Consider the following 144,179-nt stretch of genomic DNA (forward strand, 5'->3'; position numbering starts at 1 on the left):
AGTGTTTGTCTCTGCATGCCAAAACAGCTTTGGTCCCTTTGTTCGTGTGCCTTTGGTGGGCTTCAGGACTGAAAACTGCCTCTGGTGTCTGAGTGTCTGGGGTGGGCAGGAAGTGAGGGAGGTGCCGAAACTCCCTGTGCTTAGTCTCCATGGAGACCCAAATAGACTCTGGCGTAATTGGCTGGCTGACTGTCCGGCAAGGACAGCCACCCTGCTGGGTAAGTGACAGCTAGGCTGGAATGAAAGGGAGAAAACTGTTTAAAAAGGCGAGTCTCTTGGTCTGGAAAGCAGAGTCGACCACTGGAACGAAAGAACCAAAGAAGAGCTGGAAGAGGACAGCTGCTGCAACTCCTGGAATGTTGGTTTGCCCAGCGAAGCCCTGCTGCAGGTCTGAATTGCCAAGTTCAACTCAACAGAGAAGCCCCTTCAAGGATGACTTCTTCCTTTGAGTTGGTGGGACCAATCAACTTGTAAGCCACCTGGACACCATTTTCAAGGCTGGCTATGATTAACCAGGGAGATGGATACAAGCTTGTGTGCTTGAATCTACAGCTACTGGAACTGAAGTGACTCCATCTTGTTTGCTTTTTTGACGATCCCTTGAAGTGCAGGAGTCCCCTGACATCCTCCCTCTTGTCCCCTCGACTGAGGCTCAGAAACAGTGAGACCTGCAGGAACTGCCAGGAACCAACGACTTCAGCTGCATGTGTTTCTTCATACTAAGGTACTGTGCCAAATCGACTGAGAGAACGGCACTCTTGCAGTGAAAGTTTGTGAAACTTTCCCCACTTGCAGTCCTAATCAGCTTGTGACCCCAAAAATGATTTGTTTTCACCTAAACTACTTCTGATAACTTTTGCAAAGACTTTAGCATTTGATACCAGAACTGCTCTTTCCTATCCAGAAAACTAGCCTATTCACTTTGGCCTGGCCTATTGACGTGAATTGAACTCCTCTGGTGAAATGAAACTATTTGCACTGTTTAATAAGTATATGTGATCTATTCTACTTACTTTTGTCCCTTTTGCTTACTTCTAAGTAACTGAACTGCCATTTTGCTCCGGAGCTCAAACTGTCTCAAAATCTTAGAGTTTTGTATTGAAGTGTATTGGATTATAATATTTAGTTGTCTTCTACTAGTGAAATGTTTTCTAAATGATTTTGCAATACATTAATAAGTGTTTTACCAAGAAACATTGAGTATAAGTGTCTACTTGAACCATTGTGATTGAAGGTCCTCTTTGTAACTACTTGTACTGCTCACATTCACTCTTGAGATAAGACTGGCTGCTCAGCTTGCTACCAAAAACTGTGTGGTACAGACTTCTACCAAAGGTTGATTTGGCTAACACCTGTAGTCCTAATTGTGTGTAGTGGTCCCAGAGGGTACTGCATGCAATTTTGCCTAACAGGGGCTGGCTTCGCCTCCGGCTCATCCTGATTGGCAGGATAAGCTTAGCAGCCACCAATTGGGAAAGGGGGCAGCTTCCACAGGATGCAGGTCAAACAACAGCAGCAGCAGCCACCTTATATCAGTTTAACCTTGTGGTAAAATAATGAAAAGTATTTTGGAATCTCGCAGAAAAGAACGTTCATGCTCACGCAGCTTCTGCAGGTGATAATGCTGCCGAGCGGGGTGCTTCTTTCAAATAAAGGTAAGCAGAATGTATAAATGCAAGAGGGCATCTGAGCTTGTGGGATTACCTCCAGAAATGAGATTAATATGTATATGTACTGCTCCTGCAGTACACAGGATGGTTGAGCTCCAACACCAAGCGACATGATGTATTGTGTCTCTACTTGTACTTTTAAATGTCCCTTTTGGGTCTTTCTAACTTATGTCTTCTGGCTCCATCAAGGCACTGAAACACAAAAGGAGTGATTAGATCAATTAGCACCCTACTAACTGCTACGAAATACAAACCTTTGGGATGCTAAAGCCATACTTTGTACCTGTGGTGTTGAGAGATGAGACATTTGAAAAATGTCTTTTCATTAATGGATATAATTTGTCTTTCTTTTAGGGGTGAGTTAAGGTTGTGGTGTTTTGCACCATGGTAAAACACACCAGCTAAATATATGTAGGGAATGCAGAGTCCTTCATCCTTCTGTCTGATTAAACCGGGAAGGGATAGTCCTGATTTTCAGATCTTTAATGGGCATGTGCATTTTGATTTTACTTATTTGCTTCACCTGACACTCAATTTAAAGGGTCTCTTTTTGGCCCCATGAGAACGTTAAAGAGCAAGAATTGTAACCTATGTTTCAATATTACAAGAATATCTCTGCCGCAGGCACACTTCTCACTCAGACATGTTACTCACTTTATAACCTTGGACTGCAGGCTGAATACAGTTCTTTGCTGCAGGCTGACTACTTCCTGAGATATTTCACTCCAGGTTTGGAACTTCCTGGGATCTCTGCAGCAGTTATATTAATCCATATCATTATATTACTAGAATTGGGAATTGGAAGCTGTAACATTCGGATTACTTGTTCAGGTAATCACCAGATGAATAAGACCCTGAATAAAATACTATTTTCCAATAGTGAGTTTGTAAACTATGGTTCCAGCTCAATGGTTTTCAACTGCAAAATATAGGGGAGACCAAAGACATCTCATTGCACATTCAAAATATTTAGAGTTGTGGTTCTGCTCACACCTCCCCAGCAAGCCACCAGATTAAAGTCTGTCTGTTCAGCACATGAGGGGCTGAGATTTGCACTTTCACGCCTATGCTCTGCCTGTACTCTATCAAACACATGACAGAAGAATGTGTTTAATGATCCTTTGAACGGACAAACATGACATGCCTGAATGATTCCAGGCCTTGCAGTCAAATCAGGGCCTGGAATAAAAGCAGTACTTCATGTATTTTGTAGGGAAAACTATTCAACTTCAAGTGAAAATTAATCAAGTATTCAGCCAATGCCGAATATCTCCTTTTCAGCTGAATTTTGGTACACCCCTAGCAATGTTCCCTCTAATTATTTTTCTCTATGTGCGGAACGGGTTGGCTGTTGTGCGCACATTATTTTCCATGTACGCAACTGACTAATGAGGTAAGCCATTTTGTGAGCTACCGTCGCAGCAGACAGTTTGGAAAGGAATGTCCTCCTCCCAGCCACGGCAATTCTTTAAAAATCTTACACTTTTTCCAAACACATAGGCTAAAATAAAATGTAATATGTGATTATACAGAAAACTCATCAACCAGTCCAAGACTTCAATATCTGCTACAGTACCTTGCAAGCGTACTTCTGCACAGAGAAAAATGTCAGGCTCATTACGAGTTTGGTGGTATGTGGTAAGGTTGTCGGTAACTCTATTACCACCAACTTTACCACTACCCCAAATTACAATTTCCGCTGCAGTAATTCTGCCAAAAAGCCACATTGAGTCCAATGGACTCAATATGGACTCAATATGAATGGGGAATTACACCGCCACCACCACTTGCAATCTGGTGGAAATTCCTCTGGACCAAGTGACAGTAAAAGTAATTTCTTTGGGCGGTATTCTGGCAGATTTATGCGAGGATACTGCCCCAAGTCGTAATGAGGCCTGGCATGATTTATGCCACCGGAAAATCACACATTTGTATTACAAAACACAAATATCTCTTAGTTGTGTTCCCAGATATGTTGTGCAAACAATATTTCTTCTTAAAGACATTTTTCTTTGTATTCCAATTTTTCAAAATAAGGGAATTTTATTCTTGATGCAGTAATCTCAAGTGGTCAGCCAACACGTGTTTCGACCCAAGGGGTCTTTATCAAGGCTGGTGTGTTATTGTTCATTGACCATTAGGTAGGTCGGCTCTTGGTGGTGGGTTGGGGTAGGTGGGTTCCACTCCTTGAATTGTCTGGCTTGTCAGCCGGTTACTGCTGGAAACAACGTCCCTGGCATTTGTGGCCCTCAAATATCTCTTGTCATAACTGATGTGGCTGAAATTCAGACAGAATACATTTATCAATGGATTAATGGCAATTAAAAGCAATGTGTCAAAAATATCGCACATAAATGGGGCGCTCCGCAATCTCCGACATTGGAACAGTGGGCAGACGTTATGGACACATGTGCAATGTTGGAACACAGAATCTACAAGGCAAGGGGCTGCCCCACTAAAGCTTTCCAAATCTGGGGGAAATGGGAGGAATGTGACTCCCCGTAATCTTTGATACCTGAAAAGAACACGCCTTATGGACACAGGGAGGTGGCCATGGAGGGGAATCATCGGACTTTAACCATACCTTATTATTGATTCACTCTTTGAATGCATATGTTTTGATTTTGTTTCTTTATTTTCTTGTTAATTGTGATTGTTGTTAAAATCAATAAAATATATTATTAAAAAAAACATGCTGAAAGTAGTTCAAGTGCCACTTTAATGAAGTAATTCAAGGGCCAGGAAAACATGTTTCTAATAATTTGTGCAAGAATGATGGTTGCATCATTATAACTGCACCTTAGAATATGATGATCCAAAATCCATGTGCCTCTGCTTACTATCCTCATTTATTTCTCCTATGGGTAGTGATAACACCAGCCTTAGAGCTAAAAGACATATGCACATGCATTGTTTATTCCCTAAAAAAGGAAAATATGCCTAACAAAAACAAGAAACAATGTATATATTGCTTCAACCCACAAAGCTCCACTGATATGTTTTCGAATTAGTGACCAGTAGAGCAGTGGCATAGGAAGGAAGGAACTGTAATGATATTAATGTCCAGACTCAAAAGGAATTTTATGGGGAAAGAACATCTTTTAGCAAGCAGACAGTATCCTTAAAGGCAAAGCTAATTACTTTTTTACTCCCTGAAAAAACATTTGACTCCAAGTAGGGAGCAACATCTGATTAGAGCCCTGTTTGTACCCATGGAGTGAAATGACAGGGCAAGTAATAAAGTGTGTAGGTTTGCCCACCCTTCCACACCACAGCCTAGATAAAGTTAAACAAGCGATTTACTGAGGTTTATTATGAAGCCCTGTTGAAGAAAATCACACATATATGCCTTTTAAGTTAATTGCATCAATTCATTAGAAATACAACTGATTGAGTGCCTTCTTCTGTAACTATGGATCCCTCTACCTTTTAGGCTAAGTAAATGATATTGCAATGTTGCTCTCTACTTATAGGGTAATGTTAGTAATGTTAAAGTAGGAGACGCTGAGCATCACATTTGTCTTTAAAAATCTTTAGAGAGCAAATTAATATTTGAGTTTTATAATGTATTAACATACAAGGGGGGTGATTCAAAGCACTTGCGTGACATATGTACAAAGTAGAGGAAGTATGGGATTTGGTTACACATCCAAGTAGCCTGCTTACTTACAGTCAGTATCCGATATTTAGGCGGGCAGTTACATTATATAGTGTGGGTGATGCTTTTGGTAAGGCACAATGAGTAAAAGAAATTCTGGCACGTGAATGTTTTTCATGTTACAACAAACAAAACAAGTAGATGTAGGTACACGTCTGCTAACCTTTTGTAGAGCCAAGAGAGGAAGAGTCAAGGTTGTCCGGTACTATCTTAATGTACTTTGGGGCAGAAGTTGGGGTCATAAGGTAAAAGTGTGCTAGAGTCAGGTTTAGGAGTCATGGGTGGGGTGGGAAATCTTTTGGTTAATGTGTGCAGACAGACTGGTTAGATTGGTTAGATTCTTCTGTTCATGGAGCCAGTTTTTCATATTTGTCTTTAACCTTGTGTTGTATTTTGCTGTTAGAGATTTTAGGTGCATAGTAGTGTAATGCAAATTAGCAGAATATCAAGACTAGTTGCTTATTTTAAGAGAAAGAACATTTCAGGTAAGTGCTGTGGCTTGTGCCTTATTACATTTTTTTGAATAGGTGAGAATTGTCTGTGTGCACTGCAAAAAGTCTTCTGAGCGGCACCCAGAAGGAAGCTGGGCAAGCGCACATGTGCGTAGCTTAGAGGGAACTTTGACCCCTAGTCTTTACCAAAGCTTTGTGCCAGGGGTTAAAAATAAAACACAAGGCCTAAAATGAATACAATGAGAAGGGCCTTCCAGGAAAGAGCAAGGAAAATACTGATTTTGGTGGATTTCTGCCTTTTGCTTGCTTTCACATTAAAATGGGACACCTGTCAGATTGTGGTATGTGTTGAATGTTGGAGCTAAACTGTTGAAGTCATTTATTTCAAAGCCAGACTTCATAATACCAATGGACAGTGAAATGTTGGCTTTCCAACCATTGTGCAATCCATAGAAAGTTTATCAGAAATGTATTTCCATTAATGGCCACCCTGGTTATGTGTTGTGCAGTACGTAGACCTTTTTGGCAAAACACATCTCTGCCATGCATGATATTTTCTAGGACTGCACAATTTCATTTACCTAAATTTACATTATGAATGATAAGACTAGACTTCAGTTACAGTTCGATGTTCAATGGTAAATGATTGGTAGGCTGGTCTCAGTTTGGTGAGGTGGGCTGGGTTGCCTACAAGAAGGCATTCCATTTTCTTATTGTTGAGGCACAGGAGGTGGGTGGCCACCCAGGCCTGACTGGTTTCCTAGATAAAATTCACTTTCTGAGATTCACTGTGGTAGTTGCCAGTGAGTGGGATGAGAATCTGAGAGTTGTCAGCGTAGTTTGTGTATTTGATGCTGAGTGAGTCAAGGTGGTCAAAGAGTGGCTTGGTGTAAATGTTGTAGAAGGTAGGTGAGCCACAGGAGCCTTGGGTTAACCTGCGTGTAGATGTTGTGGGTGTAGAGGAGTGGTTGACAGAAAAGACTCTGGAGGAGCGGTCAGCAAAGAAGGTTGCAATCCACTCCATGGCAGCTGACAAGAATGTAGCAGAGGCTGGAAGGTGGTGGCAGAGGGTGGAGTGGTCAACGAGTTTCAATGTCACTGAAAGGTCTAGAAGGATGAGGAGGGAGAGGTTACGACCAATCAGACAGGGCCTCTCCCCGTAAGTGCCACACTGGAAGAACAATCCTTCTGACTTCACCATGGGCATTTCAAAAGGCCACTTTAAACCACCTACCAGGGGCTTCACTAACTTTCTTTGCTAACATTCTCAAATTCGATGCTTAAATGCTCTATGCCTAGACCAACTGCACCACCAGCAAACTGCAAGCTTTCAAGCCTTTCCATCAAATTTCAAACCACACTGCACCTCTACAACAATCTTATATAATACACTTTCAGCCAAGGCATCATAGCAGATCTGGCACATAAGGCTCTCATGTGTAGACACATTATTTACTGGGCAACATAAGGTCTGATGGCACAAATCGAAAGCTCAGTAATAAAATCTCATATCCTAAGATGCCTATTTCTTAGCTCATATGTGTAATGACATAATGCATGATGCCAATTTCTAGGCTCACTATAATTGTGAAGGATCATTTTGGAATTACTAACAATTGATTGTGGGCCTGCCACAATTTATGCCCAATTCTTTATTCATAAAAACTGTGTCATGATTCTCATATGAAGTCAATGGATCACAGGGTAATTCTAAGGGTCTTATAGTATTTTAAATGCATCTGGATACATTTCCTGCAAAATTCAGGTAATTTTAAGGATCATGGAGACAGCCAAAAGGCGGTAGTTACAAGGGCTGTCGGGGGACTGCAATTCTATTATCGGCTCTGTAATGGTCCATTTCTCAATGCCTTTTATCATAGGATAAGCAAGTCAATTCACTAAAATGACAGGGGTATCAGACATGGCATTGCATGCCTGATGAGATCATAACAAGTGACATCACATAAACTTTGACCCTCAAAACACAAGAAATGAATTCACATGAAATGTTACTCTAGTGATGTAACAAGAATTAGAATTGCAGATTTAAAAAAGGAAGAAGATAAGTAGCAAACAATTACTCAAACTTATATGCCTTAGGTACATCCATCAGAGCCAATATAGGCCAGCAGAACTACCTTCATATTTCAGTAAAGGGGCATATGCAGATATTCTTCCAGTTATAGCCTCTCATATCATGCATAGTTATCACATGATACATTGTCCATGTCCCCATGTGCTGCCATAATAAACCTGGCATGGCTTCTGTCATATATGTGCATTTACATCTTATGACAGTTAGAGCCTTCCATGTCAAATATAGTCACAATAGGTAATATATAGCCTAATATATCCAGATGCTGCCATCATATGCATCAAGAAGTGCCTCGGTACTGTCATTGAAAATCAGTTAGTGCTTCATATCTTGTGAACAGGTCCCTTTATCTGCACCATCCGACCAGATTTTAGTGTATTTTGTAATAAGGAAGCATACACTGCAGGTGAGTGGAGATCCTTTATTGGTAACCAGCCTGAGCCAGCAGTAGTCAGCCTACACAGCACCTCTTCACTACAGCTTCTAACGCCCCATAATGGAATCTCCCCTCTGAACAGAAGTAAACATGACATCAGAGAAAGAGTGGAATTAAGAGCAAAAGACACTTTACAACACTTCTCCCCCCTTTACCCACAACTGACGGCAAAACAACTACACACACACAGCTACGCACGCTACCACAACACACACAACAGCCAACACACACATTCAACACAACACGTAATGAGAGCCAAAATGCAGCTATAGGAGGGAAAAAAAAATAAGGACCAGAAAAAGGACCTTAATGTACCTATGAACCAGAAAAGTGCTAATGAACTTTGGCACCCAAAACATAATCATTGTATTTAGAGGGAACCTTCCTCACCCTGACAGGATGAGCATGACCCTGGACAGAGACAGACGGCCCAGTAAGGGAGGACGCATCCTCATCACGTTCACACACCAGAACAAGAGCAGTTTCACAATTGTGAGAAGGGGCCAGCATAGGAGGCACCTTATCAGCAGCCTCCCCATATGTAGAAGGGCTTGGCAAGGGACACTCAACCATCGGCCCAGCATTGCCTGCAGCGCAATCAGGCTCCCCCCACGCGCCACCAGCAGAATCCACTTTGACCTTGTCCACCACAACCACACGCCTGAGACTCCATCTGGAGCCATCTTCAAGCTTGACGTAACCACGACCACACTTGACAACTAAACGTGGTTTCATATACTTGCTAAATCCCTTCGCTGCAAACCTGGGATTCTTAATCTGGACCCAATCACCCACCTTGACCGGCAAGGGCTTCCTGCGGGCCAGTTGTTCCTGCAGAAACCGCTGTTGCCTGCACCGTACTCGATGTAAGACTTCTTGCATATCCACTTGTGATTGAACCCCACCACCCAGGGCAGGAACTCTCAATTTGGAGCCAGGTTTCCTCCCTCGCATCAACTCGAAGGGAGAATGACAAGTGTAAACGGAAGGAGTAAGCCTGTATGCTTTCAGTGACCCTGACACCACTCTCCCCCAGGGAAGACCATTGGCAAGGGCCAACTGAACGGCACCCCTGACAAAACGATTCATGCGTTCTACCAGACCATTAGCCTGTGGGTTATTCAATGCAACCCTATGATGATGTATACCAAGATCATGCAAAAACCTTTGCATGTACTCCGACACAAACTGGGCGCCATTATCAGTCACCAGCCCCGCAGGCACGCCTTCCCTGTCGAACACCGCAGAGAGGAACTCCACCACTTTCTGGGCAGTAACAGTAGCCAAAGCTGTGGCTTCAACCCATCGGGAAGTGTAATCCACCAAGACCACAATAAATCTTAGACCCCCCCCAATGAATCTATGGGGCCCATTATGTCAAGCGCCACCTTGGACCACACTTCACGGGGCACTTCCACAAGGTAAATGGGTTGGGGAGTTGGAACTTTGCTCTTGTCACTAATGGAGCAGGCCGCACAATCCTTCACCACATCCTCCACATCAGCGTCCATTCGGGGCCACCAATATTCTTCTCTGAGCCTCTTCTTGGTCATGGACCTTCCTACATGCCCCTCGTGTGCCAAATCAATGAGCTTCCCCCTAGGGAACAAGGAGGAACTAACCTCAGGCCCCTGGCCACACCCCATGGACCTACAGACAATTCCTCCCATACGTGACCATACAATTTGGATAACGCAGTACCAACAACCCCACTGCTGAGCGCAGTCTTTAATTCTATCAATTCAGGATCAGCATAACATTCTGCACTCCATTCCAACTCCGACACAGCCGGCACCACAGTCGCAACCAAGGTGCAATCATCCCCCACTACATCCCGGACTACATCAACATATCAGAAACCGCGACAGGCAATCTGCTACAGCGTTCCTCGCTTCTGGAACATATTCAACCTTGAAATTGAACTCCGCCATATCAGCCATCCACCTCATAATCCTTCAAGACGTATGGGACAAGCCCTTGGTCGTCAAGACGTGCACCAAAGGTTTGTGGTCAGTGCGCAAGGTGTATTCAATTCCCCACAGGAAGGTCCTAAAGTATTTAGAGGCCCACACAGCCGCCAGTGCCTCTCTCTCTATGACAGCATACCTGCCTTCAGCCTCTCTGAGCACTCTGGATGCAAAGGCGATGGGCCGAAGCTCGCCCTCCACCCTCTGCTCCAAGACAGCACCTATGCCATACTCACTCGCATCCACAGTGAGATATGTTTTCCTGGCCGGTAAAAAGGAACCCAAGGACGGGGCTTGCTCAATCTCCTCCTTCAACCTGAGAAATTCTGTTTGGCACTGGTCTGACCATGCAAAATGCACACCCTTCTTCAGCAACGACCTCATGCCAACAGTCTTGTCGGCATACGACGGGACAAATCTGCTGTAGTACTCTGCGAGACCCATGAAGGATCTCAACTGATCTTTGTTTACTGGGGCCGGTGCATCCTTCAACGCTTTTACCAACTCTGCCCTGGGATGAATACCTTGGGCATCTAACGAATGTCCCAAATAAGTCACACTGGGAACGCCCACTTTGCACTTGCTAAGTTTGAGGGTGAGACCACAATCCCTCAAGACACACATCACCTCAAGAACCCTAACATCATGTTCAGCTTGCGACTTACCCCATACTAAAATGTCATCCTGGAAACATTCTACACCCCGAATGCGCCCAAAAAGTTTCTGCATTGTCCTCTGGAACACCGCAGCTGCGGAGGCCAAGCCAAGGGGCATCCTACAAAAACGTAAGGCGCCAAAAGGGGTGACAAAGGATGTAAGCGGGCGAGATTCCACATGCAGATCTATCTGATGATATGCAGAGGAAAGGTCAAAAGTAGAAAAACAGGAAGCCCCCGACACCCGGGAAAGCATCTGATTGATGTTGGGCAGGGGGTGTCTGTCAACCCAAATACTTGAGTTTAGATCTCTGAGATCTATGCACATCCTCATTCCTCCATCACCCTTGCGTGCCAATACTACCGGGGCCAACCATTCTGAACACTCTACTTCCTCTATGACCCCAGACTCCTTGAGTTTGTGCAACTCTTCCTTTAAGGCATCACGAGCCATGATCGGAGCTCTTCTGACTTTGTGTACAACAGGCACGGAACCTTTCTTGAGAACTATCTTGTGTGCAAAACCCTTCAATTTGCCCAACTTTGAAGTAAAAACTGAGGGAAACTTGCTCTGCAAAACTTCCGCTGTGATTCCCACAGGCAACATGGCACAGTCATTCCCTTCACATACACTCATCACAGGGACAGGTTTCCACGGTCTAATTTGCAGCTCCAGGGCAGCTTGTTCATCCCAACCCAGTACGGGGTCACCTTTGTGAGCCACATACAATTTACCCCTAGTCATTCTGCCTTCAAACTCTATGTCAACCCATTCAAACCCTAAAACTTGGATGGGCACTCGCCCATAGGCACACGGGTTTATATCAGAAGAAGAGAATTCAGACACCTTCTTGTGGAACTTGAACTCATATAGTTCAGGGGATATCATAGTGTATGGAGAACCTGTGTCCACCATCATCTCTAACGGAACGCCATTGACCATGAACATTGCCCAAGCTCTCTTCTTGCAGCTCCCCACACTCAACAATGTCCCTTCAGGCACACCTCCTTCACCCTTGTCAGAACAACCCATGTAACCCACTATCATCACATCATAATCATCATCATTCACATCCAGCATCTTCACGGACTCCTTAGCGGATGCAACGCCCCTGCACATGCGGGCATAATGTCCCTTGGCTTTGCATTTCCTACAGTCCACATTGGTAGCAGGACATTCCTTAGCACCCGCTGCATGCCCTCGCAAACCACATCACCTGCACTCTTCCTTCGATGAGGGTCCTGCTCTGCCATCCTTGTTCCTAACTTTGGCCTCGACAGTCCTGCGGGGGATCACCGCATGTACAGTTTCCCCTTTATCAGCCATTTCCCTCACACTCTTCCTAGATTCTTCAATTGCGCGGACACTCTCTATGACTTTTTCTAGGGGTGCGTCTTTTTCAATCAATAGTCTCTCCCTGACACGTACATCATACGTGCGCATCATTACTTGGTCACGGATGTACTCATCGACTGTCCCAGTGAACTTACCAGTTGCAATAAAAGTGCGTAAGGCAGTCACATAAGCATCTATACCCTCACTGGAACCTTGAGCCCTCGAAAAGAAATGGTACCTCTCAAGAACAACATTGGATCTCTTGCCAAACCGTGCTTCCAACTTGCCCAAAGCCGTCTCATAAGCGAGCACCACTGGTGGTACTACATCACCACCCTCACTGCCTTCTGCCTGGGCAGTGGGGATAGCGTGCACATTGGGGCCGGGTAGGTGCCTGAATAACCTGAGGCCCTCAGTTCCCAAGCAATTGAGCAATTGAGCAATGCCGCCTCCTTCTCATCAACCGTGAATTTGGCACCACCCTCGGCTCTGAGGTACACTTTGAAGGTGTCCACCCACAAGTCCCACACGATAGGCGGCTCCCCCGGACGGCCAAAAATGCAGGTGGCATATTATTGTGCTGCATGTCGAGAAGAGGAAGTCAGACAGGCTTGTAATGAACCAATATGCACTGCACAACTTTGTAATCAATTAGTATCCTCTGTGCAACCTCCTCGTGTGCCTGGCAGAGCAACCAATGCTGGAGTGTCACTGTACAATACAACGTGCCTGAGCAAAGACAGAGATGTGGCCAGAATACAGTCACGAAACACTTGGAAGACCCTCACAGGGTTAATTCTCTCTCTGGCGGCTGGAGGAAACGCCCCCAAGGCGGGAAGGAGAAGGGAGGCGTCTTGCGTTTAGTCCCACCCTCCTCCAGCCGGCGCCGATATCCACTAAGGGAATGGGGCGGCATGTACGGGCTCGCCCTGGCCCCCAGCCCCGCTCACACTGGAAAACAGGGATCCCTTCCCCTCTCACCTGCAGTCCGAGGAGGCACCGCGCTCAACCCTGGCTGGAGAGCACAGGCTGGAAGTCCATCGGCTGTCCCGGTGCCGAAATGCGCGGAGGGCCTCCCTTCCACGGGACAACAGGCGCTGCAACCTACGGACGAACTGGCAGAGGCTGGGAATGCTGCTGCTCCCCGCTGATTCCGGGCGGTACTCGACGCGGACAGCGTCGGCAGGAGTGCTCACCTCCACACGGCCCCCGCTCCTCCTCTGGAGCAGGCACTCTCCCAAGGGCGAAAAGAGGAATGTAGGCAACTCCTGGCGGCTGCAAAGGCAACGTGGGTCAGAGGCTGGTTACTCTCGTCGCCAGTGTAATAAGGAAGCATACACTGCAGGTGAGTGGAGATCCTTTATTGGTAACCAGTCTGAGCCAGCAGTAGTCAGCCTACACAGCACCTCTTCACTACAGCTTCTAACAGCCCATAATGGAATCTCCCCTCTGAACAGAAGTAAACATGACATCAGAGAAAGAGTGGCATTCTACAAGGTAGAATTCCACTCAAGAGCAAAAGACACTTTACAACATATTTCTAGCATGCTAATCGGAGCATCGCTGATAGCAGAGTAGTCAGCACTCTCATCCCAGAGCCCTCTTCCGTATGTCTCTCCTTTCCCCGCCTCCCAGTCTTCCCCGTCCCCTGATTGGCCCATTGTGCCCTTTGGCTGAATCACTGTGTGTGTAGAATTTGTGGCCTGAGGATTGGCACACACTTTCATTTGTGGCCTCCTCGTTTGAACAGATATGTTTATCTGCACATTCCGACCTAATTTTATTGTATTTCTAACTCCATGTTGCTAATCCGAGCATCGGGATAGCAGGCTAGTCAGTGCTCTCAGCCTGAGCCCTCTTACGTATACCCCCTCCTTTCTTCACCTCCCAGCCCTCCCTGTCCCATGATTGGCCCGTTGTGCCCTTTGTCTGAATCACTGTGTGTGTAACATTTGTGGCCTGACGACTAGCGCGCACTTCCATCTGTGGCCTTCTCGGTTGAACAGGTACATTTATCTGCACCATCCGACCAGATTTTAGTAATATTTCTAGCACCATTTTGCTAATCCGAGCATCGCTGATGGCAGGGTAGTCAGGGCACTCAGCCCAGAGCCCTCTTGCATATTGCCTCTACATTCACAACCTCCCACCCCTCCCTTTCTCCTGATTGGCCTGTTGTGCCCTTTGGCTGAATGATTGTGTGTGTACCATTTGTGGCAGGAGGACTGGCATGCACTTCCATCTGCGCTCTCCACGTGTGAACACATATATTTATCGGCACCGTCCAAACTGATTTTAGTGTATTTCTAGCTCAATGTTGCTAATTCGAGCATTGTTGATAGCAGGGTAGTCGGTGCTCTCAGCCCCGAACCCTCTTCCGTATCCCTCCTCCTTTCCGTGCCTCCCAGCCCTCCCTGTCCCCCGATTGGCCCATTGTGCCCTTTGGCTGACTCACCATGTGTGTAGCATTTGTGTCCTGAGGACTGTCGTGCACTTCCATCTGTGGCCTCCTCATGTCAACAGGTATATTTATCTGCACCATCTGTCCTGATTTTAGTGTATTTTTCCATCTTGCTAATCTGAGCATTGCTGATAGCGGGGTAGTCAGTGCTCTCAACCCAGAGCCCTCCTCTGTATTCCCTCTCCTTCCCCACCTCCCAGCACCCCCCCATCCCCTGATTGGCCCATTGTGCCCTTTAGCTGAATCAATGTTTGTGTAGCTTTTGTGGACTGAGGACTGTGGTGCACTTCCATCTGTGGCCTCCCCGTGTGAAGAGGTACATTTATCTGCACCATCCGACCTGACTCTATTGTATTTGTAGCTCCATCTTGCTAATCCACGCATCGCTGATAGCAGGGTAGTCGGTGCTCTCAGCCCTGACCCCTTTTCCGTATTCGCTCTCCTTTCACCACCTCCCAGCCCTCCCCGTCCCCTTATTTGCCCGTTGTGCCCTTTTGAGCCAACACCGTAGGGCAGCCCACCTGCCCTGGCAGCCCCTCTGGCTAAGAGCCCAAGGCAAAGTGCAGCTCCTGCAGAAGCAGCTCCACATTGTGTTTGCCAGTGTTCGCCAGCGGAGCTGTCAACCAGCAGCAACTGACAAGGTAGGCAAGGTCCCGACAGGGAGACCAGCCATCACTGCTCCCTATTAAACTGGCAGACCCATCCTATTACCTAAAACTTATAGTCTGCTGCACATAGCCCACAGTTTTATGTTAGCCATATCTCACATATTGGTAGATTGTCCTAGATACCCAGCTAGATTGTCTTAGCCAGCCACATCACATATTCAGGCAAACTGTCATAGGTATTGATAATCTGCGTGTGGGCCAATTGTCCACTGTCTGCTGTTGTGGCCCCATTTTAGGAGCTTTCTTTCTCAATCCAGGTGTCCCAATTCTAGGTGTTATCTTATTCACTTTTGTGCCCCCATTTTAGGAGCTTTCTTCCTCTATCCAGCTGTCCCAAATCTGGGTGTTCTTGCATGTACTGTTGTGCACACATTTTAGGTTCTTTCTCCCTCTATCCAGCTGTCCAAAAACTAGGTTTTATTGCTACTACTGTTGTGTCCCTATTTTAGGTGCTTTTTTCTCTCTACCCAGGTGTCCCATATCTAGGTGTTATCATATTCACTCTTTTGCCCCCATTTTAGGCACTTTCTCCCTCTATCCAGGTGTCCCAATTCTAGTTATTATTACATTTACTGTTGTGCTCCAATTTTAGGCACTTTCTCCCACTAGCCAGTTGTTCCAAATCTATGTGTTATTGTATTTACTGTTGTGCCCCATTTTAGGCACTTTCTGCATCTATCTAGGTGTCCTATTATCTAGGTGTTATTGTATTTACTGCTGTGCCCCCATTGTAAGCGCTTTCTCCCTCTATCCAGGTGTCTCAATTCTAGTTGTTGCTGCATTTACTGTTGTGCCCTCATTTTAGTCACTTTTTCACTCTATCTAGGTGTCCTAAATCTAGTTATTATTGCATTTACTGTAGTGCCCCCATTTTAGGCGCATTCGCCCTGTATCCAGTTGTCCCAAATCTAGTTGTTATTGCATTTTACTGTTGTGCCCTCATTTTAGGCACTTACTCCCTCTATCCAGGTGTCCCAAATCTAGGCGTTATTGCATTTATGGTTGTGACCCCATTGTAGGCCCTTTCTCCCTCTATCCAGGTGTCCCAAATCTAGGTGTGAATGTATTTACTGTTGTTCCCCATTGTAGGCACTTTCTCCCTCTATCCAAGTGTCCCAATTCTAGTTGCTATTGCACTTTCTGTTGTGCCCCATATTAAGCACTTTTTCCCTCTATCGAAGTGTCCCAATCTAGGTGTTATTGTATTTGACTGATTGCACTTCCATTTTAGGTGCTTTCATCCACTATTCCGACGCCTCACATCTAACTGTTTGTCCTCTGCTGCCACTTTCTCACGTTTGGGTGCTGTCTCCCACTGTTTGGGTGTCACACATCTAGTTACCTGTTACTTGTTGCTATTGTCTGAGACTTAGGTTGCTCCTCCAATTAAGGTATCTCACAAGTAGCCACATATTGCCTGCTGATATTGTCCTAAATTTGGGCATTTTCATTCAGAGTTTAGATATCTCACATCTATCGGCTCGTCTTCTGCCGCTGATGCCTCTGAGATAGGTGTTTCCTCTAAATATTAAGATATTTCACATCCAGCCAGTTTCCCTCCATTGTTAAGGTATCTCTCATCTAGCCACTTACTACTGCCTATCATAGTCTCACATGTAGGCATTTCTCTAACCGTTTAGGTATCTCACATCGAGCTAGTGGCTCTCTGCTGTTGCTGTCTCAAACCTAGGTGCTTTCTCACTATCCAGGAGTCTCACATCTAGCTGTTGACTGCCTGCTGCCGTGATATTAGGTTTGGGCGCTTCTCCAACTGGTCAGGTATCCCATATCTAGCTATAACGACTGTGCTGTCTTATACTTGGGTCTCTCTCTCGGCTCAGCTAAATTCAGACATAAGCACTCTCTAACTCCTGCTATTGACTCAGACCTGAACACTTCTCACTTGCTGCAGTGCTCCCTCACACAACCATGACTGGCAATTCCAAACTGACAGGGACACCATGACAACTGAGATCAACACTCCGCACTCACAACTCTGATCCATTTACACCACACTCACCTAGAGCATGACTCCCACACACAACCACTCACCACATATATCCCAATCTAGGTACGTCATTTGGGGTTGACCAGGGATCACAGTTATGACCCCTGGTGTCACCCTTGCTACCCATAAAGCAAAAAAGGAAAGAAAAACATTTATTTTTAGGAGTAGCAAGGAAGAGGACAGGGGTATCAAGGGAGACCCTTCCGTTGCTAAGTTTGAGGGTAAGGCTTGATTAAAGCAAGCTGAAAGACTTCCCATGAGGAGGTGTTTTGTGCAAGGAGGGACAGGAAGTCGGGGGGAATGGCCATAGAAATTAGCATGGCCTTGGTGAGTCAATGGGTGGGCAAATAACTAAACAACACCTACAAGCTTTGTGTCCCCCATCATATGATCTCCTTCCCCCAGAAGCTCACTGTCTCTAGAGCCCTGGACTACTGCAACAGCCTTTTTCTAAATCTGCCTTCTTCTACTCTCCGCCATCTGCAACTCATCCAGAACAGGACTGGAAGACTTGTCCTTGGCCTCAAGCCCAGGGATTGTATCCCTCCAGCACTGACATCTCTGCATTGGCTCCCAGTGGCTGCAAGGATTAAGTTCAAGACCCTCTGCGTTGTGCACAAGGCCTTCTGGTGCCTGGGTCCTCAGTACCTCCAACTCTCTCTTCGTAAATACTTTCCTACTCAAACTCTTTGCTCCTCCACCTCCAACTCCCTCAGGGTCTGTTGCTTCTCCAAGCAACAAGTTGGTAGTAGATCTCTTTCTTTGGCTGGGGCCACCCTCTGGAAAAGCCTCCCTGCCTCTCTGAAACTCAAGGAGAACCATCTCTGGTTCCGGAAGCACCTCAAGACCTTCTTCTTTGCTTCTGCCTTCTCTCTTCCTCTACCCTGCTGATTTACTGTCTGCTACTGCACTGGTCACTTGGCTACCACCTGATTTTGAGGCAAGGTCCCTTCCTGCCCAGTTGCACACCTGCAATGACTTGCACTTGGGTCTGTATCTGTAACCCTACAGTCCCCCTACCTACACTTTTGGACACCTGCTGTCTGCACTTACCCGTGCACCTGTCACCAGCTGGCTGCACTTCTTGTTATTTTTTTATCCCATGTACAGCACTGCCCCATCCCCTTTCCCCTGCCACTTTCCCCCTCCACTCTCCCCTGCACTTGCTAGATCTCAATGTCACTTGGCCTAGTAAGATTGTTGTCTCTGTCCTCCCTCTGTTGCCCCTTCTTTGCCTCGTCGTGCCTTGAAACACTTGTCTATAGGCACGTTACAAATGCCATATCATATGCCATTTTTCTATAGCCGTAAACAATTGTTTAATTATTTTTTTAACAAAAGCTGTGGAGTGGGCGTTCATGTGTATGTTGCTTGAAATTAAAATCTTTCCAAACGTAAAATGCATTTAAACCCTAACAGTGGTGGTGGGGAATGGGCGTTGGGAAGTTGTCAGGTTTGCCTCATATGAGTATTTCAGCATCATAAGCAATCTGAAGCCTCAGTCTGGAGTTGGTTTCAACTTTCACCCTGTCAGGATTGTTCCACTCAGGTTCCTCTAGCAGCACTGGTGGGGCTTTGGTGTACCACCGTGTTAGCAGTAATCACGCATAGGAGGCGAGGGGCACACACGGGTGCTTCAGCTGGTCTAGAATTAAGCAGGGTATCTTCTGACTTTTTCTTCTAACGGGCAAACTATCTACATCATCCCTTAGCACACTGCAGATTTAGGGCTCCTGCGCTTTGCTTCCTTTACTTCCTTTGCTTCCTTACATACTTGCTGGCCTGGTATGGAAAACTAGCACCTTTCTTGGGTGCATACTTCAGCCATGCCCCTCAATCAAAACTCGAATGTCTATCAACACTGATGGCCATTTTGACAGGGCACTGAGGAAGTGTGTCAATGCCCAGCCGACCAACTCGCAAGAGACAGAGAAACTGCTAACCAGGACCGTGAGTAAGGAGGAGAATGGCCTGAAGAAATCTTTCTTGGTCACCATTTCCAGCGAGAAGTCTATGAACATGAACCAGAGTGGCCACGGCATGCCTTACAAGTCAGTGTCTGCCGGGGAGCTCGAGTTGGCACTGCTCTCGTCCTCCAGGGTCAGTCTGGCCAGGGCATCCTCCACAGTCACCACCAATGCCCAGGAGCATGGGAGTCCCACAGATTACCTAATTCTGCCCATATTCTCCTGCTTCTGCCCAGTGTGGCCGGTGAACATTGTGACTCTACTCTTTTCCATTATGGTAAGTAATAAGACAAGGACTTACCCTCTCCTTATTAAAGCCACAGCATGATTAAATCCTTTAAGAAATAAAATCACCTGTCTAGGTCTCCCCTCCAACACCCCACCGCGGATAATAAAGATATCCATTTTGTTTAATTAAAAAACCTACTCTTCAGTGGCTGCTTTTGAATAAAAGGTGCAACCTTTTTATTATGCACAAAGTACTCATTATTTTAATTCCTGCTCCTCAGCTTATCCCTTTTTTGTGAATCTGTTTCTGCTGTGAATTGTTGATATGCTGATGGAGGTAGTTTTCAAATGGGAAACAGTGAGGCAGCATGATCTAAACATCCAGATTATGAATGTTGTTTGTTTGAGCTGGAAACTACACATTGCATCCAGTTGGTAAGATTTAAACAAAAATTAAGCTGATCTAATTTTTGGGAGCTACCATGCCGGCATTGTGGGGGTGGTTAGAGGAGGGAGCTGAATAGGTATATCCATGGACGGTAGGGAAAATAAATTAAATCAACATGTCAATCTGTAAAAGTATATTTTGCATAAATACCGCCTAATAGTAAACATTGGCCTAAGCACATTTGCATCACACTGTAAATTGCATTGAATGAACCTGAAAACAGGCTGACTATGCCGCCATTTTAAAGTTATCCGCCATTTTGATTAAACTCCTGCTTGCTGTCCCATATTAGAATTACAGAGGAGGCAAAATTAACTTTGTACTGTGTCAACGTAGATAAGCATATTGAAGCTGCTACGGTGGATTGTTTGTCCTGCACTAAGGAAACCTTCAAACTAAAGAAGAGCCATAATAATCAGTAATTTAGATGTCATCTGTACCAATAGTGTCTTCCCCGTTCAAACAGAAAAGTAGAATGATGAATAGCTGAACATGTGCTTTTGTAGAAATCTTTCTTTTCGCTCCTTGAAACTAGGCTGACTTTAAACTCAAGAACACAAATGATTGATAAATATAAGCGAGCAAAATAAGGAATTTTACCTTTGTGTCTTATGTTTGGAAAACATGTGAAATGTTTGAAGGAAAACAACAAACTATTCAAAAATGTTCAAACATGTATTAGTTATGTGGAAAGGCTATTACCCCTAGGTAAATGTATGACACGAAGAGGGGCTGGACGATGTGTCCGGGATTGTAGAAAATTGTAGAAATACTTTTGTTTTTGAGATGTCCAGCATTCTTTCATCTCACAGTGTCTGCTTGCACACATTGTGGGGTGTTGAGAGGCAGACAGCTGCCTGTTAAATAAAGTGTAAATGTACCTTTGGACTTGTGACTGGCGTATTTCCATTATGTGGTATTAAGCCTCAATATTTTTAATCTTTCAAATCTACTTCCTTTTTGTTTCTCCCTCCTTTTTGGAAAAGGTCTGTGTTATACACTTCAAGACCAGACTCCTTGAGATGCATGCTCTCGTCTCTAACCAGAAACATTTCCTGGAATTAAAACTTTAGGGGGAAAAGAATCACTGTTTTGCCGCAGCACAAGCAGTAATGTGAATGATGTGTGCTATTGGTATGCAAAGAAAGTTAATTGGCCTTCACTACAAGTACTGCCACATATCAGTGCTTTCTACTGATACAAGGTCCAGTCTACACAATTGTGTAAATTCAAATCAGTGGAATGAATAGCGTAACAAATGTGGGGGCCCCCTACACAATATAGTAAGGGGGGCTGAGATTTTCATGGTAAAAACCATTTAACTAAAAGTCTTGACCATGGCTTTTATTTGTTATTAAGTTGCTCATTTTGACTCATCAGTGGCACGTTAGCAGCAGAGAAGGAGGCAAAAATAGCTATTGTGAAGGCAGAAGAAGTCTGGTGTCAATTTAATTACCTTAAATGCCATAAAACAACAAGAACAGAATAAGAGACAACCCAGATATTTTGCATTTGTGGATCTTCATTCCGCCTTTGATTCGGTATCAAGACCAAAACTTATAGACAAATTAATCAGGGCGGGATGTCTTTCCACTCTTGTTGATATCATTTACGCTCTCCACTCAAAAACTAAGGTCTACATAAGATTAAATGCTGAGGGCCTCTTATCTTCCCCAATTTGCACATATAGAGGGCTAAAACAGGGGTGTATTCTAGCGTCAGCCTTGTTTAATTTCTTTATTAATGACGTGCGTTGGATCTTTGACAAAATCATAACTGATGCACCCAAATTAAATGGTGTGAAGATTAGTGCCTTGTGGTATGCGGACAATCTTGTCTTAGTATCAAAAACACCTAGTGGCTTACGTAACCTTCTGTCAGCTCTTTGTTATTACTTTAAAGAAAATGAATTGATAGTAAACACTGGTAAAACACAGATTGTCACGTGTGTTCCTAAAGGTTTACGCAAGCATTTGCTAGAATGGCAAATCGAGGGCATCCCCATAAAGATGGTTCCAAATTATGTTTATTTGGGTCTTAATTTTGATGGCTGTCCTGCACTAGAATCGCATCTGAAAAAAATTAAACAGAAGCTAACTATGGCGATTTGTCAAACGCGGTGGATTGTTTCAAAATATGGTAAATTTTCAATCAAGGCTGCCATTACATATTGGAACCAGAATGTTGTAGCAACTATCCTTTATGGTCTTGAAACGCAAATCATTCCCATAGGTTTTCTTAATTTATTAGAAGCCAAGTTCTGGCGTTCAATTTTACATCTACCACAATGTGTCCCTGGTGTGTTGCTGCGCTATGAACTAGGCTTAATTTCATTAATGGCTCTACGTAACTGGCCATTATGTGCCTTATTTCGTAAATGCTTGCTATCCATATGTGATAATTCTATATTATCCTCCATTTCCAGTTATCTACTCAACTCATCAGAAACATTTCCAAAAAATTGGTCCACAAGTATTTTATAGGATTATGGTGAATGCTGATATATCACTTGATCTTCTCGTGTTCCATCTGGAACAAGCAAAGAAGAAAGTGTATATGATGGACTGGATTGACACTAGAGCTCAATGTCTAACTTACAAAGACTTTGATTCTGCAATATTTGGCCCTAAACGATACAGAGACATTGCATCCTTTCTATGTTTGGCTCCATCTGCTGCTATTAGAACTGCTACCGTACGGTTGCGACTCAACATCTGGCCCACTCGTGAGGTTAAAACAAGAAGGAAGCAAATTTCCTCAGATCTTAATTAGTGCAAGTTTTGTAAAAATGCCGCGATTGTCGAAACTCTGCAACATATAATATTGGACTGTCCGGCCCTCACGAGCTTGAGAAGTGTTCATTTTGTGAATCATTTTGCGTATTTTGCACAAATTGACCCGAGAAATAGATGGGCCGCCTTGGCAGCAACTGAATGAATGAGCATAAGAATTGCCACTATTCATTTTTTAAAGGCTTTGAATATGGAATGAAATTGGTGTTACACTGTCTGTTTTATAATGATGAATTTGTCTGTAGATATTTTATTACATCGTGAAAATATTTTACCGATTTTGGCAATTCATGAATTTAACTGAATGATTCTTTTTTCTATTGTGAATTTGAAGTATCTTTTATTGTTTATGTTTATGAATTTCTCTATGTAAAAAATTTAAAAAGTTGATGTAAATTCAACTATATTCAATAATAAATAAATAAATAAAAATAATAAATAATAATAAATAGAAGAAGTCTTTGTTTCATATATGGTGCATTAGTACCACCCAGTCAATCCATATCAGTGCGTGTTAGCTCCACCATTCTAAGTTTTTTCTCATATAGGTCACCTCCATTATTTTTGATTTATTGAAGCACTATAGTGGTACTTACTGAGCCTACATACATTTAGCTCATCAGAGGGGCATTCACGCTACATTATCTTGTCTTATTTCATTAGCACTGCAAGTGCTTTCCCCCTACACCTTTCCTTGTTCCCTTTTCCCTCCCTCTCCTCACCACCCTGTTCCCATCTTCCACCTTCCCAGATTGGCTGCTGGATACCCAGGAAGCCTGTTGGACTTAAAGAGCTTGCCCTGGCAGGCCATTTCTCTTTCCTGCTCTGCTGCACTGCAGAGACACCAGCACTTTCCATCCTGCAGGTAAGGCTGCCCCAGAGAAGCCGCCTTTGTGCCATATTTAATTATGTATTTATTATTATTTAGACATTATTGTTTTAGTTGGAAATCCAACTTTTTCAATAACGTACAATACTTTATCCAAGCAGAAAATGTTTACATATGTTTGACAATTTCGCAATTACATAGTCATTTACATTCGGCGCAGCAAAGTCATTCTCATATCGCAGACATCTTGAGAGGTGATTTTTGTGTTTAAAAATGCACATTTGAAAATTAAGAGTAAAAACAAGTCTATTGGATTTAAAATACATTATGACATTTGCAAGAATAAGAAATTGAAAATGTTCCAATTTAAAAGGTCTCAACAAAATAACATTTATAGAATAAAAAGTTGTCAATTTTTCCAAAGAATTTAGTTAAGATAACATTTACAAAATGGAACATTAAGAAAAAAAAAAGAATACCTTTTTTTTTCAAGTTTAGAATGAATGAATAAAATACAAGGATTCAACATTAGTTTGGCTAAAAAGACAATTCTAAATATGTGTTGGGTTTAAAGATTAGAACAAATGATATAGTAATAAAACCACATTTGATAAAACAGTCCAGTTTGATATACAATTCTTGTAAAGAGTAAACTGGTTGGTCGTAACATCAAATTATAACAGAATATAAAAAAACGTGTTAACACATTTGACAACCACCCAGTAAATTGCGCATTCTTTCAATTTAATTATACTGTAGATAATCTCTTAATTCAGTATTAAGAAGTAAAGCTGTCTGTAGTGATTCATTTTGAGTCTTAGAATTGCTGATGCATATTTTGAGTCAGGGAATTTGCTAAAATATAATGGTCATTTGTGTCATTGTTTAATTTGGAAAGTTCTCAACCGGAAGATTTGACATTACATGCATTTTTCCCATATACTTAGCCAGTCATGTTGCCAAAGCTTATGTTTTGCTTTGTCAGGATTTTCTAACAACATTTGTGTCGAAATTTCTGCATCATTTAGAATAGAATTACAATGTGCACACCAAGAGTTTAATGGATGTAGTCTGTTAGAATTGAGGCTTGGGTCAAGAATTGATAACATTGTTTTCGGTTTTACATCGTATAGAGTTTTCCGATAGCATGCTGTTGTTTGCCGCGCTACTCTAGCAGACATTGAGATTAGGCCAAGTTCAAATCTAATTATCGCAATTGGGATGCTCGAGGGAAGGGATAAAAATTGTTTCCGATACAATCACTTGAGTAAGTCTCAGCTCGGGCAGTTTCTTTTTAATTTTGCTTGAGCTCCATAAGTTACAATTGGAATTACTTTCTGGTTATAGAAAACAACTGGTAGTTTAAGGGAAAATTTACCATACCTATTTTAAATGGCTTTTGCTTGCGCCTTTAGATAGGTCATTTTTATCTCAATTCTGATTTGTACGGTAAGTCACAAGGGTGAGTGTTTAAATTCTGTCCTAGATATTTATATGACACAACGTGGTCAAGAGTTGACTTCGCCAGAGTCCAGTTGAACTTATATTTGTGCTTTGTGATTTTGTGTTGGAATATTATTGTATTTGATTTTTTGGCATTAATAGATAAGTGATTTTTTGTTGCATATTTATCCTGGGCTGCCAATTTTCTCTGCAGGACTATGGTATTCCTGTCTAAGATGATCATATCGTCTGCATGAAATAGCCATGATATTTCTTTTTCACTCACTTTTAATGGAAACGAGCAGGCTGATTGAAAAGCTTAATGGATGTATTTCATATAGAAATTGAATAAAATTGATGCAAAGATGCATCCTTGTTTAAGTCCTACTGTTGAAAAAATACTTTTTGTTAAGAGTCCATCTGTGGTTAATTTTCTTCTTACAGAAGTATCACTATAAAATGTATGAATTAGATAAAACTATATGCAGGACATTTTGCTTTAAAATGTTTTTGCCAAAGGATGTCTTGTGAAACCGAGTCGTAAGCTTGTTTAAAATCCACAAAAGCTAGAAATGCAGGCTGTTTTGATAATAATGCACATCTTGTAATAGCTGCCATTAAAGGTAAATTAGGAGAAGTGCCTAATCCTTTTATGAAACCAGATTGATACTTGTCTAGTAAATTGTTTGAGTTTAACCATAAGGCTAGGTCTCTTAAGACGAGTCTAGCTAAAATGTTGCCCTGTATGTCTAATAATGCAATTGGACGATAATTTAGGGGGTCCGATCGATTTCCCTTTTTAAATATTGGAATTATCACAGATGTTTGCCAAGATGTAGGTATTTGCAATGTTTTAATTACATTGTTGAAAATCATTTCAAGAATTATGACCCATTCTTCTTGATGAGCCTTTAGCTGCTAAACTGTCAGGTCCTGGAGCGCTGGATGGAATGAGGTTTTTTATTAACAGAATTATGTCCACCCTATCAAAGGTTAAGCTTCTTTGATCAGGAATCTCATTAAAAAAGTCTTACTGTTGTGGTAACTGATTCTCAAGTAAAGTTGTAAAGTTAAGGATCCACTCTTGTTCAGAGACAGAGTTGAGCAAGACAGAACATTCTGCACACTTGTCTCTATTATCAATAAGACTCCATATTTGGGAGGAGGATTTTGTTATCAATGCTGACAACATTCTTTCTGCATTCATGTGTTTTGATTTTATTTTATTTGTTTAATGCGATTCCTATAGAGGGTCCAAGGAGTTTGCTTGTCTTGGGAATCTGAAGCAGCAGATAACTTTCTCCACTGCTGACAAAATTGTTTTTTTAAGAATTCTTTTATCTTCATTGTGTGATTGTCCATGGTAAAAAATTGGTTTGAATTGGTATAGAGCGATAAGATGAATACAATCAGTTTAATGTAGGTATTGCGATATATCATGTTGGAAGAAACTAACTTTCATTTTTTTCAAAGTTCTACTCTACTCAACAGCCTTAGTAAACGATTCCTGGCAGCATTAATGATTAACAGATGTTTGTAAAGCTGTGTTGGTGATGAAACATGTGGCAATCATGTAAGTTCTAAAATATTATGATCACTGGCAGGATTTTCAAAGACTTTAAAAGAAGCAACTCTTCTAGTATTTGAAATAAATACATAGTCAAGCGTTGAGTATATAGATCCTCTTGATCATGTTTTGGCCAGAGGATAGTCATGTATAATAGTTCCATTTAGCATTACTAAGTTGCGAATTCTCATTAACATGAGCCATTTGTTGGCTCTTGATTGAGACTATTCGAACTTTAAATTGATACAATTAATATTGAATTCCCTGCAATCATAGTAATTCCAATATGGGAGTCTAATAAGATGAGCTCTAGCATGTCTTCAATGTGATGCAGGAACAATTCATGAGATATAGCTATTGGATTCCAATATATATTGAGAATAACTGTGCAAGGAAGGATATAACGGGTGGCAGATAATAGATGTTGTCACCTTTACTAACTGAATGCCTAAACAAGGTGAGACCCCCTGTCTCAATTGCATATTTGAATGGAGACTTACTGCAATCAGTAGACCTACAGCTGGGCGGGCTTTGGAAGCTTTTGTAGCAACAACATGCGCAATCTGAAAATCTGGCCATGATAAGGCAATAGTCATCCATGTCTCTTGTAAGAGAAGAATATCATATTTAATAAGGGACTTTGTTTTAGAAGTACAAAGATGTGCAAAGCCCTTTGTATTCCAAACGGCCATAGTGCATGTATGTTCTTGCTCAGCTAGAAAAGTCTAGGAGTTTTTGCAATTTGCATTTGCTGTTATGGGTTTACTAAGCCATGACCATTGAGATGGATGGGCTACTATTACCTTTGTGAGTGGAAGTGAGGGTTTCATCACAGAATTGCAGGTACAGTTGCATTTACATGTGGGTAGTAAAGAGTCTTTTCTAAGCGACTTCTGAATCGGTGGAAATTCTTTCAAAATGTGTGTAGAGTTTTTATTATTTTCAGCATTGGAAAGTAGCTGTACAGTACATTCTTGTTTTTCGACAAGAAAGCCACAGGCTTGTAGGTTATCTTTATTTCACCAAATTAGATTCTTAACAATCTGAGAAGCTACATTTAGTTCCACAGTGTTAAAATGCGATGCTTCTACAAATCCAATTGATTGTATATCTTTAGAGGAAATATGTTCTATGTCAGTAATTGACTACCGTCAAAAGGGTTGTCCTATTTGGGAAGGGATCAGAATGGAGCCTATTCAACATTGTTATTTTAAGATTTTCTGATTCTAAAATTGATGGTTGAGTCATTATTGGATGATTGTCATGTGACAACTGATTAGCATTCATAATGTTCAAGTTGGGATCTTGTTGCGTCACTAACTTATTCGTATTAGAAGGAACTTCTGATATTGAGCAAGATATCTCGGATGGGACAGTTGAAGCTAATGTTAGTTTCCTTTTCTGTTCCAATGTTCTAAATTTTTCATAGGGTACATCAAGGTTCACACAAATTCTTTGTCGAGGATGGTTCTCATCTAACTCAGGATGATGTAGGTTATGATGGACTACATCTATTTGAGGAAGTGACAAAACAGAGTAAACAGAAAGCTCCAATAATTCATCCTGAGCCAAACTATCTCTATTGTGATCAATATTAACAATTGGATGTTCACTACTTTTATTATTACTAGGCAACAGTGCATTAGGAACATTACCCTGAATTGCTGCCAGTGATTTTAGAGCTGGGGCAGACAATGCTTTCTCTTTTGAATGCGTTACATTTTGTTCTGAATGAAGAATATCTTTCATCAGCCTAGCGGGAGAAGATTCTGATCGATTTTCATAATTCTGTGAAGATGGTAAATTCCGAATACATTTTTTAGATTTTTGATTTAGATTTTTTGCACTTGAAAATGCTGTTTTTTTTATTTTTCTTTGGTTGGGGCCTCAATATTTCATGTACTTTTTATTTTTTTTATTTGTCCTTGCTTTTTTTGATGTTTCGATTGAAAAACCTCATTGACTGGTTTCTCACAGAGATCATTTTCAACGGTTTCGACAATTTCAACAATTTCACTTAGTGACTGATGTTCAATTGATGTTGCTCGTTCTGGCACAGGGGAGGAGATCAAGGTCTCCAATGCTATCATAGCGAGAGCAGGGTCGGGCTCCAGAGCAATCACCACGAGCGTAAGTCAACAAGCAGTACTTTTTCAGAATTCACTCTTGAAGATCCAGAAGTCTGAATGGGAATATTTTTGCCTTGATGCATTATGTACGGAGCTAACCAGTCTATTTTTGCAAACAGAGCAAGGACGTTAATGTTCTGCTCAGAAATATACACTGGTCCATGGAGTCCTGCAACTTTGTTAGCATAATGGTATTTGTATTCAAAGCGGTGAGGGCAGTATCTGCCAACAGGGTGGGTGGATGTGAAAGCTTAAAGATGGCCTCGGGGTGGGTTTATTGAAAGAAGCAACAGAGGAGTTTCCAGAGAAGGACGAGTTAGACTTCTCAGCTGTGGTTTTTTCCGTGTAGAGAACAGGCAACATTTAGCATCTAGTAGGTGGTAAACTCAAATTCTCATCATTATTGAGGTGTTCACTAGGTTGAAGAGATGACAAAATGGTGGGTATAAATGCAGAGTGTGGAACTATGCTATTCATAATAATTGTCCTGCATGGGGTGCTATGATGGACCAAGTCTTCTTTAATAACTGCATGTTGAAGAACTTCAGAGTACAATCTGGGAATCTGCAAGGAGTCCATTGTGTTGATAGCAGCTTCCATATGGATTTTTAACATGTTTTCAGCTGTAGCAGAGGGAGTATGATAATGCTCACCATGAGGGTTAGTTAGTGAAGGTGTTACACAAACCTTAAGAGTGGCATCTGATATTTCAGCACTTTGAACGTGTGCTGACTGATGCCGACTAGGGGAATGCGTTAAATGAGAGGCATTCACCAAGAGAAGGGCAGGCTCAGCTAGAGTTTTGTTGAAATGGGTGCCGAGCGAATCCTTTGTTGGGAAGCAAAATTGTCCAATGTCCATACCTGCAATGTGGACATGCATCGATTGTTGTCGGGCGGGAGACCGTAAAATGATGATGTATTGCCTGTGCTTTTCTGGCACGCTTGTTTACCAGAAGATAAAGGGAGCACAGGAGGCATTGCGGTTGTGAGTTTGTAAACAGACATTTTTCAAGGGGTGATGCAGGTGAAATGATAGTATTGGGAGGCCCACAATACTATTGTGCACACAACAAAATGTATATCGGAGGAGGCACCGGCACGTGCGGAACAGCGGAACAGCTGACCAGCACTCGCCAGTGCACTTCTCTAATGCGAGTGCTTGGATGTGGGAACGTTTACAGTTTTATGAGGTTGCACGTAGCTGGTGGGTGTGGCTAAACTGAAAACAAGAATTATAGTGGTTTTAGCCAATTATAGATATCATTTGTAAATCAAAATAGCCATATTGAAGTGAAAGTCCAAATATCCTCCGGTATACGTGAGTTGAAATGGAAATACAAAGTCCATTGTTGAAGACAGCATGAAAAGGCATGAACAGGACAAGGATTATAACTGGCTGAACTCTGCTGAACAGCACTCTCTGATGCACTCCTCGGATGCGCACGCATGGTTGCGCGCACGCTCAATTTTATGGGATTGCATGTAGCTTGTGGGCATGGTCTCAGGTATGCATGAGTTGAAATGCAAAAACAAAGTCCATTGTTGAAGACAGCAGGAAAAGGCACAAAAGGACGAGCAGTATAAGCGGCTGAACTCTGATGAACAGCACTCGCCTGTGCACTCCTCTGATTATTTAATTCACATTAACGGACATAAAACAGGTATGGTCTGATACGTACACCTAAGCTTGGATGAGAATGTGGTTGACTATCAACCTGGAGGTCCGGGCTGGATGGGTGCATTTGGAAGGCCAGGTGCAGATGGAGGCATTTAGAAGCTGCCAGGTCTCATCGTTTGAGTGCTGACATATGGGGATATTGTGAAATTTAATGACAGACTAGTGCCTTTCTAAGGCTGGCAGGGCTGGAGGGTGTCAGGGGGTATGACTAACCCTACCCAAATCTCCTGCCCTCTAGTTTGCCTCTAGGCCTGTATCCTCTTCCCGGTGGTGGGCATCTAGGTTTTAGAAAGGCGAGATTTCTGAAGAGAGGAAAAGGTCCAACAACTGCAGGGATGGTAAAAGGTGTGAGTGACAGACCTTCGGATTTCGGGTTGTCACATTACTTAAAGATAAATGCACACTGAGACAGATGGCCTCAGCTTACACCCGCACAACAGGTTTCTTAAATCGTAGTGGTAGCTGAATCATAGATACATGTATAACCATGGCATTTTGTTGATACTAAATACTGGTCAATGATTTAATTTTAAGGCCTTGCTAGTGCAGCATTGTGCTCCTGGGTAAACACACAGCACACACACCTCTCCAGGTCAGTGCTTTTTTGCCACAGATAATGAGATACTTCTGTGTTTATTGATCTATAGATGTTTCATACACTAGCTGTAGCCTGCATTAGATAGCCTGTTAAAAGTACTGATTGTGGATAAGTCATGCCTCCCTCTGTGCCTCGGTTCTTACATCTAATGAGAAGGCCTGTAAACACAGGTTTTAGATCTATCTGAAGGTCATGTGCCATCACTTCCTGTGATGTCAGTTGGGGGCAGTGTCAATTACATCACTTCCTCTGATGTCATCAGAGGTCAAGGGTCGTGTGATGACATGTCTACTACCCCTGGCATTTTGGTGAAATGACGTCCCTGTCCCAACCCACAAAAAAAAGGTACCCTCAGGCAAGGCAAAAATTCCCCCACCTACTCCACCTCCTTCACAATAGCACCTTCATTCATGAACCCTCCCTGCAAGCCACAGCACCTCTCTATCTTCAACCCTGAACTCGAACCTTATACTCTGACCCACCAGAGGAGCTATCTGGCCCACCAAGTATCACCCCTCCCCTAACCCGCACACTTCGACTTCTGCACAGCCCCCCTCATGCCCATTCTCTCCTTCCCTTTAACCCGTGATAATGACCAACACCCCTGCACTTCCATACACTGTGCAGCACCCAACTCTCAATCCAGAGGAGCTCTCTGGTGCTCCAAACAACAGCACCACCCCACCACTACTGCAACATCTGCACCACACCACCTCCCAGTTCAGACCAGTCCCTCTGCTCCATCCCTCTCTGCCTTAGCAAGAACCCCAAGGATCCCCACACATCACACCATACCAAACACTCATACGTGGGGTGCTCCGCTTCGCACCAATTTCCCAGACCCACCACCGGTACACATACCATCCCTCCCCTCCACCTCAGACCCACCCCACCACCAGTCCCCTCTCATGAAAACCCATTTTTACCTTGACAGCCTTAACTCACTCGCACCACCCCCACAACTCTACTCCATTCGGCCCAAAATCCTTGTCACCAGCTAAGCTCCTCCTGCACCTCCTCTGCATCCCCTTATCCTCCAGCACAAGACCACCCACTTCCACCCCTTTCCCTTCTCTCAGCATGGCCCACCTTGCTCTTTCCAGAACTGTCCCATCATACCCTTTCCCCTCAGATTCCTCTTTCCTCTCTCACACAGCTCTTGCACCCAAGTGCACAAATCTCAAGAACAGAGACCAGCCCTCACCCTCGACTCTTCAAACCTCGGCACACCTGCATCAGTCCCCCCTCCTTACCATCCCTAGCCCAGCTATCAGGACCACCCTGCTAGCCACTCTCCCTCTTTAAACACAACCTCTCTCCCACCACATCTACACCTCTACATCCCTCTGGATACAAACCCCACTCAACAACAGCCCAGACTCCAGCACCACACCTGCACCACTCACCACACACCGTCCAACCCCTGATCCCCTGGCTTTCCTCTCACACAAATCGCCACCACCTGTTCTCTCTTCCTGCTCCAGATACACCTCACTCATTTCATGTCCCCACAAACAGAAGCCCCAGCCCGAACCATCACCACCCCTCCAGTCACTCCAACTGTTCTGGCATTTCCCTCCACCCTGCCACTCTTACCTCCCCTGTGACAGACACCTGCCATCCGGCAACTTATTCCCTTCAAGTCCATCCGGCAATGAGAATCAGGGGAAGTGTTAGGGAGAATTCTCAAAAATGTGCTAATTCCTCTCTACCTTAGAGACCCCCAGCTCTTTTGCTGAACTTTGGGACTTTGTACTTTTAATTATATTTGTTTTCTGTATTTGTTTCTTTTTGGTTATGGAGTCTAACCAACTCCATAGGCATCATCTTTTACAATTGTGTCACCCAGCACCTTTAGTGCAGTGGCACAGGGAAGTCTTTTAGAGTTCCCCAGGTTTAAATACCTTCTCTGGGATAAACTACTGTAGAGTGAAATTGACTCTACGTAGCATTGTACTTGCTAGACCCAGCACACCCTATATTACAATAGAGTGCTAGAGGGGTTACTTAGTATCCCCTGTGTCTAAATGCTCATGTAACATATTTTATTTGACCCTTTCTGCAATTTACTGGCTGGTGGCAGTGGTTTCGTTTTGAACTACCAAGGTTTGCATTTACCACAACCCTTTGCGGACCCGGTAACGTTAACCGTGGGAGCTATCTGTTTCAAAATGGTGTCTAGCCATCATTGTTAAAATGGTGCCGGTATTCTTTTTTCACCAGGTCCTTGTGGAAAGGTCCTTCTAGAGTTTTTCTCTGCACGCCAAACCGTTGTTTGGTCTCTTTGTTCATTTACCTTTGGCAGGCTTCAGGAGTGTCTGGGGTAGGCAGGAAGTGAGGGAGGTGCCCGAAACTCCCTGTGCTTAGTCTCCTAGGAGACCAAAATGCACTCTGTGATGATTGGCTGGCTGATTGTCCAGCAAGGACAGCCACCCTGCTCGGTGAGTGGCAGCTAGGCTGGAATGAATGGGAGAGAACTGAATAAAAGGTGAGTCTCTTGGCTTGGAAGGCAGAGTCGACCACTGGATGGTTGTTTGCCCGGTGAAGCCCTGCTACAGGTCTGAATCGCCAACTTCGCATCGACATAGAAGCCCTGCAAGGACGACTTCTCCCTTTCCGTTGGTGGGACCAATCAACTCCTAAGTAAGCCGCAAGGACACCCATCTCGGAGCTGGTTGAATTTCCTTAGAGTTGCTGCAGGAAATCGCAGAGCCTTGGAGAGGGACACAAGATTGTGTGCGTTGCTTGTAAGCTGGCCTCCAGACTCCCATGAAGCAGGACTGACCAAGCCTGACCCCCCTCAGTTGAGTGCGGTACCTCAGATGTGAGGAAATTCCACCCTGACAGCCAGGAACTGCGCTTACTGCTGTTTGCTGTACCGGAAGGAGCTAAAACGTGAAACAACCACTGAAAGTAAAGTTTGCCAGTTGCCAGCTTTGACTGTGCCAGTACAGGGCAGGAGTCCCCCGACATACTCCCTTCTTGTCCCCATGACTGAGGCCCAAGAACAGTGAGATCTGCAGGGCTGTACAGGAACAGAAGTCTTCAGCTGCATCTTTTTCTTCTTTACTAAGGTACTGTAAAACTAGCCTAAGAGAACTTACTTCTTACTGTGGAAGTGCTTGTAACTTCTGCAACTCACAAGTCTAATCAAAGTGTGGCCCTACATTTGGTTCTTCTTTTTCTCAAAGACTCCTAAGAACTTGTGCAAAGACTTTTCAATTTACTTACCTGAAGTGCTGCCTCCTATACAAAGACTGTGGCCAATTGACTTTGGCTTAGCCTCTTGAATTGAATGACTCTTCTAAGTGCTATCTGAAAGTGTTTGCCCTGCTTATGAATATTTGTAAATTTTTGTGTTCTAATAACCTTTGTCTTTTACTTACATTTAAAGAATATTCTGAATGCCAACAGTAAGATATTAATGTCCCCAGCACCCTTGTTACTGAAGTCACTGGTGGGTGTAGGTTGTGTCTGTGGGCCATCCCAAAAGGGTCTTGTCTGATTCAGAAATTTAGAGTGTACAGTAAGTATATTTGTGTGTTACTATCTGTTGTTCCCATCTGAAGAAGGTTTTATAACTGACTGATAAATACATTATTAATTGTTTATGCAAGAAACCTTGATTGTAAGAGTTTATTTGAATACCTGTAACTGTGAATCTTTGTGTAACTCCAATACTGCTCACATTTCCCCTCTTGAGATAAGACTGGCTGCTCAACATGCTTATATCAAAGGTTGGGTTGCCTATACATGCATTCATAGTTGTTTGTAGTATTCCCAGAGGGTACTGCATTCAAACTTTGCTTAACAGGAAGTACCGTCATGTCCCACCAAGTCACCTGCCTCGTATTCAATGTCTGCACCATGGCCAAAAACAGGCACAACATATTTGACCTCCTACCCTCTGACAACCCTGATTTCATCTTCATCACTGAAACAAGGTTCTCAGATGATTTCAAACCAATTGCATACAAGGCAAACCCTCCCAACTAGTCAGTCATCGGCCACAACAGACCTTCCAGAGGTGGTGGAGTAACCATCCTCCACAAACCTCACATTTCTATCACACTCATCAAAACCCAGCCCTGCACAGCTAACTGTGAATCCCTTCTAGTCAAACTGTCTCTGTTGCCCACTATATCACACAGCTTCCTACTCATCCCCAAGCCAACTGGATATGACAGACATTTTGTCAACAGTCCCTGTGACTCACTAGCTGCCACTCTGGCTAACCACCCAGCACTCACCCTACTGGGAGACTTTGACATCTGGTTTGACATACCCAACAACTCCATGTCCCAACCTCTGGTCGACAGCCTTAAGGTACACAACCTTTCATGGCATACCACAGGCCACACCCACATTGGAGGCCATACCCTTGATGACATCTTCACCTCCTCTGATCTCGTTTCAGTGTCCATCCCCCAAACCCTTCCGCTGGACAGACCATTTCTCTGTTCACACTCCGCCCCCACCTCCCAAGGCCCACCATGTCCCCCCACATGACCACAAATGCTGGAACAAGGTCAAGGTACTACCCGACCTGGCTGAAGCCCTGCTACACACACTCCCGGCACTCCCAGCTACAGATAGACCTTTAGCTATCAAATCCTTTTACTCGTGGCTTAGCAACTCACTCCTCCCATTCACCTGCTCCCACCATACTTCCACCCACAAAGGACCTACCCCCAAATGGTTCACCCCAAACCTGAAGGCTTTCAAAACCCATAATCGCTCTATAGAGCGCAAATGGTGAGCATCCAAAACCCCTCATAGCAAGTCATTTTTCGCCCACCAACTACAATTCTGAGATCCGAAAGGCCAAAAAAGCTTACTAAAATAAAAGAATCCTGAAATGTTGCAGCACCCTTACTGCCAAACCTTCCAACCTCACCCCTGCCCAACATCCGCTCCTTGAGATTCCATCATCCCACCCCATCAACGCTATCCTTCAACTCTTTCAACCTTATCTCCAGCAAGGAGTTCCTCAAACTACTTTCCATCAGCAAACCTTCTGGGTCCCCCCATGATCCTTGTGCTGCCTCTATTCTCAAAGAAATCTCCACCTCCACCTGCGCAGGAGTATGGGCAAGGTCCATACTCAATCACTCCCTCACCTCTGGCCTCTTACCAGAAAGCTTCAAAATAGCACATGGAAAACCCTTCTAAAGAAAGCATGTCTTGACCCCCTCAAGACAATCAACTACAGGCCCATCTCCAACACCCGATTCTTGGTGAAACTCTTCGACCACTCTGCATACTCTCACCTCTACCTCTTAATTGCATCCACCAACCTCCTTGCCCCCCTCAAACAGGCTTCCGGCCGCGCCATGGAACAGAAACCACACTGATCTCGAACTGGGATAAACTCAAAGTCTCAGCAGACTCTGAAGGATGTGCAGCACTGGTTCTCCATGACCTCTCAGCAATTTTTGAAACCATTAACCACTCAATCTTCCTATACTGACTCCACTACCTAGGAATCTGAGAATCTGCATTAAACTGAATGGCCTCTTTCCTCAACAAAATAAAAGAAATCACTTTCCTCCCCCTTTCCTCTCCACCGCTCACCCTGTGAACAGAGGAGTACCCAAGGATTCTGCGCCTCACCTCTCCTATTGAACCTCTAGATGACCCCTCAGCCAGGGATAATTTGCTCGCACAACCTCATTTGCTATAACTATGCTGACGACACCCACATTATACTGAGACTCCCCAAAACGAGCTCCAATCCATGAGCTGGCCTAGCAGAATGTCAAAGAGAGATAGAGCTAAGGATGACAAGCAACCACATCCTTCTGAACTCTGGGAAATCAATGATCATGGTGTGCATCAACACAGTCCTACTACAACAACCACTCCCATGGACCCATTCCGTCTGCACCCCCCCTTCCTCCACCACAGTCAAAAACCTTGGTTGCACAATGGACTCTGGCCTGACATTGTCACTTCAGATAAATAATGTATCAAAATCCTGTCACTACAGTCTTAGGCTTCTGAGACGCATCTTCCTTTACCTCACCTACCCCAACAGACTGGCCGCAATTATGTCCATTGTCATGTCCAGACTGGGTTACGCAAACTCCATCTACTTGGGTGTTGCAGCCTACCAACTTAACAAACTCTAGAGTCCAAACTGCGTCTGACAGACTCCTTCTTCAATTGGGATAAAGGAATCATATCTCACTTGCTCTCCGCATCCTTACCTCCAAACACGCACCCTAAGTTCAAGCCCTTCTGCTAGTGATTCTAGTCTCCAATTTAGCCAGGATGGGAGCATCCGCCTACTCAATCTGGGCGCCAACACTGTGGAACTCGTTGTCCATATTCGACACAACCAAGAATACATGGCCTTCCATAAAGCACTGAAAACCTGTCTCTTTCCCTAAACCATGTAAGCTACTGCCTAGGCACTACCTTTCTTTGTTGTTAACGGGGGTCCTGTTTCTAGAAAGCAAATTCAATATAGGAAAACAGACGGGAACCAGACTGCCCCATCCTTTAAACGCTCAGGGGGGAAACCTGTTGGGAGCTAGAGATTATTAAACTCGCTAATGATCACACTTATAATCATGCAGATAAAACAAAGTTTAATTAACAAAACATAGTGTTAAAACTTGATCAATGTGTCATGAACAATTCTAAACACATTTTACTGTTCTGACAGTAAAATGTGTTTAGAATTGTTCATGACACATTGATCTATTTTTGATTTATCATCCAAGACATGATACGCAAACCCTTGTCTGAATGTTTGACAACAGTAAACTGCTGTCCTGTTGTTGTACTAGTTTTAACACTATGTTTTTTTTTAATTAAACTTTGTTTTATCTGCATGATTATAAGTGTGATCATCATTAGCGAGTTGAATAATCTCTGTTCCTACTTTCTAGCTGAAAATAGGAACAGTCAGGGCACGGAAGCCGGCTCAAGTGTTCAGTATGTTCTGGGCTAGGTAGCTACTGGCTCCACTACAATGGTCTAACGGACTCCTTGTGCCAAACAAGCAGGCCATGCCCACCTCAGTGCTCGAATCTCAAATGCTGACACTCAAAATCTGAGATTTGACATCACTATAATTGTATGAGATCACCAGGCATGCTCACTGCCCCCCTGGGAATTAATACGCAGAGCCACTACCACAGATCCTTGTAGCACTTATGTTTCAAGCATTACAATTGGGCCTGATCATGTCACCTATTGGGTACACAATGCGATATATGCCCAAAGCAGACTACCCTGACGGGACGCAATAGCAACGATGCTTGGTTGAACTTGCTCTTATCTCCTGAGAATATCCACTACACCCTCCAGCCAATCAGCTCTCTAGCACACCTGCTCTCGGAAGGGACGACGTTGTTGCGATATAATTCCACACCTGAAACCATAAACATATCAGGAATACCGAGCCACCCGCTATAAACTATAAACAATGATCAGGGACCCAGAAAATGGGCCCACTGGCACTTACTAGAAAACCTCAGAAATAAGGACCCTCTAACCGGGCAAAACACAACACATTCCACACTTACTCTGTCAGAGATCCACTACCACGAACCACCAGGACAGACACGTTTCTCTCATCGTGCTCTGGAAAGTAACCAGGAATAGGGGCCGCGTTCCCTAAAGCACATACACTCATTCATACCAATAATCTCATTCTCTCATTCACACCAACAAACAATTGAACCCAGCTATACCCCTCGATCAATTTGGCCTAGCTGCACACATCCCTACACTACTACATGAACACCTCAACAGTCCTTTAGAACGCAGATAAGTTAGGTAAGAATTGGTGCATTCACACTGTGTGAGACGGCACAAAACATATCTGCTTGGTATTAGGTAACCCGCCTATTGGTATAGGCCTCTACTACAAAAGTTGGTAGTGTGACTGAGCAGCCAGGCCTATCTCAAAAGTGGTAAATATGAGCTGTAGAGCTGTACAGATGAAATCAGTGAATTCAAGTAACCAAGTAGCACTTACACTCAAGGTTTCAGTTATAAATATATATTTATTTACACATTAGTTTAGTTAAGCAAACTTTAAAAAGGCAATTGATTATAACAGTCAAGCAAACTTTGCAATCTTTTTGCAAAGTTGGTGAATACACTTTGGTTATGCTAATCCAATTCTCCTACACCCTGAAGGGACTTCAATATCAAGGACAGTATTGCATGTATATTAGACACCAATATACTTTTGAGACTCTGGGCCTCATTACGAGGTTGGAGGTAACCTTGCCGGTTTTACCAGCAAGGCTACCTTCATACCGGCAAGAAAATCCGGCACCCGTGAATGGGCAATTACTGGGATATTCCAGCCCCTCCGGACGCGGTAATTGCCCTTTCGCGGGTGCCAGTGCTGGTAAATCCCCATCCCCATTTCAGCCCCCGGGGCTCAATAGGAATGGGGATGACTGTAGCACTGACACCGTTCATAATGGTGCCGTTGCTACAGGCTTGCTGTGCTTGCAGGTACATTTCATTCCACCAGGCCAGGCGGAATGAAAGGCACCCGCGAGCACAACTCAGAGTTTGCCGGTCCGGTAACAATGGCGCCGGCAAACATACTGGTACCATTGTTACCGTACCGGCAACCTCGTAATTGTGTTTCAGGAAGGAAGGGTTAGGGAAATACAAAGGTTAAAACATACCGTCTTACAAAGTAAAGACAGTTTGATTCCTCCAATGAAATCTAGGTTAGCCTTTCCCGCAGTAAAAGTGTTCAACTAATTATAGCCTATGACGGGACAAGCAATACCAAAGTCAATGGATTCAAACGGGTGCCTTTAGCGAGCCAGTTCAGCCTAAGTCAATTGGACAAAGTCTATAGTTCTGATGCACTTCTTGGATACAGTCTTTCACAAAGTTAATTAGGTCAAGAAATTCACTGAAGGAACACAGCTGTTAGGCCTGTGCAAGGGGAGTCGAAATCAACTCACAAAGTTAAGCAAGTGCAATTCTAACGTGGGAAAGCATGACTTAAGGCAATGAGGTAAGTACCCCAAGCCCAAAAATTACCTCTGCTTTGAAGAAAGTGGTCCAGCTGGATTCCATCTTGCTACAGCCAAGCAGACCCTGGTTCCTGAGCCTCAGTCATGGAGACAAGACGGAGGATGTCTGGAGGGCTCCTGCAGCAGTGTTCGGGAAAGTCTTGGGCAGCTATGGGTTTCAGCGCTTTGCAAACAGCACTGATACAGATCGAATATCTCTGGTTGGACATTCCTTGCTCCCTCGGTCCTGCACTCTGGATCAGGGATTCTGGATTGGGATTTCCTGCTTCTGGATTGTACTTAGGAGGCTCCTGGGGCTTTTGGCTGGATTCATTCCATGGCAGAGGTTGCACTTGCATGGACACTTGACCCCTGGCATTCAGCTTTTGCAGCACTGGAGAGGCACAGCAAGTCAGGGATTGCGCCAAAGTGGGGTTTGTCTTGGTTTAATTGGTTCCACTAACCCAAGGGAAGAAGTCATCCCATCTAGAACTATACTGTTGATGCAAAAAAGGAGGTCAGCACAGCAGCAGGGCTTCACTGGCCAAATCAAGATCCAGGAGGTTGCAGCAGGCTTCTCTTCATGATTTCTTCTTCAGATGGTTCTTCCAGTGGTCGACTCTGCCTCTAGTCCCAATACCCTTGTCTTGTATTCAAGTTTCCCATTCGTTCACAGCCTAGGCTATCAATCAAACAGCAGGGTGGATTGGTCGGCATTCTCTCCCAACCTTGGAAATTCGGTTTGTTAACAGCCCGTAAGCAAAACGAAACCCAGGTGCAGAGAACTACGTCAGACTACTATCAGCTGGACAATCAGGACTGGTTGCATTCAGGCAAACCTAGAGAGAAAGGATAGGGGAGTTTCGGGATCCTCCCTCACTTCCTGTCCTTCCAGACACACTGGAGCCAGGGGCGGGCTTCAGGGCGGAAGCCCGCCGAAGGCAAAAGACACAAAGGGCTCAAACCTATCTCAACACACAGAGTAAAAGCCAAGAAAGACCTCACAAACAGAAAATGGCAAAAAAAAGACAGGGGTCATTTGGCAAAATGGTAACCCATGGGTGCTGTAGTGCAGTTGATGGCTCAGCCTGCTGTAGAAACGCACATCGGTAGTAAAAAGTAAACCACTGCCACCATCCATTTAAAGTATTGAGGGTAACAAAAAATGTTACATGAAAAAGTAGAATGAGGGGCTACTTGGTAACCCCCTAGCACTCCAAATAAGATGGTGTGGGCTGGACCTACAGAGTAGAATGGTAAGTAAGATCAATATCACCTTACTATTCTTGGGAACAGTAGTTTGCACAAGAAAAGGTATTTAAACCTTAAGAGAAATCCAAAGGATTTCTCAGTGAGACTGCACTGAGGGTGCTGTTTGTCACTATACAAAATACAGATGCCAATGGAGTTTGTCAGACTCCAAAAACAGTGAAAACATAAAATCCTAATCAGGGAAAAACACATGAGAGAGTGAGGAAAAGGTCCCACTAACTCAGGAGTTAAAATTAACAATTAACAAAAGGGGTCCGGGGAGTTCCTCTGCCAGATATTAGTCCTGGTTATGAGAGACTTACCCAAAGTCTTTAGCTCAAAATCTTTCACAGAGAAGAAATATCCCAAACATATCAGTCTTTGTCCTGCCCTGGGGCAATCCAGCACCGAAATGCTAGACAATTCTCCTCTGAGTATACTGATGCTTGTATACATAGTTGGATTGTTCGCAGAGCAGTGACGCTGATTCACTGAGACATTGTGTGTGCTTTACCCGAGGGATAGTCAGGGAGCTGGCATCAGTTTTCGGTGCCACCTGCGACTTGTTGATCAGAAAACATTTCATCCCCAATCTCCTTGCAATACAGCAAAGAAGGCCAATCAGCATAAAGTTGCTAACATCCTTCTAAAGAATTTTTTTTTTTTTTACGTGAAATCACCTATTCGTTTTTGAGAATTCATGTTCTTCAATCTAAATGGTTACTTTTTTAATTAAACTTGCGTTTGTTAGTTCTTCACAACTCATATTTTTAAGAATCGCATTTTTGACAAAGGTTATTTGGATATTTTTAGGTGTGCGGTATAACACATGCCCAAAGCATTCAGCAACCATGTTTCCTGCCATGAGATATCAAACACCAAAACAGCACATTCTCACAGTCTATGCCCCAATAAACTGAGAACGAAAACAGAACAGTAAAAGTAAAGGGCAAAACCATTGATTACAATTATTGGGAAGGCCAATCGTTTTGGTGTTTGCTGTTGTTTATTGCATACACTAGCAGTGGGAAGCACACACATCTGTGTGAGGATGCACGAGGGATGCAGAAGTGAGAGGATGGGAACAGAGAGGATGAAGATGGGAGTCAGGGAGCCAGAGATGGTGCCCGTGAGCGAAGGAAACAGCAAGGGTGATCAAAAGGAGGTGTGAACAAGATAGTGTGGGAATAGGAGGGTAAGAAGGGGGAGAGAGACATAGAGAGAGAGAAAGGATAAGAAAGAAACGAATGTTACAGGTGAAAGTAAGAGCGAGAGAAGATGTGATAAGCAGGAAAGTTGACAATCAGCAGGGGAGAGAGACACAGAAAAAGCAAGTGGAGTAAAGAGAGAGCAAGGCTTCGAGGAGTGAGTGCGTGGGTGACAGCAGAACGAGTAAGGGTACAATGAGAGAAAGTACGTTTGCAAGGTTAGCAAGGGTGTGAGGAGAGAATACAAGGCGAGAGAGGGAATGATGGTGAATGAGAAGACAGACACATAGAGCTTGCTAGCAGGGGTGTTCCTAGATCTCGAAAAGATGGCTACGCTATTGTCGGGACTGTCAGGACTTGGGGCTAGCTAGCCTTTTGGTTTGATCCAGGGCTACAACCAAAAGACCCGGGGCTATAGCCCACTCAGCCCCCCCTACCCCCCAGAAACGTCTCTGCTTGCTAGACAGGAGTTACAGGTGTGGGAAAATAGCTCATGGTTGACAGTCAAAGCAAGAGTGAACAGCCGCACGTGGGAGGAATGAGCAGCAAGGGTGAATGCCATCATGGCTGCTGAAGGTCAATGAGTATTCAACTACTAGAACCCAGCAACCAATGGGGGTGGGGGAGGTCAATGGCTATGTTTTTCTCAGGAGCACAAAGAAAAAGAGAAACAATACCTTTCCAAAGTTACAACAATAATGGAGAGACCCCTGGTGGCCGTTGGTTTCCCTCGGAGCAGGAGGCACAGCATGCACAAGAGCTGGTTATGGCTTTTGGGAGGTGCTCGGTCAGTGGCACAGCTGCTGTAAGACCCAGGATCCTTGGGGAGAACATCAGGTGAGAATTTGTGTTGTGGAGTGTTTTAAGGTGACAGAGGTTTTATTGATCATCTTCCTTCCTCTTTCTGCTTAGCGGGGGATTGGAACGCCCGCCTCGGTTTACTACTATCAGAGACGGACGAGAGTATACCGGCTCTTAGAAGTACAACCAGTTTGTAAGGCCTACTGGTTTTTATCAACGGCCAATTAGTGCATGTGCCGCAGTTATAGTAGTGAGGTAGGGAGGCTGCACCAGCTGGCAGTAGAATCTTCAGGTGAGAGGCATGGCTATTGATTCGCCGTGCCCAGTATCCTGTTGCTGTTTTTGATACTGGTGGTAAGAACTCTGTGGTGAGCCATAACAAAAGGGTGGAGGGGGGCAGAACAATATCTCCAAAAAGGAACTTGAGGTACCAGCTGCATAGTAAAGCATCCTCATGCAGCAATTTAACAACTCTGGTAAACCAAGATAAAGTAATTGTTGGAGGAAAGGAGATCACTGAGGGGGGAAGCAAGGTGACGGATAACAGCAAGAGGGACAATACAATTACAACCAATGTTGCTGCTTGCTCAGATGTTACTGACCCTTTTCAACCCCAGCAGGAAGTGAGGAAAGGTCAATCAGGGGCAACTACACAGGATACATCTAAGTCAACATTAATCAATGACAGCTCTCTCTTGGAATTATGCTACTTGCTACAGAGAAAATGCACTAGTGTAGCATAGCAGAGGTACCCCCCCTAACATTCTCCCTGATGGGTTCAGGGTTATCAGCCACACCAGACTTATTTAATGAACAAGAACAACGTATTGTAGCAGAAGTAACCGTGATCAGTGCCACAGCTATGGGACACAGCATGATAACTATGCAGATTTTGTTAAAGATTCTTCTGCAGCTATTTGGGAAGATTAATGAAACTCTACTTAATCACACGCACATTTTACAGACTATAGAATGGCGTATTATGCAGTATGATAGATAGGTACCGATTCCCCGGGAAGAATTAAGGAATGGGTCGAATGCTGATGGGAAATTTCTGAACCGATTATCATACAGAACACACAGGGAAAGTTAAACTTGTTAGTAAGGCAAGATATGGAATCTAATACATTGGATGCCCCACAGTCTACTCATGTGGTGAAGGGTCATGAGATCTATTTGACAAGAAAGGAGAGGCGTAGATTAAAAAGGTTGAATGTGATCAAAGACCTAAGAGGTGGAACAGAGAAGTCTAGAGGAAATCTGGAGGAAGAAGATACCCAGATTATCCCAAATGCTAATGGAAATAAATGGCCTAAGACTAAATCCAAGAAGGCTAAGAAAAAGGCAAGGCAAAGACAACAGAGAGCAAATGCTAAAAAGGGCATTTTAACTGTTTGAGTTGTTAGACCCAAATCCCAATGGCATGGTGTCAACGGCTATGGAAGAAGATGGGGTTGTGCATCTGCTTTGAGAAACATGAAAGATCACTGTATCATCAGGATAATAATATTTTGTTTGTGAAATAACAAACCTGTTCCCTGAGTCAAATCCTAGGCCTCTCAATCAGTCCCACACCCTACCAATGTCTCCTTAATTTGAGCTCTTAGAGTTTTAACTACGAAAGACATTGAGTCGATTGATTTTATGGATGATGACAAAACAACATCTACCTTTGTATGTTGTGCATCACCAATTATAGCAAAAAATGTGAAGGAACACTTACCAGACGACACTTACCAGATGCTATGTGGTTAGGATATGATATTGATAGCAAGCGAGGAGAAGCAAAACAAGTCCAGGAAAAATGGGATATGAAACTAACTACCACTAGGTTTTGGTGTAACGTCGAAGTAAACATAAAGGCTACTGAACAATGTGACCATGAGGCAGAAGATAGAGAGTATTGGACCAGGTTATTTAGGATAAGATCTAGGATAAGATCCTGACACATTTGAACTGCTGACATGGAACAAAAGAGCCCAAAAGCATTTTACCATGCACCATCATGGACTAGATGTACTGATGCAAGCTAATGTCTTTCTTCTTCAAGAATGTAGACTGCAGTCCGAAATAAATATAGACGGCTATCGGATTGTAGAGAAAAAGGCAATGAGAAGGGAGAAAGGGCGGAAAGTGGGAGGTTTTTTACTTGGTGTGAAATCAGATTGACTCTCCATGGAAATGTATACCCTGATTGTCGATTATTTGCAAGCTGTTACAATTAATCACTCTATTAACCGGAAGATGTTTCTGTGTAACGTGTATGATCCCCCAGGGGATGAGAAAGCAAAAACATAATGTTCTACTTGTTTGAGTATTGAAATCAAATAAGCAGGATAGAAACCATGACGTGGTGGTGGTAGGGGGGGGGGTGTTAAGTCCCACTGTATAGATAATTCAGCACAAAATTAATATCAGGAGGTGCTGGCCACAAGTATTATGACACATGAGAGGGAGAATTATCAAGGTAGGAGATGGATGGTATTTTTACAGGATTGGGTATTGGTTATGTTGAACCGTAGGGTAACAAGGGACGTGCCTGGGAAATATGCATGGCATTCGGGACAGACACATTCGACAGCTGATTACTATTTCTGTAATGCAATAATGTTAGACTATATAAAACCATTGAGGGAGGACTTTAACGATCTTAGTGATCATGTACCACTGACACTAGAGTTCACACTGGACTGTAGATCAGAAAGTCCACAAGAGGTGGGAGATTTAGAGATTGAGGGAACCACCAAGAGAGTTGGTTGGCTGGATGGAAATATAAAAGCTATAACCAGGTATTTTGCTAGATTTCCATATAAGGAATTATTTGAGGATGTCACAATGAGCTCCATGAATCAGGTAGTAGAGCTGATTAAACGTGCCCAAACCAGATTCTTACCAATTGGAAGGAATTGTATGATTGCTTCTCTAAGTGCAGGGAGGGAAACCTTGGATCTTAAAATACAGAACTCAAAGAAACAGATGTGGAAGAAAATATGAATTATTAATAGACTATATAGTGGTATCGGTTTGATTCCTTAAATGTAGAATGGACATCTAATTATGGAGTAAGGGGCACACACCCTATTCCACTCCTACCTAGCGAAACGGCCAGCACTTTATTAATGTTCTTCGATCCGCAGGACCGAGTCACACACGGCATAATCGCATTGACCCGGATACAGGCACTCATTGTATTATCGACGGTGACCGTGCACCGCCATCAAATAGGCACGTAGCATTCCACCGCATTGTACCTTGGCACTCCCTAGATCTTACTCCACAATTAGATCACACGCATGGCCTTCGCCAACTCCAGAAGCCACATCAATCACGACAGTACCCCTCCTTTGTATGCACACCCAATTCCATCACGCACGTGCACCTTGGTACTCGGTGTCATCATGGGACCCTATCTGAGCCTCCCATTTCTCTCCAGAGCCATCCATTCCCATTCTCGAATTAAATACGCCTGCCTTATTCATTAGGCCATCTATAGGTAAGCCTACGATAACAAACCTGCTTATCTAGCTGTTATGTACTAAATAAAATCACCTGACAATCACAGCCCACCTGACCATCCTATTTTACAGGAATGGCCACACCAATGACCCAGCAATCCTTGCAGTGTACATAGCCACTGCTACTCTTCGAGCCACTGCACTCCCCAGATCCGGTAAGAACCGGCTCTTCTTGTACTTAGTCACTTCTCTACTGCTAGACGTTTCGAATTGACTCACTCCTGACACACTCTCGTCTGTTTACTTCTACAGACCCCTTATGATACTTCTACCTTTGGAATATCCCATCCTGATGAAGGCCACACCACTTGAGCTCATCTAGCTCACTCCTTGGCCGAAACACTGTCGTGTTGACCTATTGTATTGTTTGTGTTGTTGTTCAACCCTACATTGTTTGGATGCATTTATGCCACCCATCAAGCTACTACCACCCTAAGTTCTATGGTCTCCTTCCCAAGGATACTTCAGAGGCTATAGAACTAAAGATTGATGCTACAAATACCTAACATTTGTTCTACGTAAACTGGTTAATGTACCATGTAAATGCACTAAGATTGAAGTATCCTCTATTTCACTCAGTCAAGTGTACTGAAAACACCCACTGCAAATAAATTGAATTGAAATTGCAGTTCACAGTATTGTCCTGTCTAATACTTGTCAGAAACTATTTGTACTAGTTGGTATCCACCACGTCATGGTGGGACCTACACAGGAGTGTGTTCATTCCTCCCTCAGCAGTGAGACTCTCATGACCTTGCTCATTCTCGTTTTATTTATGATATTACCCACCTGGGCAGAACAAGGCATCAACCAGGTGCCCTTTTGCAGAAACAGATGTGCCTAGCAATGTAAAGGGGTCTGTTGCTGTGAAATATATAGGGGATGTTTTATCCAACAGGTTTGTTTTGATCCAGGACAAAATAAAATAAAATAAAAGGAATTAAACTGCATTGGCTGAATTTTGTGATCTCCAGAACAGGTTTTTCCCTGCTGGCTAAGCTAAGGCTTCCCCCAAATGGAGCCACCATAAACCTCCAGGACACAAAAGTGATAATTGCTAGGTTGGAAAACTTTGACTGACCAAGACAAAGAAAGTTCACATATTCATCAGACTTTGGTCTGGGCAGGGGCCTCTTACAATAGAAATTTTGGGACACGAGGATGTGAAAAAGAAAATCACACTTCGATGTGACTTCTACAAGAAGCTTCAAAGAAAAACTCCATGAAAAACCCTGAATTTAGGGGGATGGCCTGGAAGCTGTGCCCATATATGGGAAACAATACTGAACATTTGTTTCCAAAGACTATTTTATAAATAAAACTTGTAAGACTTTTATCTTTGCCACACACAGGACTTTGCAAACATGTGAAAAGTTTACAATTTAAATGTGATTTTATGGGCTTTCATTTAAGACGTCATATACTTCACTGACACCTGGGGAGTAGAAATGGCAGAGAATTGGATATTATAAGGGCAGTATCCATGATGCCATTACGAATTTTAATACTGACATGCCTGACAATAATCCAACACATGTGTATAATTACAGAATTTTAGGCCGAATATTTCATACTTAAAGTGACTAAAAAATATTAGAAGGGGCGAAACAATGTCTTACAGATTGAAGAGTTGGACTGTTATGTTCTGCATAACATATGTAACTTGCTTATGTAATTTGTTAAGATGCTTCAACTGTATAACTGCATCATATATGGCAAAACTGGATTTTAGCTGAAGTAACTGTGGCAGGTTTTGAACATTGTAAAACTAACATTATAAATCTGACATTCTACACTTGAAATCCAACCAGCCAGCTGAGAGCGAGGCAGGGACTTTCACCCCTGACCAATCCACTGGTTTAGAGGCGTGCTTAGCTAAACCTGCCCAACCATATACTTCTATGATGTCACTATGCATTATAAATAGGAGTCCCTGACAGGACTCTAGACAAACTGTCTCCTAAATTTCATGCGGCTGCGTTCCTGGTCTGCTCCATTCATCTTGCTGATTCCAGATTTCAGTACAAGGCCAAAGCATTGCTGACCCTACGCCAGCAAGGCCAATGCATTGCTAATCCTGTCCCAGCAAGGCCATTGATCCAGAAAAAAACACTAAAATCAGATCCAAAAAGGGAAAAGCTGTGGTAACTTTTGCATCCGGAAATCAGACCAGCTTGCTCCCCACTACCTGCATGCCTGCTTCAACCCTGCCATCCAGATGTCCTTGCCATCCAGTGACTGGAATTGCCCAGCTGTTTGCTGTAAGGCACACCCGCCGTGTGGTGACCAGACCCAATTGGCTGTTCCATAATTCCAAACCTAAGCGTGGAATGTGAATATATTCTCCATAACAGAGAAACACATAGTCTCCCCATCTTGACCCTTTTGTCTGTACTACACTCGCTAAGCAATCCTATTTATACCCTGGTAACTTGTTAAAACTGCTAGAATTTTCTGTGCATCCTGTCCTTGATTTCTAAGTGATAGCGCCCTCTCTCTTTTCAGTTCTGTCTGGTGTAAATCCAAAGCCCTTAGTTATATTTTGAGTAATCAAATTAATTTCCAGTTAAGGTTCAGCACTGGGGTGATAAGGTTGACCTCGCAAATCAACCTTGGAGCTTACTCTGCTCCTCTTTAACAATATAGTTTAGATAATTTAGTTTAAGTAACATTGCCTTTCTTTCCAAACCAAAGTTTTCATTTTAACTGCTCTATTTTTCCTAAAACTGAACCTCATTCCACCCCGAAAATCTCATCCAAATCTTCAGCTACCACCATTCTTTCACTTTGATATTGTCCCTGTGATATACACCTGTCCCCCAGACGAAAAACCGAATTGCAATTTTCAGTATTTCACCCGTTTTTATAAAAAACGTTTGGGTCATTTTAAACAGGAATTGAGAACATTGCAACTTTCCAACGTGTCATTCGGCTGCAGCATGTTCTAACTTTCCACTCATTTTCAAATTGTATGCTTCTTGTTGATCCATTGTATTGTGATTGCTAGTGTTCTGCATTCCTGTTGTTGGGAGAAGTTATATTTGCCTCACACATTTAACCACACATGAATTATTTATTTGTCCATTTCCGAGTGTCATTTCATGCCTTTGCAAAGGATTTAAAATCTGTTTTGCCTCTCATTCTGTGAGGGAAGGTCGGATTTTGATTCTGTTTTCTGCCCCTTATTCCTGACTACCTGCTGCTTCTATCCACTCAGAATCTGATTAATTGGGGCTTGAGGGAAAGTTGCAGGGGGAAACCTTACCTTGGGTGCCATCTATCCTAATTCAACAAGTACTCCTATTCACTTGTGCTTTGTATATGTTCTAGGAGAAGGTTAACCAAGTGCATTGCTTCCATTTCCATTGTAATTATCACCCCATTGGTGATTGCTAAACCATATTAAAAATGTTATGATTTTTTTTAAAATCTTAAAGCAAATAAAATATTGCATTTTCACCAACCTGCCTGGTTCATGGTCCATTGTGACCCGAGGTATTTTAAAAAGGAGGTGTGAGACGAGTTGTGTACCATCTCAAACTGAATCGGCATAAGTGAAAGAGAAAGGCATCTCAGTTGTACGCTACATACTAGGCTGAGACCAAGTGTGTGTCGCCCAATTGAAATCTTTAACAAGTGTTGGAGTACTATTGTAGGGATGGGTGTGAGGGTGTTAATGTTTTTCAGTGAGCTGTGTGTATGTATATGAATGCTCCTCATGTTTTAAGTAAAATATATATGGTTGTGTTGCAGCATACTATATCTATATGAATTTAAGGCCATGCAGTCTGTGTCGGAGCGGGTGCATAAAGGAGGTTCATACACGTTTGTGTCTATGTAACAACAAGACAAAACCCCAGGTGTATAACCAATGACTATGTGAGTAATCAAAGAAAAGGGTCCTCCTAATTTGTTTTCAATAATTTATACTGATTGTCATAGGACCAATTTCAGAAGAATGAAAGGAAGCATAATACACAACAATGTATTTAATGTAAGTTATTTATTTTATTTAAGCATTTGTATACACGTGCAAAGCCCATGGGCATCTAGGCACTGGTTACATGGAAAACACAGATGTCAAAATACCAGAGGGAAAGCGAGAAAGAGGGAGGAACATCAATTGAATAGGTGGCTTTTGAGCTTTTTTCTGAAGATGTTGGAGGATGGCTCGCTGCGCAAGAAGGGGGGAGATGGTTCCAGGGAACAGCTGCCCGGGCAGGCAAGCTGGATCCCCCAGACCTTTTGCAATTAAATCTAGGCCTGAGGAGGCGATGCTTATGGGCCTTTCTAAGGGCTTATATGAGAAGTCATTCTTTGTTTTCAGTGTGAGGCAGGCAGGGGCATCATTTGACAGGCATCGGTGGGCAATCAACAGGATCTTCAACTTGATTCTCTCTTTAGCCAGAAGCCAGTGGGCCAATTTCCTGGCTTCTGAGATGTGGTTATGTTTGTGAATGTCAAATGCTGCCTGGAGGGCATTGTTCTGAATTACCTGTAACTTGTTCACGTTTTTTTTTGACGTGCCACTGAGAAAGGAGTTACAGTAATTGAGTTTTGGCAGACAAGAACGGTTTACTGGCATTAACAAGCTTAGTAGCATAGGCTGAAGACGGGGCAATGTGGTTCAGCTGTCAGGACATGCTTAAGGAAGAGTCAAGTTACACGCCCAGAGTTTGTACAGAGTTGGCAAAGGGGATGTTGTGGCTGTCGATGGTGAATGCTTTGTATGCATGGCTTAGTTTGGTGAGGTGGAATGATAAGAAGCTCTATTTTTTCATCATTTAGAAAGATGTGTGGCCATCAGGGATTGGATAGCTTTGTAGATTGTGTTCACTCTGCGATTGTCTTAGGCGTTGTCGCATGAGAAGGGGATTAGAATTTGCATGTCTTCGCATAGTTACAATAGGAAATGGCAAGTGCATCGAGGTGATCAAAGCGTGGTTTGGTGTACACATTGTAAATTGTCGGGAAGACACAAGATCCTTGGGATACTGCGTAGGATATGGGCGTAGGATGGCCGACATTGTCCTCTGCAAAGACGCAGGAAATTCTGTTTGCCAGAAATGAAGCAACCCATTTGGCAGCGTTGAGTGAGAAGTAGGCCAAGGACATCAGATGAAGGCAGAGCGTTTGGTGGTCAACAAGGTTTAAGGTGGCCGAGAGGTCAAGCAATGGAGGAGGAAGCAGTTGCTGAGGTCGTTGGCATCGTCTAGCTGATTCTTGTCCCATGTTTGGGGCGGAAGCCAGATTGTCAAGTGCCCAAGATGTGATGGGATTCAAGGAATTCCTGTATCTGAAGGTAGGCAACCCTAGCAATAATTTTCAGGAGGAAGGGAATGGTAGTAATGGGTCGGTAGTTGGTGGGAATGGCAGGGTCAACATAGGGCTTTTTCAGAAGAGAATACATCTAGGATGCTTTTAGGGAGGAGAGAACGGTGCAAGTGGCAAAGGAGGTGTTGATGATAGCAGAGATGAGTGGCAGTACAGGTTCAATACATTATTTTATGGTAGAGGTTGGGCAGATGTCTCCTTTACATCATGAGGGCTAAAGGCCTTTGATGATGTTAGTGAGGGTGGTGATGCAAATAGGTCTGAACTGGAAAAGGGGATGTTTCTGGGTCCTTTGAGTAGAGGGGCAGGAAGGAAGGCGATGGCATTTGAGATAGTTTGGGTTGTATCTTGGCTTGCAGCTGAGAGATTTTACCCGTGAAGTGGTCTTGGAGATTGTTGCACCATGCACTGTCTTTCATGATGGTGACTGTGTGGGTGACTGGGATGTCTAGCTCTCGTAGGATGGAGAACAGTTTGCGTGATCTAGAAGACACCTTGGTGATTCTGTCATTATAGGAAGCTGCTTTGGTGGTATGAATGGTGCATTTGGAATGGAGGGACATTTTCAAAAGGTGGGCTTTATTGTCTGTGGTCAGATGTTTATGCTATGCTGTCTCAGAGGTGTCTGAGATCAGGGGTGAGCCATGAATTCTTATGTAGCACATTTTTGACTTCTCAGAATTTGAGAGGAGCCAGGAAGTCAATAGTGTTCCTTAATGGGGTATTGTAGTAGTGTACTAGAGCATCTGGATCTTGGACAGAGGGAAGGGGGGTTTCAGAAGGGGAATGATCCAGTCACTAGTCAGGTTAAGGGTGCTGTGGGCTAGGATGGAGACGGGTGGGTCCCTGGTGATGGGAATGGTAAAGAATGTGGAATGGTGGTCAGACCAAGGGCATGGTAGGATGGAGAGGATGGTGGTGTTGGTTTCATGGTGCAACAGCCAGTCTAGGATGCAGCTCTGGGAATGCCTAGGGCCAGTACTACATTGCATGTACCCTAGGGCTGATAGGGCATTGTTGAGGGCAATTGCCTCTGTGTCAGAGAGATCATTGTATCCAAGATGGAAGTCACCCAGGACTAGGAGTTGGAGAAAAGGCTTGAGACTGGAAGAGATGAGATGTGTGAGGCCGCCTTCAAATGTGGCACTAGGGCCTGGGGGTTGATAGATGAGGTGGAGTGCAATGGAAGCATTCGGTAAGGTTTTCTGAGATGGATTCACAATTGGGAAGTAGGGCAGAGCTAACTGAGTGTAAGGGGAGGGTGTCTTTGCAGTTGAGGGCTATGTTACCACCCCTCCTTGGAGTTCTGTTGTAGAAAGGTATATTGTACCCTGTGGGAATAGTAATAGATAAAACGGGTCCCACCGGGTTAGGCAAGTTTCTGTGAGGGCTAAAATATCGTGATCATTTAGAGTGATGAGGTCAAAGATTTTGTGTGTGTGTGTGACCAGAGATCTGGTGTTGAGCAAAGCACAACAGTGCAGTGGTGCTTGTGACACAAAGATGGGTAGGATTTCTCATTCTTGGGAGAGGTGCGTGGGTGGCAGAGGGTGGTGAGTGACTGTTCCTGGAAAAGGTGTATGGCTGGTAGCTGTGCGGCACTGGAGACTGACGTTACGGTACACTATAACAGGGGGACATGCATCAATTTAGGGGGTGGCGGTGCATTAGGTGAGGTGAGAAGAGCGCTCTCCCAGAGGGCAAGATCTGGATGCTTTGTGGGCTTCTGCAGGGCTGGTGGTGCTTGCTGGCAGGCACGCAGTAGGGTGCTGTTTGGGGAAGGCTCTGAGAGCAGCTACAGGGCTGGTGGTGCTTGCCTTTGGGTGCACAATAGGGCAATGTTTGGGCAGGGCTCTGAGAGCAGCTACAGGCTGGTTGTGCTTGCTGGTGGGTGTGCAATAGGGCACTGTTGGGCAAGGCTCTGAGAGTAGCTATATGGCTGGTGGTGCTTGCTGACAGGTGTGCAATAGGTTCCATCTGTTAATATCCCCGCAAAAATATTGCATACAAAAATATCGCCATATTCTTGCGGCAACACTAAGGCATGGAACCTGTGGGGGACACCCCCGCAACCCCTGCATTATTTTTAAACAAGCGGGGGGACCCCAGCAACCCATGCTCCCAAAACCCCCAAAAATTATCCCCCCCAAAAATATCACCTATGACCATTACAAACGACCATATATATGGCAATATTTTTGGTGGGGATAATACTACCTGATACTGTGCAATAGGCGCTGCCTGGGCAAGGCTCTGAGAGCAGCTATAGGGCTGGTGGTGCTTGCTGTAGGAATGGGTGTGTGCAGGAGCAAGGGTGGTTTGGAAGGCATGGCTGTGTTTGGGAGCTGAGCAGCACATATGTTTGGTGTTGTAGCATGCTCGGCACATCTGCCCAATGAGGTTTGATGGGGGTAGCACAATTCCTGTTCACTAGTAGTGGTGAGGCAACTGTGGTAGGGTGGGCGGATAAGAATGGCAGTGCAGAGTTACGGGGAGTGGGCACTTTTGGTGCATCAGGTGTACTTATTCATGAAGAAGGCAGATGGTGTGGGGGTGGCTCATCATGGCATGCTGCTTTGTGCGGAGGCAAGGGGGGGCCACGAGGTGTGGATGTTATCTTTGTAGAGATGGTGTGATAACTAGTGGGTCTGGAGGGTGCTGAGTCGACTGGCAAGGTGTGTTTGGTCTTTGGAGGAGGATTGTGCTGTGTAAGTGCTACTGTGGAGTACAGATCAAACAGCGGAGGGAGAAATGGTGTAGATGGTGGGGCCATGTGCTCTGGGGCCTTGTACAGGCATGTGGAACCAGATGGTTTTGGGCAGTGGTAGAGGGTGCAGCTAGGAAGGTTAACAGGTACATTTGTACATTCCAGTTTAGGAGGTGCTGGATTAGGGGTAGCAAATATGTGCCAGGTGATGAGGGCAGGCAGGAAAGCGCAAGGTGGAGGATATCTGAATAACGTATGCAGCGAGCATTGAAAACATAGTTACTGGCAGTTCAAATGCGCATTCCATGGGAAGTTCACTGGGATTACCTTTAAGAATGGGAGCAACACAGAGATCAGAAGGTACTTGCAGGCAGCCTGGGGTATGGCGACATCGTGAATTCGCCATCTGAGACCGGCAGAGACACCTGCAAATGGCCTTAGGAGCTGGCCTTGGGGTATGCTGGCCAGCTTCACCATCCAGCTTGATGTGGCCTGCTGGGTAAGGTGGTTCACTGCCCAATCAGGTGGTTGCACAGGCAGCGCTTGTAAGATGAGTGATATTTTTCTGATGTCAGTGGTCTTTAAGATTAATTGTTCCTGCAGATGGTGGTGGGCATGAGGGCTCCAGTAAAGGCAGTGGAAGCCTTTCTCCAGCAGAGACCCCTCCAAATGATATATCAATACGCATTTATACTGCTGACATGACCACTGTAGTGGTATTACGGCATGAAATAATTGATATATGAAATGCGTCTATTTTAAATTATTTTAATTATAACACATCCTAAACATTACAAAAAATAAGACATGTAATTGAGCAAAGAATATTTTGTTTTCCTTGCGGTGATGGGTCGTGTATGTGTACCCCACTAGGTGTGACCATGATATGGGAATTAGAGTGTACAGTGCTTCGGTGTCTTAAGATGTCTCAAAGTGTAGACAAAATGTGTATTTTGAAAAGCGCATATGTGTCTTGGCATGTGGTCATGATGTATGTGCTGGATTTAATCATGTATTCCCACTTTTGGGCAGGAGATGTGTTCATAAATGTATGGATATACCATTGTGTGTGGGCAGGCATGTTTTAAAGCACAGGAATGCTGCATTTGATATGAACATATGCATGTGGATGTGCTGTGTGACATAGAGATCAGGTGCTTGTCACAAGGTGTTTGATTCAATAACGTGTGACTTTATTTAGACGAATACAAGCAACTGCTTTCAATATATTTTTGTAAACGTCCAGATCCAACTCTTCAAGGGGGGGGGGTGGGTCGTACGTATCAATTACTCAAGTAACATGTTGATGTCACTGATGACAAGGTGGGTGATATCGGAGGTGAGGACGTCATTGCACGCGGCACTGCTTGCATAAATTAATATGGAAGCAGGCGCAGTGTGAAGAAAAGTCTCAGGTCAAATTCAACAAAAGGTGGCTGCAATGGACATGATAGAGGTGTAGTTGTGTTATATAATAAGGGGGATTTTTAGTAATATGTGAACAGTAGTGAAGCCATTTTAGTTGTAGGCCCACATTAAAGAAGCATTTCTGGCAGACAGCTCATAAGAAAAGAGCTGCATGCCCTTGTGTGACAAACAGAATGTATTTTCTGAACATTCAGCAGAAACATGTTACATGGCTGGAGGTTCCCAGGAGAATGCAGCACAGCGTAGTTATTCTAAAAGATACTTCCGAGGCAAATGAGCTAGGCACCCTGGTGCACCCGGAGAATTGGCTGAGTAAAAGAAATTAAATATCGTTAATTAAACTACAGCCTTGGTGTGGTCAGACTACACTTGGCAACAAGGCATGAGAAGGGAGCTGGGGGGCCAGAGCATTGGGGTTAGGGCTCTGTAGCGTGGGACGGGGAGCAAATCAGCAGACAGAGTGTTTGGTTTCCCTAGGGTGCAACAGTGTACAATGTCCTTGCTGATGTACGCAGGGGACACCATTGGTTCGACTCAGTGTGAATGTCTCACCTCATCTCAAGCTATTTTGTATATTTGATAGTGCCAACCAATGGAAAATTAGTATTTTTTCAACTGATCAACACAATCACATAATTGAGGGGTGGTGTGGGAAAGGATGTGACATCACGAGGGGTGTTAGTTTAATTATGGTCAAAAGTTTTAGCAACCAATCAGGATCATTCAACATATATTTGGATGTAGGGGATAGAAGTAGTCCCAAAAATCAGCTCTTGTGATCGTTCCTAAAAATGTAACTAATATTTTGTATGATCATTTTACAAATCGTGTATAAAAAGTGTAGCCGCAGTGAGCGGTATTGACAGCTCACTTCATTCATTTCAGTTCCATGGGGCTGTCTGAACCATGCATCCCTGCTGTTAGTGTCCAATAAATGTGTGTTACTTCTTTCTTGCTTGAAGTACGCTCCTTTTTTGCATTACTTTTTCTTCCTTTGGATTTCTTTTGATGGAGGTCCCCTGGTACATTGTGGAGGCACCAGCGAGATCCTCAGTTCTCTCGGTGAGCTGAGGGTATTCTGGCTGCACTCCTGGGAGCAGGGCGCAGGTGGGCTGAGACCAGTTTGAAGTGCACTAACGAGGAGGCCCAACAGATGCCAAGTTCTCAAAGGTCTGCCTGGTACCGAGAGCCACTCAAGCTCAGGTGGAGGTGCAGGCTGTGAAGGGAAGACTCAGCTCTGAGATGTCTCGAGGATCTCTAGAGCACATGGGTGTATCCTTGCATGAATGTGCAGCGCCGTCCATGCATGCATGCAGCTGTTTTCTACGGTGTATGGGATGCATCCTACAGGGGGAGGACGATCGGTCATAGTAGTCATAGATATTAGCTCCACCCCCCTGATAAGGAGAGGGTGTCTGGCAGACACCTCTGTAGTAGAGTGGTTCATAGTGTAGGTGATTGTATAGTTGAGTCATTCTTTATGGGAATTGAGAGAAGGTAAGTGCTGGTTTATTGATGTATTGGTGTGGAGCATGCACGGTAGGTTCAAAATATTGTGGTATATTGTGTTGGCCGAGGTGGAAGGACTGGCACAAGAGAGTTGCTGTAAAAAGTAGTGCTTAGTGAATTGGTGAAGTAACTTAGTAGCTGAAGGAGGAGGAGGGGCCAGTCAATTGTATATTAACAATAGAGTTGCAGGTAGTCAGATTTGTGTGGGCCTGTGGAGAAGGACGTTAAGTGTGATAAAGAATGTGTGGGTGGGTCTGTGAAGATGGCAAGTGAGTTTGATAAGGTTGGGTGGGCATGCCTGTGAAGAAAGCCATTGAATGTATTTTGGAGTGATTGATATGAATGGAAACTGTGAGTGTATGAGGGGAAGGGAGTGTTGAGTGTGTGTATTCTATATGGGTTGTTAAAAATGTAGGATTTGTGTAAGTAAAAAATTGTGACTGGGTTTTTATATATACAAAATTGGGAGGGGAAGCTAAATTGCATGAGGGTAAGCGGAGGGAACTCTTGACTATGGTAAGTGAGTCGGAGTGAACCATTGGTTGCAGGATGAAATGTAATGTACTGTAAAACACTTTTTTAAGCGCGAGAACCAAGGCCAAAAGGCAACTGGATGCCAGCCACCAGGCAAGAGTGAATGATCAGCCCCATACCCTTCTTAAAACAAAAATGTCTTAAGGGCTTTACGAAAGCTTAAATGATCCAGAATCTCTCTCTGAAAAGCCGGAAGGACATTCCATAGGGTGGGGGCCACCACCAAAAAGAATGGCACCCAGCTTGCGCCTTACAGAAACGGGGTACTTCCAGCAGGTAGGGAGAGGCTGAACGTAGCAAATGTCTAATGAGATAGTTGGTCAGCTTGGCTTGCAAAAAAGAGAGCCCACCATGAAAAAGGCACGATGTGTGATGAAGAGCATCTTAAATTTAATACGGCTTTTGACAGGAAGCCAATGAAGTCTGGCCAGCAGCCCGAGGTGGAGACCTATTAGGAGCGCTGAGCTCCAGACGAGGCACAGAATTCTGCAGGATTTGAATCAGGTGGACCAGGAATTCAGGCTTTCCCAGGTAGATGCCATTACAAAAGTCCAGTCCGCCCATGATGGAGGCTGTGCCTACCGGCAGTTGTTTTTCATGTGAAAGGGACCTTTATATTTCCACTGCCTTTGTGAACTAAAATGCTGCTTTTCATTTGGTAATGACAGGTAGGCCTTGTTCACATGGCTCTTGAGTTCAATTGGTTTGGGGACCTTTGATTACAGCCCACATGCCCACCCCCCCTGTTCTTCCAAGATTCTTTTGTGGGTCACAGCAGTGCAGAGTGGGGTTTTCATCTGGCCTCTTTTCTTTTTCTTGTATACTTTTCTTTTGGTTGGAGCCCGTCCGGCTCAACTTCTTTCTTTAGGAATGGGCACTCCAGTCTCTCCTTCTGTCTCTGGGTTGGGGTGAAGCACAGCACCCCCTTTCTTCTTTTCCTTTCAGGTTCCTCAAGGTCCATTCCAGACTCATTTCTTGCCTCCAGCCTGCAAGTTAATGGATTATTTAACAAAAAGAAAGAAAAAGAGATTTAGTACTTATTACACACCACATTTCCCCAGAAGATGGACATTGCGTTCAGGAGAACATATGTTCATAGACTTCAATTTCAAGATTTCTGTTCAAAAGATGACAACATTACATAGAAGTTGACACAATATTTGAGAATATGACTTGAACACGTTTTAAAAAAATAATATTTCCACAGTATATTAATTAAAATACTCATCTGTTATAATTGTCTATCTGGGGTTTTCACTCCTTGGATGGTTCCTCTGCTCAACTTTCATTTGTCTCCACAATCATTCGTGAAGCATGTCTGGGATGACAGGTTTTCGACTGATTGATGTGGACCCATTTGTCTTCTGTCTGTTCTCTTTTTGGGATGCAGATCTTGTTGGCAACAGCTGATATTATATCTACAATTTCAAAGGAACCACACCAAGGTAGAAGAGATTTCGCTGATTTCTATGAAAATTGCACAGGTAAACCTTGTCACCTACTTCATATTCTTTCATTGGTGGTCTTTAGATCATAATAGGTCTTCATTCCTTCAGCCGACTTTTCTAAGTTGTGCTGAGCATAAGCAAAAGTGTGCTGGAGGTTCTTCCTTAAATCTGAATGTACTCATGAGTAGTAGACACATTTATCAAGGTCTGGTCCTGAATTCTGTAGAGCAGATGCTGGGGTAACACCATTTTACATCTGGTCATGAGCTCAAATGGCGATATCTTTGTTGCAGAAGATGGTGTAGAACCTAATAGTCATCAGGACAAGCAGTATCGAATGTCCAAAATGGGTTAAGAGTCTGCCACAAACTTCTTTAAGATACTCACAATTGTCTTATTGTATCTCTATCCCGCCACAGCGGTAGACAATGTGGAGTTTTCTTTTTACCCCTAGAATCTCCAACATCTTCACCATCACCTCACTGGTAAATTCCTTCCTCAATGCGACTCAGTTCTTTGCGGTAGGCCAAAACGAGTGAAGATGTGATTGATCATTAGTGCAGCAGCTATCGCTGCCTTACAATTCATGGCTGGAAGACATTCTACCCACTTTGTGAACAAGCATGTCGCAGTCAACATGTAATTTTTTGCCCTAGAGGAGCGAATCAATGGCCTGATGAAATCGACTTGTAAATCTGACCAAGGCCGTGTCATTACCTTTTTTTGTAGGGGAGATCTGTGTGTGAGTGAACTGGATTGAAATTGAGCATACATAAGACACCTCTCTAGGTAAGTATCAAGTTACTGCCCCATGTGTGGCCAGTAGGCAACCTCATGCATGATTTCTAACGTTGTGTGAAACCCCCTATGACCAGCAGTGGCCACGTCATGTGCATGATTCAACATCAGGCTTCAAAATGAGGTAGGTACCACCCACTAGTCACAGCCAGATAGGGCTCTCCTTATAAACAAACCATCTTGGATCCGGAATATCTTGGAAAATGTCATCAACACCCAGAGATCCTCTTTACTGGTATAATCTGGCTTTGTTAGAGCAAAGGTCAGAGGGTCGTCAGTGTGTCAATAAAATTTCCCAATGATGGGTCCTCTTTCTCTGCAGTGATCAAATCTGCATCTGGGGTATCTTTACTCCACTGGGTAGCCAAAAGTTCCCTATTTGCATGCATTTATTACCTGGTGAAAGCAGCAATTTGGAACTCCACCAGCAGGGATTCTGTTTCTAGGAAATCCCCCTGTAGAGCTCTGGTTTAAGTCAGCTGATCAGCCAGGTCATTCCAAATCTTATCTGGCCCCTCTATTTTGGAATTACCTCTTATCTTCTTCTGATAGATGGTCATCCCATTGGAGGTCACCAGATCATCAATTGACTAGATCAGTTTGGCATGCTTGAGAAGTTTATTGTTGGCACAAAGCATGCCCCGATTCTTCCCGTTAATCACTTGCAGTATATAAATTCGGTACTTTCACTGGTTTTTGTTGTCGGGGGACAAGAATCAAATGTGGAAGAGGTAGTACACTACAAATCAAGAGGATACTGGTAAACCCTCCGTTACTGTAAAATAGCAACAAATGCTCACCCTTTCTGAATTACACAGCTGTCAGATTTTATTTAGGCTTCCAGATCAAAAGAGAGTGTAAAATAAAACTAGGTTCATGTCAAACATTCATATTTTATTTACAGAGACATATTTTGGTTCTTACACATTGAGCCACATTACAGGCATGGCCAATCAGACACACACACGCAACATTTACATCCATATTCATCTAGTGTGATTACACAATCCTGCTCCTGAAGCAGTTCTACAAAAAACAGCAATAATTAGTGACTTTGGGTTAGTAAATGGGTGATCGTATGTTGTTCTGTTCCTCTTGATTTGTCTTAATCAGAGTCAGTAACTATGACCAGTTCATTGAGTTGGTGGTGCACTGCAATGAGGATGGCTTGATGCGCGGCCATCAACTCTGCAAACGGACTACTTTGTGGTCCTTTATAATAACCTGCAGGCTAGTGAGTCCAAGAAGGCTTCTTAATCCTCACAAAGTAGTAGGGTCTTTTAATTTCAATAAGACTTCCACCTTCTTTGACTGGGGATTAAGACCCTCAGGGGTGATCTTGTGCCCTAAGAAGTTCACTCGGTTCTTACAGAACGGTGCCTTCTGAAAGGACAGTTTTGCTCCAGCTTTCTGCAACTGGGTTAGAACATAGCACATTTCTGCTATATGTCCCTCCGAAGTTGAGCTCTTCATCAAAAAACATCATCCACCTAGGCCATGTTTCCCTTTTCAGCCAAGTTGGGCATGGCCTTATGTAGAAAAGTGTTGAACTCATTTCAGGAGTTTAAGTAGCTAAAGGGGGTTTGAGTCCATGTGTATTGCTGCCACCGAAGGTAAAGGCCAGCTTGTATTGGTCTTCCCTACTCACATGTGCTGTCCAGTAGCCATTAGTCAAATGAATGACTGAGTACAATTTTGACCCTTGGATCTATGCCAGTCCTTGATCGATGTAGGGAAGTGGACATCTTGGCATGTGGACCCATTTGTTCAACTCCAGCAGGTCTAAACATAGTCTCTATTGGCCATTTGGTTTGAGTTTGTTTGTTTGTTTTAATATTTATAATGCGCGCCAGACCCGAGGGTATTGGGGCGCAGAGGCAGAAGAGGGTTGTTCAGCTTCGGTTACATTGCTGTAGGGTAGTATACAATATATACATAAGAGGCGAAGAGGGTTGTTCAGCTTTGGTTACATTGCTAAAAAGATAGCATGAAATAAGTAGGCAAATTACAACAAAAAGAGCGAATATATACAGTGTATAATGGAGGGGCGTGTCAATCAAACTGAGATTAATGAAGGGTTAGATTGTCTGGAGAATCTGGCAATGAGGTATTGTGGGGCAGCAAGGTGTAGGCATTTGTGTGTCAGGGAAGCTGTTTTGAGAAGAATGTTATCTTTGGTAGCAAGCCAGTTGTTAGCTCTTCTAGTATCGGAAATGTGGGATTTCTTGGGGATGCTTAGAGCTGCTCTTAGGGCATTATTTTGAAGAATCTGGATCTTATTGGTAATGTAATTATTGCTCCCCACATAAAGAGCATTACAATAGTCCAATTTGGACAAGACAAGGGCCCTTGCAATGGTGATGCAGTTTCTGGGTGAGAGAAAAGGCTGGGGTGCCGAGAATGAGGGGTTCCGTTTTGTCATCATTCAGGCATAGACCTGGATGATGAGGTACACTCTATTCACAAAGGCCAAATCCTTGTTGTAATCTCCCGTCAACGGGATGAGGATCTGTGTATCATCCGCATAGTTTGTGTAGGTGATACCCAGGCCATCTAGATCGTCAAAAAGAGGCTTTGTGAAGATGTTGTACAGAGTGGGCAAAACGCATGAGCCCTGGGGCACACTGCAAGTGATGGGTATGGGGTCAGCAGATGCTAATGGTGAGAAGACCTGCATTGTTCTATTATCAAGGAATGATTGAATCCAGCCTATTGCTTCTTGTGAGAAGTGGACTGCAGAGTCTAGGTGATTACAAAGAGTCTTAGGGTCGACCAGGTCGAAAGCCGCCGAGAGATCGAGTAGCAAAAGTAGTGCTGTCTTACCATTATCTCTCAAGGCGTCTATTTGTGCTTTCAGGTAAATAAGTGCGGTTTCCGTTCCATGTTGTGGTCTAAAACCTGACTGGTGCACTCCTAGGAGGTGGTTACATTCAAGGTAATGTTGGATCTGGAGGTACGCCACCTTGTCTAAGATTTTGAGCAGGAATGGAACCGTGGTAATGGGGCGATAATTGGTAGGTATTGAGGGGTCAAGTGTTTGTTTTTTAAGGAGGGGGAGGACCCATGATTGTTTCAGGTTTTGGGGGATAGTGCCTGTGGAGAATGAAACATTTATGAGTTTGGTGATAAATGGAGAGAGGTCGCATGCAGCATCTTTTATGATTTGTGCTGGGCACGGGTCACCTTCGCAGTTGGATGGTTTGAGGGTAAGGATGAATTTTTCAACTTCAAGGATGGAGACTTTCTTGAAGTGGAATTGGGGTTTGGGTATCGTGTGGTAGGAGGTGGGCAGGGTGGTTTGTGTGCTGTTGTGGAGATAATGTTAGGGTTAGGTGTTTGAAGGATGGTTTCTTTTTTATTATTGATCTTGACTTGGAGAGTCGATATTTTGCTAGATAGGGCATTCTGAATACTAGTGCACCAATTTTTATTTTTGAGGCACGTATCAGGGGCTTGGATAGGCGTTTCTATCTATTTGAGGATAGTGAATAATTCCTTGGTATTGGAATTGGCTTGAGTTATACGCTGGTTATATGATTCTTCTTTGGCCAAGATAATCTCTTTTTTGTAAAGTGAGGCCAGTTTGCTAAGGTTAGTTTTATTGGTGTCAGAGGGCTCTGATCGCCAGATTCCTCAAGGGAGTTGTTGATCTGTGTAGGGTTGAGATCTGAGGGGTCTTTGAAGCCAAGGTTAATGTCTCCAAAGAGAAGGCAACGGGACGAGTTTTTAAGGTTGTCCGATAGGATATTGGTAAGATCTTCTTCGAAAGAGCCTAGAGGGCCTGGGGGTCGGTAAATGAGGTGAATAGATATGGTCTGGGTATCAGAGGTGGACAGCTTGGAAGTGAGGGATTCACAGGAGTCTACAGTTAGTGGAGTAGTGAGTCTCAGAGCTAAACTTGTTTTAGCAATTATGGCCAGGCCTCCCCCTCGGGAGGTGGTGCGGTCTTTTCTAAGAAGAGTGTAGTCCTTAGGGATGGCTAGCATGATCGCTGGGCCGGCTGCTGGATGCAGCCAAGATTCGGTGATGGCAAGGAAATCTAGGTTTTCCATGAGGAGGAGGTCGGCTATTTCAGTTGCGTGGGCCACCATGGAACGGGCCTTGTTTAACACTCCTTTTATGTTAGTCAGTGTGGACTCCAAGGGTGGTGCTTGGGTATTTCGGTGTTGCCTAAGGGATGTGTTGCAGTCTCGATAGATTAGACTATTGAGTTGGAGTGGGTGTTGCGTGTTTGTGAGACTGTGAGCAGGATTTTTGGAATGAGACTGCTGGCCTCTTAGGTTTCTAATGATATTGTTGTCATATGCAGATCTGGATAGTGGTTCATAGATTTTGGGAAGTCTGGCATGGAGTTTGAGGTTTCTTTGGATGAGACAACAAGGTCTAGTAGGCAGGGCATTAAGACAGTGGAGTTTGTTGTGGCTTGTTGCGTCTGTGTATATTGGAGACAGCATAATGAAGTCTAGTGACCTTATTAGGTGTAGGATGGTCCTCAGTAGGACAGTGTGTAACAGAGGCAGATACATAATTTATGTTTAGCGTGGCTAACTAGACAATAGTGTAACGGCAATAGGTAAGAGAAGGAGGCGCAGATGAGGGAGAGCGTGTATACCTAGATGCAGTGTAGATGCAGCAGGCATAGGGCAAGAGTCAATATGGGCATAACATATGCATAGGAGCTAGACTCAGAGTATGCGCAGTGGTTAGGAGTTGGGAGGGGCGCTGATGTATAGCTATCTGAGCTTGAAGTGGGCCAGAGGCAGTAATACCTAAATAGATTCAGAGTGAGCCCCAGTGCCTGGGTATCACAGGTGCAAGATGAACGCTGGGGCCTAGGTACATAGAGGATACAGTAGTTGTATAGGCATAAGCATAGAGTCTAGGTTCAGATAAGCATATCTTTTGGGATCTAAGTGGATATGGAGGTAAGTAACTAAGGGCAGGTTCACACCAGCGCGTGGATGTCTCTAAAAAAGGGTAGGTACCTAGCTGCAGTGGTGTTACCGTTGTTGCAGAGGTCATGAGGCTGAGGTCGGCAAATCCAATGAGGGTGGGTGTAAGGCTCACAAGTAAGTTATCGAGAAGGCAGTGTGGCGGGTACTAGTACGCCAGAGTATCCAGTACGAGGTTAGCACAAGTACACAATTATCAACCACAGCAAAGGTGTAGGTCGTACACTACGTCAGTGTATTATCTGCCGTTATGGAACATAAGTTAGAATATTATCATACACATAAACATATACAACATGCACATTTTCAGGCAAAGGGCTTAAACGCGTGTTCTCGGGAGACAGCTGGGATATAGAGTGTACAGTGCTTCGGTGTCTTAAGATGTCTCAAAGTGTAGACAAAATGTGTATTTTGAAAAGCGCATATGTGTCTTGGCATGTGGTCATGATGTATGTGCTGGATTTAATCATGTATTCCCACTTTTGGGCAGGAGATGTGTTCATAAATGTATGGATATACCATTGTGTGTGGGCAGGCATGTTTTAAAGCACAGGAATGCTGCATTTGATATGAACATATGCATGTGGATGTGCTGTGTGACATAGAGATCAGGTGCTTGTCACAAGGTGTTTGATTCAATAACGTGTGACTTTATTTAGACGAATACAAGCAACTGCTTTCAATATATTTTTGTAAACGTCCAGATCCAACTCTTCAAGGGGGGGGGGTGGGTCGTACGTATCAATTACTCAAGTAACATGTTGATGTCACTGATGACAAGGTGGGTGATATCGGAGGTGAGGACGTCATTGCACGCGGCACTGCTTGCATAAATTAATATGGAAGCAGGCGCAGTGTGAAGAAAAGTCTCAGGTCAAATTCAACAAAAGGTGGCTGCAATGGACATGATAGAGGTGTAGTTGTGTTATATAATAAGGGGGATTTTTAGTAATATGTGAACAGTAGTGAAGCCATTTTAGTTGTAGGCCCACATTAAAGAAGCATTTCTGGCAGACAGCTCATAAGAAAAGAGCTGCATGCCCTTGTGTGACAAACAGAATGTATTTTCTGAACATTCAGCAGAAACATGTTACATGGCTGGAGGTTCCCAGGAGAATGCAGCACAGCGTAGTTATTCTAAAAGATACTTCCGAGGCAAATGAGCTAGGCACCCTGGTGCACCCGGAGAATTGGCTGAGTAAAAGAAATTAAATATCGTTAATTAAACTACAGCCTTGGTGTGGTCAGACTACACTTGGCAACAAGGCATGAGAAGGGAGCTGGGGGGCCAGAGCATTGGGGTTAGGGCTCCGTAGCGTGGGACGGGGAGCAAATCAGCAGACAGAGTGTTTGGTTTCCCTAGGGTGCAACAGTGTACAATGTCCTTGCTGATGTACGCAGGGGACACCATTGGTTCGACTCAGTGTGAATGTCTCACCTCATCTCAAGCTATTTTGTATATTTGATAGTGCCAACCAATGGAAAATTAGTATTTTTTCAACTGATCAACACAATCACATAATTGAGGGGTGGTGTGGGAAAGGATGTGACATCACGAGGGGTGTTAGTTTAATTATGGTCAAAAGTTTTAGCAACCAATCAGGATCATTCAACATATATTTGGATGTAGGGGATAGAAGTAGTCCCAAAAATCAGCTCTTGTGATCGTTCCTAAAAATGTAACTAATATTTTGTATGATCATTTTACAAATCGTGTATAAAAAGTGTAGCCGCAGTGAGCGGTATTGACAGCTCACTTCATTCATTTCAGTTCCATGGGGCTGTCTGAACCATGCATCCCTGCTGTTAGTGTCCAATAAATGTGTGTTACTTCTTTCTTGCTTGAAGTACGCTCCTTTTTTGCATTACTTTTTCTTCCTTTGGATTTCTTTTGATGGAGGTCCCCTGGTACATTGTGGAGGCACCAGCGAGATCCTCAGTTCTCTCGGTGAGCTGAGGGTATTCTGGCTGCACTCCTGGGAGCAGGGCGCAGGTGGGCTGAGACCAGTTTGAAGTGCACTAACGAGGAGGCCCAACAGATGCCAAGTTCTCAAAGGTCTGCCTGGTACCGAGAGCCACTCAAGCTCAGGTGGAGGTGCAGGCTGTGAAGGGAAGACTCAGCTCTGAGATGTCTCGAGGATCTCTAGAGCACATGGGTGTATCCTTGCATGAATGTGCAGCGCCGTCCATGCATGCATGCAGCTGTTTTCTACGGTGTATGGGATGCATCCTACAGGGGGAGGACGATCGGTCATAGTAGTCATAGATATTAGCTCCACCCCCCTGATAAGGAGAGGGTGTCTGGCAGACACCTCTGTAGTAGAGTGGTTCATAGTGTAGGTGATTGTATAGTTGAGTCATTCTTTATGGGAATTGAGAGAAGGTAAGTGCTGGTTTATTGATGTATTGGTGTGGAGCATGCACGGTAGGTTCAAAATATTGTGGTATATTGTGTTGGCCGAGGTGGAAGGACTGGCACAAGAGAGTTGCTGTAAAAAGTAGTGCTTAGTGAATTGGTGAAGTAACTTAGTAGCTGAAGGAGGAGGAGGGGCCAGTCAATTGTATATTAACAATAGAGTTGCAGGTAGTCAGATTTGTGTGGGCCTGTGGAGAAGGACGTTAAGTGTGATAAAGAATGTGTGGGTGGGTCTGTGAAGATGGCAAGTGAGTTTGATAAGGTTGGGTGGGCATGCCTGTGAAGAAAGCCATTGAATGTATTTTGGAGTGATTGATATGAATGGAAACTGTGAGTGTATGAGGGGAAGGGAGTGTTGAGTGTGTGTATTCTATATGGGTTGTTAAAAATGTAGGATTTGTGTAAGTAAAAAATTGTGACTGGGTTTTTATATATACAAAATTGGGAGGGGAAGCTAAATTGCATGAGGGTAAGCGGAGGGAACTCTTGACTATGGTAAGTGAGTCGGAGTGAACCATTGGTTGCAGGATGAAATGTAATGTACTGTAAAACACTTTTTTAAGCGCGAGAACCAAGGCCAAAAGGCAACTGGATGCCAGCCACCAGGCAAGAGTGAATGATCAGCCCCATACCCTTCTTAAAACAAAAATGTCTTAAGGGCTTTACGAAAGCTTAAATGATCCAGAATCTCTCTCTGAAAAGCCGGAAGGACATTCCATAGGGTGGGGGCCACCACCAAAAAGAATGGCACCCAGCTTGCGCCTTACAGAAACGGGGTACTTCCAGCAGGTAGGGAGAGGCTGAACGTAGCAAATGTCTAATGAGATAGTTGGTCAGCTTGGCTTGCAAAAAAGAGAGCCCACCATGAAAAAGGCACGATGTGTGATGAAGAGCATCTTAAATTTAATACGGCTTTTGACAGGAAGCCAATGAAGTCTGGCCAGCAGCCCGAGGTGGAGACCTATTAGGAGCGCTGAGCTCCAGACGAGGCACAGAATTCTGCAGGATTTGAATCAGGTGGACCAGGAATTCAGGCTTTCCCAGGTAGATGCCATTACAAAAGTCCAGTCCGCCCATGATGGAGGCTGTGCCTACCGGCAGTTGTTTTTCATGTGAAAGGGACCTTTATATTTCCACTGCCTTTGTGAACTAAAATGCTGCTTTTCATTTGGTAATGACAGGTAGGCCTTGTTCACATGGCTCTTGAGTTCAATTGGTTTGGGGACCTTTGATTACAGCCCACATGCCCACCCCCCCTGTTCTTCCAAGATTCTTTTGTGGGTCACAGCAGTGCAGAGTGGGGTTTTCATCTGGCCTCTTTTCTTTTTCTTGTATACTTTTCTTTTGGTTGGAGCCCGTCCGGCTCAACTTCTTTCTTTAGGAATGGGCACTCCAGTCTCTCCTTCTGTCTCTGGGTTGGGGTGAAGCACAGCACCCCCTTTCTTCTTTTCCTTTCAGGTTCCTCAAGGTCCATTCCAGACTCATTTCTTGCCTCCAGCCTGCAAGTTAATGGATTATTTAACAAAAAGAAAGAAAAAGAGATTTAGTACTTATTACACACCACATTTCCCCAGAAGATGGACATTGCGTTCAGGAGAACATATGTTCATAGACTTCAATTTCAAGATTTCTGTTCAAAAGATGACAACATTACATAGAAGTTGACACAATATTTGAGAATATGACTTGAACACGTTTTAAAAAAATAATATTTCCACAGTATATTAATTAAAATACTCATCTGTTATAATTGTCTATCTGGGGTTTTCACTCCTTGGATGGTTCCTCTGCTCAACTTTCATTTGTCTCCACAATCATTCGTGAAGCATGTCTGGGATGACAGGTTTTCGACTGATTGATGTGGACCCATTTGTCTTCTGTCTGTTCTCTTTTTGGGATGCAGATCTTGTTGGCAACAGCTGATATTATATCTACAATTTCAAAGGAACCACACCAAGGTAGAAGAGATTTCGCTGATTTCTATGAAAATTGCACAGGTAAACCTTGTCACCTACTTCATATTCTTTCATTGGTGGTCTTTAGATCATAATAGGTCTTCATTCCTTCAGCCGACTTTTCTAAGTTGTGCTGAGCATAAGCAAAAGTGTGCTGGAGGTTCTTCCTTAAATCTGAATGTACTCATGAGTAGTAGACACATTTATCAAGGTCTGGTCCTGAATTCTGTAGAGCAGATGCTGGGGTAACACCATTTTACATCTGGTCATGAGCTCAAATGGCGATATCTTTGTTGCAGAAGATGGTGTAGAACCTAATAGTCATCAGGACAAGCAGTATCGAATGTCCAAAATGGGTTAAGAGTCTGCCACAAACTTCTTTAAGATACTCACAATTGTCTTATTGTATCTCTATCCCGCCACAGCGGTAGACAATGTGGAGTTTTCTTTTTACCCCTAGAATCTCCAACATCTTCACCATCACCTCACTGGTAAATTCCTTCCTCAATGCGACTCAGTTCTTTGCGGTAGGCCAAAACGAGTGAAGATGTGATTGATCATTAGTGCAGCAGCTATCGCTGCCTTACAATTCATGGCTGGAAGACATTCTACCCACTTTGTGAACAAGCATGTCGCAGTCAACATGTAATTTTTTGCCCTAGAGGAGCGAATCAATGGCCTGATGAAATCGACTTGTAAATCTGACCAAGGCCGTGTCATTACCTTTTTTTGTAGGGGAGATCTGTGTGTGAGTGAACTGGATTGAAATTGAGCATACATAAGACACCTCTCTAGGTAAGTATCAAGTTACTGCCCCATGTGTGGCCAGTAGGCAACCTCATGCATGATTTCTAACGTTGTGTGAAACCCCCTATGACCAGCAGTGGCCACGTCATGTGCATGATTCAACATCAGGCTTCAAAATGAGGTAGGTACCACCCACTAGTCACAGCCAGATAGGGCTCTCCTTATAAACAAACCATCTTGGATCCGGAATATCTTGGAAAATGTCATCAACACCCAGAGATCCTCTTTACTGGTATAATCTGGCTTTGTTAGAGCAAAGGTCAGAGGGTCGTCAGTGTGTCAATAAAATTTCCCAATGATGGGTCCTCTTTCTCTGCAGTGATCAAATCTGCATCTGGGGTATCTTTACTCCACTGGGTAGCCAAAAGTTCCCTATTTGCATGCATTTATTACCTGGTGAAAGCAGCAATTTGGAACTCCACCAGCAGGGATTCTGTTTCTAGGAAATCCCCCTGTAGAGCTCTGGTTTAAGTCAGCTGATCAGCCAGGTCATTCCAAATCTTATCTGGCCCCTCTATTTTGGAATTACCTCTTATCTTCTTCTGATAGATGGTCATCCCATTGGAGGTCACCAGATCATCAATTGACTAGATCAGTTTGGCATGCTTGAGAAGTTTATTGTTGGCACAAAGCATGCCCCGATTCTTCCCGTTAATCACTTGCAGTATATAAATTCGGTACTTTCACTGGTTTTTGTTGTCGGGGGACAAGAATCAAATGTGGAAGAGGTAGTACACTACAAATCAAGAGGATACTGGTAAACCCTCCGTTACTGTAAAATAGCAACAAATGCTCACCCTTTCTGAATTACACAGCTGTCAGATTTTATTTAGGCTTCCAGATCAAAAGAGAGTGTAAAATAAAACTAGGTTCATGTCAAACATTCATATTTTATTTACAGAGACATATTTTGGTTCTTACACATTGAGCCACATTACAGGCATGGCCAATCAGACACACACACGCAACATTTACATCCATATTCATCTAGTGTGATTACACAATCCTGCTCCTGAAGCAGTTCTACAAAAAACAGCAATAATTAGTGACTTTGGGTTAGTAAATGGGTGATCGTATGTTGTTCTGTTCCTCTTGATTTGTCTTAATCAGAGTCAGTAACTATGACCAGTTCATTGAGTTGGTGGTGCACTGCAATGAGGATGGCTTGATGCGCGGCCATCAACTCTGCAAACGGACTACTTTGTGGTCCTTTATAATAACCTGCAGGCTAGTGAGTCCAAGAAGGCTTCTTAATCCTCACAAAGTAGTAGGGTCTTTTAATTTCAATAAGACTTCCACCTTCTTTCACTGGGGATTAAGACCCTCAGGGGTGATCTTGTGCCCTAAGAAGTTCACTCGGTTCTTACAGAACGGTGCCTTCTGAAAGGACAGTTTTGCTCCAGCTTTCTGCAACTGGGTTAGAACATAGCACATTTCTGCTATATGTCCCTCCGAAGTTGAGCTCTTCATCAAAAAACATCATCCACCTAGGCCATGTTTCCCTTTTCAGCCAAGTTGGGCATGGCCTTATGTAGAAAAGTGTTGAACTCATTTCAGGAGTTTAAGTAGCTAAAGGGGGTTTGAGTCCATGTGTATTGCTGCCACCGAAGGTAAAGGCCAGCTTGTATTGGTCTTCCCTACTCACATGTGCTGTCCAGTAGCCATTAGTCAAATGAATGACTGAGTACAATTTTGACCCTTGGATCTATGCCAGTCCTTGATCGATGTAGGGAAGTGGACATCTTGGCATGTGGACCCATTTGTTCAACTCCAGCAGGTCTAAACATAGTCTCTATTGGCCATTTGGTTTGAGTTTGTTTGTTTGTTTTAATATTTATAATGCGCGCCAGACCCAAGGGTATTGGGGCGCAGAGGCAGAAGAGGGTTGTTCAGCTTCGGTTACATTGCTGTAGGGTAGTATACAATATATACATAAGAGGCGAAGAGGGTTGTTCAGCTTTGGTTACATTGCTAAAAAGATAGCATGAAATAAGTAGGCAAATTACAACAAAAAGAGCGAATATATACAGTGTATAATGGAGGGGCGTGTCAATCAAACTGAGATTAATGAAGGGTTAGATTGTCTGGAGAATCTGGCAATGAGGTATTGTGGGGCAGCAAGGTGTAGGCATTTGTGTGTCAGGGAAGCTGTTTTGAGAAGAATGTTATCTTTGGTAGCAAGCCAGTTGTTAGCTCTTCTAGTATCGGAAATGTGGGATTTCTTGGGGATGCTTAGAGCTGCTCTTAGGGCATTATTTTGAAGAATCTGGATCTTATTGGTAATGTAATTATTGCTCCCCACATAAAGAGCATTACAATAGTCCAATTTGGACAAGACAAGGGCCCTTGCAATGGTGATGCAGTTTCTGGGTGAGAGAAAAGGCTGGGGTGCCGAGAATGAGGGGTTCCGTTTTGTCATCATTCAGGCATAGACCTGGATGATGAGGTACACTCTATTCACAAAGGCCAAATCCTTGTTGTAATCTCCCGTCAACGGGATGAGGATCTGTGTATCATCCGCATAGTTTGTGTAGGTGATACCCAGGCCATCTAGATCGTCAAAAAGAGGCTTTGTGAAGATGTTGTACAGAGTGGGCAAAACGCATGAGCCCTGGGGCACACTGCAAGTGATGGGTATGGGGTCAGCAGATGCTAATGGTGAGAAGACCTGCATTGTTCTATTATCAAGGAATGATTGAATCCAGCCTATTGCTTCTTGTGAGAAGTGGACTGCAGAGTCTAGGTGATTACAAAGAGTCTTAGGGTCGACCAGGTCGAAAGCCGCCGAGAGATCGAGTAGCAAAAGTAGTGCTGTCTTACCATTATCTCTCAAGGCGTCTATTTGTGCTTTCAGGTAAATAAGTGCGGTTTCCGTTCCATGTTGTGGTCTAAAACCTGACTGGTGCACTCCTAGGAGGTGGTTACATTCAAGGTAATGTTGGATCTGGAGGTACGCCACCTTGTCTAAGATTTTGAGCAGGAATGGAACCGTGGTAATGGGGCGATAATTGGTAGGTATTGAGGGGTCAAGTGTTTGTTTTTTAAGGAGGGGGAGGACCCATGATTGTTTCAGGTTTTGGGGGATAGTGCCTGTGGAGAATGAAACATTTATGAGTTTGGTGATAAATGGAGAGAGGTCGCATGCAGCATCTTTTATGATTTGTGCTGGGCACGGGTCACCTTCGCAGTTGGATGGTTTGAGGGTAAGGATGAATTTTTCAACTTCAAGGATGGAGACTTTCTTGAAGTGGAATTGGGGTTTGGGTATCGTGTGGTAGGAGGTGGGCAGGGTGGTTTGTGTGCTGTTGTGGAGATAATGTTAGGGTTAGGTGTTTGAAGGATGGTTTCTTTTTTATTATTGATCTTGACTTGGAGAGTCGATATTTTGCTAGATAGGGCATTCTGAATACTAGTGCACCAATTTTTATTTTTGAGGCACGTATCAGGGGCTTGGATAGGCGTTTCTATCTATTTGAGGATAGTGAATAATTCCTTGGTATTGGAATTGGCTTGAGTTATACGCTGGTTATATGATTCTTCTTTGGCCAAGATAATCTCTTTTTTGTAAAGTGAGGCCAGTTTGCTAAGGTTATTTTTATTGGTGTCAGAGGGCTCTGATCGCCAGATTCCTCAAGGGAGTTGTTGATCTGTGTAGGGTTGAGATCTGAGGGGTCTTTGAAGCCAAGGTTAATGTCTCCAAAGAGAAGGCAACGGGACGAGTTTTTAAGGTTGTCCGATAGGATATTGGTAAGATCTTCTTCGAAAGAGCCTAGAGGGCCTGGGGGTCGGTAAATGAGGTGAATAGATATGGTCTGGGTATCAGAGGTGGACAGCTTGGAAGTGAGGGATTCACAGGAGTCTACAGTTAGTGGAGTAGTGAGTCTCAGAGCTAAACTTGTTTTAGCAATTATGGCCAGGCCTCCCCCTCGGGAGGTGGTGCGGTCTTTTCTAAGAAGAGTGTAGTCCTTAGGGATGGCTAGCATGATCGCTGGGCCGGCTGCTGGATGCAGCCAAGATTCGGTGATGGCAAGGAAATCTAGGTTTTCCATGAGGAGGAGGTCGGCTATTTCAGTTGCGTGGGCCACCATGGAACGGGCCTTGTTTAACACTCCTTTTATGTTAGTCAGTGTGGACTCCAAGGGTGGTGCTTGGGTATTTCGGTGTTGCCTAAGGGATGTGTTGCAGTCTCGATAGATTAGACTATTGAGTTGGAGTGGGTGTTGCGTGTTTGTGAGACTGTGAGCAGGATTTTTGGAATGAGACTGCTGGCCTCTTAGGTTTCTAATGATATTGTTGTCATATGCAGATCTGGATAGTGGTTCATAGATTTTGGGAAGTCTGGCATGGAGTTTGAGGTTTCTTTGGATGAGACAACAAGGTCTAGTAGGCAGGGCATTAAGACAGTGGAGTTTGTTGTGGCTTGTTGCGTCTGTGTATATTGGAGACAGCATAATGAAGTCTAGTGACCTTATTAGGTGTAGGATGGTCCTCAGTAGGACAGTGTGTAACAGAGGCAGATACATAATTTATGTTTAGCGTGGCTAACTAGACAATAGTGTAACGGCAATAGGTAAGAGAAGGAGGCGCAGATGAGGGAGAGCGTGTATACCTAGATGCAGTGTAGATGCAGCAGGCATAGGGCAAGAGTCAATATGGGCATAACATATGCATAGGAGCTAGACTCAGAGTATGCGCAGTGGTTAGGAGTTGGGAGGGGCGCTGATGTATAGCTATCTGAGCTTGAAGTGGGCCAGAGGCAGTAATACCTAAATAGATTCAGAGTGAGCCCCAGTGCCTGGGTATCACAGGTGCAAGATGAACGCTGGGGCCTAGGTACATAGAGGATACAGTAGTTGTATAGGCATAAGCATAGAGTCTAGGTTCAGATAAGCATATCTTTTGGGATCTAAGTGGATATGGAGGTAAGTAACTAAGGGCAGGTTCACACCAGCGCGTGGATGTCTCTAAAAAAGGGTAGGTACCTAGCTGCAGTGGTGTTACCGTTGTTGCAGAGGTCATGAGGCTGAGGTCGGCAAATCCAATGAGGGTGGGTGTAAGGCTCACAAGTAAGTTATCGAGAAGGCAGTGTGGCGGGTACTAGTACGCCAGAGTATCCAGTACGAGGTTAGCACAAGTACACAATTATCAACCACAGCAAAGGTGTAGGTCGTACACTACGTCAGTGTATTATCTGCCGTTATGGAACATAAGTTAGAATATTATCATACACATAAACATATACAACATGCACATTTTCAGGCAAAGGGCTTAAACGCGTGTTCTCGGGAGACAGCTGTGGGCGCAATCATGGCAGGTCAAAGTGGGCATTTATGTTAATATCGGATAGATCAGGCAAGTCGAAGGATACATACGGACGTCTTGGTGAGCTGAGAGAAGGCACGGATCACAGTGATGGTAGATGTGAGAAGATATGGGCCGGAGTCACTTGTGTAACCGGGTGGCTGATAAGTTCGGGGGGTAGGTCGGTCAAGTGATCGCGGGACAATAGGGAAACAATTTACATTTGTAATAGGCTTGTTGAGCAGCTTAGTACTGAGGCATTATGGTAGCGTGATAATATAGTACGAGTCTTAGAGTTTAGGTGACTAGACTTATTACCTTGGATATTGATGTTCCAGAAGCTAAGCCAAGTTGGGCAGGGGTTCTGGCGGATTGGCGTGATTGGCTGTGACAGGCTCGGGACAGGCAAAAGCCTTTGAGGTTGTGCCTTGGTGGGCGTGCCGGCTTCTCGCCTGCCGGCGAATGGGGATGAAGTTAAAAGGATGGCTCCAGCCAATCCTATGAAGCCTTGTAGGGGCTGTGTATCAACACATATGCGGTGCAGGCGGCTCACTGATGCAGAGCGGCCATGTTGGAAGGCCAAACCTTGTGGATTAGTCGATGCGGGTGCCACTGGATCATGAGCAAAACAGTTTTAAAGGGCACAGATGCTCGTCGTGGCTAACGTTGATGGCTTCCTCTGAAATTACGGCTTGCAATAAAAGCAAATCTAGATATTTTCGGTTGTTAGCCTGTCAGGCTACTTGTACCACAATAAAGCCTAGGGGCTTACCGTGGTGGTGGGGGCCCATGCGAGGAGAGGACGCTGCTCCTGCTGTGGAGTTCCTGCTCCGTCCTATGCTGGAGGTATCCCCGGTACCGGGTTATTAAAGGTACTGTGGATCAGATAAATTATCCCACAGGATTTTACATTTTTAATAATCTCTGTAAGTGACTCCATGATCGCGAGAGGCAACCAGCATTTTTTCACAAATACTGGTGCTATCTCGGGTTCTCTGGGAATGATGGTTGAATGCATATCTGTGCATCCACATTCATATGAGTTGACTGAAACAATATCCTGGAAGTCCAGGAACGCCTGTTTCACCTTCTGTCTTAGCCCCTCAGTGTCACAGACATCAGCCAGATTGATCCAATCTTAGACCATCTGTTTGAAGCCTGGAAAGAGCTTGGGATGGACAATTTCAGTGGTGTCCTCTGGTTGGGTGGATTGGTCTCTTTCCATGGTGTCAACAGGAGGTTCCATGGATTTTAAGTGGCTTACCTTGATATTGAAGACCCCCACATCCTCCCTGATGCAGCAGGTCACCTCCTCCTCTCCATAAGGGCAGGAAGAGTACACCAAGAATTTCCCCCCAAGTTGGGTAAAGATCTTCTCTGGAGGAATACCGTAGTGGTTGAAACAGTTGTTTGGAATTGGACCAATAATTTAATTACCTAAATCAATAGAATAATGGTTGGCATCAACCACCATTCCAATAAAGGTGTCTGCACCCAAGGGTATACTTTAAGGGTCGTTGCTATCCAACAATATTCAAATGGTGTCATGTTCTAGGTTGACTAGGGGTATTGGATGTAAATAGAAACCTTTTTGTTGAAGATGATAATTAGAATGTATATAGGCGTCCTTATGTTTGAGGTTCTGTCCTCGCTCAGTTTTGATGGCAATTGTGAATTGTCACACCTGTCCTTTACTTTACTTTATATTATTTGTAGGGTGCGACTAACTGGCCCGGGGGAATACAGGCACCAAAACCTATAGAGGACGGAGATCAAATTATCTAACAATGGACACAGTTTCTCTATTTAAATAGGTGTGTTTTGAGTTTGTTCTTAAAAATCTCCAATGTGGGGCAGTTCTTAAGGCCATGGGGAGAGTGTTCCATTTAGTCGGGCTGCAGCCCAAAAAGCACCCCTTTTGACTTACTCCAAGGAGGTTTTTGGTATGTGCAGCTTTTTGCCATTATTTGACAGCAAGGTACAAGGAACGTGTTTAGTTTTGAGTCTATTGGAAATATATGCTCGGAAGAGACCTATAAGCGATTTATAATTAATGGCAAGTAGTCTGAAATCAATTCTCTCTGCAATCGGCAACCAATGTAGTTTTCTTCTTATCACTAACACGTGTGCAAACTTTCATAAGCCCATAATTGCTGTAATGATGCTGTTCTGCACCACTTGGAGTTTTACTAGCACATTTTTTCAAATTCCAATGAGGACGGAGCTGTAGTAGTCAATTTTAGCAGAGATGATAGCTCTGGAAATGGTTTCACATCCCTTTTGGGATAGGAATGGACAAATGTGTGTGAACAGCCTGATATAATGGGCTGATGCTGACACCAGTGCATTGACATGATCAGCCATACTCAGTGTCTGATCGAATGTTACCCCTAAGATTTTTATTTTATCCTTTGTCGGAATATCACAATCCGCAATGTGGAAAGATTTATACTCTGTCGTGAGCTTAGCTAGTCTGGGTCTAGATCCAATTAGCATAAGTTCTGTTTTACCATGGTTCAGAGCCATGCCATTCCTATCCATCCAGTCGTGAATAAGATTGATAATCTCACAGACTACCTTGGCATCCTTTTCATAATAGCCCATAAGTGGAATGATGCACTGCAAGTCATCTGCATAATTTGAGAAACAGATCGCTTTTTCCTCTAGCGCATGGTCCTCAACCCCAGAAAGGACTGCATCCAGTACGTTGCTAATACACTCAAATTAGCTAATTTCTGTAGTCTGTGCAGCAGGAGTGGGTGGTCTATTAAATTGAATGCAGTATGTAGGTCCAGGGACATCAATAACATTGTTGTGCCCTCATTGATATTGGTTAACATGTTCGATTTTAGTTCTAGCAGGGCTGATTCCGTGCAAAAGCCTGGCCGAAACCCTGATTGTTCCTCATTCAAGATCGGATGATCTTTGATGTGCCGTAAATGTTGATCATATGCGATTCTGTCCATGATCTTTAAAATGAATGGTGAGTTGGAAATGGGTCTGTAATTAGTTGCATTTTTGGGATCCAAGTTATATTTCTTCAACAGTGGAGTGACCCAAGAACCCTTCAATCTTGTGGTGACCTTACCCGCCTTGAATGAGGCCTTCACAATCCTCATTATCGAACTAATGAGGAGCTCCTTGCATGCCTTATTGGCCATGGCTGGTAACTGGTCTCCTTTGTAAACAGAGGGCTTCAGTTTGGCCAGAGTGATACGCAGATCGTCTTCTGATATACTCCTAAAGTGAAACTTAGTTTTGACGGGCTGGGTGCTAAATGGTTGTTCTTGGACCGCCTTATGAGGGTCTATGAATCGTGTGTTTGTGATTTGATCTATGCCATTTTTTATTTTTGTACTTTTAGCAATCATAGCTTCTTGTATTTGCTTACACCACTCCTGATCTTTAACAATGGATTCCTGATAGTTAATATCAGGCTTTTCCAATTCCCTGAGAATAGCTTATATTTCCTTAGAGTCATGTTGGGCAGTTTGGATACGTGCTTCATACAAGTCCTTTTTGGCTTTTATAACTGCTAATTTTAAACTATTAGGCACATCCAAATAGGTAAGTCTGCCCTCTTCTTTGTTTGCGATTTTCCATTTGTAGAATGTTTTCCTCTTTTCTACTCTTAGTTTTTTAACTACTCAGAGAATTAGATATTTTTGACATGATTACTGACTTTCCTATTTTTTATAGGGGCTATTTCATCAATTGCTTTGGCTAGGGTATTCAAAAGGGAATCAGTCAATCCATCCACGTTCTTGGGAGGAAGTGTTTCTTGTTGATCTAAAGGTGCAATCCAATCCCTCAAGGAATTTTGGCTCACCCTCTTCAAATTTATTAACTTGACCCACTTTTGATTGGGCGAGGTCGGTTTCTTCAGGGATATGCTATCAACCTCAAGTTCTATAAAAGTGCGGTCCAACCAAGGGCTCAATGAAATATCGGGCCGTTGATCTTTAGATTGGCTGCAAAGACCCAATCCAGTATGTGGTCCTTAGCTACTGGGTCTTTGGGATCATTCATCCAAAGTTAAAATCACTCATAATTAGCCATTTTGCCCTTTCTTTAAATTGGGAAAAGACAAGATTATTCAGTTGGATTATAAAGTCTGGCATGATGTTGGGGGAACGGTAGATCAGTAATACATTCACTGTCATAGATGCGTCCATTCTAATTTTTAAACACTATGACTCACACTCATCAGGGCCTTGGATGTCATATTTCCAAATCTCCAGGGAGTTTTTATAAATAATTGCCACTCCGCCCCCGGCCTGATTCACCCTATTGGCAAATAAAACTTTGTAGCCATTGGAGACCGCAAGTGCCAGTATTGGGCCTGAAGCCTCATGTAGCCACATTTCGGTTACATCGTAGATATCTAGATCTTTCTCCAATATATAGTCTGCTATTTCTACTGAATGCTTCACCATAGATCTGGTGTTAAGTTAGAGGAGTCAGAGGGACTTACAATCATCCATTTTAATATCATAAACCTTCCTAGCATCATTCAATTGGCAATTTTCGGCTTTATCATTAACCTGCATGGGGTTCAAATCCGAGGTCGGGGGCAAAACTACCTGAGTTTCTTCCAGATCTCATACAATGAGAAGAGGTTTATTAACTTCAGTAAGCAAGAAGGCTTCCTTTATGGCCAGCCCTTCTAGCAACCCTCTAGGATGTCTCCACCCCAAAGTCAGACATTTTGTTAAGAAATTTCATTAAATGTTTCCTTAGTGCATACAGTTACCATTTTACTGGAGACCAGAACAGTTTTGTTCATGTCAGATATGGTTCTAGCAGCGGTTATGGCTGCTAATACTTCAGCGATGCCCATTGTGCGTAGCAGCAAAGATTACTAGCTCTTCCTCTTCCGGCCTTCATGGACCACCACATACCGCTTGGTGGTCTTGCTCTGGCACTCTCACATCTGGTATGCAACCTCTTCCTGGGATGGTAACCTCTTCTCGCATTTTAACTTCAACCGCATAAGGCAGCAAATGAGCTGACCGGAATGCTTTTCCATTATTGTCAAAACCCATGGGGTTAGCCCCCAGTCGTGACCAAGCTTTATTACTAATTAGGTGCACATTTAAATTGATCAGAAATCGGTTGAGAATGTCACGACCTAAATAAAAGGAAAAAGGGATATCTCTGATGAACCAACAATTATGTTCAATGCTTTTGTCACCAATGGACATTTTTAACATCCACCTGCTGGGCAGGAGATATTTGGAATTTGGGATTTCCAGACATACTTCCCATTTATCAATCAATTTAAATGTGGAATGGTCTGATCTTTTGGGAGTTTCCTGAATAATTCTTCGCTGAAGAAGCTGCTTCCATCATTTATGCATACTCTGGCGAGCACCAGATCCTCCCTCTCATTTAACTGAATGGGGAAAAACAACGGTTCGCCATTTTCTTGAATGTCAGTCAGATTTTGAGCGGGTTCTTCCTTGTCTGGTTTCACAGAAATCAATGTTTCTTCTGATTTTGGACTGGTGTAAAATGTTAGGGGGGTTCCCTTCCAGTGTGGATTGCCACTTAAAAGTGGAAGGAAGATTGATTTTCAAAAATAGAGAAAGGTTCCCATCACTAGTTTGTTCTCCAACAGAGATGACAGTTATGTCTGCCACTTGGTTATTCTTGAAATGGAATTCTAGATTCTTAGAACTTTGATCAATTAAATGAGCTGTACCATTCATGCTTACATAACTGGTACACATTTTGAATGTTATAGGCCGGTTAGTCTGAGTCCAAAGGACCTTGTTTGCACAGTCGATCAGAGGTAATAACCTCCTCAGGAGATCGTTCCCAAGTAAATAAGGTGTGCCCTGTGGAGTCACGACAATCACCTGATTTTTAACTGGATGTCACCCAATTTTCACTTCCAGATCCGCAGTCCCTTCGATGGAAATGTCATTCCTGTTGAAACTTTGGAGTTGTCTGGGAAGTGGTGTGAAGGTACTTTGGTGCCCTCCACCTCCTGAGCTTAGTTGGTCAAAGGCCTATTTGGAAAGGAGGGTGGCTTGGGATCCAGTATTCACTAGAGCTGATAATTGACACTGACCCTGTACATCGACCAGTGCATAAAATCAGCCTTCTGTCTCCTCCAGGGGTGCAAAGAAAGCGTGAGTTATTTGACAGCCTGGTTGTCATTTTCATCTTTGGCAATTGTCTGTGTCGGAGTTGGGGAATCTGTAAAGAAAACTTTGTGACTTGCAATGGGAGTTGTTGGGGAAACCTCCTTTTTTACTTGGCTCCTTCGCTTTCCACATTTACCTGGCGACAGTTCTCAGAACCTGTTTGGGGAAAGGACACCCCCTCAGTTTAATTTCTGTCTGTATCTCCTTTTTGGGGTTGAAAAGTTTCTTGCTACGGGCCAGTCTCCATACTTAGCTTGTCCCACTCAGGGTCTTTTGGGACCTATTTTTCTTTGGGAGGGGTACCCCTGTTTTTGAAAGAGAATGTCTGGTTCCCTTGGTGTTGGGGAATCCTGGAAAGTAGGGTTAGGTTGATGGTTGGACTGAGCCCTCAGCATGCACCCCAGATCATCGGTCAGTTGTGGGACCTGTCACTCCATCTACGAGACCTTGTCTGGGTGGTAGGGAGGTCTTGAGTAATACCTCTGCTGCTCCTCAAAAGGGTAACTGTCCCTTCTCCCAGAGTAGCTCGGGTACTGGAAATTTCCCCCATCATTTTTCAACCTGAATCTCCTTCCGCTGGGTTCAGGGGTCTAATGCCCTGGAACCAGGGAGAAAGAGGAGGATTATTTTGGAAGTTCTGGTTTGGGGGCTATCTGGGTAAGAGGTTCAGACTGGGAGATGGAATGCTACTTCTCTCCTGAGGGAAGTTTGGAGGGAAGTGTCCCGAGGCAGTACTTACCTAATTGATCCCCCCTTGGCCCAGGGGAGTGTATACATACCCCAGGATGGGTTTGGCACCTTGTACTTAGGGTTTATATAGGTGGCAGGGTGATAGGGATAATTTCTCTGGGTCCCTGCCTGCCTACCATTCGATTGGGCAGGATTGGGGTGTCCCTTCTGCCTTCCATTTGGCTTGTTGGCAGGAGGGTTACTTTTAGGCCCCCGTGACCAGATCCAATGGAGGCGTCGTTTTCACCTCCACCACCGTTGCAGCAGAAGATATAGTAGAGGGTTTAGGTGTTTGGGGCTGTTTTTCGTCTAAGTGGGCTTCTGGACCTCATAGATCCTGGTGGCCTGTAAAATCAGCCAATTCAGGGTCCTGTGCTCATGAACATCATTCATGAGCGGAGTCATGATGTATTTGGGGAGTGCAATGAAGAAGGTGGTTACAAACTCCTTACTATTGATGTTCATGCATCTGTGCAAATGCTCATTTTAAACCCTGCACAAACTCCCTTTGTGCCTGGTCTTCCCCACATTGCAAGTTATATGTTGCCTTTTGTGCCTCTTGTGTGTTCCGGTGGGTGGAAATATTGTTCAATATGGCCGCCCTATAGGTGGACCATTTGAAGCGATCCTGATCCTCCAGCCCTGCAAAGAAGCTGGAGTATTCAGGGGAGAATGTCCACCTGACCAACTCAATACAATTTACATCATTTTTTATTCCAAATGATGTCATCATTTGTTCATAAAGCTCTAAGTGCTCCCATACTGAATATTTTGCATTCTTGTGGTAGGGAGTCATGAAGCTCCTTATGGCCTTCATCTGTCGAATTAGGTCCTTAACAAGACCCTTCTTCTTTTTGGCAGCCTTAATTTTCCTCTACACCTGAGTCCACTCACGTTCTGACTCAGAGCTGCTCCTATTTGTAGTCCATTCCCTGTCCTATGTGCACTCCTGAACTCTGTGAGATTGGGAATGCCTGCTGGAGTCACAGGTTCTGGACTCCTCTTGCCTATGGCACTATGAACTCTCAGGGTCATTTCCCCTGCAGTCTGCTTTTTGTACAGATGTGCATCCATTCACTTCATCTCTCCTTCCAGGTAGGCTGGGGAAATCCTCCCATTCCCCTGAATCTGCATAGATTTTCAGAATGCTCTTCCTAGGCTGAAGGTTTGGATTTGCTCTTTCTACCATGCGGACTAAGTGGTCCCTCTGTAAATTCATTTTCTGCCAGTCCACTCCCAGATTTTCTCATCATAGGAGTCTTCATGCTCAGAAGTACTCCCAGTGGATATACCAGGACACACTGCTCTGGCCACCTTCCCTTCTGCTTGGTAAATATGAATATTCATCAATATCTAATAAGGACTGGCCTTCTGGCTTAGTTGGGCTAGGCCTGGGTGAGTTCTGATGCCTTATGTTTCCCTGTTCTTAGTAAGGGGTGTGTATGAGGTCAGTTTCTGTTGAGATATATGAAGTTGTGTCTAACTGGTATGAGGTTCCTGGTAGAGAGTGCATCTGTCATGCGTCTGGCTTCGCAGCATATTTCGAATTGCTGGCGGCTGGGGTGCCATTAGCGTTCCGGCACGCCGCTAACCCTGACGCGTGTTAGCGGTCTAGTTGTTGGACCGCACAGCCGCCGGGAAGTTTTAACTTCCTGCTTCCCCCGACGGCTTGTGCATTGCAACCGCTGCTTTCTCCTTTCGGCAGGTGAATACGTTGCAGTTTTCTGTTTCGGTGCACCCGCAGCACCTCCTGTCCTTCTGCGCTCTGCTCCTCCTGCTCCCGTGCCTCCATTCTTTCTGGCGAGCCTTCCGGCGGTCAGTGTTTACTCCTTCCTTTCCCTCTTTCTACCTTTCCTCCAGCCTTCCTTTCCTACTCCTTGCCTCCAGCAGCTTTGGCTCTTCTGTTGTTCCCATTTTCTGGCAGCCCTGCGGAGTGTGCCTTCTTTAATTTCCTGACAACTCCGGCAGTGTCTAGGAAGCGCTCATTTGCTCAGTGCTTAGTGCTTTTCCACAGTCTTAATCTCTGGTTGCCACCAAGTTGTGTACACCCACGCTCTCGCTCAGGATTATTCCGGCATTCACATCCTCGATGGATCACACTAGGTTTTATTTAAGCTTTCCGGCTTTTTTCTTCTAACTGGGTTTGTTCCAAGAGCAGGGCCAGTGGGCTGTTGTTGCCTTTCACGGTCCGCTGTGGCTTCCTCTCGGGGCAGACCATACCTCTACAAAAAAAATGGTAACCCGTGGAAGAAAGCGAAGAAAAAGACTTTGGAACTGCATCAGAGCGCAGGTGAGGAGGAGGAGGGGTTGGACTTGGAATTGGAGGACAAAAGAGAAAAGGTTGACAGTATCACCCCTTTATCATTGGGTGCATTTCCATACTCTGACTGGTCAGGGTGCCTCAATGCCTGTTTGTAATTGTACATTTCATTTATCAAACTCTCACACCTATTTCTCTCTGTCTTGATTTCCTGATGGTATTCAGAGAGCTGGCTTTGTAGTTCTGAGACCAAGGTCTGTGTAGTCCTGTGCACCCTGCTCTGAGCCATGAGTCGATCTTTCATTTGCTATAATTCCTCGTGAAATGCTTCATTTTCTTTCTGGGGGTACTGTACGATCTGTGCATATTCCAGATGCTTGTCTTTCGACTGATCTCTTTCTTCAACATGCCCTATAATCTGCTGCCTGTGAGAGGCCAGTGTCTACTTGCTTCACATGCAACACAGGTTCCCTGTTTTCCTCTCTAATTCTGGTCAGCTACTGAGGGTCTGAACATTCCTTTTCTATATCATGGTCTTTTACCAGATTCAAATTCTGTTGCTTCAGAATATTTACATTCTGATGCATTTCATCAAACTCCTGTTGAGAGTCCAACTGTTTGATGATAAACTCACTATTTTCATTCTCTAATTGCCTGATTTATTTGAGGGCCGTAATGTAATCTTTCAGCCCTCTTTTATGATTAATTTGTTGATTTACCTTATGCTGCAGTGTGATCAAATGTTCCATACACCCTTTATGTGCATCTTGTAGTGCAGAACAATGCATTTCACGCTCTACGCTCTCGTGTTGCTGTCTTTTGGCTAATCTTTCAGTTGACCAAGGAGACTTTCTTGTTTTAATTCTAAAATGTGGCTCTGTTGTGCTTTATTTTCCAACTGTTTTAGTTCTTGCAGGGTCTCTTTCAAAACCACACCCTGAATCTGCACACAGGCATCACGCTTTTGGAATCATACTTCCATTAACTGGAAAAGGAAAGTATAAATACCCTATGAACTGAGCCATTTTTATCTGCTCATCAGAAGTCATTTGTGTCATGTAAAAGTCTGATACAACTTGATGTAACAGACCATTATCCTGCCAAATGTCAGCGCTTAAAGAACCGACCTCCTACATCATTCCTGTTCGTCAAATTTCATGTGCTTCCTTCTTCCATTCCACTGTAAGAAATAATTTGGATAGGAGATGCTTCCTGACATGGCTAACTTCAATGATCCTCAATTTCAAATGTGTTCTACAACCTTGTATGTTTTCTCTCTGCAGGGACAAAATCTCACACTGTTCCTGATTAATTTCTACACACAATGCCAAATCAAAATCAGTACTATTCAACCTTAAGTTTTCCCTATAGACCTCCCTGAAACTCAAGGTTGAAGTCCTCATGGTACTTTAACAAAACAAGGATGGCTTTACCTCCTCCTTAATGCATTTACATCAAATTGAATGGTCTGTCACAATGCACTTGTCATGACTCAGAAATAGACAGCAGATTCCCGGACAAGCCCACAATTTGTAATGCTTTATTGAAAGGCCACCCTCAACACAGGGAGTTCCTTCCCTCCCCAAGCTAAGTGTCACACAATAAATGATTCATATCAGTTATTTTATTCAGACCTATCTCCAATTCATTTAATACCCCTTGGATGCCTCCGCCAGAGTTACTGATGAACAAAGAACCAGGCCGGTGAACAGGAAATATATTTATATTCATTTGAATTAGATGTTAAGAACATCACATTAAAATGTCAAACACCACTTTATCCGTAGCACAACACAATACACCTTTATCAATATAAATAAATCACACAAGTGGGCTGAAAAGAACACAAATCACAATGCTTTCATTTCTACAAATGTCACTAAAAGAAATAATTAAAATGCTCAATAAGCAAAAGGAATTGCATATGCAATGCTCTGTAATTTTGAATTTCCTGCACGCTTAAAAGGCTAGCAGTTTAGTTTTACAAATTTGTGCAAATGCATATGGCAATTATTATTTCACCCACAGTTTCACTTTAAAATAAACACAGTGATTTTTCAGTTTGTTTTTCATACCCTCCTACTTTGGTCTGTGTTGGGGAAGTCGGACAGAACATTTTTAATGATTTGGGAATTTTAGATTACACACCCCCTCTCCATCCGTTGGGGATGATAGACTCATAGGATTACCCAATTAAATTGCAGTCTATAGTTTTCAGCACACACCGGGAATGAGCTTTGTTAATTTTGAATTTTAACAAAAATCATCCTGCGATGTTCTGCAAAGGCAAATTATTTAAATTCATATTTTTGAGTTAAATAGGCTAAGGATCTGCACAGTTTTGCCCCCTCCCTCTGTCTGCTATAAAGGGAAAGGGTTTAAGGACAGAAGATCCCCCCACCCGTTGTTTGCAAAGGGTCCAATTCTACTTACAAAGAAAACCTATGTTTAAAGTTCAGGAAAGTCAGCACCCTCTGGAAGGACAAGGTAGGGGTCTGGTCACTCCATGGTCAAGGATGGTCACCAGCTCTTCACCATAGAGTGCAGTCCACTTTTAGGCCTCCATAGCAAAAGACATCTCCATTCAAATGCAATCTCCTTTGTTGATTCCTTGTGGCTGTCAAATGGTAAGTTTCAGCACCTTTCTTCCTTCCTCATAGTGCCGCCACTTTATATAGCAGTGAGTTTACAATATTGGGGAGTACCCTGCAAGAGTTCTCGCAAATATGATTGGACAGTTAACCTTCTCTCTCCTCCCAAATCCATCTGCTCTCTAAGGATTGGCTTAGGAGTCTAGAGCAGACGTATGGCAGCTTCCATTTACAATCCCCATTTGTTCTCATGTCAACATTTTGGTAAAAATGTGGTATGTGTCAACAAATTTGTGATTTATAGTAACTGCCAAAATATATGTATTTTCCAATACAGGTAATCAGGGGGAATTTAATAAAACAACAGCCGGGTCCGCATCATGTTGCACAGCTGTTTGGTGATTTTCCGCTGCATAATCGTCTGGAACATCCACTTTATTCCCCGCATACCTAATTTTACTCCCCACCAGTTCACCAACTCTTAAATCCGGGAGATTTTCACAGCAGCCAGGAACACTTTTTAGCACACCATTACAATTGCCTAAGTAGCAGGTGGAGGAATTTGATATCACCAAAATTACCTGGAAATTATGTAAAGATTGAAACCCACATGTAATCAGTGTGACTTGTGGTTTCTGGGCAAATGCAGCCATTGTGACAGTCCATTTAAACAAAAGGAATCTTCATTGGTGCAAATTTGAGCTTCCCTTTCTCCAGGCCATTTGCCATTTGTCAATCTGGGCCAGCCTGTGACCAGAGTTTGTTTTTAATCTCTTCGAAGTTGGCTATTTGAAGTTGGGTGTAGCTCATAAAATTTTTGGGATGCACCAGGTAGAGCCTTTTCTCGCGCCCCGAGCTGGGCTTTCAGAGAGAGCAAGTCTGGCAGACAGTTGATTTTCGACACCCTTGATATGATATGATATGATTGGTCACTTATAACACGCTTAATACCCAGAGGTTTCTAAGCGGACCTGAGAATCAAACCTGAGTTGCTCTGTGTTGTCTTGCTTCCAAGGCGAGCGTGTTGCCCGAGCTATCCTCCCGAGACTATCCTTAGCAGGACACACTTTTTTGCAGTTGTAAATAGCTGGGGGATGTAAAAGCCAGGCTTGCATTGGGGTAGTTCTTTGTTAAGTTTGCAAACCAATAAGCCAAAAGGGTCAGCCTTGGGCCTAAATGTTGTTGGCGGTTTTTTGCATGTGAAGCATAATATACATGACATCTTGTTTACACGTGCCATGTCTTTTCCCTGACATTTTTATGTTTAATGGGGAAACTGTTTTACAAAGGTAGCGGGCGCCCCTCTCTCGCAAGAACAGACATGATAACCTGTTCAGTGGTTATTAACCACTTGAGAGTTCGCAGCCACTGCTTTTACTCACTGTGCCTTTCACAGATGGGAAATATCCATTTGCATATCAGTCTTTGTCCCGCCCACATGGGCAGTCCAGCACCGAAATACAATGGCAATTCCAATCTGAACGAGAGTACCACCAGCAACCCCATACACGTGTTTCACCCTTGTTGGGGATCATCAGTGAGGTGAAGCTGATGCCTCTCTAAGCACAGTGAGAGGGAGACCACGTCTGGTTGCCCCCAGGAGACCTAGGGTTACCAATCCCAGGTTCCTTAACAAATAGTTTTACAAAGGTAGCGGGCGCCCCTCTCTCGCCGACTGATATGCAAATGGATATTTCCCATCTGTGAAAGGCACAGTGAGTAAAAGCAGTGGCTGCGAACTCTCAAGTGGTTAATAACCACTGAACAGGTTATCATGTCTGTTCTTGCGAGAGAGGGGCACCCGCTACCTTTGCAAAACTATTTTTCAAGGAACCTGGAATTGGTAACCCTAGGTCTCCTGGGGGCAACCAGACGTGGTCTCCCTCTCACTGTGCCTAGAGAGGCATCAGCTTCACCTCACTGATGATCCCCAACAAGGGTGAAACACGTGTATGGGGTTGCTGGTGGTACTCTCGTTCAGATTGGAATTGCCATTGTATTTCGGTGCTGGACTGCTCCTGGGCAGGACAAAGACTGATATGCAAATGGATATTTCCCATCTGTGAAAGGCACAGTGAGTAAAAGCAGTGGCTGCGAACTCTCAAGTGGTTAATAACCACTGAACAGGTTATCATGTCTGTTCTTGCGAGAGAGGGGCGCCCGCTACCTTTGTAAAACTTAATGGGGAAACTGTTTCTCTTGTCTTGCTTTAAACTGCAAAGCTGTTTTACTGTCAGTTGTTTTTCATGTGAAAGGGACCTTTAAATTTCTTCTGCCTTCTTCTGCCTTTGTGAATTAAAATGCTGCTTTTCCTTTGGCAATGAGAGGTAGTCCTTTTTGACATGGTTCGTCAGTACCGTTGCTTTGGGGGCCTTTGATTACACCACAAGTGGGCCCCATGATGTATGGTTGTTGAAGCGCGCAGGGGCGGGCCACATAAAATTGAAAGAAGGGGCACTGTTGCTCCAGGTTAAAAAATACCCACTATCACATGAGGCAGACAAGGGTATATATGACAGACTCCCCGCACTATTGTGACAGGCAATAATAAAAACGTCAGAATCCCCATGTAAGATGGGTAATATTTACAACCTTTTCTCAAACAAGCTTCGGTGAGCAGTCAAATAAGGAAGTGCCACCCCTATTGAGGTGAATCTCACCGAGTAATTGACAGTATGAAGAAATTCATCCACGCTGCCCATCTTCACCCTTATCAAGGATAAGTGTGTCGCTTTGAAAACAGTGGGATAGGGTTGTATTGATTCCTTAGCATATATAAGAAACACTGTCCTGAAGAAAGCCTACTCAATTCCCATCAGAAACATTGGAACAAACATATCCAGAAAAAAGAGTTGAAATACACGAATGACAAGCTGCCTCTCTGTTCCATGTTGGAGTACTGTGTACACCCTGTTTTTTACTTAAATCAAATAGGCGAAAATGAGAATAGAAGAAGAATTGCACTTAAGAAGCATATGTGTTATAAATAGTTGAATCACATCAACGCACTAACCCTATGACACAAAAAGTTGTATGTGTAATATTTTTTTTATATGTAATGTTAATATTGAAATGAATGAATTTATGGTATTAAGTAATTGTTCTTGTGACTTGACTATGTGTAAACGTCATGAATACATTTATACATGTGTAATAACATGTGTAATAATTGTTTCTGGACTGTATAATGCTAAATTCAATATAACATTTTAAGAGTGTCACCCCGAATAGGTGTGAAGTTAAAGGAGGGGTTGCTTATTGATAAATATTATAGGTACCTTCCCCCATTGTAACTGGTCCCCCGAAACAAAAGAAACAGGGAGTACCCATTATCAACACTATTTGCATAATGGCCATCTTCATCAGGACCATCTTTTAAACTACTATTGTACTAGTCTCACTAGCGACAAGTCCAAACATCATTAATTACATTTTTGAAGGTCCTTGTTAGCCACTGTCATCTTTGCCTGTGAGCACAACCTGCACCTAAAGCAACAATATAAAAACACCCTTTAGTGTCTATGTTAAGTTGTCTCAAATGTACACAGTAGTTAACTTTGCCTATGTTTTTAATGCCAATTTAGCATACTTACCATGGGCAGCTTCTGTTTGGACCCACATTAAGGAGTTGTGGCATGAGTTAGTGATCACCTACTGGGATCAAAATATTAGATTGCCATTATCTGCCTCATACTGATCTGTGTACTACATGAATGGGGGCAGAACATTGTGGAATAGCTCAATTTTGAAATAACACCTTTTAGAATTCCCTCATCATCCTGTTCTCATCCCCCTTAGCAAAAACCCTCATCACAAGGGGGTGGAGATTTATTTTCACCAAAGATCACCTCCAAAGCTCTGATGTTTGATCTATCCCGGGCACGCTAGGACCACCAAACCTCAACGGGCTGTGAACTGACACCTCGTTCACATTTACTGCATGCTACACTAAGGACAGAACTAGTCTGTGAATTTGGGCTGCTCAGGCACACAGCATGTTTACATACCGCTGCCACTCGTCTCTCCGTTCATAACAGCAGAATTGCAATTAGTTTGCAAAGTCCCAGGTGCTCACAGAGCATCTCTTATCCATGACTGTGTACATGCTGTACTTTCTCGTCTGACAGCAGCTTTACCAAGGATGCCAGCATGTATGATAATGGGTTGTTCACCGGAAAGGTATGAGGCTCAAGGGGAGAGTTTGCAGAGGGAAACAAGGGTATGGATACCAAAAGAAAAGAACAAAGAGCTGTTGTGTCAAAATGTGATTGATCGAAGTGGGGGGTAGCTGTTGTAAAAGTCCTAATCCAATACCAAGTGGGGCGAACATTTCAATTACACAAGTAGCATGGTTAGGTCAAGGATGATGTGATGGGTGATATTGGGGGTGAGGACGTCATTGAACACGGCGCTGCTTGCAAAAAATAACATCGAAGCAGGCATAGCGTGAGAAGTCCCAGGTTGGAATTCAATAAAGGGTGGATGTGTTAGCTAAAATGGGGGTAGTTGCATAGAGTGGGCCCCTGGATGGGGGTGCAAGATGCACTGGGGGTATATAGTAGGGAGGGTTTTTAGTAATATGTGAACAGTAGAGAATCAATTTTGGTTGTAAGCCAAAATTAAAGAAGCATTTCTCGCAGACAGCTCATAAGAAAAGAGCTGCATGCTCTTGTCTGACAAGCACAATGTATTTTCAGAACAATCAGCAGAAACAGTGTGCTGAAATGTTTCCCGACTGAAGGTTCCAAGTAGAACGCAGCTACAGCTAAGTTATTCTAAAAGATACTCTCAAGGTCAATGAGATAGGCACTTAATTACTGTTAGTTAAAGTCCAGCCATGGTGCAGTCAGACTACATTTGGCAGCAAGGCATAAGAGGGGAGCATGGGGGATAGAGCATTGGGGGCTAGAACATTGGGGTTGGGGCTCTGGGGCGCAGGATGTGGAGCCAATCAGCAGACTGAGGTTTTGGTGTCCCTAGAGTGAAACATTGTACCATGTCCTCGCTGATGTCCGAAAAGCAGACCATTGCTTTAAATGTCTCATCCCTTGCCATCTCAAGCTATTTTGTAAATTTGACAGTGCCAACCAATGGCAAATTAGTATTTTCTCAACTGATCAGAACATTCACATAATTGAGGGGCGGTGTGGGAAAGGTTGTGGGAAAGGTTGTGACGCCACAAGGAGTGTTAGTTTAATTACGGACAAATGTTTTACCAACCAGTGAGGATCATTCAACATATATTTGGATACAGGGGACTGATGTATTCCCACCAATCAGCTCTTGTGAACGGTCTTAAATCTTTTTTAAAATGATAATTTTACAGATCTTGTATAAAACGTTTAGCCAGAGTGGGCTGCATTGACAGCTCACTTCATTCAGTTCAGTACCACAGGGCTGTCTGAACCGTGCTTTTCAGTTGTTTGGGTCCAATACATTTGTGTTACTGTTTGCTTGGTGTACACTGCTTTTTGGATTACTTTTTCTTCCTTTTGGATTACTTTTGACAGAGGTCCATTGGTACAATATGATAATTATTTTAATCACCCCTGATTGTATGGTGCAAAATGGTACTGATAGCTTGTTTGGAAACTGTCAAAATCCATGTCATAGTTGTTCAGTATGTGTCTATGGAAGGATTGTAGTAGTGTGCGCATGCTTCGTGTGTAGGAGTCGATTTCAATATATGAGCAGAGTCATTTTATAGCACTATTTGTATGTATGTGTATTGATGAGTTGAGATAATAACATGTGGGAACAAGTCTTTCCACACGTATCAATAGCTGGTCGTAGCACGTGTACGAGAGAATGTCTGTGCATGGTGTGTGCACAGGAATGCAGGTACATGTTGGAGCTTGTGGCACTGTTTACATGGCCCCTTTAAATATAATACACCTCGATAGAAGGTATGATCAATAATGCTCAGTCCAATAGCCCTCACCTTGTTGATATTTGAAGTGCTTCAACTGCATTAACCCGCCAAGGCAGCTTACTATGAGTACAGACGGTGTGTCATGCACATTGGTGTGATGTGTGGGCACGATCTCTCAATGTGTGGGTGTTTGCATTTGTCTAGATATTTCGATACGAAGAACCTGCTTTCCAAAGGGTTTTTCGTGGGATTTTCTCAAAGAAAAACACTTTGTAAATCAGACCTGATATGCCTTTATGGGAGTTCACATGGACTGTTAGTATTACACATCTGTCTCATTGTGTTGCCATACTTGCATGTATGTGTCTCATTTCATGCACATGGACTCTTAAGTGTATGCGTGCCCCTTGACTTGTGTAGATGCAGTTTGTGTTGGAGTGTGTGAATCTGTTTGAATGCATAAGCCTGATCTATGTGTAGATGTATTATGTACATTTTGAGTGCATGTGGCCGGTAGATGTTTCTTAAAGTGTGTTTGCGTGTTAGTGCGTATGCACATTTTTGACAGACGAATGGTGGCTGAGCACTGATGACACTATTAAGTAAAGGTCATTCCGGGGCATTTGTCATTTCTTGTATGTATCTGCCCATCTAGGATCATTGCACTTTTCTGTGACGTGTAGCGCACAGCGGGGTTGCTATGATGTTTGGGGGGCTATTATTAGTCCCTCAGACACTCACATCTTCTCGTCTACTGTTATGGAATACTTCCTTTAGCCTCAGCGCACTGAATAAGAGACGTTCTTCTGATCTTTATTCCCAGTGCTAAGAGGCCGGATTCAGTGAACGCTGCACTTTACAAAACTTCACTCGTCTAACAGTAACATTGAATGTTGGATTGTAAGTAGCGCGCAATGGTTTACACTTTGGCTCCTTTATAAATAATCGTACATACAGGGCACGATTCACCAAAAACGTTTTTCGATGGGATTTGCAATTGAAAAACACATTGTTAATTAGTCCGAGTACAGACATTCAGTACAAGCTCTACGAGGAGCCGCAATGCCAAACCTCTACTGCACTCGCGAATGTTTTAAGCAAATAAAACCTTTCTACTCATGCATGAACAAAATATGGTAACTCCGGATGACCTAAGATTGGGTAGAAACCGAGAAAAGTATTTTTTAGATCAAATTACATTTAAAAGCTTGTGCTCATCCCTCAACACCATCTGGCAGACAAACAGGATGGGAATCAAAATGAACGGCTATGAATCAGGGTGTCAGAAAAATGGTCCCATGGGCGATATGTGATATGATGCTGTGTGTACTAAGGTCATAAGGTTAAGTGAAACTGTTTGGAAATAACGATCAGATATGGCCATGCCAGAAAAATTCATGTCAAAATACAATACAAAAAAGAAGGATTAACTGCCTTAGTAAAGTTGCGTTATTCGGATCAACAATACCTCTTCCTTTTATGCAGTAACTCAGAAATGTCAGTGGGGAAGATAGCTAAGTAAGTTCAATCAATAATACTTTATTTCGGGAACTGGTCCATAAAAGTGCAAGTGCAAATATCATACAAATCATTTAATCAAATCCGAAACAACTACAATAATAGCACCTGATCAAGTATATTCAGTGTTAAAAAAAAAGGGAAAGGGAAAATTCAGACCAAGACAATAGAACGCATACTTCATCACCACAGATTTGATAATAAGACAATTACAGAGAGAAACATCTAGGGTAGGGTCTGCTTTACAAAAGCCCTTTTTAATGGTACAAACACATTGAAAAATGCTTATTAAATCAGACCGCATACTGATTGAGTTATGCCAGGTCATTCGTTTGATACTGATTTTAGGGGCCAGGCATTGCATAAAAAGCTAAAACTGTGAAAACATACTCTTTGTGGCACATCATTTTGCAAATGACTAATGCATCACTTGGGGGATAGGCTTAGGGCTCAATTCATGGAATTATTTGCGTGGAAAATCGGGACATTGCATGCCAAACTGCGTGCGAAATTCCATTTGTCTTTTCATAGAATCGACTACGCAGCACTTTTACCTTCTTTGCAGGGACTTCACGCTGGCTCAGCGCATCTCTGCGAACGGCCCAATGCCTTGCGCGAGACACCACGCAGATCATGGGCATGGCTTGCATAGAGGGGAGGGGGGCAGAACTTGCAAAATGAGGAAGAACAAGGGAAAATGTAGGCATTACAAGGGACGGCCCACAGGCAGTCCATTGCACGCCCACTATTGTGCAGAAGGATACGAATTCATGGACACGTGCGCGCTACCTCTTGGCAGGGAAATGGCCATGCAAAGCCCTCATTGGATCCGCCACCCGAAGGGAGGTGTACAGCACCGTGCGCATAGGATTCACTGTGCAGAGGTAAGATCGGGTGTCGGATTTAATTGGTGCGTGTGCGCAGCCGGGGTTCCGATCTAATTTAGGGGTGAACGTATACAGTGTAGACGGGTGCAGGGATGGTTTATGGGAGTTGGTACACAGTAGCTGTTTTTGGCTGTTTTTGCTTTGCGTGGGGCGTGTCAGGGGCGTTCAGGCCATGACTTGCGGAAAGGCCTACTTTACGGGAACAATCCAATGAATACGCCGAGCGTGCATAAGGAAATATGCACGCTCGGCGTATTCATTGGATTGTTCCCATAAAGTAGAGGCGGTCTCGGCGCGCAGGCTTTGCGGTATATATATATATGCACAGATTTCTATGAACCGGGCCATAAATATTTCAAAAGAACAGGAAAAATTCACCTTTTCCGTAACTTTAAATATTTTGGACCGTCCAGGTCGAAGTGGATTATTGTTTCAGTCACTTCAGGCAAAATGGCAAATTTTCTAAGGAATTTGAGAACCATCTATTTAGCCACTAGGAACATGTGCACGAGACATGGGCCCCATACAGGGCTTTGTTAAAAGCAGGGTAAATGTAATTCAAATAATGTTGAGGCATTAGGTAGGCGTTGTGTGTAATAAAACCAGAAAACCTTTACTGTGTAACAGTCGTAACATTTCCGTTTCTGTATACACGACGTCGTGCGTACTCTTGATATATCTTGCGAGTATCCTTAGTAATAATAACCTCTTTATTGAGGAGATGAATAGAACTTATCTTTATTAGCGAAGTTGATATGTGGCGGTATCAATACTAATATGTCCCTCCTGGGGTATTTATAACATCGCACAGCATATCTTTTGTGTTGGTTTAAACTGAAGGTGTAACCAATAAAAACAGTCTTACATTGAGATGCAATATTCACCGATTTCAGCCAGCGACGTCATTTCACCAAAATGCCAGGGGTGGCAGAGTTAACATCACACGACCCTTGACCTCTGATGACATCCCAGGAAGTGTTGTCATTTGACCCCACTACGAAGTGACATCACAGGAAGCGATGGAACACAACCTTTCAACCATTGACAAAACAGGAAGTGGCATCACTTAGCATTGTTTCTAAGTACACTTCAAAACATATGGTTACAATATCACTGTAAAGTGATATACATTTATACAATAATAGCTCACCATATGTATCATTAATATCAGCGCGTGTAGGCCCATATTACCAAATTACTGTCAATGCAAGCAGACGTCTAAGGACAAACGATAATGATAGTTATTACATAGCACTTACGCTTAATCGCTTCATATAGAACAAATATACATCCAATATCACCCAACCTGTGTTGGCACTAATTTATCAACATCAGCAGGATGAAAGGCTGAGTTGAGTTTTCCGGCAGTCAAACCTGCAACCTGCAGATCACACACACATTGCAACACCGAGCGTTCAACCCACTGAGCTATCTTGCCAGCTATAGCTATCAGAAATCCAGCCACTCCAAAAACAAAGAGCCACATGCTGCTGGCCACAGCCCAGGAGCCTCTGTGTATTTTTCTTTAAAAAAAAGAAAAGGAAAAAAAGTACTTTTTTTTAGGGATAGCAAGGGAGACTTCAGGGGTCTCCGGAGCGACCCCTGGTGACCCCTAAATGACATCCCTGATTTCATCCGCGTCTCTATGAACAGTGAAACAGTCAGGGTGCTAGTAGGTACGCCAAAGAGGCTCTTCACAAATGGGTTTTCTGCTTTAGGTAGGCGATGCGAGCCCTCCGTGCCCCAGAGTTCCCTCCCATAGAATGTTCTGCTGAACTGTTTGAGCTTTCTAAACTTCAAGGTTTACGGTGTAGAATGCGCCAGAACGTCGAATCAGTGTTAATTCTCTTTCAGATCATTGTGCTGCCCATTTTGTGTCATTTTGAAATCTAATGCCAATATCATCGTAAAACATAACCTCGTGTAGGTCTTCACTATCCAGTCTCATTTTGGCCTTGGCGAAACATCACGATCGTTTTTTGTCGGTTTACAGGAAGACATCTTTCTTTGCAGAAATCCACCACAATGTCTACCTGTTTTTGTAGACCCCCCACTTTTCTGGGAAATAAGGACAGCGTTGTGTGCATATCAACAAATGACAACTTTTCTGTGAGCTATCTTAGGGCCTAAAACATTTTAAGTGCCAGGTTGTTTATGTGATGTTAAAAAAAAAGCAAAGGTGCAAGTACACACATTTTGGCGGATCCCACTACGCACTGGAAAGAAGTCTGTCACCTGCCAATTCTTCCCTAATCGAAGTACCGCCGAGTTGAATTGATAGCGTCTTTGGATGGGGTTAAACATGTCATGGGGTTTGTAAGGTGCATAACATTTCCCGCCATGCCTTCCGGTTTACAGAGTCAAACGCTTTTTAAAAAAAAGTAAATGACAGCTAAATAGAAAGGTGCTCTTTTAAAAATCAGACATTTCGTTTAAATAAGAAAAAGACAAAAAGCCTGGCCTAGGGTCCGCATTTCTGGTATAAACCATGCTTGTAGGGCTGAGATTATATTCGTGTCTTGGACCCATTTTTCCAGTGGATTTTAAGCTATCTTTCCATAGACCTTACCAAACCATCAATGATGCTAATGGCCTATTGTCGCGTGGAGGTAACATTCAACTGTTTTAAAAATAATGTCGGCTGTTTGCCAACTAACAGGTACATACTTTGCCAAAAAAAGACAATTAAAAAAACATGTTAAAATAGGGATGCATACAACAGGCTCCTCATTTATTAGGTTTATAGGGATTCTATGTGGGCCTATCTCCCTGCCTTTTTTATGTGTGGTGAGTGCCATCATGACCTTGGCTTCCGAGATGTTACGTGATTCCAAGCGATAGCCCTGTACCACTGCATTAGTTGGCTCAGTTTCTGATGCACAACTATGACGTAGGCTATAAAGGGAGAACCAATTATTTCTATAAATGAAGGTCTCGATTTCATGATGGTTGCCAATGCCACTGGGTGACAATTCTGAAATTAAGTGCCCGAAACGTTCAGAGTCTCTGCTCTCCCTGGCCCTATTAAGATATTCCCAGCGCTCCAGCGCCACTTACTTCTTTTTATTCGACATAAGACGTTTGCAAACTACACAAAGTGTGGCAATTCCCTGGATATCTTTAGCTGATTTAATTTTCGCCAGGAGAGCAGATTTTGCATATCTACATTCCTTGTAATACCTTAGATGGGCTTCCTGGTGGGTCATCCAATCGGCGCAACTGGTTTGGTGACAAATGGGAGGAGTGCATCACCTAGGATATTGTAAAATAATAATAGAGAAGTTACTTCATATTCTGTACCATGATCGTAAAACTCGATAATGGGTGACAATGCAGAATAGATCAAAGGAGAATTGAAATGATAATGAAAATCTGCCCATTTTAACCTCTTTTGATGACTAGACAGAGTGATATCAGAGATTGGGCTCGATGTGGCTTTCACACCGCCACCCCGTAGAAGAATCCGCTCGTAATATATGTGCTCATTAAATCTGAATATCAGTGGATTGCAGTACTATCAATACTGCACTTGTAGCGTTCGAGGCATTGATCGCCATGAACCAAATCATTCACAGTGGGTGAGTTTACAGGCAATTCCCCCAGTGGGTGAGCTTACAGGCAATTCCCCACAAACATTACAAGCAGGCTACTGATGTATGTAGCGGCTCTCTTCCATAACACCCAAAAGGCTGCATCTCCACATGTTATTGCATATCAGGCAATAATCCATTAAAATTTGGGAAAGCAACTACCGTTTCAGATGCATTACTGTTTGATGTGATAGAAAGGCACAGCCCTGAAGAAGAGCCGTCGCTCGAAACACCTCTCAGCTGAGCACACACGTTTTACAAAGATAATCAGACTTAATATATGCCAAATATACGTGCATGAGTTGGAAATTATACATTTTTACAATTCTACATTTTCAGTTGAAACATACAAACGTGTGTATTAACGTGTTTACTTACCAACTGATCCTGTTGTAAAGTGTACCTAATACTTACCTTGTGGTGCCAATACAAATATAAAACATACTGTACTACTTTCAGAATACAAGTAATTATTCTTTTTAACTTTGTGTGAGGCGCCTGGTGTGATAGTGTGCTTGCACTTTACTTTACCTGTTCATGGGTGTGCCAGGAGACATGCCATTTGTTTGTCTCCGTTGCGACTCACGTTCCTTCCACTTTACACCCCCACCAGCAGCGCAGTAGTCTGGGACACTCCCAATTCCTCAGTTAAAGTCAGTTTTAGACTCTGTGTTTAAAAATGGTTTGGTGTCTAATACAAGATAACAGGACCGTGGTCACTTTCCACTCTGGGGTATAATCGTCAGTGATTTGGCTGAATGCCAATCTGCCGATTCCAAGAACATGCATGTACTGGGGGGGGGGACTTGGACAGACAAGATCTGGTATTCCCCAGAAATCGTCTTCTTCAGCAATCATGCTGTCGACTACATAGAGAGGTTCAATTGTTCTATTAAACTCCCCCAGCAGGATGTTCTGTGCGGATACTGCATCACCTACCTGCTTATTATGACCAACTACAACATGGGAGAATAGGATCTAACATAAATGTTAGACAAAGCAACAATATTACCAGTAGGAAATGACATTTTGAAGTGTTGTAAATCTCTGGTTCCGGAGTCAATAATCTCTACATTAGCATTTAACCTGATGTCTATCCAGTAGCCCCTCACTTTGCAGCACGGGAATAAAAAAAGCAATCATATCCCACTTTGTAACAGCATTCAACCAGCCAGATCTCTTGAAAGCAAATACTCTGGTAGCAATCCAGGAATGAGTGCAAGTCTTGGTCTGCCATTGTACTTTGGATTCCTGCACTGTTCCAGGATACAATGCTGTGATATGCCCGAGATGTAGGGTTTTGGTAGAGGCAGGTAGCAGGGGCTGCCAGAATGGCATCCAGAATGTCAGTCTGTTTGTCGCTGTATTGGAACAGAATGGCAATGTGACGATTCTGGTTGGACGACATCAGCTGATTGAACTGCATGCACTTTGGGAATTTTTCCAATATAGTTGAAACCCTGAGTAGACAAGGGCCCATCAATGCAGCTATATTAGAGATTCACTTGAAGTTAGTCTGGGAGTAAAGATCTTAAGTCCATACCAAGAAGATCTTCTGCCATCTCCTTGTTCCTAAAAACTATTTCAATCACATCTAAAGTGGGATTGTGTGGATCTTGAGATCTGACAGTCTGGCTTCCCCATCTGTGACATAGCCAATGACTTTATTAATAAGGAAATAATTGTATTCTCTTGCTCCGTTAGAAAGTTTAGGAACATTAGTCATCGAGAGGCAGTTGGCCTGGTTAGCAGCTATTGCTCCGGTCCTCTGGTCATCAATGACATTTGTGATGTCAACTTTGATCTTCTGGGTGTTAATCCTAGCAGTGCACAGTAGTGGCACGAGCTATGGTTGCTTAGCTTAGCATAACAGGCACCTTTCTGGTGGTTTTGGTTTTTACTTGTAAACATAACACCCCTTTAACAATAGTTTTTCACTAAATTCCATAGGTTTTTACTCGTGCAACTTAACCATCATGTCCCTTCAACAATTTGTTTTCTGTGAATTTCATAGGTTTTTATGAATGAACATGTTTCATGATGTTACATCACTGTCTATAAGTTATTAACAATTCCTCTTTTAACATATATCAAAGATCTGTAAACCGGGATCCAAGTCATGGTTATAGTGCCTAGGGCATGAGGCTCGACCATGACCCCAGCCCTACAAAACCACCCCTGTTATTCACTGCACCTACCCCGAATCCAAGTTTATTGTCCACTATACCCTCATAATGTAACCAATGACCAGTGCTCATGGCTTGCAGCCATGGCCAGTCTCCAATTCCATGCAGCATGAACTTCAGCCATGCCACATTCCTCAATAGGAAAATAAGAGTACATGTGTCCTTATTGAGGGCCAGGCCCACTGCCCAGGCAACAAAGTCATATTACAATTTTTTGTACTTACTTTATGACACTTCAAAAAAGTAAAACACAGGACATGTTTGCAAAAGCATGCTTTCAGGTCCTTGCTGTTGCTCCCATAGAGCAATTCAGGCTGTAGCCGCAAGAAGAATATTTTTTCCCATTCAAACCTAGGGCTTTGGCCATGGCGCATGCCCCAAAAAGCAAATCAGAGTACACATTTGTCCTTGCTAGGGCCAGGCTCATTGCCCAGACACCAAAGTTATATCACAATTGTTTGTACTTACATTTTGACATTTCAGAAAAAATAAAACACAGGACAAATTAGCAAAACCATGCTTTGAGGTCCTTGCTGAAGCTCCTCGTGAATGTTTGCTGCAATCCTGTCCAGCACTTTGGGCTGTAGCCATGAGCAGAATGTTTTCCCCATTCAAACTTATCTCGATTTTGTTTGTTTGTTTGTTTGTTTATTATTTGATAATGCGCACAAAACCCTCGGGTAGCCGGGCGCTGCAACTACAAGTAAATTCGAAGCTTGGTTACAGTATAAGGACAAGTGCAGGTCATGACAGAGTACAGCAGGTACATACAATGCAGAGAGGTTCGTAGTATGGTGTTGGTGCGAAGCCGATGTGAGGAAATAACACATAGTGGTGACAGGTATAAAAACATAATAGTGACATAAGTGGAAGGTATGGGTTACCGAGAGTAGTGTGCAAGGGACTGATAAGTCAGGGTGAGGGTCAGAAGTTGTGAGTACTAGTGGAGGGAGAGAGTACTCGTAAGTAGGGAGTCCAGGTAGGAGGCAGATTTCAATTGTCCTTGGAGTGAATCCAGTTCAGAGAATTTCGTCTGAAACTGGTGTAGGGTTGTTCTACTCTGAGGCTAACTGGGAGTGCGTTCCAGTGGAGGGCTTCTTTGACTGGGAAGCTGCCTCCGCCGGCTTTGGCAAGTCTGAATCTAGGAATTTCCAGGCATGAGTGGCCAGATGAGCGAGTGTGGTGAGTGGACCATTTTCTGGTTAGTCTAGCAGCAAGGTAGGGTGGAGCGGCATTATTGAGGCATTTAAAAGTGAGGGATACTGTTTTTAGTAGTATCCGGTCACTAATTTTCAACCAGTTCTGGTCTCTTCTAATGCTCGATATGTGTTCTCTACGTGGAATGTTCAAGGCTACTCTCAGGGCATTGTTTTGGAGGATTTGGATTTTGTTTATGGTTTTTTTGTTGGCTCCTACGTATAAGGCATTACAATAGTCTAACTTGGACATAATTAGGGCATTAGCTAGTGTGATGCAGTTAGTTGAGGAAAGGAATGGTCTGCTGGCCCTGATCAGTTTACAGGTGTAGGCTGTTGATGAGGCCATAGAACTAACTTGTTTTTTTAGTGCAAGTGTAGAATCAAGGTAAAAGCCTAAGGTTTTTACCTCGTTTACTACTTTGATTATGTTGCCGTCGATGTTAAAGGCAACATAATCAATACCTGTTTTTTTTAGGTTAGAGTCAGAACCCAGAATCAGAATCTCAGTTTTGTCATCATTCAGGCAGAGGCCGTGTGAGGCCATCCATGCATGGATGAGGAGGTATAATCTATTTGCCAGAGCTGTGTCTTCAACAAAGTTGCCTGACAATGGTATGAGGATCTGGGTATCGTCCGCGTAGTTAGTGTAGACGACACCTAGGCTATCAAGTTTGTCGAAGAGAGGCTTGGTAAATATGTATGCAGTGTGGGTGAGACACAGGAGCCTTGTGGCATCCTGCATGCAATTTGGATTGGGTCTGCTGAGGCTGAAGGGGAGAACACTCTCATCGTCCGGTTAGCTAGTAAGGATTGTATCCAGTCTATGGCATCACTCGAGAAATGTGCAGCAGATGCTAGGTGATCGCATAACACTGCATGATCTACCAGGTCAAAGACTGCTGAAAGGTTGAGGAGGAGTAGCATGGATGTTTTACCTTTGTCCTTCAACTCGTCGATTTGTGTCTTGAGGTCAATCAGGGCTGTTTCAGTCACGTGTTGGGGTCTGAAACCAGATTGGCGTGAGCCGAGTAAGTGGTTGGTCTCAAGGTAGTTTTGAATTTGGATGTAGGCTACCCTATCAATGATTTTGAGTAGGAATGGGACGGTGGTGATGGGTCTGTAATTAGTGGGGATGGCTGGGTCTAAGGTTTGTTTTTTTAGGAGTGGTAGCACCCAGGACTGCTTGAGGTTGGTTGGGACTGTACTGGAGTTGAAAGAAGTTTTGATGAGCTTGGAGATGAAGGGTGCTAAGTCTCTGGCTGCATCCTTGATTATTTGTGCCGGCAGCTGTCGCCCTGGCAGTTGGAGGGCTTCAGAGATAGTATAACATTTTCAGTTTCCAATATTGAGACATTGGAAAATCGGAAAGGTGGGGCATTGGAAGGTGTATCAATGGGGTTGGTGAGGAGCGTTTCAGTGAAGCTGGGGCTTAAGGAAGCTTTTTTGTTGGCTATTTTGGTTTGCAGATTAGATATTTTATTGGCTAAGGCATTTTGGACGCTGGTGCACCATGGTTTGTCTTTTCAAAAATGTTACCACATTACTGGTTCCTGGTGGCCAGGCTCACCTTAATCCCATTGCCAGTCCCTCGTTGTGATGGCAAGTAGCCAGATTGTACAATCCCCAAAAGTATATGACTATTTTCTGTACCTTCATTTTGACACTTAAAAAAAAAAACATCGACGATTTTCAGATAACTCGTGCAAGAAGCATGGTTTTGCCAATGTGTCTATGTTTTATTTTTGGAAAAGTGTCAAAATGTATGTACAACAAAGTTGGGTTCATAAACGTTCTGAAAACTTTTGTGCAGATTCTCCAAATGGCAACACATTTATAAGCCATCTAAACATGTTGAGACCCTCCTCTTAGTTTGCCCCTCTTGACAAAATCCCATCAAACTTTGCAAAAACATTCAAATCTGAGTCCAAAATCTTTGTGCAAACCTTTGTGAAGATTTGTCAAATGGCAACAAATGTACAAGCCTTTCAAATATTTTGGGACACCCACTCTGATTTGACCCCCTCCTGGCAAAACAGCACCACACTTTGCATAACCATTCAGGGTCAGGTCTAGAATGAAATTGCTAAATTTCATGCAATTTCATTGAGTGGCATCAAAGTCATAATCCATCCAAAAACTGCTTTTGACTGACTCTGTAATGCAGAAATATGCTTGATGTCCCTCAACATCTGGGATGTTCGCTGACATGAGAGAAGGAAAAACACCTGATTTTTGGCTTTCACTGGCCATATCCCAACCCACCCTTATCACTTTTTCCTCCCCAGAGATAGTTTCATTTGTTTGACAAGTGCAATGTGGTGTGTTTTACTATGTTTTTACCGTGATCTCGGCAGACTACAGGCACTGTTTGTGAATCCAACATGGCGTCCGTTTCAAGAGTTTTGACACACCACATGTTTTTAACCAACCAATCATCAGGAGCGGATGATGTCCCCGAATCAGGAAATGAGTCCACGTGTCTGGACCCAGATATCATACAAATATGTTTAGATGAACTTCAAACCATTCATATCTATGTAGTTGATGAGGATTTGGTGGAACAATGAGAAGAGTTTAGTAAACTGGAAAAAAGACTGGACAACGGCTGGATGGCCTTGTCGCCCTCTGTGGACACAATAGAATAGGACAGTTCTAATGACATCAGATTGCAAGGTTAATGTCAGAGGAATGGTTGAGGTCTTTTTTGGAGAGGCAGAGTTGCCCTCTGGGCCAGTCAGATGTAGAGGCAGGAATGCTGAAATCTAGAAAGCAGTAGTACATTTGAGGCAAATAAGATCAAATGTGTATCAAAAAGAAAAAAGATTGCTCTTAATTGTGTTTTTTTTATAGAAATAATTGTAACTGTAGTAGTTGTGCCACAATAAAACAAACGGCCATGAGCGCCTTCCATGGTACTTATTCGTTTTTCTTTTGTAAGTTTATTTTTCATTTTGTTTCTTTTTTAATAGCTCTCACACAGCCTGTCCACAGCAGGTTTGCTCTTATTAAGGCAAAGAATGTATTTAGCTATCGTAATTTAAACAACACCAATTACCAATTTCTCTTTAAAAATGTCTTTGTTCAATATATACAAGACGAGTTGACCGTTTTCTTCACTGATTCATTCAAAAGAATGCAAATTGGAGAAGTTGGTTTCTAAAAAATGTTTCTCACATGTGCAAGAGAATGCACACTTGTTATTGGGTTTCTCAAAATACATCATGAAAATTGTGTGTAGTTTAAATGGGTATTAAAAAAATGCACAGAAAGCAGACTGTATTGCTTGTCCTTTGGGTTCAAGTGATGAATGAAGGTTTGAAATCCATACTGATGTGCTTGGACCTGTCCACATCATGTGATACTGAGTGTATGAAAGTGGAGCGCCTGGTTTCTGCAATTGGGTATGGGCTGTCAACCAAGTGATGGTTCCAGAAATGTCTTAAACACAGTTCAGAGTAGTTTAGAAGGGGTACAATTTTTAGGTTTAAAGATCAGCTTGTTCTATGGGGTTGCTTGACACGCCCTTTTTTCCTGTGTTGTACAATGAGATTCCTCTTTTAATGAGCTACATGAGTTCATGGCTTCAGCACAATCATTTGCTGATGGCATCCAGAGATTTTGAAAAGGTTGAGTGAGGAGTAGTAAACATAAACACAATGCAGGGAAGATGTAACACATTTTCTTTACTGTAAAGTACCACACCAGTGTAGACAATGTTGGCATCTTGCCTTACCCTCTTGATAATGGAGTCACTCTCAATTGCAGTGAAAGTTAGGAACTTAGTTGTTTACACTGATATGACTCTTCAACTCCAAATATCTGAGGTCTTTTAAAAGTGTTACCATCAAAGTGCAATTTTCTGAAAGATCACCCTTTAGGTTGTAACAACACAATGTATAGAGAAGTGCCAGTAAAGCTCATCATTACAAAAAAACGGAGCAGTGCAATTGGTTTACAGAGAACAAAACGAGACCATACTTCAGAAGCACGTGGACTGCACTGGTGCCTGTTGCTAGCAGAGTGGTTTTTAAGAGTGGATATCGGTTTTCTGAGCTTAACATCAGCTTCTTCATTTATGACTCAGGTCCAAAATCTCTTCTTATCAATGAGGAAATCTCTCACTCTCAGTCGATCTCTTCCCTTTCAAGATGCAGAAACATATCCCCAGCCAAAATTTGGCTGACAGCATTTTCAGCCGAATTTACGTCAGCATTGACTATTTTCTCAATGGATTAAAATCTGTTATTTTTAGTGTCTAGACAAAGATATGGCCTGTAGTCAATCAATGAACCAGACTTTGCATTTTTTTTCAATGTACAATAATATCTTTATAAATATCTCATCATTACAACATGGTTTGATGCAAAATAGGTTGTCCATATGTATTGTGATCTTCACTGTTTCTACAATGTTGCAGCAAGTGTGAGTGGTGATAAAAGCTTTAAGAAGTTCTGTAAACTTGATCCATAATTTTTCTTTGGTAACAGAGCCACAATGACGTTCCCTTAAATATGTGTTGTCACATTTGGGGGATGCAAACAAGACCCCCACTGCCACCAGAAGCACCCAAACAGCTCCCTCTGCCCACTACTGCTCCCCAGGGGCTCACCGATCCAGCACCATAAGAACAATATACAGATTTGTCTTCTACAATTCCAGTGTGTGAACACTGGAAATAGAAAATGTGCAACAGGCCCAATTGCCCTGAACTATATTTTGCATATATCTGGATTTTTATTTATTTAAAGAAAAGGGATGTCAATTTAGATCAGAAATGACTCACAATAACACATTTACAGATGACAAAGGCATGCCCATGAAGGGTACCTGTGCAGTAGCACCAAGTTGAGTGGTAAGCTGGTTTGTGAGGGTGTAAAAAAGTGGGACGTAAACTGGGGACGAAAGAAAAGCAACAGAAAATTACACAGCCAAGGTAGTGGCTGTGTAGTTATGGTTAAATTGCTAATCCCACAGGAAGAGGACTTTTTAGGCGCCTTATAACTTTGCTCGCCCTGGACGAATCCTCACCAAAGTTTGGTGAGGTTTGGTCCAGGGGGGGCAAAGTTATAGGGGGGGTCCCAAAATGTCTTTTTTCCCCATAGACTGAATGGGGAAAAAACTTTGCTCACGCCTACAGTCCAAACTGCTGGACGGATTTTCACCAAATTTGTGGCAGGAGCAGCGGATTAGTCCCAAAAGCGTGCTTTTTTTATAAATTTTGTGAAAATCCGTCCAGTAGTTTTAAAAAAATGACCAAAAAGTAGGCCACAACAAATTAGTGATATCTATGTCCGCTCCACGGGCACACTTCGCTGTTTGCTCCGCAGACAGTGTCCTGATTGGCTAATCAGCTTGCGTCATGTCTGCGGACATGCAACATGTTTGCTGATTGGATGGTGAAGAGCGTGAAGTGCGTCAGATTTTTGGAAACGCCCGCCATATTGGGTTCGCGGACATCTGCCGGTGTCCGCGAACATCGCGGTAAAAACATGTTAAAAACACAACATTGCACTTGTCAAACTTATCAAATAATCTCTGGGGAGGTGAGGGGTGACGAGGATGGGATGGGATGGGATATGGCTGCAAGAAGCAAAAAAACAGGGTTTTTTTGCTGCGAAAGTCCACAAACAGTTTGGATGTTCGCAAACAGTCCTGAGAAGTTTGGGGACACCTCAGCATTACAGGGTTGGTGAAATGAAGTTCTTGGATGGCTTATAACTTTGGCACCACTTAACAGAACTGCATGGAATTTTGCATGTATATTTCTGAGCTGATTCTGAGTGAGTATGCAATGTTTGGTGGGATTCTGTCATGAGTGGGCAAAATTAGAAGGGGGTTCCAAAATAATGTAAAGGCTTATAAATGAGGTGCCATTTGACGAATCTACACTTAATTTGGGAAACTGATAATACATTTAGGTATGAATGTTTTTCTGAAGTTTGGTGGGATTTTGTGAAGAGGGGGCAAAATTAGAGGGGGGTCCCAAAATAATGTAAAGGCTTATAAATGAGGTGCCATTTGACAAATCTACACTTCGTTTGGCAAACTGATAATAGATCAAGATATACATGTTTTTGCGACGTTTGGTGGGATTCTGTCAAGAAGAAGCAAAATTAGAAGGGGGTCCCAGATTATTGTAAAGGCTTATAAATGTGGTGCCATTTGACAAATCTGCAAAAAGGTTTGCAAAAAGATTATAGATCTAGATTTAGATGTTTTCGTAAAGTTTGAATGGATTTTGTCAAGTGGGGGCTAGGTTATATGATGATTGTATGTGCATACATTTGACACTTTGAAAAAAATAAAACATGGGTGGATTTCTAGCAAACTTGCATAAGGAGCATTGGCAAGGACCTACAAGCATGGTTTTGCAAATGTGCCAGTGTTTTATTATTTGACAAGTGTCATAATGTAGCTACAAAAAAATAGCGGTATACCTTTAGTGACTGTGCGGTAGCCTGTGGCCATGGGTAGCGGCCAGATTGTCCGGGTCATGAAATAAGGTCATGATCCTGACAATCTGGCTACTGGCGAAGACCACAAGGGACAAAACATAGGATTAAAGTGGCCATGTCCACCTGGGACTGGCTTTGTGGTAAAGTTATTCGAAATTAGGATAGATCTGAAAGGGAAGAAAAATGTGCTTGTGATAATATGGCTTGGGCTGATAACTTGGGCTGCTGGGCCGGTATCCACCGTTCCAGTCCCTGGAATGGAGGATGAACGCCTCAATATTCTCAGTAGCGTAACACAAAATGCAAATGGAAATGTTAGAAAATCTTATTGGGTCTATGTACTTTTCTGAGAAATATAAAGTAAATGGAGTCTATTTTTTAACTGTGAAAAGTGGTTCCTAAAGGAATATGTCTTTTGTTGTTTTTGGATGTATTTCTTTTTGTTGGCAGGAGATCTGAGAACGAAAGGTGGGGAGGGAAATGAGGGAAGAGGAACTAAACACTAATATGGAGGGGTAGGTGGACAAGGGAAAATGTTGTATGTGTGTTATTTCTAAGGTAGTGGGCAGTGTTTCTCGTGCTCCTTGATTACAGCAGTGGTGGTGGCTCTTGGGGAGGAGGGATGGCATTAGCTGATGCCATTTTAATATAAATAGCAGTTTTGCTAAAAGTATGTACTGTGTACTAGATTGTTAATGGATAATGAGTAGTAATAGGTTTTGGAGCTGTGCAAGGGAAATTTTGAAGTTGAAAGTTCCTACATCAGTAGAAAATGCAGTTCTGAACTTTCCGCAAAGAACGGATCTTATTGTGAAGTGCGTACGTTTCTCAGACACGTCATCATGCCACGCGCCAGCGTATGGTCATATGGCACTGTCCGGAAGGTCCGCAATGAAGTCAGATGTTCATAGATGTCTACAGATGCAAAACTTGTTGAAATAGTTGCAAAAAGTGAATAGAAGTGTTAAAAATGATTCTAGAAGGTGGGAAATGGCAGAGTTTTAAGGTGACACTTTGTAAATTGGACACAAATATTGTTATATTTGGTTAGTATGATATTAGTAAGCTGTAGGAAAATAGCATGCACTGGTAAAAACCCATGAAATTCACTGAAAAAACATTGTTAAGCGGACGTTATGGTTAAGTTGGACTAATAAAAACCTATGAAATTCTATGAACAAACTTTGTTAAAGCAACGTTACGGTTATGTTGCAATAATAAAAACCTATGAAATTCAATGAAAAAACGTTGTTAAGGGGACGTTATAGTTAAGTTGCACTAATAAAAACCTATGAAATTCACTGAAAAAACTTTGTTAAAGGGACGTTATGGTTAAGTTGGACTAATAAAAACCTATGAAATTCAATGAAAAAACTTTGTTAAAGGGACATCTGCCGTAGATCAGCGGTCGCTATCCTAGGGATGGGTGTGCCACACACTTGGGGACATGAGATATTATCATAGTCAAGAGCCTGACTAAAATCCCCAACCTGAAAATCATTGTATATCTCACCCTCTGCATACATACAATACACTATTACATCTGAATTTCTAGAAATGGCATATAGGAAGCTGTCACACCCATAGAGCTCACCAGACATTATCAAGCAACAATAGCCACCCAACCGTACCAATTTTCTAGGCAACAGAAATATCAGAACAGCCAGAAAAAGGCAAAGATGGAGATAAAATACCTAGACTAGCTAGCAGGTATTCCTCCAATACCCATTCATAAAATCATGATTCAGGGATCCTTCGGACACCCGCACATTCCACTGAAGACTGCAAGTGAACCGACAGCATCCACTACCTGCAGGTGACTACACATGGTCAGAGAGTGTGCATTTACTATATCCAATATCAATTACACTTACCGACATAACTATGTGCCCACAATTTTATTGACACACCCATTAATATTGAGTATTCCTCCGTTACTAAATGAATCAAAGCGACTCATGGCCAGGCTAGCCATGTGTAGTTTAGGCAACCTAAACTGCATGTAGTAAAGAAAAATAAAACAAAGATTTCTCCATCTGGAATGAATTGCATCCAAGTGAATTCCCTGGTGAGATCTTAGATGGGACCTCCAGATTAAGGATCCTTTCACATTTGTGGAATCCAAGGAGGCTATCCATTCTGAAAAGCACCACGAGCAAGGCCAAGGGAACACACAAGTAAAACATATGGCATGAAGTTAGCAGCCAGCCTCAAAGACAGCATATCCAGCAAGCACATTTTTGCTACGGGAATCAATCCATTCAGGCTCTATATTAGCAGAAGAATCCTGTATACCCTATTTGAGTAACTAAACAAGATAACACATTCCCATATTCCCAATTTATAAGAAACTGAGACCTTCCTCTAACAAGCAACAATCTTTCTATATAATGTGCACTAATGCAACCGAGCCTGTTTCCTTGCTCTGCACATCATGAGGCTAAAAACACACTCTTGTGTCAACATATCTGTACTGTAACCATGTTTAGCTGCTGGATCGTCATAGGATTCAACAGAAGCACATCATCAAGTTCACCACCAAACTGTCTCTCCCCTGGGCCTCCATTCGCTCCCATCCTCACTCTTTTCATGTATAATTTTCTCCAATTCCACTATCCCCCCACCTGTGATGCAAAGTCAAGATCTGATTAGAATATGAGGGTGTAGCAGAGTTGGTTCTATATGATAATCTCTAATATTAAAGGCACACACAAAAAATAGACCGGTTTATTTGGTTCGAGTTGATGCTGCCTTTAATATTCAAAATACATCTCTGCCCGGATCCTTGAAAATCTGGGGGTTTCACTCTGAACCTTCCTTTAACCTGTGCCCCATCCTGAACCCTGCCTCACATAAAATATACACATGCACACACCCCTTCTGCAACACACACACACACAGATGCAAATCTTCCACCCAGCCCCATCCCCATCCACACCACCAACAATACCCCATAACATACAAAAAGGCATGGAAACAAAAACTTTTCTGGTCTGTGAAACATGTTTATTTAACTTAACATGTGTGTATTCTGTGGGGTGCGCAGGGAGTCCTACACGCGATTTCGCTAGCGCGATATGGGTACGTGTATTCCGAGGGGGGGGGAGTTTTACATGCGATTTCGCTAGCGCAAGAGGGGTACGTGTATTCTGATGGGTGCACAGGGAGTTTTACATGCGTTTTGGCATTGTGTGCCCTCTCGGGTGTATTTTTTTTCTCCTCCCCATGCCCTGCAGGCAGCCCACACCACAGGGACTACCCTACAACCCTCACCTTGCCCTGCAGTCAGCCCACATGGCACCATGCACTTGTGAGCACACTTGTTAGCCCCGACTCATGTCCCCCACCCATCCACCCAGCCCCAGTGATGGGCACCTGGCAGCAGGCCCCGACTCATGTCCCCCTGCACCCCCACCCAGCCAGCATTGACGGGCACCTGCCAGCAGGCCCCGACTCATCCCCCCCCAACACTTCATCACGATCCACACACATGGGCCTAATGGCCACCCAAATCCCACCCCACGCCACCCCAGTCCAAACACCCAACCAAGTATTCCATCCACCCCACATTGAAATCCCCATTACATGATACATCCCAAATGGCAAGTATGCCCATCAATACATGTCCGTCAAACACACACAATGGGTGCAAGTGAATGAGAAAACCCACATTGTGACATGCATGAAACCAATGAGAGAATACCACACAAATGAAGTATGAAACCAAAATGTATTAAAAATAAAACCAAGGGAATGAAAGAAAATCACACAATAATAGAAATAATAAACAAATGGATGCATGTCCAATATAAATGAAATAAAATATATGAATGGTGCATCAAAATAAATCCAAATTGAAATGTCTCCAAAGGGTTCGTCCATCAAACAAAATCCAGATGAAAAAATATATCCATTGCTCCATGGTAAAAAATGAAAAAAATGAAGTTCAATCCAGTCTTCAACTATATACAATTTCCAAATCCAGAGTCCATGAGCCCAACAATCCAAATGAAACCTACAAAAAACCCTAGCTTATAAACAACTATATCAAAAATGTGGGGCATAGTCCATGCGCCCCAAATTAAATGAAAATATAAAGGAACCTAACACTAATTAACTATATACAATGGCGGCGGGCAAGTACTATGGCTCACTTGTTGATTTCCCGGGCCAGGGCATCATCGAACTCCTGTTCTAAGTACTGGAGGCAGGCCTGTTCCCTGACCCAGAGATCTCACAGGGATAATGCCATGTCCAGCTCCAACTCCCTGCAAATTTCCTCGAGGCACTCAGGCGCCTCAGCGCCCTGCGCATCGAGTTCTCCACCCTGACCATAGTGAGCTGTGCCTCTTCCGCCCGCCGCCACTCCGCATCTATTTGCTGGCTCTACCGCTGCCACACGAAAGACACTCCCAATCCAGGGTCCTCCTGCCCTCCAGCCGATGCCTGCCCCTCTGATGTTGATGCCCCGAGCCATCATCGCTCCCACCTTGAGCCTGCTGCTGCCGTGCATGTGCCCTGCCTGTTGATACCTGCACGTCCTCCTCCTGCTGGGGTCCAGTTGTTGGGGTGGCCACCCCTGCTGGACCTCCGACTCCCGATTGTGGCAGGGATGTGTCCTCCACCAGCCTGGCCGCTGGGTCAGAGCAGCTCCACAGGGTACCCAGGTGATACTTGGGCCAGAAGATGGCACGGAGGACAACTGCCGCATAGGGGGTTCAGTTGAGGAGGGGGTCGGTACAAGGTCCAGCAGACAGAGGAACCCAGCACTGGTGATCCATCCTAGTCGACGCGGTCAATGAGGCATCCCAAATAACGTGCAGAGTCCTCACGAGAACCCTGCACGTCATCCCGGATGCCCCGTTGACGCAACGCCACACCCGCCAGAACAGGCTCAACACGGTCCCGGATTGCCCCGTCCGCAGGGAGAGTAAGGCCAGTTGTTGTTTGCGAAAGGGTCTGGACGAAGGCATCCCTGCTGGTGCGGGATGATGCAGTCACAGGATCGGGACAGGATTACACACAGGCACCTCCGTGGCAGCCTGTTCTGCCTCCTGTTCCTGCCCCTGGACTGCACCACTAGCACCAGTGGAATTCCCCCTCCAGACCCCATGTGTGGCCCTTCCATGGCCTCTTCCTCAACCAAACCCACTACCAACCTGGATGACTCCATGCCATCTTCCTCCATTGGACCCTGTGGGGTCTCAGCTGCCCCTTCTGCTGCCGAGGAGTCCACCTCCAACCTCCGCCTCTTGGATCTACCCTCGGCAGCTACGGCCACGGACGCGGCACCAGACTCCTCACTCCCCGACGAGATGATAACATGGGAGGGGAGCTGGGCCTTGCATCTCCGGCTGGCGGTGGGATCCCTGCCGCTGTGCTCCACAGCACCGTCTCCGCCCTCTTCATCAGTTGACGCTGCAGACAGGGAGAGACAGAACACAGCCATCAGGGCACTGTACAATGGTCTGATACACACATGATAGTTGCAGATGAGTGGCAGTCTCAAACTTCACATATGGCATTACACTCCCCAACACACATATCATTTCGACCTACACACATGTGCAAATTAACAGGAATGTTGCAGCAGGCAGCACCATCCATACACATACAACAGCATGAGCATCCGAAGGTTAGCATGATGTCACCAGCAACACGGGGAGTGCCAAACACATGCACACAGGCCACCAGACATACATGCATCTGCACATCTCCACCACCTGTCGCAGTTTAATCATCGGCATCCATGTCACATCTGCCAATCAGCCTCCTACATGTCGGTGTCACATGCATTCATGGTATATCACAGTGGCACACATGTAAAATACACACACACGCACATATATGCCGTGCACATACATGAAGGGGGAACCAACATCCATGTGTCACACCACAACCATGCCACAGTACATACACATACATTTACACATGTGTGCACCGACACATGGATTTGGGCACCATGCATTTGAACACATACACCATTGATGTGCCTCACACATGACTGGACTCACATGCGGCAGGCTCATGTCCCTGTTTATACACATCCATACACGGACCTTCCAAGACATATGTCCAACCTGCACACTTATGCCACACCTCGACATGCACAGCGTCCTATCAGTAGGCATGGTAATTTACTGCTCGACTCCGGACGGGTCTGCCGCTGAAGGATCTGGCAGTGGAGCGATGGGTTTATGCATTACAGGGCCCTCATCTGGATGTTGCTAAGGCGGACCCAGCACCCCTCTACATGCTTTCCCTTCAAGAGGCACCGGGCCTTTCTGAGGGTCCTGGACATGAAGTCCTCCCAGCGCTTCCGGACGTGTTGCATGTCGTGGACTGCCACCCCTTCCTCGTTGATGGCAGCCACGATGTCCATCCAGATCCCCTTCTGTCCTTCATTGTCGGCGCGTGAACTTCCAAAGAGGGCATCATAATGCCCCAGGACTTGCCCCACCAGGATACCAACTTCTGCGGCACTGAAGCTGGTAGCCCTCTGCCTCTCTGGCTGGGGGTTGCCAGTTGTCTCCGATGGTGTTTCCCTCGACATGGCAACCCCCGAGGCAGGTGTGGGTGGGCAATTGGGTCCTGGGGCTGGGCTGTGGAGCAATGGAATACCATTCGGGAGTCTTCTCTTCCAGCAGGGATGGTGACAGCAACTGGACCCCTGCAGATGGCTGACATGCAGGCACCAAATAGCAGGCCACGTGGTCAGCAGGCAGGAAGGCAGCAGCAGATAGCAGGTGGGAGCATGCTCGGGGCTCTGGGGGGCAGGGAAATGGCCTTGAGGGCAGGAGCGTGGTCTTCCATGTGTTGCCGCGTGGCCAGCTTGATACGGAGTGATTTGGCACGTGAAAAAACTGCACGTCAGCGTGTAATTCGAGGAAAGGCCTTTAGCATGTAAGCACGTCTGTGATGTTACGCACGCAGGCGTTTCCCTCGTGACGGGCGCATAGTGATTCAGCATGTGAAAAAACAGCACATCCGTGTGTTAATGCGTGTAATCCGAGGAAAGGGCCTAAGCGCGTAAGTGACGTTACGTGCGCGGGCATTTCCCTCAGCTCGGGTTAAAGGTGAGCGGGTCCCAGCAGTTCGCTGTACATGACTTTCGTGGAGACCGACGTGTGTGCTGCTACTTCGTGTTGTTTTACGCGCCATCGCAACTTCACAGTGGATCAAGGACGTATCTCTTCTTTTGGCGGGAGTATTGGCTATGCGTGTTTTTCATTATCACGCTAGTCTGACGGTGAGTCGCGCATGCTATTTTTCCCACTGCGGGTGCCCCTGTATATCGCGTACCCATTTTCAAGGTCATAGTAGCCTGCGTGTCCCACTCGTACGTGTTTTTCGTGTCCCTGGGTGCCACCGCGTACTGCAGGAGGTTAATTCCACACACATGGGCTACCGGGGGTTGCGTTCATGGTTTTACTGCAGTTTTGGGGTGCCTGAGTGTTGTGTGATCTATCACTTTATCACCAGGGTCACATACAGCCTTACAGGTGCAGGGGTGTTTTATAACATCTTGTATCCCACCCCCTTGACCCCAATTGCCCAAGACAATTGTCGTGTACACCTCCCATTGGCACTACTACATCTGTACCGGCTCTACTCCATCTGCGCCATGGCTGGGAGGCAACGAAAGGTGAGGGGCACCTCAGCTGGGAGTACTCCACGTGGCGGGCGTGGTCAGGGACGTGGCCGGGGTGACCAGGGAGTAGTGGGACTCAAGGGTGTCCAGGGTGGCTGCAGAGGGGGAAGAGGCAGGGGTGCGCCAGCTTGGCACGATGTTTTGCCACGTGTTGGTGCAGTCATGCCTCCACCCCCTGCGGCTCTGGGAGATGCAGTTCTTGCATCTGGCACTGGCACCCATGTGACCTGGCAGTCCGTTTTATCGACTGCCACGAGCCCAAGGGTAGTGGTAGCTGCAGGTGCAGCTGTGGACACCGCCACCCAGGCTCAGGGTCTGCCAGCGCTGGCACTTGAAGAGTCCATGGAAGATTTCCAGGAGGTCAGGAGGCACACCGTAGGTGCACGCAGGGCTGCCCTGACCGAGGCACGTGTCCCTGGGGCAGTAATGTCATCTGCTGCCCCGACCTGCCGGGTGTTGGCAAGTGCATGGGCAGATGCAGCCGACACCATCCCAGTTGTGAGTCTACCAACCAGGAGAGTCCCGGTCAATACCCCTGGCACAGCGGATGTTGCTGTGCAGGGTCGATTCCAGGGCACCCAGCAGCCACTGACGCAAGTCAAGTCAGGGCTTCACTCCATGTTACACCTGCCTCTCCCTCGACTCATTCCACCAGCGCCACTGCCCATACTGATCAGGGTGGCATTTGCCAGCCAGGGTCCGGATCAGCATCCAAGAGGAGGAAGGTTGCACCTGCAGTACGTGCAGGAACTTGACTTCCTTGTGGACTACGTGCGGGAACACAACCGTGACATGCAAGTGGGGCCGTATTGTCAAACTATGGCTGCCGATCATAATACCCCCTGGAAGCAAGTTGCGGACCATGAGGTGCGCACAGCTCAAGAGTGCAAAAAGCGTTGGGATGACCTCAAATGCAGCACTAAGGCAAAGCGTGCCTCTAATTACAACATGACTCTGATGACTGGCAGTGGGCCACCACCTGAGGAGGAAGACCTCACTCCGCACGAGTCAGTCGTTGCGGAGTGCATACCGACAGGAATGGTCGAAGGAGTGGGAGAGATGCTGGACTTTGATGCCCCATCCAGTGAGTGTAGTCGCGTGTGTGATGAGGACATGTGTGTTTTGCTTGTGTGATGTGTTGTGCTTGACTGTCACTACATGTCATGTTTACATGGTTCTCATGTGCAAGACATGCAATGCTTCACCGATGCGTGCCTGCTGTGCAGGATAGTGGACATGTAGAGCAGACTGGGACTGTCCTCATCACCACACTTGCCCCCTACTCACATGCTAGTCACCCGGCTGCCCCTCCGGTCCATGATCCAGCTCACTGGCCCTTCTGCATGTAGCCTGGGGTGTCATTCCTCTCAGCACTGGGACAAGGTCATTGCATGACTGACGTGCATGTGTCCTCTTCCTGCATGCGGGTACTCCACGTAGGCATGTTCCCTTGCCCCTCCACCCCCCCTGCACCCAATTTCACCATTGCACTGGTGTGCATCATGTTGATGTACTGCAATGGCCTGTTCAAGTCTCCTGTGTACAGACAAAATTCCACCAGCCAACCTGCCAGACACATGCAGTGGGGTACATCCTCTGTCCTTCATGCAGGGTGTTCCACTTGGACTGTGCAGATGGCAGATGCTCTGCAGGGACATGAGTGCCCATTCATGCTCCATGTGCATTACATGCATGCCCCTATGTGTCCTTGACTGGATGATCATTGTAGTACGTGTCCAGGAAGACCTACATTTCATGGCATTTGATCATCCATTCCATGCCCACTCTGGCTCAGTCCTGCATCACACACATGTTTAGGGTGTCACAGTCTGTGTGGGGCACAGGCCTCCCCCTGTTTCAGTCCCACTGACTCTTTTCAACTGGTGTAATGGCTTCTGCACACATGGGTGTACTACTGAGGGTTCATCATGTGTCCTGCTTACTGTCCCATCATCATCTTCTGTGTTGTCAGTTGACTCAGATAATGCAATTGATGCTAGTCAACACTGTCTGCCAATACACAGGTCTCTGGTCACCCTTTCGCTGCCATGCAATGCATCCCTGCATTTTCACTTAGGGGGTGGGTTTGCTTGTAGCCATGTAACCCATTGCATGCACATTGCACGTGATGCCTGAACTTGCCCTTGCACTGCCTTCACATTTATTGATACACATCATGATGTACTTGTTCATGTAGATAGTGGGTAACGTACACATGTTCTGCACTGCATCAACCCACTTCTGAGCCGTGTTACACCGTTCTACATGCCTACTCACTGATGCTATGTCAAAGTCACCTGGCATGTATGGACTGTTTTTTATCCCTTCTCTGTCATGTATGCGACGGGCACTGGTGCATCCTATGACACATGTACTCAGTGTTAGGACTACCTAGTGGTTGTTTAGATGAGATTATTGGTCAATGTGCGGTCTATTCCAACTTGCATAGGGCACTGTAGCATGCCAATTGGGTTGAGATTACTGTGGAGAATCCTTCACGTGTGTATGTGTGCACTTCCACATACATCAAAGCAAGCAGTGTTATAGCTGCTTGCTTTGGTGTATTGGATGATGGTCATGTTCACAATACTGGTTTATGGTGAAATGGGTGTTTTTGAATGCTTTCACATGCACATATGCAAGCAGCTTCAACGTTGTGTGGTGCAACATTGCGAGTACTCACTCATGTGTTTGTGAAAGTGTCCTTTTACACATGTGTCTTCCGCAGCTTTATTGTTGACAGAGTAATATGTAGTTGATAGACGTTTATGCTGGTGAGATTTCTGCATTGCGCACGTTATGTGGAACTGGCATGATCCCAAAGGTTCACTGTTGTGCAATATGTGTATGCCCAGGCCCACTTGGCTACTATGGTGGTTCCTGGGCATGTAGATTTCCACAGGGAATGATGTAAGAGGGCACATTCATAGCCCAATGTGGACAATCAGGACCTGAGGGGTGTTGTGGAGGCCTCATGTCCTGCAGCTCGGACAGTACAGGGCGTTATGGTCACTCATGCCTGGTTGCAGGCCCTTGCTTTGCTTGTGACATTCACTATTTCTACATGGCCCATGCCACCCAGTACGGGGCGAGCTGCAGATGGATGTAGCTATATTGATGATGATGCTTCAGTGATGCATGGCTGCATGCATGTTACCTGTGACATTGTGTGTTTGGATCCACTTGCATCAGTGGTCAATTTGCAGTTCAGGCATGCATATGGTGTGTTGCATCTCTTAGTTGCCATCTGTCTTTTCTGCCTGTGACATGTGCCGGACAGCGGTGGTGTCTGATGGAGTTCATATACTACATTTTGTAATAGTGTAGGCTTTGCTATTCACACACATCCATTTCTGCTTTTGGGATGTGTTTGCATTTCAAGGCCACTGGATACATGCCAGGTTCTCATTTGTGTGTGACATGTCTGCTTCATGTGTTGGCTGTGTATGTGATGTCTATGTGTGTGTGTTTCATGTGCTTCTGACATGTGTACTAATTTTCATCTTTTCTCCCCTTTCCATATGATGACGCAATGGAGCCAGAGGATGGTGTTGTCATGCCAGACACAGGGATGCTATCCAGCAATCCAGCACAGTGGGGGTCGTGGGGTGGTAGGCCACGAGAACCCACTTGTGTTGCAGACCATCTTGTCTCAGGCTGGCAATGAGTCTAGCTCGGATGATCACTCTGACGACAATGTCGAGTTGGATGTGCATCATGTCCATTTGTCAGTGGTGAGTGATTCTGGTGTCGACGCTCCTCTGTCTGCGACACCTGCACTGAGGGGCCAGACGGTGGTGGGACCTTCGCCTGTGATGGATCGGGATGCAGGGTCATCCTCCACTCAAGTTGCTGATGTGCCTGGGGCATCAGGTCGACAGAGGAATGTAGTCCTGCAGCCGCGGGCGGCGCCAACCCAACAAGGGCTTCGTCTCCTTGGGCCCCGCAGGTGTCAAGCCCAGCAAAGCGGTGGTCACGCGCCCCTGGGGTATACTGAGTGGGAGCATGCCATGGTTGCCAATTCAGAACACCAGGGGGCAGCAATTGATAACATCGCTGAGAGCATGCAGCGTGTGGCCCAATCCGTGGTACCCCCTGCTAGGCATGTGGAACTCCTGCAGCGTGCCGCACAGTCCGCTTGCTCAGGCTGGGCATGGCGGCCTCAGACAGGGCACGCCGGGCTGAAATGGTGTCTTTGCGTCAAGCAATTGCTGCTCACACACAGGCACACATGGATGCCATGAGGGTTGAGTATGATTCCCTCAGATCTACTCTGGGTGTGCTCTTGATGTCTCAGAGGAAGCGGTCAGAGGAGAGGTTGGAGCAGCTAGAGAGTACCATCTCGGCTGAGCTATGTGCTTGCTGGGAGGTATACCAGTTGTCCAGCCAGGCCACGCAGGAAGAACTCCGTGTTACACGTGCTACCTTGCAAGAGGAAGCACGCGTATCACGGGAGGTTCTACATGCTGACCTATGTGTCATCGCCGCACAGAACCAGGCTCACCCGTCCCGCAGACTTGCTGCCGACGAGGGGCAAGCTGCGCCTAGGTGTGGTCAGGGTACTGTGCCATGTCAACCTTTTCAGCCAGACGGTGATTCGGACGAGATATCTCTCACACAGGTCGGGCTGTGCAGGCGTTGAGCCCATGGAGGATTTTTCTTTTGTCTCAACATTATCGCATGTGGGTGTTGAGGTGCACCCTGTACCTCCCCCCTCCTGGGTGCCTTCCCCCCTGCCCTGTCGTATGTGGCCATTTTTGATTTTTCTTCTTAGTTTAGTTAGTTAATATGGTTTTTGATAGTTTAATTAGGTAATGTAGGTTTTTTATAGTTAGTTTAATTAGTTAATATAATTTAAAATTGCTTGTCTATTGTGCATTCATGTGACGGTGTGGTGCTTTGTGGCTTTTGAAAGCATCCACTGCCTGTTCCAGCTGGGCCCTTCAAGCTTGTCTCGTGTATGTGTTTGCAGCTTGGGGTCCTGACTCACATAGTCCACTCCTGCTTCCCTTATCCATGGGCTCGCAACGATGGTTCGGTGTAACAAACATTTACACAAGGGCTTTGGACTGTCATATCTGTGGCCTGTATGCTGCTGTACTACTTGTGTTAACACCCCTAGTGGTGATTGTGGGGTTTAATCGACGGCATGTCTGTGATCAATTTGGGTGGGTTCATGATTGATGTTTCCATTAATTGATCTAGATTGTGATGTATGTTATTTTCTTTCCTGTATATGTGCTTGCTGCATGCTGTGGACAGTAGCCTGCACCCTTTGCCTGTCTAAGTCATACTGATGGTGTGAGGAGTTCTGATGTAGGTCTCTAACATGGCCCAGTGACAACCAGCATAAAGACACACACACAGGGAACTTTCAAGCGTTATTTATATGTTGTATGCCCTTTCTGTAGGACAACGTGCCGCCAGACCACCTTTGCAGCAGACACAGGGCGAAGTACTACAGAAACCTGGCTACGTTCGGTGGTGCAGACATGCGCATGTGTGCACAAGCAGGAGCACAGGGCTTGTGCTCAGACGTCCAACAGAGGCAGACATGTTTCTAGGAGCTCCAAGCAAGGTGAGCAGCAGAAGGGGGCCACACCGCAGCCAACCTTCCACCAGGCCACTTGCAAATGCATGCTAAGTAGTGCCACTGATGGGGAGCTTGGCCAGATATTGTTGTAGAAGCGCACAATACAGCTAAGATGCATTGAGGGACACATGCCAAGTATCTTTTCAAGCTGTCAGGGGCACACACAGGGGCCGTCGCACATATCCTCCAGTCCCCCCTGCTCCATAGAAGCTGAGTTATTATCGCAGTAGCGTTCTGAGCCAGAAACTTATACAGTGCACAGGGACACCCAGCGAGGCACAGACTTGTGTGCAGTGCATATCATTAGCATGTGCAAATTGCCACTTGCACTACCTATTGCGATCCACGGCTGCCAGAACACGACTTGTACTGAAGTCGCACCTCGCTATACACGTCTAGCAGGTCACCCAGGGACCATTCTATCATGTGTGATTCTTGACGCATTGGTCTTCCATTTACCGCGCGCCCACGTGCGCCTGCCTTACTGCATTGACAGTGTATGAACCATCACAGGGGCAAGCTAACAAATACGTACATAGCAGCAGACAAGGGTGTTTGTTTGTGGAGAAGTCACTTACTTTGGGGCAGGAATGTTGTTGTGTCTGTGTTGTAAACACACACAGATTAGTAACTCACGCTCTCTTTGCAGCATTGAACTGATCCTGTTACCGGACCTGAGAGTGCGCAGGCAGGAGGCCAGCACTCACCCCAGAGATAAGTCTCTCTTTGTCTTGCATTTCACTCATTTCGTACTATGTGCGTAGAACATGTTTTCTCTGATTGAGTATGTGTTATTGTCAATAGTTGTATTTTGTATTTTGCCTACTTTCCCTTGCAAATCCAACTTCCCTCTCCTGCCCCTCTTTCCGGTTATCCTGAACACCAATGCCTGTCCAACCAATGGATCCCTGACCCTCTTTCCCCGCCGCGGTCTCGGAGGCCTGTGTAAGTTTTACCTTGCAGGCGCCTAGACCACGGAGGGGGTGGTTGGTTCGTGCTACTCCTGCGCCTGGAGACCGGAGCTGTGACACTACCCATCAGTTGTTGCATCCTCATTGTATGTTGTTTCCAGAAAAAGGTACCCTTCCTGTTGAACCATTGTTGAACTGTACTACCTTGGTAGTTCGATCATTCTGCTTGTATATGTGCCAGGACTGTTTTTTCTACTTCAAGTAATCTACTGGAGACTCTTCCAGGGGTTTTTTTGTGCCGAGAGGCTTTTTACCTGGTTTGGAGGTTTGGCTCCTTGGAGTTCTCTGCGATTTGGTGTTATTACCAGTCAAGGAGGCCTCTGAGGGGGCTGGACCTTATTTACATGCAAGGTTGAGCATGAAGAGCAAGGGGTAGGGGGATCCTGTAGCCAGGTAGTCTAAAAGGGAGAAGGCTACATACCCCAGACACAGTTGTTCAGAAGGTCACAGTGATGTGTAAATGAGGGAGGGCCTTTTGTTGTTGGACAGCAAGCCTGGGCTACATTGTTTGGGCACTCTCTGACAATGTCATTGTGGGGTACTATGTACATGATGTGTTCTGCTGGTAAATGGCTGTTCCTGTGTTGTATTTACTTTTCAGGTGTCAGGGGATTTTGTGGTTTGACATGCTGGGGTGTACACATGGGCAATGTTCACATGTGATGTGTATAGGACAGTGAGGGTCACTTGATTTGACATGCATACATTGAGTGCATTTCTCTACTGACACACACAGTTGCACAATGCTCCACCACACATACAACCACCCTTCCATGCCCACAGGTGCACACATATTGCCTTCTCGGGCACGATGTGGCCCTGCAGCGCATGATCAATTACCATTTGGGGATCCTGTATATGAGTCAATGGGAAAATGTGTTGATTTGTCTTTTTGATGTGATGCTCAAGGTGTATCCCCAACACAATGGCTGCTCACTGTGTTCTGTGCTGAGCAGTGTGTAGCAGGAGACACACACAGCACACGTGTTTGGGAGTGGCGATTTTGCTTTGCCCAATGTGCATGTGAACAGGCATTCAGTGCTGTGTTGAAGCTACCACTGGTGTACAGCATTTGTGTATGACTTGGTATGTGGGGAGGTTGTTGTCAGTCATTTCATCTGATTCCATGTCAGGCATCATTGTCTCGGGCCACTTTCCATTCATCACATGTCACTTCGTATATTATTGGTCATGTGTTGGCCTTTTGCTGTTGCATGCCATGTCACGGTGTGGCAGACAAGGGTGATGTAGTTTGGGAGGGTTTGGGTGACATACCAGTGATTGTCATTGCCTGTTTTGCAGGGGAGGGGGGGTGATACACACCTTGCATGTGTTCCTTTTGGTCACACAGGATTGGTTGTGTTTAAGTAGCTAGGGATGCACACAATGTAGCACTCTGGTGGCAACATCCTCAGGGTGGTAAGGTTGTGACAGTTGACTGTCTCTTTGTCATCATTGATTGTCACCTGGTATGTGCCAGGCCTGTGTGCACTCCGCAGGGGTGGGAGTTTAGGTGAAAAATCTGGCCACAAGCAGGGTCCGGGCTGCCTCGCCACTTGCCCTTTCACCTCCCATGGGCAGCACCTGTGCCTGTGGTTGGGGATGTGGGGGCACCACCATGTCCACCAGTACGCCCTGCCGTGTTGCAACATTGTGCAGGACACATGTTGCCACAATGATCCTGCACACTACCGGGGGAGCATATAGTAGCTGGCCGCCAGAGCGGTCAAGGGAGCAGAAGTGTGACTTGAGCACTCCGAATGTGTGCTCCACTATGCCCCTGGTTGCAATATGGGCAGTGGTGTATCTTACCTGGGATGTTGTGGTGGGGTTCCGGATTGGCGTCATCATGTGGTTGCTCAGAGTCCCCTGGGGACGTCATAATGGTTGTGATTAGTTGGGTTTTTGTATTTGTGTGTGTGACACAGGCATTTGTACTCACCTAGGAGCTGTGTGTCGCCATGCTTCCCAGCTTCCAAGGCCCGGCTCAGGGCGGACATTCTGTATATGAAACTGTCATGGGTTTATCTAGGGTAGTTTGCATAGACAGAGGTGATGATTCCCTTTCTATCGCATACAACCTGCACGTTGATGGAATGCCAGTGCTTGCGGTTTCGATAGATGTGCTCAGTGGCCCTAGATGGACGTAGGGCCACCTGGGTGCAATCTATGGCACCGAGCACTTTGGGTTAGTGTGCCACCGTGTAGAAGTCCTGGACCATGGCCTGCCTTTCTGCGGGTGTTCTGGGCATGTATATGTGCCTGCGGACTGAGGGGCGCGCAATCATGATTGTCAACACCCGGTGCAGGCAGCGTGACTGCGTGGCCTGTGAGACCCCCCACTATGGCAGTTGTCCGCTGAAATGACCCAGTGGCCAAAAAATGCAGGACATTGAGCACCTTCTCCAAGGGGCTCAATGCTTGGGAGCACAGGGTGGGGGATGTAAGGTCATCTTCCTACTCCCTGACCAGGTCTAGGATGATATGAGGTGGAAACCTATACCTGCCAAAGACCTGGTCGTCAGGCATCCCAAAAAGGCTGGTCCGGGGCAAAAAAATGCAGGGCCTGGCTATTCTCCTCCACCTGCAGTGTGCGTTGTCCCACGATCAGTGCTGCGACAAATGGGGCATTCATCGTAGCTGTGTATACGTGTTTGTTGTTGCACGCACTTTTATTCTGTGCGCGGGGACGCTTCCGCCTGCCTTCATGTGGCAGACTTGTTGACGCCTGTGCACAGCTTTTAGCGTGCACGGGTTTCCGGTATTCGATTCCATGAATATGTGTTGTTCGCGTGCGTGTGGGCGTTCCGTGTATTTCCCTGCAGTACTTCCCCAGTTACGCCTTCTTTTTCATGCGTTGTTCCCCATTCTGCGTGTTACGCCCTGTGTCCCGCCCCCTTTTTGGTGTGTGCGCCGATGTTGTGCACTATGGCTGTGCACGTCACGCACAGTGTTCGGGATGTTGGAATGACGTGTGCACCCGTGTGCGCCACTCATGGATTTGGCGCCCATCCCGCAGTAAACACGCGGAGGCACTTCCATGAATCGCACTCGTGCACTTGCTTTTTCACGCTTGTGCCAGCTTGCGCCAAGATTTTCGGCGCATATTTGAATCGGCCCCTACATTATTTGTTTATATTAAAAGATGTATTGTTTACCATTAGAGATGTTATCATCACTCATTTCTTCTGTTGGAAAGTTTTCTTCCAACCACTCAAGTGTGTTTGCCATTTCTGTTCAAATAAAAAAAATAAAAACTACTTGCTTTTAAGAAATGTTTACATAATGAATGGTAAAAATAAAGAAATAAATACAGTGTAATTACTGTTTGGTGAGAGATTGTTTTGGAATAAGTGCTTGGTGTATGTGAGTCTCTATGAACAGCTGTATTGAAGTGATATTATGAGGTGTACAGTTATGGTTTATGCTTGGTGCATTCCATCCTGTTGTGCTATAAATAAAAAAAATAATTTGTACATTTTGAAGTAATCATTTTTATAAAAAAGATATATTTGGATGCAGTACATATAAATAATGCTGTTTTATGTACATCTGTTTGTTGGTTGATGGGTAGAACATCTTGTGTTCTGTCCTGTGCTTCTGAGCTTTGTGAATGCTACCTTGTGTCCACGGACTACCACACTGTCTGTGGACTCTATAGCTGCTACATTAGAGCTGAGTACAATATAAGGAACTTGCAGCAAATTAAGGGTGCACTGGTAAAAACATATGAAATTCAGTGAACAAAATTTGTTAAAGGGATGTTATAGTTAAGTTGCACTAATAAAAACCTAAGAAATTTGGGGAAAAAACTTTGTTAAAGGGACGTTATGGTTACAAGTAAAACTGAATATCTACAGAAATTCGCCAGTTATGGTAAGCTAAGCAACCATAACTCGTGCCACTACAATGCACTGCTAAGACTAATACCCATGACATCAAAGATGACATCACAAATGCCATTGATGACATCACTGATGGCATCACATATGAAATACATTGTGATGAAAAGTCCCTACAAGTGGTTGTGTTTATAATGTTGGTAACAATATTTCAGGGGTGATTAGGATACGTATTATGAACTACTTAATGTATTAAAGAATGTACCCATCTAAACAAAACATTATATTGAAGTGTGGTTGTTAATACAGGAACCTAATCAGACATACACATAGACAATGGCTCCAGCATGCACCATAGAAGTACAATATTTTTTATCTGGTAATTATGGATAATAAAATTATGAATGCTACCTTATTAGAGTTTTGAGTAATGTTAAATATGGAATAAATAGTTCATAATTCAAGATTTACTACATACTTGGTTTAGTACAAACAGTACATATGAAGACCCACAATGCATACAAATCGAGGCACATACAGGGAAATTAAAGTAAGTAAGAAAGAAACATCACGAAAAAATGTCAATAACATTAGAGTTCATCTTTATGTATAAATTAATTGTGCGTTTGAGGCCTGCTTATTGCTTCGTGTATATGCACCATCAGCCAAGACCAAACACTAACCAAAGTACTTTAAGAACATACAACATGGTTAACGTCTAGATACAGAGCACATTTTGAATTGTCATATTCTAACTGTCAGTGAACAAAACCATCAGGCCTAGATATGACCGTGAACAAACACAAGTGGCCTAGGTATCTGATGTCATCAATGATATTTGTTATGTTATTTTTGATGTCCTAGGTGTTAGTCTTAGCAGTTCACGATGGTGGCGCGTGGTTGCTTGGCTTACCATAACTGGCAAATTTCTGGGGGTTTTCGGTTTTACTTGTAACATCCCTTTAACAATGTTTTTTCAATGAATTTCATACGTTTTTACTAGTGCACCCTTAATTTCCTACAGCCTACTAATATAATACTTAACCAAATAGAGCAACATTTGTGTCCAATTTAGAAAGTTTCACCTTACAACGGTGCCATTCCTCACCTTCTAGCATCATTGTTAACCTTCTGTACAATGTTTGCAATATTTTCCACTGTCTTTGTGTTCATCGACTTTCGCAAATGTCTGACATAATCATGGACATTTCCGAACAGTGTCACTTGAACGCACTTTGTGAATGGGTCTGTGCTTCGTGAACAGATCAGACATGAATTTTTCAACTCATCTACGAACTTTGAAGCTCAAAATATACCCTTGCTCAACTCTTACATCTATTATTACTCATTATTCATTAACAATCTAGCACACGGCACATACCTGGAAGAATATTAGAACAACTGCTGTTTATCTTAAAAATGGCATCAGCTTTTGCCATCCCTCCCTCCCAAAAGCCACCATCACCACCGGCAGCTGGAGGACCTACACAATGAAAGAAGCACAATACTTCAAAAGACAATGAAGAGGACCAGGGAGACGAGGAAGAGGAAGTACCTACCTCTAGCACCCAGAGAGAATCATTGGTGTGGCAGTTCTTTACCACTGTTGTAAATGTAGCAATGGCTAAATCTACTAAAGTGAAATGCACTGAGTGCAATGTTGTACTGAGTTGGGGACTACCTGGGCAGTACTCCTATGGGACCACTGCAATGCGCCGCCTCACCAAATCCAACCACTGCAATGATCTTAGAAAGGCAGTTCCTTTCTTAGGAAATAGTAAGCTGTATTCCTCTACCTCATCTTCCTCAACCAATACTGTAACCACACAGCCTACTTCTGTGGGACACAAAATCCCACCAGCTACCTTTCGAAGCGATAAATGAGATTGTTGATCCATATCTTTCAAAAACAATAGTACTCTGTATATACTGCAACACACCACTATGCAAGTGGGAGCAATTTCAAAGTGCTTTTGAAGCTGTAATCAAGGAGCATAAGAAACACTGCCCCCTAACTTACATGTACCACACGCACAACATCTTCACCTGTCCAACTGCTCCTTCATATTTGTGGTTGGTGCCCCTTCCCTCATTTCCCTCCCCACTTTACCTGCTGGCCTGTTCTGCAAAATTTTATTTTAAAAGACACATACTAAAAAGGTTCCTTTAGGAACCCCTTTTCACAGGTAAAATATAGAACTAAAAAATAAGCTTATAGACTCCATCTACTTTACATTGTTCAGTGAAGTATTTAGATTCAATAAGATTCTCCATTATTCCCATGAGCATTTTCTACTGTGTTAATGGAAATAATGGACACTTGTATACTAGAGACAAAGAAAAAAGAACATAACCAATTTTCTGTTTGAAATACTTCTCTCTAGTATACAATAAACACCATAATCCATTGCCCTTTATTGTTATCCACAGTCTGCATTCCCGTCTATCCCATGACTTATTAGAAAAACCAGATTGCACATGCATACCATCACACAACACAGCCATTCTTCTCTCTTTACTGTTATGTTTGTAACACTCCCTCATTGCCTGCTTCCACTTAACAATATTCTACAAATCTTTGCATCTCCATTTCCCATACTTATACCAACAAATTATACATAGTGTTCCTATAAATGCACATTTGCATTGTGCAGTGAGAGAACTCCATAAATAAAAAGGGGCAGTATGGATGGACAAGTGCTCATAAAAGCCCAGGAGAAAAGTGCCAAGGGATGCCAAAGTAGGAGACCACTAACAAACTGCTAGAACACAGGAGTGCAAAGGGTGGGGTACATCTTATCCGTAACGCCCCTTTAACAAAGTTTTTTCTGTCAATTGAATACATTTTTATAAGTGAAAATGTTTCACAATTTTACATCACTATATGTACGTTATTAATAATTTCTCTTTTAACATATATTACACAACTATAAACCTCCTTTAACAAATGTATTTTTTGCAATGCATACTTATGTGTATCGTTATCAGCAACGCATGATAGGGATGCAAGTCATTGTTCAATTGCCTAGGGCATGAGGCTCAACCATGACCCCAGCCCCCCAAACCAACCCTGTTATCCACTGCAGCTACCAAGCAACCTAGTCCAGTGTCCACAATACCCTCATAATGTAATCAATGGGCAGTGCTCATGGTTTTCATGGCCAGTCTCCACAATCCAATGGGCATGGGCTTCAGCCATGTTGCGTACCCCAATAAGCAAATCAGAGTAGACATTTGTCCTTACCGACGGCCAGGCTGACTGCCCACAGCAGAAAATGTATATCACTATTTTTGTACTTGCGTTTTGAAACTTTCAAAAAAGTAATACACAGGAAAGATTTGCCAAAGCATCCTTTCAAGGCCTTGCCATGTTTGCTGCAATCCCATCTAGCACTCCGGACAGCAGCCGCAAGCAAATTCTTTTTCTGATTTAAACCTAGAGCTTCGGCCATGCTGCATACCCCAATAAGTAAATCAGAGTAGGCATTCGTCTTTGCCAAGGCTGAGGCCCTTTGTTCATGCATCAAAATTATATCACTATTTTATGTGCCACAGCCCATGGCACAAAAGTTATATCACTATTTGTTGTGCTTACATTTGGACACTTTCAAAAAATAAAACACAAAACAGAATTGCAAAAATCATGCGTTCAGATCCTTAGTGATGCTGCTTGCGCGCGCAGGTTTGTTGTAATTCAGTAGAGCACTTCAGGCTGTAACCACAAGCAAAATATTTGTTCCCATTCAAACCTAGGGCTTCGACCATGCTGCATGCCAAAATAATCAAATCAGAGTACACCATTATCAAGTAATTGCAGAGCAGTAAAATTAGTAGATCACTGTGCTTAATCTAGTACTTTAAATGGATTACCGGGCTGCAAGTGATGGAGTACCTTTGTGAAGGTGCCCTTCCTTCTTTAAGTGTTAGGTTGCATATAGGAGAATGAGCCCTGCTCACCTTAGCACTTGGTTATTCAATAAATATTGGCATAATAAACCAGCCTTGAAAACCATTGTTGGTGCTATATTTATTATTAGTATCCGGCGAGAGACAAACAGAATGCAACAAGCATTCTGATTGGCTCTCTCTGGGATTCTCGCCTGGGATTCCAGCCTCCCTGTCCTCGGCGGGGGCGTCGCAGCCCCTCAGCCAATTAGGAGGCTCGAAGCGGGGCCATCCCGGCTCCGAGCCTCCCCACGGCTGAGAGGCTGCCTTCACCCCCGCCGGGGACTCGGGTAAGCTTTTTCTTTTTTTTTTCTTTTTTTTTTTTCCCTCCTTCCCTCCTCCCTACCCCACTTACCTGTTTGCTCCTGCATCTCTGCTGGAGAACGATAGCAGGCTCCAGCAGTGTGGAGACTCGGAGCTGGCCATCCCCGCTCCGCACCTCCACAAGGCTGAGGGCTTCCATCGTCCAGCAGCGGGGACGCAGGTACGTTTTTTTTTTTTCCCCTCCCTTCCTTCTGCCCTCCCAACCCCACTTACCTTCTGCTTCTTTTTTTCCGCTCCCGATGGCTGCCATGGAAAGGGAAAACATACTCCGTTTTCCCTTTCCATGGCGGCCATTTTCTTGGTCGTTTTTTTTTTTTTTTCTGTCCCGAAACGCCGCAGCATTTCGGGACAGAAAAAAATGCTTTTAGTGCCCCGGTCATGCACATAATGCGGGCCGGGGTACTAATAGCAATATGACCCTCGCGGCGGGGGCATTACCGACTCAGGTAATGCCCCGGGGCCTTAGTTAAATTATTTAATTAAAAGTCAACCGACACGCATTTTCACTCTCTAGGTTCTTTCTCAGGTTCTTTCCGAATGCGTATGGAGTGTGGGCAGTCATTGCTCCAAGGTTGTGGAAATGAGTCTGCAGTTCCAATATCTTGTCCGGTATAGTCGCAAATAAAGGTGTTGAATGGTTGCAAGAAGTGGCATTGTGAACATGTGGGTCACAAAGATCTGTTGATGCAATCCTGTGCAGCACTTCGATTTGAAAAACGTGACCACATAGTCGTTCCTTGGTGGCCATGCCCTTTTTAACCCCATGGCCAGTCCCTCATGGTCATGACCGGTGCCCAGATTGTCTGAGTCATGGCCTCTGTCCATGACTCAATCTGGCCACTGCCCCACATAGCCACAGTCTATGACTCGTACAATCTGGCCACTGCCCATAGCCACAGGCTATACCTCAGTCACCAAAATGTTATCACTATTTTTTGTACCTACATTATGACACTTTTCAAAAAATGGTGTCACGAGACTTACTTTTGAATTGTCAGTCTTATCTCTCTCTTTTGGTTACTGAAACCAAAAGAGAGAGATCTAAAATATCAGTATCTAATGCTAGAATTTCCCAATGTTGCACATTAAGCTATACAGCCTTTGGCTTTCAGCAGAACATTGTGTCACCATCCTAACTTTTGAATTGTCAATCTGATATAGGAACTTCGTATAAGAATTAGGGAGCATTTAAATGCATTACACAAAGAGGATATGAGGATGCCATTAGTGGTTCACTGGCAGGAATGCCATCAAATAGATCACAAGGCAGGAATTAGATTATTTGGTCTAAAAACAAAACATGAAGATCAACGAGGTGGTAACTGGGAAAGGGTGCTTCGGAGATTGGAAGCAAAATGATATGCAGGTACAGAACTATACTGAGAGGTCCCAATTCAGATCACAAAATGGGTCATTTTTTTGTGAATCCTAACGTACTGTGCAAATATTACAGACACAAAGATACATGTACTGTGCTAATATGTTTTTTATATTATGGAAAAGTACTAGCATGTGCAAATAAATTGTGATGTTATTGCCTTTAAAATAAGGTTGCTAACTACTGTATTGGTGTTAATACACTAGAGTGACAAAAGGATGTCTGCAGAACAGCTAAGATTAAAATTCATGATTGACAGTAATGAGGTCAACCATTGATACATTGATTGTTAGAGAATTAGCATTAATGGTTACACTGGTAATGCTTGCAGGTGTGTATAAAGGTCACTTATCAACGATAGGGTGATGGCTATAGGAACATCACTTTATAGTTATATGTCTTGGATAACACGTTGAATGGAGTGTTGGTGGTTTACACAGGAATACACTTGTGCATTGGAACTGAAGTTAATGCACAATCACTAATAATGCATGTGTATGATTAACCAATTAGTAGCGTACAATCTAATCATCTGAGATGTCAACTGTAATTAATTGTGATTGTGTGTATTTATCCTTTTCTCTTTCCCCTTTTATGTGACCCATTGTTGGACTGGCTTCTGGTTTGTACTGTTGTAATGTTGAACTATGATTTTTTATAATATGAATTTTATGTATATGTAAAAATTCATTTTTTGGATGGTGATTTAGGAGTGATGTAGAAATGGAGGCAAGCTTTTCATTGAGAGCAACTTGAATTCCCTGACGAAGACCTGTGGTTCAAGGTCAAAACATGTGTTGGCAGCATCTGAAAATTAAATAATAATTGTTTATTATGCAATTTCGGGTGATTTGTTGTGAGAGTACTCCTAGAGTACTCCTATATATCTAGTGTCCAGCACATTGGAAGATACATCTGTCTGAAACAATTAACATATGTGACATTGGGCCTAGAGTCACAATCTAGAACCGATGCTGCCCATTTGCGTTAAACACAATAGGATTCTAGTTTAATATTTATTTATTTGCATTTTTTTTAAAGCGCTTACACAACCCACCTGCATTGAGGCGCTGTTACAGGAGTTGTTTTCGTTTTTTTTAGTTGCATAATCGTTTTTTTTTCTTAATTGCATATGTATAACGCACTCAAATACCCAGAGGTTTCTAAGCGCGGACCCAGGGATCGAATCTGTGTTGCTTCATGTCATCTTGCTTCCAAGGCGAACACGTTGCAGCTGAGCTATCCTCCCAGGACTATATATACAATTATGTTCCTTCATGTTTGAATATATTGTGGTGAGCGCAGAGGGGTACTAGACCCCCTTATTTCTTTTGCCCAGTATTTTAGTTACTTCTTCCACTACACCATGAAAACATCTTTAAGTTTTCAATTCACAGCCATGCAATGTTTCTGCCAATTTCCATTGTTGATTGCCTGGAGCTGCTGTCACTCAGCATACTCAGCTTTGACTTTTGTCTGTATGTCAAGATCTTGACCCCAGACCTCTCCATTACAATCAACATGATCCATCCCACCAACAGACCCAAACTGCTCCACAAGGAAAGAGGATTAGATGTAGCAGCCGTAATACCCCAAATGTCCACAACACCCCAATATATTACACCACCAGTGGTGGTCCCAAGAGCAGTCGGGGGTGGGGGTCAGGTGCCACCCCGATTCCTTCCTGGTGCCCAGTTTAATCCCTTTTCTCCCACAGGACTGGCGATCAGACTTGAGTGTCAGCCCTGATATTTCCAATGTAAGTAAAACAATAATAAAGTGTGTTTCACGCTGTTGTGTGTGTAGTAGAATGCCCTAGGTTGCTTAGCAACCATGTTGCTCTAGACCGCCGCACACCTCTCATATTCTAGTCCTTCTGGGGATCATTAGCACACTATGTCTAGATTCCATCCCACCCGGCATCCAGTGCTGTGCACATGCTCTTCTGCCCCATAAGCCTCTGCTGCCTGAAGACCGAAGGGAAGAAAAAGGTAAGTGTGTTTTGTATGGTGTTTATGTATGATTTTGCATGCGTGTATGAGAATTGCATTGTGTGTGTGTGTGTGTGTAAGACTACTTGAGTGATTCAGTTGCTGTGCATGCATAGGATATGCCACTTCTGCCAGTCCCCTTCTTCCCTACTGAAAGGTCCACCCTTAACCTCCTTATCCTTGAATTGCTGAAACTTGCATTTGTATAGCTACAGAATTAAGTGGGGGTTCATTGTCACCAATTGGCATGTCCTCTTTTCTGCTATCTTTAGTATTGAATACATGTTGCCAACTAGCTATAAAGCATTTAAAGTATTATGATCCTGGATAAACAGTGAATAACATCATGGAACCTAAGTGTGTGCACAATATTAATAGGCATCTTCATATTTTATATTTATTTTACTTTGGCTTTGTAACGTGCTACTTTGGGAGCAAGCTGCGTCAAAAAGTGTAAATAAGTACAAATCAAATCAAATAAATAATTGCTGTTAAATCAAGCATGTTCCCTTTCATAACGAAGGTTGACTTGCAGGTTATAATGGAGATAGGCAAAGCAGGAAGTAGAGCTTACTGCTAACCTTCCCAATGTGACTGTTGGGAGATGGCATTGCCTTAATGCAGTTTATGACGCCTCCCTTGAGTCCAAGCTGGCCCAAGCACAGCAAAGGGATTTAAAGGTGTTTGGTGTGTTTTGGCTCCCTAGCGGAAGTGAGGGGCTGCTGCGAGGGGTGTAGGGCTGCAAAACAGATCATGTAGTCTCCTTGGTCTTTTTACTGTTGCTCTGTACAACCCATGCCGGCTAGAAGCAACTACATAGAAGTAGGTTAGTGCCATACTAAACACCAAAACATTCCATAGCACATTCTCCTTCTTTGCTTTCAAGTTCTCCCATCCTTTGCCCCATCTGCGACCATTCAAATGATTGCTAAAATTCTGATATATTGCTTTCTGGACAGGTTTTGGACTTATGAACCAAAAACTGATCACAAAACTGCAGCGCTGCCTTGCCTTGCAATATGGTAGACAATAACCGCGTATGTCAAATTTATGGGGACAGAATATCAACATTTTTCACTTGACAAAAAAAGAGGAAATTGATTTAACACCAATGTTGCTGTTTCTATGATAGAAAATCTAGTAAAGCGGTTTTGCCCCCATCTGGGCTATTTAAAACATGTGTGCACTAGTACTCGTGCAATCGTACTACAATGTTTGCTTTGCAAGATACAAATAAGTGCAATAAACGCATTTATGTTATTGTTACACAGCAAAAATAGCAAACAAACAGTCAGATTCAATATAGCGCTATCACATACTTTTTGTTTGATATTTCGGGGTTGGGCAAAACACGTGTCCTCCTGTCCATACTACCCAATCTTTAAATCTGTGCTGAATGCATCTGCTCAGTGTGTAGCACTGGGCCAAATGTTAGATGATCTGATCTCTGGGTTTCACAAACCTCTCTTCTGTCTGCAGTGCATATTGGCAGCACCGTGGCATAGTCCCAGAGGTGATTATGGCTCGCTTTATGAACAGATAGTGTGTTGTTATGTAAATGTAGATCGAGTATGAGAGAAGGGACAGAAAGAGATAATTGAGGGTTGAGGTCAGCCGAATGGATTATGTTGTAATTCCACTGGTATTACTGCCCTTTGGGTGATTTAGTCACTGTGATGGGAGTATACTGCGAACACCCCCTGAAATAGGAACATTAGGGCAGGCTTTATCTGACTGTGTTGACGGCCAGTTCCCTTTTGCCTACAGTGGATACGCTTCAAGACTGTATCAGGAGCAATTCGTTCTCATTTTGTTCTGTTCTTTGTCTGGTGTGTCTGATTCCTCGCTTACAAAAGGCATTCATTTTCTGCTCGCGAGCTTCTTGGCTGCACTTGTCATGCCCCAAAAGGTGATTCCTGTTCTGGGATGCCAGGCAATCTTGGTGCTGATCAAAACACAGCTGCACATGCTTGCTTGATCGTTTAATGGGTGCCACAACTGCGGGCTATGTCTGTCTATACCTATGGGAATACATATAATTAAGTGGAACAGATATCATATACATCCATATGCAAATTCGGCAGCCAGTAGAAATCTACTGTAGTTATACTGTACAAGGTTTAAGTGTGCTAATCCGCACACAATCTCCTCAGGCACAACTAGGCAGTCTATTACCATAACCTTCCGCAATCTAGTCATTTTCTCTCTAGTCCAATATTTATACATTTCATACATATCGATCAATTTAAATCGCATTACACTATTATCCTTATATTTCATATTTTGCATAGTCACATGAAGTTGCCTGCCTTTGGCAATGCTGCGTCAAATGTTTGCACAGTTTTTAACGTTTTAGTCAAATGTAATTGCCTGTTGAATTCCCGAAGTAGTCTAGCATAGGGTAGGGATAGCCACCCTATAGTTAAGGTGAGTCGTAGACACAGAGGAACCTCTCAACATTCTATGGTTAATATCCTTTGAGTAACGGATTTAACTGCATAGTTTTGCAAAGATTTGATAAAAAATAGGGAAGTTATTAAGCATATATTTTTATTTTTTCAGAAGTGCGGGATACCTCACATTCATTTTCCCATAGACAAAATGTTTTGCCAAAGCGCACAGCCCAAACTGCGAGACATATTTGGACCAGGTCTGAAACAACTTGGGCACGAAGCATTCAAAAGAGTGCTTTGCTTGGTTTGGGGTTATTCTGAGAAGTAGTTATATAAACATTTGATGAGAATTGGTTCCCTCTTCCTCAAAAAATAGAGAGGTCATGGTTTTCAGAAATTAGACGACCGCCTTCTTGTTTTACTCTCGATGTGAGAGATATTTGCGGCTGTAGCCGAGGTTATGGCAAAATGAAACGCAGTAAAAAGCTATTTGCAAGTCAACAAACAAACAAATGCCATCATGGTAGAGGTGGGGGATGGCTAGAGGGCACTGTGTGAAATTTGGGAGGGGGTCCAGGGACCAAATTCGCAACACAAAGTTTTCTGTAGTCTCGGCTATCGCTGCAAACAGCCGACATCTGAAAGCAAACTCCCTCACCGAAGGAGCATGTGTTCTGGGGTGAAAGGGAGAAGGCAGGGGAAGTGAGGCGACCTGGGGAGTGGGGGGAGCTGGCATAGATGAGGAGGGCACTATTCCCAGCTATATCCAAGGTTACAAGGGACCACAAGTTATCTATTGGCAGATATATGTTTTGGGGCGTCTGAGTTTTATTTATTTTTTAAAGTTATTTTTATAGGCATAGTGATGTTGGGTGTGAAAAATCACTGGCCATGGCCAGAAGGCCATGATAAGTGAATTGGAAGGTAGTTTAGACTCTTATCTATTTGGGTTGTGTGTTTTTAGATTTTTGTACATGTGAGACTGTGGAGAAAAACAGAAGAGAATTGTTTTCAAAAATTAATATTAAAAGGATGTTTTTTACTGTAGCTTTAGACATCCCATATACTGTAGTTTAATCTGTGTATTGTTTCTCATACTATCAAATTTGTGCATATTAGTTTATTTTTGTGCCTACTTTATTGTCATTATTTCTAGTGTTGTTTATCTTTCTTTAATTTTAGGTATCATACATTACTGCTTGAGCTGTGTTGTGGTGTTTTGATGTTTTAAGTTTTGCTGTAGTTTAGAATCATGAAGTGAGTTTGTCTGTTCTCAAGAAAAGTTTTGTTATGGCGGCTATGATAAAAGTCAATTAACTGTAGCAGCGGGTATGGCAACAATTATTTGTTTGCATATGTTATTGTATTTTGGTATTCATATGTCATAAGTAGTCCTTAAAAGGACTGTTTGGGGTACACCGAGTGTAGTATTTTTGCACATCTGGAGTATTGTTTTGATGTTATCAAGGAATATCGCATTTCCCTCATTGTTAGGTGTACTGTGCCATGTCTATAGAAATTGGCAATGTAGACATGTATTTTGTTTAATATCCATAATTGGTTGTGCTCTCTGATGAATGCTGAAATTGATTTGTTAACACTTCTTCGGGATGTCTCAATTTTACCATTGCATTTGTTGGTGCATCCCCATTTTTGCCTCAGGGTCAAATTGGTAAAGATAAAGATTGTGTGAGGAAATAGTTGCATTAGTTTTGCGATGTCTTGTGTCCTCGTTAAAGTAAGGGATAGTCCCGGTACATTGCCTAAATCATTGCCTCCACAATTAATTAGTATGATGTTTGATTATTCTATACTTCTTAGGCTTAATAATTTAGGAAAAACTTGAAACCAACGCATTTCCCCCAAATCCATACCATTTAATTTAATTGTAAAATCTCTCAAACATAGGCCCATATTCATATTTATGCCCTGATTCATGGATTATTCGCGCAGAAAAAAACAGGATTTGTGCGACATTCAGCCCGCAAATCCCTGTTTAACAAATGGGGATTTGCGGGCAGAATGGCACACAAATCCCGTTTTTTTCTGCGCAAATAATCCATGAATCAGGGTCTCAGTTTCTCACAAAAAGCCAGCAACCAAAACAGGCAACTGTTTCCTATAAGCCGCACAGTTTTGAAACCAGCCATGATATCTGCGGTCTGTCTCTGTGTTCATGAAAATGATTCCTAGCCTGAATTTTCTAGTAGTTTGTATGAGCAGGGTGTATTTGTTGTGTGTGTTTTGAAGTTTTTGATTGATTGATGGTACTGTTGTGGTCATCCGAGGCTATGCAGCAGCCACCTGGCACTCACTGTTGTTAACTGCGGGAAGACGACTCTGTGTTGTAGCCACGGCTATTTGATGACAAATGGCACATTGTGGGCCTCATCATGAGTCTGGTGGTAACCCTTAAATGCGGCGGTAGCGCTATTACTGCTGCATTTAAGGGTCTGCCAGATCATGGCCTTGGCGGATTTCCCCCCAGCTCTCAGCTGGGGGGAAATCCGCGGCAAATCTGCTGATTTTCAGTGCCATTACCGCCGGCGGGAAATCCACCGGCGCTAATAGCGCAAATCTTCCCCATTGGGCCCAATAGGGAATGTGGTATTCCTGAATGGGCCCAATGGGGAATGGGCAATAACCGTTCCGCCAAACCCCTGATCCGGCGCTAATATCGCTGGGGGGTTTGGCGGTAGGGCTAATAGCGCCGGCGCTAATAGCGCCGGCGTTACCGTCCAACTCGTGATGAGGCCCTGTGTGTTTGTGGACGTGCGGTAAACGCATTCTATTTGAGCGAAATGCTGCACCATATGTTTGTGGTCGCTGGTAGACATGGCTATAAGAAAATGTGGGTGGGTTAGGATCATACATGCATAGAGTGTTTTAGGGGTTATGGAGAGATGGAGAGAGTTGTTGGTAGGCATGTTAGGGGCACTTGTTTATAGTTTGGGAGGGTGGATATACAATTTTAAGTTAATAATTTTAGCCATTAGCCACAGCTATAGACAAACGTCCCTGAAGGACTGTCATATAACCGTGTCCACAGGTAGCACGTGCATAGGTGCATCAACACTTTTCCTCATTTAATTTGGTTGAGACCGTAGGGGAGGTTATATTTGTAGCCGCGTCTAAACATATACATTTTCTGTGCAGTAATCATATTGTTAGGCGCATGATAAAGCACCAAATTTTATTTGTGTGCGTTTTTTGATATGCTTAGGTGCTCTCTTATTATATTTTAAGTTTTATGGGCTGGTTTAGTTTGATTTTTATGTTGCAAAAATGTTTACGTGTAGCCGCAAATACAAACTAGGGTCTGTAGCCACGTCGAATAGCTGCGGCTATGAAAGGTGCTAGGTGGGGAAAAATTGATTATTGGTTATTGTTACATTTCTTTTTGTGTAGCTGACTGTGATAGGTTGTGTGGAAAATGTGTCATACATTTTAGTAGTTTTATTGGTATTTAGTCCTCTTTTTTGGTATTCATTTTGGAAAGGATAAAATCTCAATTTTCTGCAGTTACATCCTTTTGATTGCAGAACTCTGCCTGTGTACATGGCAGGAGTGGGGGTTATGTGAAAGTAAGTGTTCTTAAATCTTTGCATGTTTTAAGGTTTATTTGCAGTGTTGTGTGTGTTAGTTGTAGTAGTTTCTGCTAGCAGATAGTGTTTATTATAATTTGTTTCATCTGGTCTTATTGTGTGGCAAGTATTTTTTAAGTATTTTTTAACTTTCACTAACGTGGACCTAGAACATTAAATTTGTCAATCAATAGCATTTATATATAGGCATTTAGTTTTTGTATTTGATTGTATTTATTGTAATTTTAATGCAGTTTCAGATATGCAGTACTCTTAGCTGGTTTGGGTTTTCTGTGAGGTAGTACAATTGATTGTGTTTTGTAAATTCATTTTAGTCACTTTTAATTTTTTTTATTTTGTTGTAGCTGTATCGCTCTCATCATCCCAGTGGATTTGCACCAGATGTTGGACAGTTAACATCCGTGAAATGTCTACCTATATTCAAAACATAGTGGTACTGCTGGAGATCGGAGAAGCACATTTGTAGACAGTTTTGTAAAGCCTTTTTGAACCTTTCTAGCATTTCTGATGATTGTTAAAATTGAGTGCTGCAGGTGTTTCAAGTCTCTGGTTTGATTCCAGAATTATCAATGTTTACATGGCAGTAGTGTGGCTGATGTGCTGATTTTTCTGCATGTAATGCTTAAGCCCAATGCATTTTTATTTTGTGGTGCTTGCCTGTTTTTTGACAGGCATCATGCACATCTTTGTTGTGGATTTGCAGCAGATTGAAATTTCTCAAATGTGGCTGCTCTCTTTACTACCCATTTGTGGCATTGGCCCTCATTACGACCCTGGCGGATTTTTTCCGCCATCGACGGACTTTTCCGCCATGGCGTAAAGTCCGTTTACGCCATGGCGGATGGTGGACTTACCGCCCCATTCCGAGGTCGGCGGGGCGGTAAGTCCCCATTGACCCATTTACCCTTCCCCATTCCCATTTCGGCCCCATAGGGTATAATGGGAGTGGGGAAGGAGTTAATTACGCCACCGTAAATTACGGTGGCGTAATTAACACCAAGGTCCCATAGCGCCATGGATTTTTACGCCCGCAAAAAGCGGGCGGAAAAATGACCATGGCGCTCTGGGAACTCGGAATTGGCGGTAAGGGGTCGGCGCAGCTAACGCTAGCGTAAACCCCTTACCGCCAGGGTCCTAATGAGGCCCATTGTCTACACATGAATTGCATCATGGAAATATCAGGAGTCGGTAAAAGAGGAGTCTGTATAGTTGGCTTTTTTGCTGAAGTTGAGGCTTCATTTGCAGTTGGTGATGTTGTTGCACTGGTGGATGGAGGTTGTGCAGGTGTCGCTGATCTCTGTCTATGCAAGGAATAGGCCAAATGTATTTTTTTATGATATTCATATGCTTTTTGATAGTTATCATCCACCTCGTCCCAATGGACTCGCATTGGATGATTTATTATTATTGATGTTCCTAGGTTTTGAGATGGAACATCAGAAGGACTATGACATAGAGTTTTGTTGCAGAAAGTGCAAAGTATGTCCTCTGCATCTTTTCTGGAACAGTGTTCTTTGACTTTAAAGAAGCACCAACTGTGAGCAGTGAGTTTAATTCTGGATTTGGAACCCACATGATGACATTATCACTACTGCTACTCTTGTTGGTTGGATATGTTGGAATGTCCAACTGGGGCAGAATATGAAATTGGCAACTCTAAAAAGAGAATGGCCCAATATTGCCAAGTATCTGTGTGGTGTTAATTCCTTTTAAATAAAAATGTGTTTTCTATCCCTTGTTCTCCAAGTATTCCATCTTGCTCTTCAAGTTGATGTAACCTTCCACGTCATTTGTGCTGCAACTAGCTAGTGTAATGTTCTTTCTTTATTTTGAACCAGTTTATATATCCCTGTTTGCTACCTTTTTACATTGTTGTATGGTATGTTTTAAGTTGGATATATTTTTCCAAAGACCCAATGATTAGAATGTGGAAAGAGAACAACAGTGTTGTTTGCACGAATGTTAATCTCACATAGTGCACGTGATGCACTATATACAAAAGATGAGGGTCATAGAAATGTGCAAATGTTATCGTGTTTATCAAAGTGTGTGTTGTTTAACTGATCATGTTTTCTTTTATTTCATACAGAAACATATATATTTTTTTAAACCTATATGAATAGCTGCGGCTACGCCATTGTCCCATAGATTGGTGGATGTTTGAGATGTGGGTAACCGCAGCAACGACTGGGGGGACACAAGCCGCAAATTCTATTATTTTCACCCACGGCTAAAGATGTAATGCAGAAAGAGCAGTCTTTTATAATGTGCTTTTTTTATTGTCTCCAATGCTTTTAATATTTTATACTCGGTTTACTAAAAGAAATACAGACACTCCAATAGCCGCAGTTAGAAAACATGGGGAGCCATGGGGTTTTTGGTAGCTGCAGGTAGAGAAAATGTTTTTTTTTTTAAATTTAATGTGGATTATGTTTATATGTGCATTGAGTGTGGTGTTTGTCAACAGTTACAGTAACATTTAAAACACGTTGTATACATTTATAATGCATATAAGTGCACATATTTGGAAAGGTAAATAAATATTGAAACAAAGTGTATTCATAATAGGTTTATTTTGGTGGGAATGTGGTTGTGGTTTTACATTTAATTTAGGTTCAACACATGACACATCTTCTTCTGTTGCCCAATTATCAGAATTGTTACTGACCATGATTTGTTTAAAATGTTGAATATACTTTTTCATAGATTGCATTTCTTGTTGAATGTTAATTAATAGTCCTTTTACTTCTTTCAATTAATCCATATTTTCATTTGTGGCTTACTTGTTGTGTTGGTCGCTGTTGGAATCTTCTTGAGACTTGAATCACTTGTTCATCTGTTTGAAAATATTTGAAATATTTTTAAACAATTGAAGATATAACAGTCTTTAAATTTAAAATTGTGTGTGTTTATTGTAATAACCTTTGGTAGTTTTATAGTACGTAGATAAATTATATGTGTTTGGATAGTCATATTTGTTCCTTTAAATATAATTG

This window comes from Ambystoma mexicanum, chromosome 1q, assembly GCF_040938575.1.
Source record: "Ambystoma mexicanum isolate Mex_15411 chromosome 1q, UKY_AmexF1_1, whole genome shotgun sequence".
Classification (NCBI taxonomy): domain Eukaryota; kingdom Metazoa; phylum Chordata; class Amphibia; order Caudata; family Ambystomatidae; genus Ambystoma; species Ambystoma mexicanum.